Source organism: Hibiscus syriacus, unplaced genomic scaffold (genome assembly GCF_006381635.1).
Source record: "Hibiscus syriacus cultivar Baekdansim isolate YM2019G1 unplaced genomic scaffold, ASM638163v2 tig00109978_pilon, whole genome shotgun sequence".
Taxonomy (NCBI): Eukaryota; Viridiplantae; Streptophyta; class Magnoliopsida; order Malvales; family Malvaceae; genus Hibiscus; species Hibiscus syriacus.
In genome coordinates, this window is record NW_024062545.1 from 116,128 (window position 1) to 225,427 (window position 109,300).

The 109,300-nt window shown below is 34.5% G+C and overlaps 10 protein-coding genes across 10 annotated transcripts; 7 read left to right on the forward strand and 3 right to left on the reverse strand.

Moving 5' to 3' along the window:
* Window positions 1-21,015: 21,015 nt before the first annotated feature.
* Window positions 21,016-22,989, forward strand: LOC120211628 (exocyst complex component EXO70H1-like). The gene has a single exon (XM_039210121.1). The coding sequence runs from the start codon at window positions 21,054-21,056 to the stop codon at window positions 22,950-22,952; it is 1,899 nt and encodes a 632-aa protein (XP_039066052.1). The 5' UTR covers window positions 21,016-21,053; the 3' UTR covers window positions 22,953-22,989.
* Window positions 22,990-24,706: 1,717 nt separating this feature from the next.
* Window positions 24,707-26,875, forward strand: LOC120211630 (ankyrin repeat-containing protein ITN1-like). The gene is made up of 5 exons (XM_039210125.1): window positions 24,707-24,731; window positions 24,856-25,214; window positions 25,303-25,495; window positions 25,580-25,989; window positions 26,060-26,875. Exons 1-5 carry the CDS (start codon window positions 24,707-24,709, stop codon window positions 26,873-26,875), a joined length of 1,803 nt encoding a protein of 600 aa, XP_039066056.1.
* An 11,275-nt stretch (window positions 26,876-38,150) lies between these two features.
* LOC120211631 (ankyrin repeat-containing protein At5g02620-like) lies at window positions 38,151-41,085 on the forward strand. The gene is made up of 4 exons (XM_039210126.1): window positions 38,151-38,429; window positions 38,868-39,337; window positions 39,570-39,979; window positions 40,063-41,085. The coding sequence occupies exons 2-4, from the start codon at window positions 39,010-39,012 to the stop codon at window positions 40,939-40,941; spliced, it is 1,617 nt and encodes a 538-aa protein (XP_039066057.1). The 5' UTR covers window positions 38,151-38,429; window positions 38,868-39,009; the 3' UTR covers window positions 40,942-41,085.
* A 1,512-nt stretch (window positions 41,086-42,597) lies between these two features.
* Window positions 42,598-47,341, reverse strand: LOC120211629 (phosphatidate phosphatase PAH1-like). The gene is made up of 10 exons (XM_039210124.1): window positions 45,914-47,341; window positions 45,243-45,835; window positions 45,075-45,148; window positions 44,672-44,756; window positions 43,968-44,054; window positions 43,757-43,829; window positions 43,413-43,456; window positions 43,185-43,313; window positions 42,975-43,073; window positions 42,598-42,849 (listed from the first exon to the last, which is right to left on the reverse strand). The coding sequence occupies exons 1-10, from the start codon at window positions 47,313-47,315 to the stop codon at window positions 42,796-42,798; spliced, it is 2,640 nt and encodes an 879-aa protein (XP_039066055.1). The 5' UTR covers window positions 47,316-47,341; the 3' UTR covers window positions 42,598-42,795.
* Window positions 47,342-51,056: 3,715 nt separating this feature from the next.
* On the forward strand, window positions 51,057-51,833 carry LOC120211615 (protein CANDIDATE G-PROTEIN COUPLED RECEPTOR 7-like). The gene has a single exon (XM_039210112.1). The coding sequence runs from the start codon at window positions 51,057-51,059 to the stop codon at window positions 51,831-51,833; it is 777 nt and encodes a 258-aa protein (XP_039066043.1).
* On the forward strand, window positions 51,722-52,477 carry LOC120211632 (protein CANDIDATE G-PROTEIN COUPLED RECEPTOR 7-like). Its single transcript, XM_039210127.1, has one exon. The coding sequence runs from the start codon at window positions 51,893-51,895 to the stop codon at window positions 52,367-52,369; it is 477 nt and encodes a 158-aa protein (XP_039066058.1). The 5' UTR covers window positions 51,722-51,892; the 3' UTR covers window positions 52,370-52,477.
* A 1,126-nt stretch (window positions 52,478-53,603) lies between these two features.
* Window positions 53,604-55,886, forward strand: LOC120211616. Its single transcript, XM_039210113.1, has 6 exons — window positions 53,604-54,059; window positions 54,131-54,191; window positions 54,254-54,402; window positions 54,932-55,034; window positions 55,424-55,602; window positions 55,692-55,886. The coding sequence occupies exons 1-6, from the start codon at window positions 53,604-53,606 to the stop codon at window positions 55,884-55,886; spliced, it is 1,143 nt and encodes a 380-aa protein (XP_039066044.1).
* Window positions 55,887-59,686: 3,800 nt separating this feature from the next.
* Window positions 59,687-61,008, reverse strand: LOC120211606 (protein ALUMINUM SENSITIVE 3-like). Its single transcript, XM_039210104.1, has 3 exons — window positions 60,662-61,008; window positions 60,219-60,464; window positions 59,687-60,074 (listed from the first exon to the last, which is right to left on the reverse strand). The coding sequence occupies exons 1-3, from the start codon at window positions 60,938-60,940 to the stop codon at window positions 59,760-59,762; spliced, it is 840 nt and encodes a 279-aa protein (XP_039066035.1). The 5' UTR covers window positions 60,941-61,008; the 3' UTR covers window positions 59,687-59,759.
* A 13,080-nt stretch (window positions 61,009-74,088) lies between these two features.
* Window positions 74,089-94,006, reverse strand: LOC120211617. Its single transcript, XM_039210114.1, has 4 exons — window positions 93,994-94,006; window positions 75,106-75,580; window positions 74,812-74,856; window positions 74,089-74,319 (listed from the first exon to the last, which is right to left on the reverse strand). Exons 1-4 carry the CDS (start codon window positions 94,004-94,006, stop codon window positions 74,301-74,303), a joined length of 552 nt encoding a protein of 183 aa, XP_039066045.1. The 3' UTR covers window positions 74,089-74,300.
* Window positions 94,007-94,875: 869 nt separating this feature from the next.
* LOC120211633 (protein ALUMINUM SENSITIVE 3-like) lies at window positions 94,876-96,144 on the forward strand. The gene is made up of 3 exons (XM_039210128.1): window positions 94,876-95,192; window positions 95,398-95,643; window positions 95,788-96,144. Exons 1-3 carry the CDS (start codon window positions 94,902-94,904, stop codon window positions 96,100-96,102), a joined length of 852 nt encoding a protein of 283 aa, XP_039066059.1. The 5' UTR covers window positions 94,876-94,901; the 3' UTR covers window positions 96,103-96,144.
* Window positions 96,145-109,300: the final 13,156 nt, after the last annotated feature.

The following is a 109,300-nucleotide window of genomic DNA, read 5'->3' on the forward strand; positions in this document are numbered from 1 at the left end:
ACTAAAGTAGAAGAATGAAATAGTTCAATGATTTATTTGGGAATATTTCCAGAAAGTTGTTAGTAATTATTAAAGGAATTAAGGGCAAAGTGGTCATTTGTCATAAAAGATATTTTTTTATCTCTTTAAGAAGTGATAAACACGTGGGAGGGGAAGGAGTATCTGGAAAACTCTTCTTCTTCTTGCTTTCTTCTTCTCCAACGTGCTGAGCAAAGGTGAGTTTAATTTCAGCTGTTTAATTCTTGGATTTTTAAGTGATTTTGATTCTTTGAGTATTATATAAGTTTAAGGAAAGCTTATATAAGCTTTAAACGTCAAGAATAGAGAATTAAAAAGGAAATTATATGAAGGGTATAGAAATGGACTTTTGTTATAGAAAGGTTTTTGAAGTTCTAAAGTTGGATTTGACTTGTCAAGGGTCTAATTAAGAAGTTAGAAGCAATTGAATGGAATTTGGAACATGTTAGAAATTGAGTATGATTCTTGAATTTCATAAGGAATATATGATTTTGAGGTTAAAGATGATTTACATGGATATAAGTTGGTTTAAGTAATGGTAGTTGAGTTTAATGACATATTAGAGGCTTAAAATAGAAGAATTAAGGGAAGAGTATGATTTTCGTGCTAAAATGCAAATTCTGGGCAAGGTATATCGATGCATATTCAATGTGCATTGATGCACTCTTTAAAGAAGAAACATCGAATGCAATTGGTGCATCGATGCATAAGGAGTGCATCAATGCATCCCCTTAAAATGAAAACATCGAATGTAATTTGTGTATCGATGCATGGGTAGTGCATCGATGCACATGTTAAAGAATGCATCGATGCACTGTAGAATGCATCGATGCACTTCAAGGGGAAATTGAAATAGACATTTCTTTTAGTCTAAGAAATGATATATTAGAGTATATCAATTGGATACTGATATGTATCAATATGTGATTATGTAGATATCGAACACGAACAAGTTCCAGAACGATCATCAAGTTAAGATTCGATCGAAATAAAGGAAAAAAATCACAAAAGTGGATTGGAACTTAATGAGGCTCAGGTGAGTGCATATTAATTCGTTTATAGTGCTAAATGGAAACAAGACTTGTGACAAGTCTATTTCCTATGTTGAATGCATGAATATATGATTATACGTATATGCATGACATAAATTGTATGTATGCATGATTATATATGTTAACATGCTTTTGAATGTAATGATATGAGAAGTAGGTGCTATGTGATGTATATATATGAGCCATATGACAGGATATATATGAACATGAGAAAACAAAGTATAAGATATAAGCTATGTAGTCTTATGAGAATATGAAAAGAAGCTATGTGACTACATATATATGTGAAAGAAGCTATGAGCTTATATGACGTGATATGAAAGTGTACATGTGAATATATGACATGATAGATTACTAATGCCCATGTTATGTGTAAAGAGAGCTAGAGGTATAGTTGGCATGCCAAGAGTCGAGGGTTCTACGTGGTCCTTCGGGACATATATGTATTCTTTGGAATATTTACAGGGTCTTATGAGACACATATGTGATCCATTGAAATATGTATATGGTTCTTAAGGAGTGGTCCTTCGGGACAAATACAGTACATAGGTCCTTCGGGACAAATCTCATAGCCCCTAGTAGGACCCCATACGAGCTGTGGTGACAGCATAGTGCACAACCTCAATAGACTCACATATCTACAGTTCTCATAGATGCACATGGGCTAACAAAGAGATAATAATAAACATTTATATTACATGTAAAGTATATGCTTTTGTGATATGAATTGTATTATATGATTGATATAATGATGTGTATATGTGTACATTTGATTACATGAAATGCTATATTGTTTTGTATGATAGCATGATATGATATGTTCATGCATGATTAAGTAGTTAAAGTTACTTTAATGTGTTTAATGCCTCACTAAGTCATAGACTTAGCGTGTGAGTGTTTCACACGTAGGTTCTGGAAAGCAAGAAGAGAAGTTTAGGGGAGCAAGACAGGTCAGCATTTTCCTTATAAAGTTTCAGATCAGAAAATAAATGATTTAAATGTGTTTGGTTAATCTGAACATAGTTGGCATGTACTAATTGATTGAGCTGAATATGCTCTGATCGATTTTGGTTATTTTGGTCAATTTATGTAAATAAACAGTTCTTATTTTAATGAAAGTTTTAAATTTTCTTTGAATTTTGTCAAGAGGTAAAATTTGAAAAGTCAATGTGACACCTCAGACTCGTATTCAGGTCGGATACGGGTTGAGGGTGTTACATTTAATGGTATCAGAGCTACGGTTTAACCAATTCTCGGCATAAACTAAAGTTTAAAGTGTCATAAAATGTGTACATGCCAACACAGAGTGAAAAAAAATATCTGATCTGATAGTGTAAGGAGTATGTTGTCTTGCTAATAGAATAAGATTAGTTTAATATAGTAGAAATCTGATTATGAGAATTTCAAAGAAAGCGAGGGGGTGAATCTGATGGTTGTAGCAATTCACCTGCCCTGGCCAGGCAGGAGGAAGAGCGGACACCTCAGGAAGTGCCTCATAAGATCAAAGGTTGATTTCAAAAAGTTGAAATCATATTAGAATAGTGAAAGAATATCATTATTGTTTTGAATAGGAAAAGCGATAAGGATTAGTTTTGTTAGTATGTGGATAAGATAGAATATGGTGAACAAGTGTCACCATAAAATTGTTAAAAAGATCAAATGACATGGTGAGTACTTATAGAAGAACTCAAGGATAAGTGCATTAGTGACAAGTGTATAAGATGTATAAAGTCAGAGCTTATGAGTTGAAACGAAGTGATAGTATTGAGCATAAACAAGAGTATGTTTATGATAAGAGTTTGCAGTTAAGATAGAAAGAGTTAGCGTTGGCTAACCAGAGTATGTGATAAAAATGTACTGGAATTATAAGATTATAAGATATTGTCAGGATATGATAACCAAATATGAAATGAATCTGGATACAGTTGTATATTTGGATCATAGTAATGTGGTATAGTAAAGGAAATAAGGATTTGTATATTTGAGTAAAGCTGAGGATTGATAAGAAGAGTTTGAGAATGTGTATATCGATGATCAGTTTATAAGACAAAGGAAGTCATAATGTTGAGTTGAACAACAAAAATTTCAGGATGTATGAGAATGAGGTGAAATTGACAAGTTAAGTAAATGAATTTTGAGATAATTTCGATTGGAAATGATGTATGTGATTGGTTGACTAGGGTTTGTGCCCTAGATTGGACAGATGTTATTAATTAATTGTCAGAGTAAAGGTTATAAGATTGGAAGAAAAGGTAAAATTGAGTTAATCAATTATGATGTGAAACTGAATATAGTTATGTATTCTGATCAGATAGTTATAATGTAGAAAAGAAGATAAGTATTTGCATGGAACCTTAAGGAAGGAAAATACAAGTATAAGAAATGATAAAGAATGAAGTTCTATATAAGTAAATGGTTTATCAAACTTATGAGGATGCAATGAAGATTGGTACATAGAGATGAGTGTAGGTGATAAGACAAGAGTATGTGAACATGAAAGGAAATATATGATTTGGGTATAAGGAATAAATAAAGGAATAATGGAATAAAAAAATGAAAGGGATGAGTTAAAGGATCAGATACGATAAAGGTTATATGGAAGTGTAGATGATAATTTTGGATATAGAATTAAGAAAAGTGTGTAAGGTGATGTGAAAATATTCTTTAAAGTGTATGTTGAATCGTATTTAAAGAAGATTTAAGGTCGTGTTCTTGGTTAAATGATGATGGAAAACGAATTTGGTTATTATAAGGTCGTTAGAGATGGATTTATGATGTTGAATGATGAAAATGAATGTTACTATCTATATAATGAGTGGCATTATATGGATTTTAGAAAGGTCAAAGGAAAATGCAGAATCGAAAGAGATAAAAGACATAAATGGATTAAAGTTACTAGTTACTGTTTATATGATAAGTGACAGTAGATGAATATATAAGGGGAAAAGGTAGTTGAAGAATTAAAGGAATGAAAGATTAAGTAAAGGAGGTAACATGAGAACAATAGAAGATATGTTCTTAATGATTTGTTCAGTGAAAATTCGAGGACGAATTTTCTTTAAAGGAGGGGAGATTTGTAACATCCTCAATACCGAGTTAGTGATCAGATTGTAAAGTTTCAGAATTTGGTGACTAAAGTAGAAGAATGAAATAGTTCAATGATTTATTTGGGAATATTTCCAGAAAGTTGTTAGTAATTATTAAAGGAATTAAGGGCAAAGTGGTCATTTGTCATAAAAGATATTTTTTTTTATCTCTTTAAGAAGAGATAAACACGTGGGAGGGGAAGGAGTATCTGGAAAACTCTTCTTCTTCTTGCTTTCTTCTTCTCCAACGTGCTGAGCAAAGGTGAGTTTAATTTCAGCTGTTTAACTCTTGGATTTATAAGTGATTTTGATTCTTTGAGTATTATATAAGCTTAAGGAAAGCTTATATAAGCTTTAAACATCAAGAATAGAGAATTAAAAAGGAAATTATATGAAGGGTATAGAAATGGACTTTTGTTATAGAAAGGTTTTTGAAGTTCTAAAGTTGGATTTGACTTGTCAAGGGTCTAATTAAGAAGTTATAAGCAATTGAATGGAATTTGGAACATGTTAGAAATTGAGTATGATTCTTGAATTTTATAAGGAAGATATGATTTTGAGGTTAAAGATGATTTACATGGATATAAGTTGGTTTAAGTAATGGTAGTTGAGTTTAATGACATATTAGAGGCTTAAAATAGAAGAATTAAGGGAAGAGTTGATGATTTTCGTGCTAAAATGCAAATTCTGGGCAAGGTGTATCGATGCATATTGAATATGCATCGATGCATATTGAATATGCATCGATGCATTCTTTAAAGAAGAAACATCAAATGCAATTGGTACATCGATGCATAAGGAGTGCATCGATGCATCCCCTTAAAATGAAAACATCGAAGGTAATTTGTGTATCGATGCATGGGTAGTGCATCGATACACATGTTAAAGAATGCATCGATGCACTGTAGAATGCATCGATGCACTTCAAGGGGAAATTGAAATAGACATTTCTTTTAGTTTAAGAAATGATAGATTAGAGTATATCAATTGGATACTGATATGTATCAATACGTGATTATGTAGATATCGAACACGAACAAGTTCTGGAACGATCATCAAGTTAAGATTCGATCGAAAGAAAGGAAAAATCACAAAAGTGGATTGGAACTTAGTGAGGCTCAGGTGAGTTCATATTAATTCGTTTATGGTGCTAAATGGAAACAAGACTTGTGACAAGTCTATTTCCTATGTTGAATGTATGAATATATGATTATACGTATATGCATGACATAAATTGTATGTATGCATGATTATATGTGTTAACATGCTTTTGAATGTAATGATATGAGAAGTAGGTGCTATGTGATGTATATATATGAGCCATATGACAGGATATATGTGAACATGAGAAAACAAAGTATAAGATATAAGCTATGTAATCTTATGAGAATATGAAAAGAAGCTATGTGACTACATGTATCTGTGAAAAAGGCTATGAGCTTATATGACGTGATATGAAAGTGTACATGTGAATATGTGACATGATAGATTGCTAATGCCCATGTTATGTGTAAAGAGAGCTAGAGGTATAGTTGACATGCCAAGAGTCGAGGGTTCTACGTGGTCCTTCGGGACATATATGTATTCTTTGGAACATTTACAGGGTCTTATGAGACACATATATGATCCATTGAAATATGTATATGGTTCTTAAGGAGTGGTCCTTCAGGATAAATACAGTACATAGGTCCTTCGAGACAAATCTCATAGCCCCTAGTGGGACCCCATACGAGCTGTGGTGACAGTATAGTGCACAACCTCAATAGACTCACATATCTACAGTTATCATAGATGTACATGGGCTAACAAATAGATAATAATAAACATATATATTACATGTAAAGTATATGCTTTTGTGATATGAATTGTATTATATGATTGATATGATGATGTGTATATGTGTACATTTGATTACATGAAATGATATATTGTTTTGTATGATAGCATGATATGATATGTTCATGCATGATTAAGTAGTTAAAGTTACTTTAATGTGTTTAATGTCTCACTAAGTCATAGACTTAGCGTGTGAGTGTTTAACACGTAGGTTCTGGAAAGCAAGAAGAGAAGTTTAGGGGAGCAAGACAGGTCAGTATTTTCCTTATAAAGTTTCAGATCAGAAAATAAATGATTTAAATGTGTTTGGTTAATCTGAACATAGTTGGCATGTACTAATTGATTGAGCTGAATATGCTCTGATCGATTTTGGTTATTTTGGTCAATTTATGTAAATAAACAGTTCTTATTTTAATGAAAGTTTTAAATTTTCTTTGAATTTTGTCAAGAGTCAAAGTTTGAAAAGTCAATGTGACATCCCAGACTCGTATTCGGGTCGGATACGGGTTGAGGGTGTTACAAAATTGTTGTGCTGACATCGAGAGACATGTAAAATTTTGTATTATGGGGAAAATTTCTAAAATTTTAGGAGGAGATAAACTTATAAAATTCAAGCGGACGAAAAACATATATTCATTAGAAAATACATAGAAAAAATCTAAAAGATATGATATTTTTAAAATTTTAGGTTAAAACTGCGATAACTCTTCAAAAGAGTTATTATTTATAACATTTTCACTTAGGTTAAGCTTGAATTTTATTATCATTAGGATAATTTTAGGTTTATTTTATCATATTTTGTATCATTTGTGCATTGGGAGTGAATTTATATCTTTTGGGCTATTTTATGATATTTTTTTGTGATTTGGTACACTGATGATGTTGCATTATTAATACTGCAGACGTTGTTGTGAGACGATGTCGTACTGGATTGTTGAGCCGAAGCTGCAACAATTGGCGACTCAGCAGGCAGCCACATAATTTTTTGGAATCGGACAGTTGTCCATTCCAGCTGTAAAATGGATGGAAAATAAATGGAAAATCTTGTTTTTCCTATTAGAGGATGTTTTGACCTTTGGGACTTATAAAAGGGTTAGCCTTCACACTTTTCACATATTATCTTCTTCTCCATTAGTTTTCCTAACCTCTTTCTTTATTTCCATCTCCATGGCAACAACCATGGTATCTCAAAATCACTTTTGGGGAGTGTAGCAGCAGTCGGGGAGCAAATGTGTAGCAGCAGTGACCAATCGAGGTTAAAGCTTTATTTTGGTTTCTTTGCTTGAAAGAGGGAAGATGTTTTATTTAGTTTGGATGATATATTTTATTTATGTTATTTGGATTTGAACATATAGTGTTGGATGAAATGTTCCTTTATAGTTTTTTCTTAAACACTACTTTTATGTATTGGATCTTTATTGGGTATTTTTAAAAATGAAAATTTATTTACGTATGTTAATCTTGATCGTTTTTAGAAATGAAAATTATTGAGATTGCATGCTACTTTATTTACAAAACTGGTGTTTGTGAAAGTGAACTTAAACATATGGAGATGTATATTGCCGATTATCTTTCTTATGTTAACTGCTTGATCGATGGTTTTGTTGAGAATTAATTTCATTTGGTTAAGTGTTTAATTCTTGAAAGATGATTAAGGTGTTGATCATTGCAAGACGCATAATTGTATTCTCACAGCAATATCATACTGACAACTACCAAATGACAACAATATTTATTGATCCATTGGTTTGTTTACTCTACTAAATGTTATTGTATTGCCTGTCATTTATCATTTTTCCGTCATTTTGCTATCTTTTTATTATCTTCCCTTTCAACAACAATACACCCTTTTATATTTGCAACAACAATTCTAGTGTAATACATTAGCTCTTTTTGAGTTCAACATTCGAAGCTTAACAAATTCCACTTTATTACTTTGATACGATAGTGTATGCTTGCATTGTTTTGTAACATTATTAATATTAGCATCAGACAGCTACCCCATCCGCCCTTTTATCCATCTATGCTGAGATCCAAAGTACATTCTAAAATGTTCTGTCAATGAATTAAAGTGTGTGAATTGAGTTTTTGTCATTTATGAATAATTAATCAGATAATCTAACTAATAAATTAGGGAATTTTAAAATTTAAAGTTTGAGTTTAATCTGAATTTAAAAACTTTATTAGACTTTGAGATTTAAATCTCATATTTTCAACATGGTTTCGTTTTTATTAAAATCATTGTATGAATTTACTAATAATTATTTAGTCCAATAGAATGAGATATCATATCTCAAGCAAAGTCAATGTTTAAATATTATATATCTTTAATATTTAATTTTAAGTTCTTCATTGAAAATATAATATATCCTATCACTTATCATTATACCTAATATTTTTTAATTTCTTACCAATGTCTTTTTAGCATACAATTCAAGGTATATGCTTGTACTTTTTTATATTTCTTTTAACTCATACATAAGAGAGTACCATACATTTAAAAAATTCAATATGTGTCGAGATCATTTTTTGTCCGGGCGGGGAAAACTTAGTACGATTTGGGTTTTTTTTAAAGGTTTTGAAATGTGAGGAGTCGCCACCAATCATTTTAAGGTGCGATCAGGACACCATAAAAACTATGAAATTTTAATAAAACATTTTATTTTTATCAAAATATCAAGTTTAGGGTATGTTAAACCATATTCGGTTAAGTAGTTAATCAGTTGTAACCAACTATGCAGCAGTTCATTGAAGGCTTTAAATAAGCTGCTAACCTGTGTAACTAATCAATGAAACACATTCATTATCATGTACTCTTTTCTTGCTTTTCTCTCCAAGTTACTTCTATAGTTAACATGGTATCATTCGTCTTTAGATCCTAAATTGTTTTGATGTGCGTTTCTCCTCCTCCCTTCTACTCATTGTCTTCTGGATCTTGTGTTCTTGCTCCCTCGAAGAGTGGTCATGGTGCAAGGCATGTCGATGATAGCTGAGGATGAGCAGCTGACAGAAGCTAGCTCGCATACCTTTGCTAATAAAAGAATCAATGTGTGCTTAACTGACTCGAACTATCTCTTGTGGAAGCAGCAAGTAATTATCACAATCAGAGGGTTTGGACTTGAAGGTTTTCTTGATGAATCCATGGTGGTTCCGGTAAAATTGGTTCTTAACGATGCTGGTGAGCAGGTTATTAATCAAGCCTATTTGTGCCATGTCAAACAAGACATTTCTTTGGCTTCTTGGCTTCTTTCTACTATCACTGCCAATATTTTACCCCAGTTGGTTGGTGCTGAATCCACAGCTGCAATCTGGAATACTATCACCAGATTATATTCCAAGCTGTCTACCACAAAAATAATGGCCTTGCACTATCACCTCAGATCGATGAAGAAAGGCTCTCACTCTATGAGAGACTACACTATGGTCATTAAGAAATATGTGATCTCTTAACCACATGTGGTAAACCTATTTCAGACATCGATCACATCGCCACCATCCTTAATGGTCTGCCAGTTGAATATAAACCAACGGTAGCTGCGATCACTGCGAGTAGAGAACCATTTTCCCTCGATAATGTGGTATCGGTTCTTATTGATGCTGAGTTACGCATTGATGACTCATCAAGGTTTCTAATATGAGTAAACTTCACACGCTACAACACCAACTGGGTCTCGGATACTCAACACTACAAGAACCGTGGGACTTCTAAACCTAATAATACCACGAGTAATAAGTACAAGGGGAGACCTAAACAGCAGTGTCAACTGTATGGAAAACTAGGTCATTTAGTTGACAGATACTGGCATAGATTTGATCAAAACTTCAAAGGGGTAACTACTTAGCAAAGCTCCTCGACTAATGACATGCAAGCAAACACTTGTTCTTGCTTTCCTCATACATCTGACTGCCACTACATTCCTTTTGTATGTGCCAATGCAGAAGATGAATATTCCTCTTCCATTGAGCCAAATGATAATGTGCAGGTTAATGCATTAATGGCTAATGGTCCTTTGACGTATGCAAAATGGTTCCTTGATTCAGGAGCCATGCATCATGTGACTGGCACCTCCTCCACAATTTTGAGCAGACAAGCTTACACTAGAAGTGGTAAGGTTCATCTAGGAGATGGTTCCACTATTCCAATTACTCATATTGGTAGAAATGTTTTAAAGACTGCCTCTAGGGATCTTTTGCTTGATCAAATGCTATATGTTCCAAAAAATAATAAAAATATATTGTCAGTTTCGAAATTTACTCAAGATAATTTAGTTTATTTTGAGTTTCATAAAAGTCTTGTTATGTTAAGGATGAAAACACAGGAGTCGTGCTGGTAGAAGGGAAGCTTGATGGAGGGTTGTACAGCTTTAACTGCCAAACTCTGCAAGAAAAAACAACACTTAACAGCACTATTGTTAAAGATACTAATGAATACTGGTTGTGGCATAAGAGGTTAGTTCATCCAGCAGCTAAGGTGGTGATGACAATCCTCAATAAAAGACTACATGTAGATAGAAATGAAGTTTTTAAAGGCTTTCATATGGGAAAAAGCAAAGCTCAGCCTTTTTCTATGTCACAAACGGTGTACAAACAACCATTTGAGTTAGTAGAGATTGATGTATAGGGCCCTGCTCCTATTATTTCTAGTGGTTTTAGATACTTTGTGAGTTTTGTAGATTTGTACTCAAGGAACAATTGGGTTTATCTGTTAAAAAATAAAAGTGAGGTTGTTGTTGCTTTCAAAATGTTTGATGCCTTAGTTTTGAATCAATTTAAAACAACCATTCTTGCAATACAAACACACAATAGAAGAGAGTTTCAGTTTCTGGAGGCTGTCTCACATTGACTTGGTGTTAAGCTCAAGAAATCGTGTCCACATACCTCACAACAAAATGGGGTGGTGGAAAGGAAACACAAACATATAGTAGAAACTGCCTTAGCCCTACTAGCACAAGCTTCAATGCCTTTAACATTCTGGTCTCAAGCAGTTCTCAGTGCAATATATCTTATCAACAGAATACCCTCTAAGATTCTTGGTAATGTCCCTCCCTATCAAAAGTTATATGGTAAGCCTCCTGATTACAGTTTTTTTCAAAAATTTTGGATGTCAGTGATTTTCTAATCTTAGGATGTTCAATATACACAAGTTGGACTTTCGATCCAAGGCATGTGTTTTCTTAGGGTACTCTCTTATGCATCATGGTTATCAGTGCATGGATGATAATGGCAGGATCTATGTCTCAAGAAGTGTGGTATTCAATGAGAATGTTTTTCCTTTTGCTCACAAAGCAGCATCTCACGGTAGAAATGATAATGAAGTAGTTCGATCAAGAGACATACCAGTTGTTATCAGTTAACACGGGCATGCTAAGGTTATGTCAAGGACATATGTCAATATTGCTGGTCAACCTGCAGCCACAGGCAATGAACTAGATGTGCAACTTGGAGAGCAACTAACAAATAATGAATATAGTTCTCCTGCTTTTGAGTCTATTGCCAATGCCTCTTCTCAGCATGAAGGGTCTGCCTCTAGTGAGAAAATTCAAAGCCAAGAAAATGTTAAAGATACTAGAATGAGTAACACTCATTCTATGATAACTCGAAGCAAGCATGGGATTTTTAAGCTAAAAATCTACTCCATTCAATGCAAAGAAGTGCCTGGAGATATTCAAGTTGCACTCAAAGATGATGATTGGAGAATGGTTGTTATGGCTGAATATAATACACTTATCAGTAACAATACATGGGACATTGTGTGAGTTACCAGCAGGTAGAAAAGCCATTGGCTGCAAATGGCTCTTCAAGGTGAAAAATAATGTTGATGACTCAATAGAAAGATTGAAAGCTAGACTGGTTGCCAAGGGGTATTCTCAGATACCAGGTTATAATTTTATGGACACATTTAGTCTTGTGGTTCGGTTCTTTACAATAAACATATTGATCTCATTGGTTGTTTCATGTCACTGGAAAATAAGGGAGGTGGATGTGAACAATGCATTTCTAAAAGGTGACCTAAGTGAGGATGTCTACATGCAACATGTTCTTGGCTTTGAAGAACAATCCACTGCTGGAGCTACCTTGGTGTGCAAGCTCAAAAAGGCATTGTATGGGTTAAGACAAGCCCTAAGAAACTTGTTCCTCAAGCTAAGAGAGTTCTTGCTTAACTTGAGGTTCAAGCCTTCAAGATCATATTCTTCATTGTTTATTAGCCAAGAGGATCATAAAGTAGTGTACATGGTTGTGTATGTGGATGAAATTCTCATCACAGGAAGTTCTCAGCTGGAAATTGATCAAATAATTCATGCATTGCATGAGAAGTTTTCTTTGAAGGACCTCGGGCAGCTAAAGTACTTTCTTGGTATAGAGGTGCATCGAATCAGATAGTGGCTTGTTTCTCATTCAAAAGAAGTTTGTTACTGAGTTGCTACAAAAGAGTCAAATGCTGAATGTGAATTCAGCCTCCACTCCCATGCAACAACAATCAAGCTTAGTAAGAATGATGGAGAAGTGTTAAGCAAGTCACAACAATATAGAAGTGTAGTTGGGGCACTACAACAAGGCCAGACATTTCATTTGTAGTGAACAAAGCTGCACAGTTCTTGCAATAGCCTACTGAGGTACACTGGCTTGATGTCAAACGTATTCTGAGGTACGTACGAGGAACACTAGAAAATGAACTTTGGTTTTCAACTCAAGCACAAAAACTGGTGGTGCTTAATGCTTTCTCGGATTCTGATTGGGGAGGAGATACTGATGACAGAAGATTAATTTCTGGATATTGTGTTTACAATGGAAACCATCTCTGGCATGGAGCTTGAAAAAATAGCGTGCATTATCTAGATCCACTACAGAAGCTGAGTACAAGGGTCTTGCAGATGCTACTTCTGAAGTTGTATGGATAAAGGATGTACTGCATGAGATGAATGTTGCACTGCCTGAAGAGCCCAAGGTGTGGTGTGATAACACCAGTGTAGTAGCTATGGTTGTAAACCCTATATTACATGCAAAAAGCAAGCATATCGAGTTAGAATTGCATTTTGTGCGAGAAAAGGTAGACGCGCATGAAGTTCAAATCAACTATGTACCAACTAATAGCCAAGTTATAGGCATTCTAATAAAACCTCTCCCTTTGGTCAAGTTTGATTTGTTCAGAAGAAAATTGTGTGTTTTTAAGTTGAAGGAAGTTTGTAAGAATCAGGGTGAATGTTAAACCATATTCGGTTAAGTAGTTAAATGGTTGTAGTCAGTTGTAACCAACTATGCAGCAGCTCATTAGAGGCTTTAAATAAGTTGTTTAACCTGTGTAACTAATCAATAAAATACATTCATTATCATGTACTCTTTTCTTGCTTTTCTCTTCAAGTTACTTTTATAGTTAACAGGGTCTACGAAAACTAGAAAATAGGTTCGGGAGTCAGTTACGTGTGGGGAAGGATTAACACCCCCACAACGCCCAAAAATTAGTACCTAGTTGATTACCCTATATTTAGAATCGAGAATTTTGAGTTCAAACTTTATCTAATTTAAAAATCATTACGAACATTGCCTCGATTTTAAAAATCATGATGCAGTCTTGAAAAGGATGTCGACCTATTTCGAGAATCACCAGTAGTCACCCCCTGAGCATGCTTGCAGGAAATATACTATTGACTCCCTAATGAGTGAACATTGCCTTAAGTTTTAAAACATGATACAATTACACAATTTATTATTAATCCTAATTAAACTAAGGGTAGATTAAGACTTTCTCTATTTTAAAGTGTCAAAATATGAATAATCAAAGAACCAAGAGGCATAAATCTAAAAATGTAGGCTCTAATTTAATCCTATTTGATTTTAACCAGTTATTGAATCGAATAATCGATATGGTCCTTTGAGCATTTAGGCGAGGGCCAACTCAGATTACTCCCTAAATTAAAAGGACTAGCTTGAAATCTAACTAAAAATGGAGGCTCTAATTATCCAAATTAATTTAAAACTCTAATTAAAATAAAATGGCTAAAAATATAAGAGAACTAGAATTTAGATACCTAAATGTAAAACTCCAAAGTTTGGGGATCTTAGTTGTAAGTAAGTTAGAGTAAAGGACTAAACCGATAACACTTAGAGTTTAAGGACTATCCAACAAATCAAAGATCTAATAATTGTTATAAGTAACTATTAAAAAATAAAGGTGTTGAACTAAATAAGTTTTAAAAACTAGTTAATGATTAACAATTTGAGGTTTCGAACAATCGACTCGAGTAATCGAGCATTTTATGCAAGAACTAGAATCGAATTGTTCCCTAATTGAGTCTAAGGTGAAACTCTAATTACTAAAACAAATTTTAAACTTAAAGATTCATGGACAAGTTCTAAAAACCAACTAAATCAAATAAATATAAACATAAAATACCATGCATTTTAAAGTATCAAACAACTAATAAATAAAAAAATTAAATGGAAAAAGAAATAAACAAACAAATGAGAATTTTAATCAAGATCTTAACAAATTAAATATAAAGAGACTAAATCGTATTGTCATTAAATTATAGGGATTAAAAAGAAATAAATTAAACATGTAATAAAATAGCTAAATTAAATCAAAATAAAATAAAAAAATTGATTAGTGACCAAGATATAAAACACGTTGAAACTATAGAGATCAAATAATAATTATTCATTTTTTAACCCTAAGATACATTATTAAATAAAAATGCAAAAATTGCAAAATCAGTCCATCAAAATTAAAATAAAATTAAATAATCATTGCACGTGACCAAAGTGCAAAACACTCCAAAACTAGGGGACCTAAGCGTGATTATACCAAACGATACAAAGCATGAGTAAAATAGAGGAAAATAGAGTATTTAGTCTTCCCAGGTGATCAAAATGCAAAAACATGCTAAAACTAGGGGACCTAAGCGTGAATAACCCATAAACTCTTATATAAAACATATTTTTCTATTTTTTTTCTTCATTTTCACCTATTCTTTTACAAAAAAAAAAACACAAAACTCTCCCCAATTCTCTCTCCCTCTTTCTCGACCAGCCTCCTACCGAAATCTCCCCTCGTCCGGCCACTGCTCAGGCCATCGCCCATGGTGGCCGAAAATCCTAAATCGAACTGAAAACAACCCGCAAACTCATTTTTCGACCACCTTGATGTTTTGGCTTCCCTTATCCTCGACCACTTCGATAATGAACGACCACTCGGCTGACTACACCTCCGTAGTAACTATTTGATTCCTCACTCTTTGCATTGTTTTTTTATTTTCGAAAACTAAAAAAGAAAAAATTACCTTAAAATTAATTTTTTTCTACTCTTGTATTGCTGTCGAAAAAAATGAAAGGAAAAAAGATCCCTTTTACACACTAGTTCTCGGGTTTTTATACCCAGTATTACAAAAATGTAAATAAATAGATAAAAACAAACATAATCTACTGTCATCACTATACATGATGATTTACATTTGTATTGCCCCAGAATTTTTGGGGTTTGTTGGATTTGATCTGATTTTTCCTTAGTTGTGTTGTTGAGATGATGATGATGGAACAGTGAAGATGGTCGACCCTACAGACGACGGGCTTTGGTTGACGGTTGGAATGTCAAATCTGGCGATAGTGGTGGCAGCTGAAGAGGTATTCTTAGGATTAGGGTTAGATTAGGCTAGGGTTTAATTTGGTCTGGCCCGGGTTTGGGTTTGATCTGGGCCCATGTTTATATTGTTGGGTAATAAGTTTGGGTTTGGTTTAGATATTTTGGGTTTGGTTTGGATATTTTGTAATAATAAATAAAAAAATAATATTTTATTATAATAATAATAATAATATATGTAGTTGAAAAATCGTGATTACGAGTGAATGCTGCAACGCAATAAGGCTAGAGTTGAGTTGCGCAATAAGGGCTGGGCTGATCGCTTGAAAGAAATAAGATGCGTACTCCACTTCACGCAGCTAATGTTGTTTTTGTTAGCAGGTTTCGTGGCCTAGCAAGTGGCTAGTAAGTAGCTTTCTCCTAATATCTCCTTCCCCGTCGGTTTAAGATACCACTTCTATCTCAGTCTTGTCTTGCGGCTAGGTTCGGCCAAACCAACCCAGTTAGCTTCCTTTAGCTAGTGGATGCTTCCTTTGAAGAAGAAGCTTTAAAAGATAGGGGAGGAAGAGTTAAGACTAGTTGCTTTGTTGTCTAAAACCTCTCCCTTCCAAGTTGGTAGCAGCCTTGCCTTCGGACAAGTAGGCGGGGTCTACTTGAAAGAAAGTGATCAGTGAGCCAGGATCTGAAAGGGTTTTTCACTACCAGGTGAATGTTTTACCCCTCTTTTAGCCAGGGGATCGAAGATGGGAGTTCACCCTGTAGCCAGGGTAAATCAATTGATCCTGGTTCCATAAGATCTTGTTTTTTGAATAATTGAAAATAGAATGTGGATATATAGTTTTGAAAATGTCGTTAAATTTGGGTAGTTGAAACATAGAAAGAAATATATAATAAATGCAAATGACTCGGTATAACAGTAATGGCATTACACGAAATTGTTTTGCTTTCGTCTTGTTGATCGTAACAACTTCGGCGGCGCCGGGATCTTGACCAATTAATGACAATGATACTTGATATTGACTTCACGCCTAAAATATGCAAAATTTGATATGTTAAAAAAATGTAGAGACAAATTTATTATATTATAATATGAATCAAATAATCTCAGTGATTAAGAGATAATTGTTATTCTTAAAAGTCTTAAATTCGAGCACGATACTTGTAAGGATCTTTGAATGTTCATTTTCTAAATTATTGAAAGCCTTTCAAATGAATATCTTAGTGATTAAGAGATAATTGTTATTCTTAGAAGTCTTAAGTTTGAGCATGATATTTGTTAGGATTTTTTAATGTTCATTTTCTAAATTATTTAAAGCCTTTTAAATTGATATTATCTCGTAACCAACTCAAGCTAATCAAAAAATATATATTATAATAAGTTAAGATAAATAAAATGTAAAATTAATAAAAAAAATTATAACCGAATTAAATTAAAATAAAATAAATAGTTTTAAAGTTTTAAAAAATCCAATCGAACTAATCTCACCATTTATTAATTTTTTTCTTAATTAAATAATTAATTTTCATTCAAACTTGACATAAAACCTAGTTTTTAAAATTCAACATTAAATATAGAATCGTGGTTTAAGGAGCGGTGGAAATGGAGTCTTGAACGAACATTTTCTAGCTGAAATGCTCCCTGCCACAAACTAGAGCCGTCACGCGCTAAAAATCAATATAGAAATTTCGAAGACTAGGGTTTGAATGGTATAATCAATTTGGGTGAACCATTTGTATATAGTCACCCAATTATTTATACAATTTTATTTTGATCATTTAACTATTTCCTTAAATTATATAAATTTATACTTTTGTTTTATTTTAGTCAATTATCAGTAAAAAATAAACAGACTCGTTGACTTAATAGTTTTTAATTTTTCAATAATATTATGACATTACCTTATGCTAACACGTCAGCATCATTACTAAGTTTTTTAATGATAGATGACCAACAGAATTAAAGTGCAAGTTTAAGTATTGTTTTGAAAAATAGCTAAATGATTAAAATAGAACTACAAGAATATTTAGATGATTAAATACATAATTTATCCGATTAATGTTTATTCTCGCGTAAAAAAAGTGCAAGAAAGTCCGCGACGTTAATGGTCCAATAATATAGCAAAGGCTTTTATTTCTTCCGGTTAGTTAGATGAAACGGAAGTAAAATATGGGAATCCCAAAGGTCAAATGACCACGACCCAGCGGGTCTGTCTACACAGTCTCCGCGTTTTATTTAATTTTTGCCAAACCACATCCAACTTCATTTCCCACCTTTCTATAGGACAATTTCATTAGTTCGAATTTACATGTGGAATGATTTCCCACCTTTCTTTAGGACTATTTCATTAGTTCGAATTTACATGTGGGATGATAACACTAAGCTCTTAGTATAAAATCTACATATAGTCATTATAATTATATATCTAAGATAACATTAAAAATTATTATAAGGTGGAGTTTGGTTCGCTGGAATGTTTATGAGAGAATTGAAATCTGTGAAGGAATTGGAATCTGAAGGAATTGGAATCTGAATCTGAAATCTATTTGGTTGGCAGGAAATTGAATTGGAATCCAATTCCATATTCTGTTTGGTTCGCAGATATGTCAGATGAATTTGATTTCAGTAATGTAAAATGACATAATTGCCCTTCTTATTTTTTTTGCTTAATTTTAGTTTTTTTATAACTTACATGTAGTAATATATTATAAAAATTTTAAAAAATATTAAATTTTCATTTTATTGATTGATTATTCATTTCAATAAATTATAAAAATCATACTAATAAACATCATAAGTTAAAATCATCCCAATTAGGGATGGCCATGGGTCGGGTTGGGTCGGGTTGGGTCGGGTTTTTGGTCCATCCGACTCGACCCAAGAATAAGGGAACCTCCACCCAATACCCGACCCAACCCGACCAAAATAAAGTTTCACCCGACCCGACCCGAAATAATAAAAAAATTATTTTTATTCAATAAAAACAGTGATTTAATTGAAAAAAAATTATATATAGAGGGGTATTATTGTAATTATTCCTAAATATATAAGGTAAAATTATATATATTTTCGGGTCGGATCGGGTATTTTTCACCCTAAACCCGAACCCGACCTGAATATCACACTTTAAAAAAACCCGACCCGAATATCACACTTAAAAAAACCCGACCCGACCCTGATTTTTTTTAAAAAATCCGACCCGGTCCCAATTTTTTTTAAAAAAAACCTTGACCGACCCGACCCAACCCGAATATCACGCTTAAAAAAAACCGACCCGACCCGAATATCAAACTTTAAAAAACACGACCCGACCCGAACCCGAATTTTTTTTTTAAAAAAAACCGACCCGAATACCAAAAGTTTGATGAGGGTAATATGGTCAAATTTCACATTCTCTCTTCCAAAGGATTTCAATTCCATCATGTTAATGATGAAATTTACTTTCCCTCCCTTCATGGAATTGGATTCCAATTCCCCCTTAGTTATCATTTTCTTTTTCACCTCTTAATAAAATTAAAAATAAAAACTTTCGGCCCGAATCAGATGAGATGAATTGTTTGTAAATGACATAACAATTTGTTTCATCAACAAAAATACAGATATCGAATGATAATAAAATAAATATGGATGCGGTGTACATATTCTTTCCGGGTTCCTGCAGGAGCATGCAGTTCATGCATGGTTTAATATTATAGATTTTTTTGCTGCAAAATTCATGATTTTCAACCTTTAATTAGAAATTAAGCTCAATGGAAACCAACCCATCTTTAAAATTACCACCGCTGACTATGTTATTTTATTGGTAAATCCATAAAGTTGAGATATGAACTGAATTGTTTACAGTTCATGGCAAAGAAAAAAAAGAAGAAAAGAGAGTTACTTTTTAAGAAATTGTCAACAAATGTGTGGTAAATTAACGAATCTCAATCGCTTATTCCCAGAGATCCTACACAGATTTCAAATTAAATAAAAATATCAAATATAAACCCTTCTTTTCAACATTGCATGGAATTCATGGGCATATTAAATCCCTCTTCATTATTACTATCGTTTTCAATTCCGTCACTTTTAGTTTCTTACAACATTAAATCCCAAATTCAGATTCACTTATAGGAAAATCAATCGAGTTTTAAAAACTAATTATATTGTTACATCACTTTGATCAACCATCAATTGTTCTACTTCAATGTCGTCGTCAGAGACTATTCCAATGACAAACTTTGATTGATTAATTAATTGTTATCCAAAATTTCAAAAGACTCCATTAAGGGTTGAGTGATCATATTCTTTTATTGAAAATTGTGTGCTTTAGATTGTAATTTTTTATAATTAAATGATTAAAATGTAAACATTATTAAACTTTAACAATTAATGGTATAATTACCCTAATAAAAATATTTTAAAAAAAAGAAAGAAAAAACGACAATCACCCTAAGAATGTTTCCGTGGCTGTGGATGCAAAAGAGGCTTATAGTTGTTTTTCTGGTTATTAAACTTTCATAAGGATTAAGACTTCTTCAAACCCTATTGTATAAAAGTTGTTAATTTAAATTTTGAAAAGAATATTTCAAAAAAGTGCAATTGGATATGTTCAGGATTTTGAGTATCAATAACTTATCAGTATTTTTTCTCTTCAAGGAGAAAAATGAAAATTAAATATATGGCCGTAATGCATGAGATCTATATTGCCTATAGCCTTGACTGAAGTTAAGGCTGGTGTTTCAGGAATATTTCTTCATATGACACAATTTTCCAACAAGTTGGTAATATAGTGGTTGTAATAATATCAACATTCTTTATGTTAATTAAAATTATTAAGAAGAGAAATGGGTTGTCACAATTTCTAATAGTTTACCTTCTTTTTGTTTAGATGAAAAAAACATGGTTAATGATCTTGTAGAGAAAACAAAAAGTAAATAAGTTCAAGAAGACGATGAATAGTGGAAGAGATCAAGAATCTATCTCTTTCTATAGCATTGCATTATGATTTATGTACCGATATTTGATGTTGATATCAGACATAGGATTATAATAATTAATTGTTAGTCGACATACTAAACAGTTTAGATTGTTAAATAATATAATCAATAGATAAATTACGAATGTCAAAGATATATAATTATTCAAAATATGAAATTATAGGTTTTTTTAATAACTCTACAAATTTCCATAGATAGAGTTGATGACAAAAGTATGATTTACAGAGGAATTTCGGAGGAATTAAAACAAAAATTATTTTATATGAAGGAAAATATTTTAAGATTTCTTTGGTTGGGTTCCAAGGAGTTCGTGTAGCGCGTAAAATGAAGTTGTCGGACACAAAAGTCAAAGTTCTCACACCACGTCCTTCCTATCCCACCAACGGCGTCGTCAAGGCAACGTCTCTATAAATTCCTCTATTCCCACTCGGTACGCCTAATACCCAAACAAACAAAGCGAAAGCTTCCGATAAGAAAATAAAAGACCTACCTCTTCACGCCGGGAAAAGGATGAAGAGCCTTTGTTTCAGCTCCAGAACGTCGTCTTTTTCTATTTCTCGTCAATCCATATCACCTTCAAGATCTTCGCTGTCCAGTACTCCTCGCCATAGATCCATGATCGAGACCACCATCGACGCCGCCGCAACAATCATCATGAAATGGGATGCCGAAACGTCGGCTTACGCTGGAGTTACTTCTCTTTTCTACGAAAGCAAAAGAGAAGCCATGCAGTACATCAAATCCGTCAACGAGCTACAAGAGATCATGCATATTCTTGTTTCTCATCAAGATTCCGATCCGGAAAAGCTCACTCAAGCTCAACACTTGATGCAAATCGCAATGAAACGGCTTCAAAAAGAGTTTTACCAGATTTTATCGATGAATCGGGCTGATTTGGATCCGGAATCAATTTCCACACGGTCATCACGGACTTCAACGAGAACTAGCACGTCGGATTATGATGATGACGGTTCACCGGACGATGAGATTCGCACAATAGGGGATTCCATCTCTGAAGTTGAAGATGTTTCTTCTATGGCTATGTCCGATCTGAAATTGATAGCAGAATGTATGATCGCTTCCGGTTACACTAAAGAATGCGTAAAGATTTACAAAACTATTCGAAAATCGATTATCGATGAAGGAATTTATAAGTTGGGAATCGAGAAATTAAGCTCGTCTCAGGTTAATAAAATGGAGTGGGATGTACTGGATTTGAAAATCAAGAACTGGTTACAAGCCGAGAAGATTTCAATGAGGACGCTTTTCAGTGGAGAAAGAATCCTCTGCGATCACGTCTTTGCTACGTCGGATTCCATCAAGGAATCTTGTTTCGCCGAGATTTCAAAAGAAGGAGCCACGCTTCTGTTTGGATTCCCGGAAATCGTCGCCAAGACCAGAAAATCGCCGATGGAGAAAACGTTCCGTGTTCTCGCTATGTACACGGCTATCTCAGAGGACTGGCAAGAGATTGAAACGATCTTCGCTTTTCAATCAGCTTCAGCAGTCCGATTACAAGCTCTGAACTCGCTGGTTCGACTCAGTGAGTCGTTGCTTTCGTTGTTGACTGATTTGGAGTCCACAATCCAAAAGGACTCGTCCAAAACGATGGTTCCAGGCGGCGGTCTGCATTATTTAACGATGAACACGATGAATTACCTCACTCTCCTGGCCGATTACGGTAACATCCTTACTGACATTATCTCGGACTGGCCACCGCCAGCAAGATCATCCGTACCGGAATCTTTCTTCAACAGTCTGGCTTCCGACGATTCACCGGCGCCTGCAATCTCCGTCCGCATTACGTGGCTAATCCTCGTCCTACTCTGCAAACTCGACGGTAAATCAAAGCATTACAAAGACGTCTCGCTATCGTACCTATTTCTAGCCAACAATCTCCAACACGTACTCTCCAGAGTCCGTACATCGAATCTCCTGTACATACTCGGCGAAGAATGGATAGCGAAACACGAAGCTAAGGTGAGGCAGTTCGCCGCCAACTACGAGCGGTTAGCTTGGGGCAAAGTGTTAGACTCATTGCCAGAGAATCCAACCGCTCCGATGAACCCCGGGGAAGCTAAAGAATGTTTCAGGAAGTTTAATATAAGCTTTGAAGATGCGTACTTTAAGCAGAGTTCTTCCGTCGTGCCGGATCCGAAACTTCGAGACGAGATCAAGGTTTCCATCGGGACGAAGCTCGTCGCAGTGTACAGGGAGTTTCACGATACTCATAAATCAACGGTTGGAGATGAAAGCAATGCGAGATCAATCGTCAGATTTTCGCCTGAAGATGTAGGGAATTACTTGTCGGATTTGTTCTTTGTGAAGATCAGTTCCGAAAGTTCATCTATATCTTCTTCAGCATCGTCTCATCATCGGCGGCATATGCGGTCGCCCATGAGAGTATAGAGTTTTTCACTTGTGCTTTCCAGAAAAAAGAACAGTATTCGAGGTCGTTATATAACGACTTTATAACGGTTTTTATGTATCTTTTTTTTTTGTAAATGGGTTTCTATAAACCTTATTGATTATGATAAACTTAACTTAAAAGTTTATTATCTTTTTATTATATTTAAAAGTTTATATTAGTTTTTTATTATAAAAAAATTTAATCTATATATATTTAAAAAATTATCACTATAAATTCAAATAAATTAATATCTCTTAATATATATATATATATATATAACACACACACACACACACACACACACATATATATATATATATATATTTGAATTTTGCATAATATTGTTGAATACTTACAAAATCTAAATATAAAATTCATTCGTATTATAATTTGAAATTATATTATATATATATATAATAACATTATAATTACAAAATAAACCATAACATTGATTAATTCATATTCTAGTTTTTTAAAGGACCTATAGAATCTTCCACATCTGTTTTAGTTTCCTGATGTAATGGACTTTGACCTCCTACCTATTCCAATTTTTTTTTTTAAAGACCAAAACCAAATAGATTTGCAAAGATAGAAACGTTGTGGATGAAGGCACACAATTTCTTTGGAAAAAAAACAATATTTAAAATCATTGACTAATTTATATATACTCTTCATACGTGTTCAAGAAATTTCATATAAAAATTCATAAAGCAAGATTATACATCTTTTAAAAAAACTAATATAATGAGAATTTAATTAAGATTTTTATATTTAGAATGAAAGTAAGAGTTTAATTAAATATTCAAAATTTCATTTAAAATATTAAAATTTATATAATTTTTTGGTTTTCGTTTTATTAAAAGAATTATCCAATCACAATTTGGCATGTGTTATGTAATAACATAAAATATCAACACAATCACATATTTTATTGTTATTATTATTTACTCACTTTAAAAAATATAGAGTATTAATGAAATTATTCTCTTTTTTTCTAGGAGAATCAATTTATTCAATTCCAAAATTAAAAGATGTGTAACCCAAAACATTAAACCAACTGTAAGTTTCTAAAATGTATCAATAGCAAATATCATTTATTATTATCCTTTGAGGTTGCGGATTCGAGCATTTGATATATCAGGGTATGAGCATTTATTGTCAAATGATCAAGAAATTTTGAGCAAATATTATCTTATATTTACTCCATATTTATATAAAAAAAAATTACTTTTTCATTTTTAATATTTTTTTATGATTTATATTAGAGTATCAGAGAAGCAAGTTTTTACAACTACAAAAGAGGAATATAAAACGGGCGTGGCATTAAAATTATGCGCGTTGAAAGTGAGTTGATATACTATCATAAAAAATTTCGCCTACTATTATTGTTTGCTTTGTAATTACAGGTTTCCCGGATTGAGTAAACTCAACAATGGCGTTAAGCTTTCTATGCATACGGAATTATTCATTTTATCCATTTTTGTAAATGTTAATAAAGCCAAGTCCACACAATATGACTTTGCAGAATTAAAGGAAACTTACTAAATTAAGTAATTCAACCAATTAAAGGAAACCAGGTGACTTCCCCATACCTCCTCCGGTGACCCTGCATGGTGGTCGACAACCCTGACACGACGGCTGCAATCCTCCACACTTTTTTTCTTTTTGTTCCACTTTCTTTTCTTTCTCATTTTACCACCAATAGGAATCAAGGAGAAGAAGATTTCTTAGCGTATTTCTTTTGAATCTCTTCATGGGATCCGGTGTAGAAGAAGAAGGTGCCTTCTCTCTCTCTCTCTGTTTTTGAAATGGATTGCTTTTTCATCATTGGATTCATGGGATATCTTAGAATTGATTGATTTTTCTTTTTCCGTTTTGGAACACGAATTGAAATGTGCAAAGAATGCGAGAAGGATCTGGAGAAAGGGCTTCCTTCACATCCCGCCCTGTTACCGGAGACGACGCTACCGACATCACCGACGTCGAGGCCTGCTCTGTTTCTATCCAATTCCGGGAAGGCCTTGTTGGCATCCAATTCGAGCAAATCCTTGGTGTCGAGTTCGAGCAAGTCTCTCACATCCGGTTGTAGTTCTAGATTTCGATTTGATAAAAAGTACCTGAAACAAGTTACAGGCCGCCACAACGACACTGAGCTACACCTCGCCGCACAACGGGGTGATGTCGCGGCGATCAGGCAGATTCTGGCGGACATTGATGCTCAGATGATAGGTACAATTAGTGCACAAGAATTCAATGCCGAGGTAAGCAACAAGGCTTGCATGTCAAGGTATCATTTTAGATGTGTTGTTGCATTGTCATTTTATCCCCTTTACATGGTTTTGTAACAAGGTGGAAGAGATCAAGTTAGCAATAGCAAGTGAAGTGAATGAATTAGGCGAGACGGCGTTGTTTGTCGCGGCCGAGAAAGGGTACATCGACATCGTAAAGGAACTTTTGCAGTATAGTACTAAGGAGGGTCTTTCGATGAAGAATCAATTCGGGTTCAATCCATTGCATATTGCAGCAAACCGAGGTCATGAAGGTAACAGCTTCCTCTCTTATGATCCTGGAATTGCATCTTAAGATCCTGCAGCTTGTGTTAATTCAATAGCTCCCTTGTATGCAGCCATTGTTCAGGTTCTATTGGATTGCGACCCGGAATTATGTAAAACGGTCGGGCAAGGAAATGCGACCCCTCTTGTATCGGCAGCGACAAAGGGACATACGGCTGTTGTCGATGTCTTGCTCAGCAAAGACCCTAGCTTGCTAGAGATAACAAAATCGAATGGGAAAAATCCATTACACTTTGCTGCAAGGCAAGGGCATGTAGATATTGTTAGGGCATTGCTTGAAAAGGGTCCACAATTGGCAAGACAGATTGACAAGAAAGAGCAAACAGCATTGCATATGGCAGTCAAAGGGGTAAGCTGTACAGTAGTGAAGTTGCTTCTTATGGCGGATTCTTCCGTTGTCACGCTCCCGGACAAGTTCGGTAATACGCCATTACACATTGCTACTAGGAAAAAACGGACAGAGGTACTGGTAATCGATTAGTGTCATATATGTAACATGGTAGCAAAGGCATTGATTAAGTTTTTTGTTGCAGATTGTGAATGAACTTTTACACATCCCTGAGACTTGTGTGAATGCACTTACAAGAGACCATAAAACAGCTCTTGACATTGCTGAAGGGCTTCCACTCTCCGAAGAAATAGCCGAAATAAAAGAGTGTCTGTCCAGTTTCGGTGCAGTGAGAGCGACCGATCTAAACAATGCACCGGACGAGCTGAGGAAAACCATGAAAGAGATCAAGAAAGAAGTGCATACTCAGCTCGAACAAACCCTCAAAACAAACAGAAACGTCGACGGCATTGTCCTAGAGCTGATTAAACTTCACCAGCAAGGCATCTACAACGCCACCAATTCAATCACGGTGGTAGCCGTGCTTTTCGCAACCGTTGCATTCACAGCTATTTTCACGGTTCCCGGGGGAGACAACGACGATGGGATTGCCGTTGCCTCCCGGGGGAAATCATTTAAGATCTTCTGCCTGTTCAACGCGATCGCGCTCTTCACTTCGCTGGCGGTCGTGGTTGTACAAATCACGGTCGTGAGAGGAGAACTGAACACGGAGAAAAGGTTCATCCAGGTGATCAATAAGTTGATGTGGTTGGCCTCCATCTGCACTAGCATATCGTTTGTCGCCTCGGCACATATAGTAGTCGGTCGACGTCAACAGTGGGCGGCGATTCTCGTAATGGTTATAGGAGGAGTAACAATGGCAGGAGTACTTGGTGGCATGACTCTTTTAGTTTTGAAAAACAAAAGGATTCGAAAAAGGAGAAAGCGAGAGAAAAAACAAGCAGGCTCATTGAGTTTATCAGATTCTGATACTGAAGTGGGTGCAATCTATGCCATTTAATGTTCAAAAATGGCTTTTGATACTTTGTTTTTTTTAAATATAATTTTGTTGTTGTTGTCGTTGTCGTTAGGCCCCAAAACAAGTGTCCCCCCAAACAATAGAAAAACTACATTGGTGGTCCCTTGTATTTTTGGTTCATTTGATTTTAGTCATCGATTCAAGTGAGTTTGGTTCTAATCTCTTATGTCTTCGGTCCGTTCGATTTTGGTTCCTCGATTGTTAACTTTCGTTTACCTAGTAACGAAAGCCTGACTTGAAATTTAAAAAATAAAATGAAAATTGCATAGAGATATATATGGCAACCTTAAAAGCCGAAGAAGAGTATTTGTTTTTCCTAGGTGTCCTGAGTTCGAACAGCTGTATCTGTAAGGTGTGTGTTGTTTGTTTATTCTTCCCAGATTTCTGTTATTGAGTAACCAGAGTTAACGATCGGGGATCAAAATATATTAAATTAATAGTGTAAGGATCGGAGCTAAACTTTTTTGAACCGATAATTAAAATCGAACGGATCAAAAAATATACTAAGAATTGATAGCGTTAATAATGTTTTGTGTCAAGTTAGCTCAATTGAACCTGTCTGTAATAGTGAGATTACATAAAGTTTTGAGCCAAGACAAGGGTTAATGCAGGGAGATCTAATATCACCCTGTTTATTCATATTGACTATGGAAATACTTTCCTACATGATCCTCGAAATACACATGATTAAGGTTGATTTTGATCACGTTTATAATTACAAATTTCAATAAATAATTATAAAATTAATAGAATATATATACTTATGAAGATTTTATAACTTTTAAAGTAAATAGAATAGATTCGTAATGGTCACAAGAAATACAGAATATTAAACATTAAATTTTACTATAGGTTAGGGAGAGAGTGAGAGGCTAAGTAATAAAAAGAGAAAATAATCTCAGTGATCAAAAATGCCTTATAATATACGATTTTAACCAAATTTTTTTGGATTTACCAAAATTACCAACAAAATCGCAATGCGAAATAAAAATCGCAACGCGATCTCCAGAATCGCAAATCAGTTCCCAGAATCGCAACGCGATTATGAAGAATCGCAATGCGATAGTACAAATTCGCATTGCGATTTTCCATAATCGCAACGCGAACATATAAATCGCAACGCGATTCTGACTATCGCAACGAGTATCCGTAAAATCGCAACGCGTATCCGTAAATCGCAACGGCAATACGTAAAATCGCAACGACAATACGTAAATCACAACGCGTATCTGTAAATCGCAACGAGAATACGTAAATCGCAATGCGTATCCGTAAATCGCAATGCGAATACGTAAATCGCAACGCGATTTTTAAAGCGTCATTATAATCGCTACGCGTATTTTATTTTCAAATTCCAAACACGAATATTAATTATCGGAACACTGAACCGTCCACTCCCGTAATCGCAACTCATAACCTAAAACCTAAAAAAAAATCACAACTCAGTCACATCTCCATCTCTCACTCTCTACGGCGAAATCCGTCCCCATCTCCGAAGATTTCCGTCCCCATCTCCGGCGAAATCCCTCACAACCATTCACAGTCAGAAATCCCTCACAATCATTCAGAAATGGAAAATCAACCTCCGAGGGTTAGTTTTTTTAATTATTTTTATTTTGAAAATTTTGCATTATTTTAGGTTTTTCATATTGAAATTGATGATAAGTATTTGTCTTTAACCCTGTGAAGTTAGTATTTGTCTTTGTTTTGCCTTTTGGTTGAAGTAATGCAATCCAACTCAGATCGCAACATGAAAATGAAAATCGCAACACGAAAATGACTATCGCAACGAGAGAAATGAAAATCGCAACGAGAGAATCGCAACGCGAAACCAAAATCGCATTGCGATTTTCATTTCGCGTTGCGATTTTAATTTCGCGTTGCGATTCTCTCGTTGCGATAGTCATTTCCGCGTTGCGATTTTCATTCTCTCGTTGCGATTTTCATTTCAACCAAAAGACAAAACAGTGTTTCAAATTTTAGTTTCAAGAATAAACTACTACTCTTTATGTTTATTGTTTTTGGTATATCTTCATAGTGTAGTTTTTGGTATATCTAACTTGGTATGTTTATTGTTTTTGTAGAAATTTTTTTCGGCTTCATTGACATTAAGGAATAAAGTTAGCCTAGCCACTACAATTGCTTCGAAGCTTTCACCTGCACAAAGAAAATTGTTTGAGGAAACCTGCTTCGGGCCATGGCTGAGAGTACAACATCCGGGTGGAGATGCTAATTTGACCCATTTATGGCTTCAGACCATGACTAGCGATCTACCCGACAGTATACAACGTGGTGAGGAAGAGATATGGTTTCATTTTCCACCGGCGTATACTTGTTTTGGGCGAAAGGAGTTCTGCTTAATCACTGGTCTACGATTCAGACACGATGATGTAGGCCGGTACACTCGTCATATCACCCGCCCATCATGGTTATCCCGAGTTTTTCCTGATGAGTCAATAGAGAAGCCGAACTTACACGTCGAAGACCTGAAGAAATTGTTTAATAAGAAAGATGGTTTTACTCGGATGAATGACGTCGATGTTGTCCGAGTATGCCTTCTAGTACTTGTGTATGCCGGCTTTTTAGGCAGAGAGGCCAGACAACCTATTCCTCAGGAGCTAATATTATTGGTAGAGGACCTAAATGCATGGAATCTGTTTCCGTGGGGTTCGTATATATGGAAAGCTACCTGGACTAAGTTGTCGTCTGCCTTTGATGACCGCAAAAGTTTGCGTGGCGATGGGTCGAAATACACTTTGTCAGGCTTTGTTTGGGCCTTTAAGGTAAGAATTTATATATAATATTTTCAAAATTATAATTAATTATTTAACAATTACTAATGTTTGTTATTATATTGTTTGTAGATTTGGATATTCGAGGCTTTCCCCAACATGCGGACATATGCATTAAAAACTTCAAATGATATTCCTAGGGCTATTTCCTGGAAGGGGAAACGTCTGTTGGATTGGGAAGACTTAATACCATATGCGACAATAAATAATGTAAGTTAACACAAATACTATCATATATAAACAAGTTATTAATAGTAGACGTTTAACTTTGTTTGAGTTTTTATATTTTTAGGAGGCCAACACTCCATTACAGAGACTGACACCCACGGAGGCTGAGCTTGCCACTGATTGGTGGCAAGCTAGTCAACATTTTTTTGATGGCACGAATGATGAGCAGCCTCCACTTCGAGAGCCATCACCTCACCCAGAGCCATCACCTGATCGACCCGACTATACACCTCTACAACGAGAGCCATCACCTATCCCGTCACATCATCGAGCCTCTTCTCCACCATCACCTCATGATAGGCGCCCGGCAAAGATGCCACGACTTCTATCTCCCTGTTCTCCACCTCCACGGGATGAGTCAAGGGAGTTACGTGATGAGGTCAACGCCTTGCGTGAGGAGATCGGTACTCTACGCGATAACGATGGTGCATGGCGTGTGGAGGTGTCTACTTTACGTAGTGAGGTTACCACTCTACGTGAGATGGTAGTATCGTTGTAGAATGAGGTTCATACTCTACGCAACGAGGTAAGTTTAAGATTTTCCATATTTAACTTGATGATAAATTTACTCGTAATTTCACTTAGATTAACCATTTCACTTAGATTGCTTAGTAAATTTATTCTGTTGCTACCAATACTGCTAAACTATTTATTCTTTAACACTGTGAAGTTAGTATTTGTCTTTGTTTTCACTGTTTAAATATCATGTATGTTTGTTTACTGATTTTTGTATTTAATTATTTAGCGGTCCGATAAGGTGGATGCTTTACGTCGGGTTTTTCATGCACGACGGAGTTCACGCATCAGACGGCGTGCACGTGCTATTAAGTCTCCGTACACCCCAATAATGCGAAGACACCGCAAGAAGAAGCCCGACTCGCCTGTCATCCCTCAAGAGTCCACTCCTATCGTTGAAGAGGCCCCTATTATTCCTCGAGAGTCCCTTCCCACCGTTCAAGAGGCCACTGTCATCGTTGAAGAGGTCTCTCCCACCATTCAAGAGCCCGATTCACATGGTGTCATATGTAAGATTCTTGAGAAACCCTCTGATGTGCCGGACATGATGGATAAGAGTTGGCTCTTGTATGAGTTACCGGCCAGTACCATTCCGGTATCTGAAGTGGAGAGGAGACAACTACCGGACACAATTCTGGATAACACCCTTTGGGCTAAGACCGCAGTTGATTTTTATCTACATGAGCGGAGCCAGGGGTGTTTCACTGACATATGCAAGCTCAACGATGATATCTATTTGTTGCTTGATCGGTCTTGGTGGGGCGTATTATTAGGGGTCGAAGACAATGGCTATTTCTATGGAGGGGTAAGTCTTATATTTTTCTTATATTTCAATTTGATTATTTTTTTAAAAAATTTATGTAAGTCACTAATATATGTCTTTTTTTGTAAAACATCATATCGATACGTGGGTGTCACATCTTCTAATAATTATGAAACTTAAGAAAAATAAAAGAAATACACGATATACAATTATGCCGACGTCTTTTAACGCCGTTCACTTGAAGAATCAACGAGATGAATCATTTGCGTTTGGCAATGGACAAGCTAAACTTTATCCTGCATGGTGGGAGGTCGATAAGGTTAGTATTTATTTTAGATTGAGTTTAAAGGTATTCATAAATAAGTGCGCAAATGAATGAATTATTACTTATTATTGCAGGTATTTATCCCTGTTTTGGAAAGTAAACATTGGATTCTCGTCGAGCTTCAGCTCCCATCCCTTAAGGCAATAGTATATGACAGCATGATAAATTACATATCATTGGCTGATTTAAGAGATATTATTAAGGGATGAAGCTCTCATTTGGCTAAATTCTTGGATGCGATAAATTATTGGACTCGTTCTGGAAACAAGAAGCCAAAGAAGCTCAATATTACAGTTAGCAGAGACGAGATCGCACCACAACAAACGAAGGAAGCTAGAGGGGATTGTGGTCCTCTCGTATGCATGTGCCTGGAGCGTTTGACGACAGGAAGTACACATTTTCTACCTCCCACCGATAGAGATAGAGGTGCAGTAGGCTTGTGGTTTTGGCATTTTATGGCTAGAGCGATATATGCGAGACGCTGCCTACCTGCATCCGCGTAATGAAAGTGTCCATAAACAATTGGTAAGTTTATAGGCTTTTGGTTTGAAAATGTTTGGTTAAGTACCTAGAATTCAATAATTTGTTGTTTGTAGGTTTTAGATGTGTAGAAAGTGTTGTTTGAGCAAATGTTTGGTTTCTGCAGGTTAATCTCAGAAGTGAGCTGCGTGAAAATGATGTATGGCTGCAAAAGTTGATTCAATAGTAGATGAGGAAATAAGAATTATTGCTTATTTTTTGATTGTTTAATTGATTTGTAAAAGATGATTTGTAAAAGTTGATTTGTTTAATTGATATGAACATAATTCTTATTTGTTCTTGTTTAATTGATTAAAATGTAATAGGTTATTTTGTTGATTTCAATCTGCATTATGTTGAAGGAAAAAATGACTATCGCAATGCGAAATGAAAATCGCAACGAGAGAATCGCAATGCGAAATTAAAATCGCAACGATAAAATCGCAACACGAAACTAAAATCGCAACGCGAAACTAAATTCGCGTTGCGATTTTCATTTCGCATTGCGATTCCCTCGTTGCGATTTTCATTTCGCATTGCGATTCTCTCGTTGCAATAGTAATTTTCGCGTTGCGATAGACATTAAGATGATTGCGAATGTCATTTCCGTGTTGCGATAGTCAAATGAATGCCTAATAAGTGATAACAACTGAACAGATCATAGCAATTTTCAAACTCAAGTTACTAATACATGCCTAACTGAAAATGTTAAAAGTTCACACATAAAATCCACATAATACAATGTTTGCATTTAAAAATCACCTAAGTTAACAGTCCCAAAAGGTGAAGCCGGTTGTGATTGGGATTTTAAAGATGATTGCTATTTTGATTGCCTTTTGCTTGACACCATATGAGCTTTGGATTTTGATGAGGATCCATATTTTGGTAGAGGAAAAGATGATTGTGATGGCACTGGTGATCCACATGTCAACCTTGTATGACCACTTTCCTTGCACCGACTACATGTCGATCTCTTCTTTTCTTCACCCTTATACGGTATACGATCGTGACTTTTTGGTCGGCCAGGTAGCCTTCTGTCCATGGCTGGTGGCAAAACTGTTTGTAAGTCATCTGGTATGTCCCACTCAGAAGGATGTGGAATAGGGTAGACAATCTCGCCATAAGTCTGTCGATATACTTCTGTAGTATAGCAATCCATAGCGTATGCGCTTGAATCATCTTGGTTTAGATGAAGAGAAACTTTTATAACATGGTCACACGGATAACCAGATGTTTGCCATTTCATATAACTACACGTCTTTGCATTTAGATCGACAAGCCCGTTTAAGTTATTATCTAGTACTTCAAACAAAGTGTTTGAACATGGTTCAACTCTCCATGACGTTGACTTCACAACATGTTTTGTTATCTTTTTTTCTGTCCATGGTGTAACAAGATGTTCCAATGTTCCTGTAAATTTAAATAAATAATACTTAGTAAAATATATGATAAGTTACGAATTTAAAGAAATAATACCTGCATGGTTTCTTTTCTTGTAGTACCACTGTTGAATAGAGGCTCGAAAAAACTCCATTAACATAGTAATGGGTAATTTCCGGGAATGACGACTTAGAGCGTTGATTGATTCTGCACTATTAGATGTCATGAAACCATATCTTGCTCCAAGTTGATGTACTCTTGATCATCTTTCAAATCCGACATCTTCTAGTGTTTGAGCACACTGAGGCAAAACACGTCTTAAACAGTTTATATGCTTATTAAAATCCACTTCCCGATAAGCTTTTACAGCCTTCCAGTATGTCCATTTGTGATTTTTTATACCAGGAGACCTTGATTTTAGATTTCTATACAAATGAACACCACAAAGTCCATGAAAAGCATCTGGGAAACACCTTCTAACAGCGTTGTCAATTGAGTTTGCCCTATCGAATATGATTGTCAGATTGCTAATAAGACCTATACAATCCCTAAGATGCCCCATAAACCATGTCCATGAATCAGAGGTTTCAGATTTGCCAACCCCGTAAGCTATTGGCAGTATCCCATTGTTAGCATCCATGGCTACTGCTAATAAGTTTACTCCAAGGTATCGACCTTTTAAATGTGCTCCATCAACTATAATAACTGGGCGCATGCAATTAATAAACGAACGAATCTACAAAATCATATACACAAGAAATATAATCATTTAAATGTGAAATGCATGTAACTAACAAAAATGAGTCAAAAAAATTATATTGATTTACTAACCGCAGCACCAATGGCGATAAACAGCAACTCAAAGCGTCCATCTCTATCTGTTTTGATATGAGTTACCGACCCAGGATTTTTCAGCTTTAAGTTGTGACAATAAGCCGGCAGTTGGGCAAACGATGCTTCTGGCGACCCCCTCAACAATTCTAAGGCATAACATTTGGCTCTCCAAGCTTGAGAATATGAGATACTAATCTTGAACCGATCATTTATGTCAGTCATAATTTCATGTCCCTGATATACCCTACCATTCAAAAACATTAACTCAGCCAGAAAACCACCCAACACCTTTTTGTTTGCCTGTCTATGGTGAGGAAAAACTTGGGTTCTTGAACATATATGTTTATCAATAAAAGTCCTAACTTGAAACATTTTGCAATCTTTTATCCTCTTTGCAATCATACGCCACATATAGTTTTTGTCAATCATACACCTTGTTTCGAAACGATCTTTGCTTGATTTGTTATCTTTTAGTTGATAGCCATCTTCCACACATTTCGTATACAAAGCTATCTTCAAGTCTTCCTTTGTATCAAAACAATCATCTTTCTTGATACGAATAATTTTTGTGTAACAATCAACTGCTATCTTTACCAACTCTTCTTCCGGTATCTGAAGTAATTCTGGCATATTCCAGTTATACTCCCGTGGCATTTTCTTCGGGGACTTTTCTTTGGGGATTTCTTCTTCTTCTTTTTCTTCTTCAGTGTTATATGAATTACAGAATGGATGTTCAACATGTTCATTTATAGTCGTAACTTCCTCCTCATTATCATCAACAACATCTTCCTCGGCAACGGCTGTTTCATCATCAAAATTCGGTTATTGACCAATATCAAAATCATTACACGCAGTGTCTGTTTCTTCTTCTGAAAAATCATCAAAATCCGAGTATTGACCAAGATCAAAGTCCAGGTATTGACCAAGATCAAATTTCGAATACTGACTAGTACTCACAATTTTTTCTATTGGCTCATCATCGTCTAACTGGTCAATACGAAAACTAAAATTTGGTGCTGAAAGTTGATTGGGATTTGGATTAGGGAAAGGTTGTGGGTTTTGAGATTGTGTTTGGTATTGGAAATGTTGTGAAACAATATTTGCTTGGTGATGAAATTGTGGTGGAACCATTAAATTTTGAGCACCATGGGTTGAAAAACTTAGTTGATTACTACCCGCTACTGACCCAACTTCACTACTTCTAGGTTCAACAACATACAATGTAACATCATCACTTGAAACACTAATGTAAGCAATGAATCGTTCAACATCTTCATTGTCGGTTAACAAATAAACTTTACCATTTCTCTGATAAGATAGCCTAAATCCACTTAGGGGCTCTAAATTCAATTTATTTGCAACACGTAACATTAGAGTTTCATAAGTTAACTTTTTTAATGACAGTTTTAGTTGAAGATTCATGGGTAAAGGCATATATTGTAAAACACCATGAACATTCTCCCATGACCCTCCAAAACACAAATCTATCCAAACATGATCAACATTAGATGATTTCATTATTGTAAATTAATTTACTAAACAAACGAGCTGCGAAACTAAAACATGTTGCCGGATGGGGAAGTATGTCGTTGGATATAGGAACGGATGTCGCCGGAGAGAGTGATAGATGGAGATGGAATGAGTTGCGATTTAGGGATTTAGGTTATGAGTTGTTGCTGCGTAGTTATATACCCAAAACATTTGTGTTGCGAAAATAAAACCTGTTGCGAATTCAGAAATCGAGTTGCGAATTTGAAATTCAGTATTGCGATAGTCAGAATCTCGTTGCGATTTACAGATTCGCATTGCGATTTACATATTCGCATTGCGATTTACGTATTCGTATTGCGATTTACGGATACGCATTGCGATTTACGTATTCTCGTTGCGATTTACGGATACGCGTTGCGATTTTACGTATTCTCATTGCGATTTACGGATACGCGTTGCGATTTTACGGATACTCGTTGCGATAGTCAGAATCGCGTTGCGATTTATATGTTCGCGTTGCGATTTTCATATTCGCGTTGCGATTATGGAAAATCGCAATGCGAATTTGTACTATCGCATTGCGATTCTAGGAACTGATTTGCGATTCTGGAGATCGCATTGCGATTTTTATTTCGCATTGCGATTTTGTTGGTCATTTTGGCAAATCCAAAAAAGTTGGTTAAAATCGTATATTATAAGTATTTTTGATCACTGAGGTTATTTTCTCAAATAAAAAATACGAAAGGCTTTATTAAAATTTAATGATTTATAAAATGAAATTAAAGTATAGTTTTAAAAGACATTTTATAGTTATAAAAATAAGTTATAAATTATTATATAGATTTTTTAAAATTATTATTTAAAAAAATATTAAAATAAAATTTTAATTATAGTCGAGAGACTGGATGAGATATTACCTATTAAATTGATGTTTCATGACGGTAACTGTTTTATATTATATTCATTTAAATTAAAATTAAAATTAAATATTATTTTACAATTTTTAAAAATTTAATGATAAAAAATTTATTTTTTAATATAACTTGATATTTGTTTATAAATTTTATTTCAATGGAAAACGTAATCTTATCCTAATATTTTAATCCTAGAATTTCCGGGGGGGAAAGGAAAGGTGGCAAACAATTTAGCAATCGTGGCACCAGTGTATGATTGCGTTACGGCTCGTGGATTCAGCTATTACGGCCCCAAATTCCAACCACTTGAGTCATCCACTTCAGTCAATATATTGTTCCTTAAAGTCAATATTTTCTCTATATATCTTTAAACTCAGAAAGAGATGTTTCACGGACCTTGATTGATTATTGATACCAACTTTTAATATCTTTACTCAAGTTTAGATTTAATATTTTATCAAGATTAATTCATAAGTATTTCTTATATATTAAATCCAAACTATCCGTGTAATGTGTGTTTAGGAATGATAAAAAGTACTCTTATTTTTATTCAATAAAACATAGATTTAATTAAAAAAGATTATATAGAGATATTATAAAAATTATTCTTAAATATATAGAAAAAATTATATTATTATCTTAAGGTGAATCATAATAAAAAAAATCATCTTAAACTTAAAGTCGTTTCGACCTCAACCTTTATAATACCTAACTCAAATCTGAATTTTTTTTAAAAGAATCCCTGTATTTGTTCAAGTATTCCATATACGACGTATATTTTATATTTTAAATGATATTAGATCAAAATTAGTTAAAAGTTAAATTAGATTACCATCATATTCATGCTCCCAAATATGACATATGGGCAAATTTAGTGGGATAATGTGGTGGAAAAAAATTAACTCATATAAGGTATTGAAAAAATATTTTTTATTTAGATGGAATGAACAGTGAATGAAAGAAGACGTTGGATGTCTTTTTCAAACTACTTGTAATTGAAACATCAAATCTAACAAAATTACAAAACAATAGTTGTCTTGTCTTTCAAATGTCTTCCAAAAACGTCAAATAATTTCTACGTCTTTGCAAAATGCCTATTAAATCGTACATCTCCCAATAACATTACAATAAATATCTCATTTCAAAAAATAATTCCCCTGTATTTTATACTAACCATTTTTTGCCAACCCCCCACCTAAACATTTATGCCACGTATTGTAAACACATTTTATGCCACTTTTAATGTTGAAAACATGTCCTTAAACATGAGAAATTGTCCGAATGAATAATATTAATAATTTAGAAAAATAATTATTAAAAGCCGACAATTGAAGATAATTTCTAATATTAAGAGTTTGAAACATCTGGTCTAGTTAATTGATTGGTGGCAGATGCATGTCGTTAATTTGACTTGCTTACACGGAATAAATTGGCCTAACCGCATACTACGTCGCACTCGACAGTCGAGCCGACCGAACTTTGGGGGTGTTAAAGATAATCCAACGGCAATGTTTCAACTTCTCTTCTTATTCAACGGTGTTGGCTAGTTACTTGCAAGCTTTTTGCACTAAAAACTCCATAGCCAGCCACCATCCTTTTGTCCTTTTTTGCTTCTAATTTTCCCCTAATTTCTTCCCCTTTTTTGTTCTAAACAAACCCTTTGTTGCGACCCTTCAAAGGTTCTTTCTTTCTTTTTTCTCTTTTCGATGAATTGTTTCTGTGACAGAGAAGCAAGCTCTGGGTTTTTTTTCCTTCTCAAAGCCAGGAACCACAGGTAAGTAAAAGAGGAAAATTAAGAACCATTTATTTATTTTAATTTGTTTACTTTGTTTTTTTTTCACTTGGGGTTCTTTGACTTTATAGTTGGGTGAAATTCAACTATCCAATTATGATTGTCGTCTTTGATTCATTGAATGAAGATAAAGATTCAAACTTAAAGCAGAGTTTCGAAAGTTACAGTGTTTGATCAATAGTTTACTTTTTTATTTATTTATGATATTTGGCAATTATTATAGGTAATCAGATATTAGTTATGAATTATGGATATTATAATGATGAGTGTGGGAGATTAGTGGGTTTCATTTTTCAGATTAAATTATGTGCTACTGAATTTGGGTTGATGATATCAAGGAAAATCAGGTCTCCCATGTGCATGCGCCATTAATATCTCATAATTTTTTTCTGAATCAAATCTTTTTTATATTGATTTCAGGGGTTCTTGATGTTTTTGATCTCTGTATGGTGAATAATTGAAGTTTTTGGTTCGAAAGAAATCAGAAACATCAAAGAAAAAGGGGGGGAAAAGGAGCTTCTTGTTCTTTTGTAAGCTTGGATTTGGGGAGGGAGAAGAAACTATGGCGAAAGAGCTAAGCTTTGAGAAAAAGAAGATGACAAAGCAATTGACGAGTAAAAAGGACGATACGCCGCTGCACTCGGCGGTGAGAGCAGGAGATTTCGAATTGGTTTTGGAGATAATTAGTGGTAGTGGCGAGGATGGAGAGTTGAAGGATTTGTTGTCTAAGCGGAATCAATCCGGCGAAACCGCCTTATACGTTGCTGCTGAATGTGGATATGCCGATTTGGTGAAGGAGATGATGAAGTATCATGACATTGTTTTGGCTGGTGTTAAAGCAAGGAATGGCTTTGATGCTTTTCATATTGCTGCCAAGCAAGGGAACTTGGGTGAGTTAGTTTGCTTTTCACTCCACAATTATGTCGGATATGATATTAAGAACAATTATGGAAGTCCAACCCTGCAATTTCTTTAGCAAATATCGTATGCGATATTTCTGTTTTTCGGGTTTAAGGATTTGCAAGATTGGTAGTGAACAATGTACTTGTGTTGTTGTTTATCGGAATATCGTTGGGGATACATATATATACTTTTCTGAATCTTTTCTGTCTAACGTCTCAGAGGTATTGAAGATTCTCATGGAGGCCAATCTTGATCTTTCAATGACTTCTGATTCTTATAACACCACAGCATTGCACACCGCTGCATCACAGGGCCACACTGAAGTGGTGAATTTCCTCTTGGAAAAAGGCAGCAACGTGGCTGTGATAGCACGGTGCAACGGGAAAACCGCCTTGCATTCGGCGGCTAGAAATGGACATCTAGAGATTGTAAAGGCCCTTTTGTCTAGAGAACCTGGAATCGTGACAAGAATCGACAAGAAGGGCCAGACAGCTTTGCATGTGGCTGTTAAAGGACAGAATGTTGAAGTGGTAGATGTGCTGATAAAGTCGGATCCTTCTTTAATAAACATGGTTGATGCTAAGGGCAACACAGCTTTGCACATAGGAACTCGAAAGGGTCGGCTTCAGGTAATGAGGATTCAACTTTTACTAATTGTTATGTCTCTATAATTTTAGGATTGAACTTTCTGATCACTAATTCAATCTTTCAGATTGCTGAAAAGCTGCTAAATGACTGTGGAATTCACAAAATGATCATCAACAAGTCTGGGGAAACGGCTCTTGATAGTGCAGAGAAGAATAAGCTATCTGATATGGTATGTATCTTAAAAGAGCATGGAGTCCAATCTGCCAAATCCATCAAGCCGCATCCTGCAAATTCAGCTCGAGAACTAAAACAAACTGTAAGTGATATAAAGAATGGAGTTCATAACCAGCTAGAGCATACATTCAAAACAAGAAAACGCGTTCAAGGAATAGCTAAGCGGCTCAACAAAATGCATGTCGAAAGTCTCAATAATGCTATCAATTCCAGCACGGTGGTCGCTATTCTCATTGCCTCGGTTGCATTTGCTGCCATTTTCAATGTCCCAGGCCAATACACCGACAGTCCTGAAGACATCTCACCAGGTGTCTCCCCTGGACAAGCAAGAATCGCCGCAAAACTGCCATTCATGATCTTTGTTGTCTTTGACTCCATAGCCCTTTTCATATCATTGGCTGTTGTAGTAGTACAGACCTCGGTTGTAGTTATACAGAGAAAGGCCAAGAAGCAGATGATGGCAGTTATTAATAAGCTCATGTGGTTGGCATGTGTGCTGATTTCAGTTGCATTTCTTGCCCTCTCGTACGTTGTAGTCGGAGAAGACGAGAGGTGGTTAGCTAACCTTATTACCGGTATAGGGACTGTTATCATGGTATCGACATTGGGGACATTGTGTTATTGGGTGGTCGTGAACCGTATCGAGGCTTCCAGAACTCGGAGCATCCGTAGGTCTTCGATGACTAGCCGAACTCAGTCATTGCCTACACCATATACGTCTGACACAGAGATTCTAAACAATGAGCACAAGAAACTCTACGCGGTTTGAGCTTTAATGCACACTAGAAACTCTTTATCTCACGTATATAGATTTGACTAACAGTTGCAGAATGGCAGCAAAAACAGCAGAGAATATGTAGACAGTTCATTTTTGTTGTTCAACAGATTAAGGAATCAGTCAATGAGTTGGCTTGATTACCTAGATTATCTATCAGCAGTGTTATATTTAACTAACTGATGTCATTTTTACCTAAAAGTAATTGAAATATCTGTGTATTTTGCTGTGCTTTTCCCAGGTTACATGCACAAGATTCTCAGTGTCATACAGTTCTTTTTCCTTTTCTTGGAAGACAACAAAGGAAGAGTACCAGTGAGTACTGCAATAGTTTTTCCACATAGTTCTCTTCTTGATCGGTAGTGACGGATGTAAGATTTTATGTTAAGGTCGAACTTATAAAATTCTGAAGGGAGTGAATTTATAGTACTTCAAAGGGTAAAAACAGATTATCAATAGAAAATACACAATATATATATATATAAAAGAGAATTAAAAAATTTTAGAGGTAGGACTATCTCCATCTGTCCTTTGGGTTCATCTGTTGATTGGCATCTTGATATACTTGAGATAGATAAGCTATGCCTTTTTAGATTTGACCGCATTGAAGATGAAATACGCTTCTCCCGTGCTTGCTGTTCCCTTTGTCTTCAATTTTTCTTCGTATAACTTACAAGTTCCATAGGCCAATCATTGAAGATGAAAGCAGAAAACTTCTTATTCTCTCCCGTAATGCTGAATACTAGTATGGCTTCATTGGAGTGTCGAAACTTTGATGTGAGTCTCGAATTTTTAAAAAAAAGTTTAGAATTTTTATTTCAAAATTTTTAAAAAATTGAACTGTATTTTTAAATTTTTAAATTACATAAACATATTATGAGACTTCTTAATGTTTCATTCTACTAGACTAATTATGAAATGACTAACTAATTTGAAATAAATACTTCATAAACATGTTATGAGACGATATTTATAATTTAATTATTTCATTCCTAATGTTAAGGTTCAAACTTTTTATCTACCTAACATCTTGTTCTATTAAACTCATTGATAAGTTGTCCTTGATTTCAGATACTATGAATGAAAATAATAGCAGCTATAATTTTCCTTTTGTTTATTGTTCCACTTGTATGAAATTATTGCAATCGTTCACTGGATTATCGGAAATTTTCTCAAATAATACCCTTCAAGGACTTTGGTAAGCTATTACTTTGTTTAATAGTACGAGGTAATTAAAGAATAACATCTGTTCATAATTCTTTTTAATCACTGACAACGCATGCACATATCTGAAAATCATTCTCTCTAAATGTTTTTCTCTCTACTCTCCAAGTTCTCTATTTTCTTTTCAGAGTTCTATTCTTAAAAGAGAGAAAATCACCGACTTCTAATCCAAACTCCATGTGTCATCTATTTGGAGATACTGTGTTAATTTTGGATACATTGTCCAGTGCAACGATTACATCAATCAGGGCGAATCTACTTCTAAGTGGTTCTCCATGATACAGTGTGCAAATTCATTTTCTGTAATTTTTATTTTAATTATTCTATCAGTGCTAACCCCTCGTTCTGTAATATTGTTACCAACAACATGCATAAGACGCATTTGGTTCTCATCCTGCAAAAAGAAATTCCTAAAAATGGTTTGGATTTTTTGCACTTGAACTATCTATTCATTACAAGATGAACCCCAACAAAACATTTGAAGTTCACTAAAGAATATAAATGGAGTGAGCAAGTTATAAGAACTTGAAGCATATCAGAATAATCTCTTACATATGGGGCAATTTATGCTACTCGCCATCTCCTTGGTACAACTAAACTCTATTCTTTAAACAATCAACTATCTTAATCGATATCCAGCAACGGCACTTTCCAAAAGTTCCATGAGTTATAATCCTCCTGCAATTATATTAGAATATTGTGGATACCATGAATGCTCCAAAACAAATAAGGGACAGTTATAGACAATTTTTGGTTTTGTTCTTTTGCATTATATCTGAATAGGTGAGACATTAACGCCTTACCTGCTCAAGCAATGATGTTGGTGGAAACATGTCGTGAACAAGAGTATGTAGTGATGTATATGATCTCGTGTTCATACAATGACTTGTAACCACCTCACCCTGCCAGTTTCGAGTCGGATTGTTAGAAAGTTGATAGGGTAACCCCGAGATAGGTTTTGGTCAATATTTGTTTGTGTTTTTTCTCATAAGTAGGACATGGAGAATGTGTACCTTTGGGTTAATAATAAATCTCTTTCCCGTTGGGATTCCGATTTCTCTGTAACTTTGGTCATCTGTGTCTCGGTTTCCAAAACCCGCATAAAATGGATTGTAGTCGGAAGGGAAAAGTTTCCTGATATCCTGCAATGCACGTATACGAAAGAATTCATATGTAAAGGGACTGATCGGTAATGGTTCTGTTCTACATTGAGAAATAATGTCGAGTGTTTCAGAATTCACCTCCAAACAAGCTATTTTGAATTCATGAGGTGTTCTTCTTATCACTGCCATGAATAAGGTGGAAATAGTAGACTATATCAGGCTGGAACTTGTAAAATATCAAAAAGAAGTAAAAGAAGAAATGCAATGTATAACTCGAAATACAGCCTTGGAACTCTGATAAACATGAAAACAGATATCGCAACTTCTATCATTTATAGGTTCTGTGATGGAATGCCATTAGCATTGTCCCCCTCATGTAGCTGGAGCCCCAAAATTATGATAAGAACTTAAAATAATACCCGATTACTTCAGCAGACAAAACATGTAAGCGCGCACACACAGAAAAACATCCAAGACCTCACCTTCACGGTACAATGAGGGAAACAAACCATCAGGAGAAATAACAACAGGTCCAGTCGGTAAAGCTTTTCCGTCCTACATAATTTCAAAGTCAGACCATTTAAACAAGATGGTTTCCAAATGTTAGCTTGTCGCTTTGGTTGATACTTTCGCTATTGCCTTTTTTGTTTACATGAGGAAAATGTAAAAATCATGGTCAGCTTATTAGAATACCTGTTTCAGGTTGAGTAAAAAATTTCTGGTTAAATATGCCTGAACAATTGCACGTGCACTAAGAAATAGAAGCTGATATCCATTCTCCTGTTGTGAACATACAATTTAGTATTTGGAATCAGAATATCAGATACTGAAGGAAATCATCTAGTTAATATGCATGTCAAAATATGTTGGTTAATGGAATAAATTGAAGAACCACAGATAACTACACTGGATGAGAATTAACCATTTAAATCAAACTCCAATATTACTGGATACTAGAAAACAGTATTCTCTGCAAACAATATTGTGTTTGTGTGTGCACAATTACTTAGTGGAGTGGTGGATAAAGATGGACATAAATGCAACTTATGTGTAAGAATCTTAGCACTACCCATATCTAACCTAACAAGTGAAAACATACATTTCATAAAATGATAATGTTCACATCATCATGTTACAAGGTTGTCAAAAATTATTCTATAAACTTGCATTAGAAAACCAGAAGGAATATATCATCATTTACATTGGTCGGAATTTTATAAATAAGAAATAGTAAAAGCAAATCATAAGGAAAACATGAGACATGTTTTCTTTCAGTTGTCGTGGATATAAAGAAGGGGTGGAGCAATTTTCTAGATCTAGTTATGCATGACAGTCTACAGAAGAACGACAGCTCAATTAAGTCAAGTCGAACAACAAAACAATGAGAAAAAGCACACCTTAATGGCAGAAAAAAGATGAGCTACACCAGTTTGTGTCCAATCCCTTCCAACTAAAGGCATAAACTGGCCTAAAACGTCAGACCTGAAAGAAACATGTCATGGTTATTGAAATGCCAATCCTGTATTTCAGTATACATGAGGAAAGATTTCACATCAAATTAATTCTAGAATGCTCATTCCTGCTTCAATACTAAAGATAATAACGAAAGGTATAATTTCAGCTTTGAATGTAAGTATATGGTTTATATTACACTGTTCCTTTCCTAGTCCAGTATAATTCATTAGTTCCAACGTCATCATAATCATATCATAACGATAAGTTTAGACAGGTCCATATAATGGTGAAACAAGAAAACTTTAAACAATCCAGAGTGATAATATCAGGAGATAAAATCCTTACTTGGTAATAGTTCCATCTACATCTGAGATTACAATCTTTGCATTCCACTTCCACAAGTAAAGATGTGCATCAACCTGTTAAATATGCACAGATTTTTTAGGCTAAGATTTTAGAATATCACAAACCTTGGAAACCGTCCAGAAGAATTATGTAGTAAACAATTCAAACCTGTTGTGTTCCCAGAACCCTGGTGGAGAAACTGAAAGTAATCATATTTTGACCATCTTTCAGATTCAATGAAGCAATCTGCTCGTTGGTGGGAATATTTGTCCTCACAAACTTTTTGCCGGGAGATTCAATCTTTCTAGTGGATGCTGAAATTAAATCGGATGGTGAATCTTGTAGAGAAGATTTGGTATCAAGAAATACCTCCTCACTATTGCTGTCGTTCTTCTCAAGTGTTTTGACCCTTGTTAAGGAACTAGGCCAGAGCCTCCATCTACGGCTAGAAGATGCAGAAGTGACCATAGAATCATCATCTTTTGGTTTCAATGACTCATCCTGTTCAACAGGGATTGCATCTCGGGGCTCAACAGCTAACTCTATACCAAATGCAGCCATTCCAAGAACAATAGAAGCAGCTTTTTCCCATGGCAAGTACATCTCTCTGAATCGGATGATAAGATTTGCATTCTTAATAATTGACATTGCATTATTTTTGTATTCCTCCTCTGGTACGCTGTGTGCTTCAAAGACTTCTGCTGCAGCATCTAATCCCATACCCACATGAAGTTCATTCCCACAGAGTGAGATCTCAAATCCTGGAAATATAAGGTGAGAATCAGAGCAAAAATAAGAGAGTTAAATAATTAAAGGAGGCAAAGCCCATAGTTCCTTACCCTTGCTCCCATGAGCTGCTATCTCTTTAGAGCAAGTTGTTTTAGTTTCCACCATTTCACTTTCCCTACTCTTATCCCCAAGTGCACGAATTTGCAGACCGCCATCCATCCCTTCAGTTGCTGCTGATGTACCAAACTGTTCATCTCTCAATTCAGGTTCACTAATAACCAAATTAACAGATGTATTGTTACAGCCCATAAAATCTGTTTCTGAAACTTTCTTTTCAATTGGTAAATCAGGAAATCCATTTTGATAGGAAGAATTTGGCCTACAAGAGGAATACTGTACATCTTTATTTTGGTAGTCACCAATAGCACCATTTTCAGTTTCACCAACTTCTGGAGGGCTGCAAGGAGGTTTATCTTGTGAACTCTGAGCTTGTAATGGGCTATCTATTTCTTCAGAATTGGTATTTTCACCATGTCTGCCCAGTTCAGATAGTTCAAGGCAGCTCTTAAAAACATCCTTGTTAACATGCACAGATGCATCTTCAACGTCACTTTGCCTGATAAATTCATTTTCTTGGTTAGAAAGGTTTTGAGTTTCTTCAGTTTCACAGGCATGCTCCCCCCTTTCTTTAAAAACTTCTTGATGGTGTCCTGAAGCAGTAGAATCACTGTTCAAGCTGCAAACAATATCATAGGAATCCTTAGGTGCTACAGAATTGAGCTTACAAGTATAGTCAGCATCCGACACATTGTCACCTGAACTAGATTCCCCATTACCCTCACAAAAGGGTGGTCCTTCAACTGGTCCTATACGGAACAGAGGCTTGCTTGGTTGCACATTTTCAGCAGTCTTGTCTGATGCCGAAACAGGAGCTGTAATTATATGGCCATCCACTCTGAACAAGACAACTTCTGAGCCTACACCTTGTGCTTCATCAAAACACACACTATCCAAATCCTCATATTGGCCAGACTCATATTCGGACAAATTAACCAAATCCTCTTGAGAGAACTGATCATCTTGAAAGTCATAGAACATAGTATCAGATTCTACCCTTTCAAGCCGGTTTTGACTTGTGTCATCATATTCATCCCTCAATTGAGCCAACTCAGAATCCGAGACAATTCCACCATCAGAATCTTTGATATCTCCACTCGTCTCAATTCCTACACCAGAATCAACCACCTTTAAAAAATATGCTTGGCCCGAGTTATCAAGACACATATGAAAATCTGCTTCAACGCCATTAACAGTTATACGAACAACCTTCTCGGTCCCTTTTAAAACACCCTGAAACTTCCCAAACCGAACATACCAAGGCGTGCTCCGAAAAGTCCCATCTGGTTGCTGAACAACAATTATATCAACAGCTCCACCAAAAGGATGGAAAGGAGTGGCAACGGAATATACACCTTGTGAAATTAAACTCCCAACTTTGCCAACCACATTCATTTGTAAAAAAAAAAGTATTTCTTAGATAAAAATATCCTTCTGAAGATGAAATGAATCCACAAATCAATATAAAGATCCAAACTCGTTCTGCTCAACGATATGTATACTTCCTCTCGGGTATCTGCATTCGGTTCAAAATAAAACAGAGCTGACATTAAACCATAAGATGTTCCCTTTTGACCAGCAAGAGAACAAAAATGAAAAAAAAAAAGAAGAGGAAAGCATGCCTGGGATTCTATCAGCTGCCACTTCCATAACACATACAAAAATCCAAATTTCACTAATATTATATGAAGTATAATTCCAATATAGAATGTTAAAACATATATATTTCTCATAAAAGAAGTCAAGTTGAACCTTTAGAAACTCAAGAAATTAAAAATAAACTAGCTACCTTTTAAAATCACTGGTCAAAGGCAAAAAAAGAAAAAGAAAGCTCCAATTATTTTTACTCCAATTTTCTCAGCAACCAAACAGAAAACAGATGTCGGTGATACAGTTAGAGTAATCAAATACGACCGATAACAGACAGACAGCAGTGAATTTTAACGGCGAGATCTGTGGAAAACCAAACCAAACTTTCTTATTCGAAAATTTAGCAAATATAGAAATATACAGTCAAAGTCGGCCATGAAACTTACAGAACAAAAAAAAATCCCACGAAGGATCAAACTCTCTTGGCTGGAAATCAAAACAATTTCTAAGATTATCTCTTCACTGTGATTGATGAACTATAACGCAATGATCCGACGCCGTTGGGATTCTCTGACAGCTTCAATTCCTTATAGTTTTTACAGAAAAAAAATAGAAATTTTTGAGAACGAGTCAGCAGAAGGCAGATGGGGGCTAACCGTAACCGCCACACAATAAAATACTTGATAACTTAAAAAGACAAAATTGCTCCTCCGTTTTGCATTAACTATGCGCAACGAAACGAGAAACATGACGTGTGGTGTGGATTATGATTCATGGAAGGGTAACTTAGGTATTTCGATTTCTCTTGCTTCTCCAAGTCTTAATGATGCGTTTAGATCTTTGAAAGGAAAAACATTCTAATTATTGAAACTTAAGCTATAAAGTGATTAATGCATCCTTTATTTACTTCTATTTCCTTTTAACTATTAGAATTTTTGTTATATCTAATATTACTTTTATTACCCAAAAATATCGCTTTTAAAATTAATTAAAAAAAGACTATTTACATAGTAACACTCATTTTTGTATGACTAAGATAAAATTTTATATTGTAAAACATATTTTTTATAAGATGTAATTGATATGTCGCATTTTTAATTTACATAAAAGGTGTGATTGAATAAACATATCTTTTAAAATTTTAAAATTTACACTAAATTTTGAAAAAGCACAAAAGGCAAGACATGCTTTTTCATCAAACCACTGTCCTCGGCCTTTTCGAACAACCTTTCACCTGTGTTGAAAACACAAATTTTAAATTAATTAGATTAAATCTTTTGAACCTTAAAAAATAAAATGTTATTATAATATTATAAAATATTGTATTTTTGTATGTACACTTTTTTTATACTTTTAAAAGTGTCATATAATTATTTAAATCGAATAAAAAATTTGATGTAATTAAAATATAATATTAATATATAGAAATAAGATATTGTAATTAACATTTATCATAAAAATTTATACTATTGGTAACTTCTACGTGAATGAATTTCATAATGTGACGGTTGTTGATTAGATGCAAAATTTCTCCGTATTAATAGCTCTTTAGCATGATCGTTATAGTCACATAATCCAACGTTGTCAGTAATATTTTTAACATTATCAATTTCACTATGTGTTGACCGACCGAATTCATTCGTAAACATGCCATAATCATATGATGGTGGATGACCTATGAAGAAAAACGATTGCAGAGTTTTTGTTCAACAATCTCATCGCGAAAGATAAACTTGAAAATCCAAAATGTCATCAGTGAATTGGAGTTACTGGTTGGATTGATTATTATGGTATTGATAAAACAATACTCATTGACAATGATACATATGATAGAACAATATATAAATGTTGATTCATCAGTGATTTATGTTATAGGTTGTCTAGGAGATGTTGATGATGACAAATAAAAAAGATTCACTCGATTCTAATTAGTTTGAGGACGATGATGTTGTACCTGTGAATGCTTTTTCCTACATAGATAAATAGATTTGATTTATTTCTCATCCTACATATATATTTTAACATACAAACCATCAATTAATTACTTACGGACATTCATATAAACTACAAAAGAAAAAATATTATTATTATTAATTATAATTTCATAATGATTTTTTAATTTTAACTATAAAATACAAAATTTCTAATTATTAACATGTACGTTTAATCTATTTTTTATTGATTAGTAATCTATATTTCAAATTCTTCTGAAATATCTCAATAATCTAAGTTAAGATTTCCTCCATTCAACATTAAAAAAAATTACGACAAAGAGAGTAGAACTCTACTCTTGAAGCATACAATACGACAAAGAAACACTATCAGGATGAACCGAGGGACAATTGGGATAGTCGTCCTCTGAAAATTTTAAATTAATATATATTTTATATTTTTTGATATTTTCAATTGATAATTTAATTTTATCCCCTAAAAGTTATAAATTCACCTCTTAACGTAAGATTTTGTGTCCTTCTCTAACACTACTAAACTCTATACACAAATCCTAGGATTTATATTAATTACTTACGGACATTCATATAAACTACAAAAGAAAAAATATATTATTATTATTAATTATAATTTCATAAATGATTTTTTTAATTTTTACTATAATAATACAAAATTTCTAATTATTAACATGTACGTTTAATCTATTTTTTTATTGATTAGTAATCTATATTTCAAATTCTTCTGAAATATCTCAATAATCTAAGTTAAGATATCATCCATTCAACATTAAAAAAATTACGACAAAGAGAGTAGAACTCTACTCTTGAATCATACAATACGACAAAGAAACACTATCAGGATAAACCGAGGGACAATTGGATAGTCGTCCTCTGAAAATTTTAAATTAATATATATTTTATATTTTTTGATATTTTTAATTGATAATTTAATTTTATCCCCTAAAATGTTATAAATTCACCTCTTAACGTAAGATTTTGTGTCCTTCTCTAAACACTACTAAACTCTATACACAAATATCCTAGGATTTATAAAAAACAAATTAAAGCTATGAGTTCTATCTATGAGATTCACACTTCTAATTTGTTAAAAAAAATTAGGATAAACTATGTATTTAGTCATTCAATTATTTAAATGATTTCGTTTTAGTCATACTATTATTCAAGTGATTATGTTTTAGTCACGTAACTATATATTTTTTAAAACATCACTAACATTGCATTTTGATTTCATTTTAGTCACCCATCGTAATATTTGAGTAATTCGAATCAGAGACAGAGTTCTGATAAAATATTGACTTGTCCGACGGCCCGTTAAATTGAACCGACTCAAACTCATTCCGTTTCATCTAAGATGGAAGCCCAATTTGCGGCCCAAAAAGGCAAGAACAACACCGTATTTGTCTTCCTCGAAAGTTTTTCAATGCAAGATCTCAAATTTCCGATATACAAAAATTACAAAATCACAATCAGATCCAATAGAGAAAATTTTCGGATAAAATTTGACAACTTTCCTCTTCAAATCACCGTAACGACCACCTCGCACAACGCTCCCGACCGCCGTAGCAACCTCCCAAAAATGGCGAAAACCGCCGTAATCCTCCTCCTCTTCCTCCTTTCAATCCTCTCATCCACCACGGCGGAGATCAAATCTCCAACCATCAAATCCGACTCCCGCCCTATGATCCTCTTCGAAAAATTTGGCTTCACCCACACCGGCCACGTCAGCATCTCGGTCTCCTCCGTCTCCGTTTCCTCCTCCGCCAACGCCCCCATCCCTTCTCCTTCCCGCCTCGGTTTCTTCCTCTTATCCGAAGAATCTCTCCTCCAAGTCCTCCTCGAGATCCAACAGAATTCCCACTTTTGCGTCCTCGATTCCCACTACATCCAACACCTCTTCACCTTCAGCGACCTCTCACCGCCTCCCCTCTCGCGTTTCAACCGCTCTTACCCCGTCTCTTCCCCCAATGAATACTCTCTCTTCTTCTCCAACTGTGCCCCCGAAACGCGCGTTTCCATGGACGTCCGTACCGAAATATACAACCTCGATTGGGACGGCTCGAAAGATTACCTCTCCGCCGGCCAAACGCAGCTCCCTTCTCTTTATACCGTCTTCTCAGTTCTCTATTTAGCCTTCTTAGCTTATTGGATCTTCCTTTGTTATACTAACAGACGATCCGTGCATCGGATCCATTTATTAATGGCAGGATTGTTGTTATTCAAAGCTTTGAATCTGATCTGCGCCGCCGAAGATAAGCATTACGTTAAAGTTACCGGGACTCCTCACGGTTGGGATGTTCTGTTCTACATTTTTCAGTTTATCGTGTCGTTTTGTTATTTACCGTCATCGTTTTGATCGGCACGGGTTGGTCGTTTTTGAAGCCTTTCTTGCAAGAAAGGGAAAAAAAGGTGTTGATGATCGTCATACCGCTTCAAGTTATAGCTAATATTGCGTCGGTTGTAATTGGAGAAACCGGGCCGTTTATTAAAGATTGGGCTACGTGGAATCAGGTGTTCCTTCTGGTTGATATTATCTGCTGTTGTGCTATTATTTTCCCAATTGTTTGGTCAATTCGTTCGTTGAGAGAAACTTCGAAAACTGATGGGAAGGCCGCGAGGAATTTGGCAAAATTGACTCTGTTTAGGCAGTTTTACATTGTGGTGATTGGTTTCCTGTATTTTACGAGAATTGTGGTGTTTGCTTTGAGGACGATTGCAGCTTACAGGTATCAATGGGTTAGCAATGCAGCTGAGGAGACTGCAAGTTTGGCGTTCTATTTGGTGATCTTTTACATGTTTAGGCCTGTGGAGAAAAATGAGTACTTCATTCTTGAGGAAGAAGATGAAGAAGCCGCTGAGCTCGCTCTTAGAGATGAAGATTTCGAGCTTTGAGAACCACGTTGGCTGTTGAAACGAGAATTGGTATAAAAGGTTACTTTGGATTTCAACCTTTGATGCTAACTGGGATCGTTTTGCAGGTTGGGTTTTTTTTTTGGTGTAAATTTTACAGATACAAATTGCTGCATCTGGTCTGGAACTTGCTCTGCTATTCTCTTTACTGTTATAGTTTTACTTAACTTGTTCATATTGGTACTCTATTTCTGCTTAATGATATTGTTATGAAGCTCATAATGAATTTTGTTGTCTATTCAATTTGATATTTCCAAATGATTTGTTATGTAAATCGTATATGGCTTTCCTGTAAGAAGCTTGTGTGCTGCTTTTATGAAATCTAATATTGTTCTATTCAACTTATTAAAAGGAACTGTGGAAAGAGTTTAGAGGGCGGGAGAATGTGTGTTGGATTGACTGGTTGTTTAAATGAGATCATCAAATGCGGTTAGTGGTTAAACTAATGTATTTGTTATCTGCTTGTTTTCTATTGAGAGCTTTACTTTTGGCATTCATCGGTCAATATGGAGTATGGATTCAAGGAACGCCCAAGTTTTGCATTTCCATTTGCCTTTCAATGGAATTATGTTGTGTAGGTTCATTCTATTTAAATTGCTCTTCACATAAGAAAACCCACTTGCCTTTCAATGGAATTATCTTGTAATATAATGTATGACTTATATAACATATGTTTAGTTTTTCATCAACTTAAAGTTACTTAATAAGATAACGAGTATTAACTAAACTGATGGGGTTATATGATAATGTTGATTTATTGTCCTTAAGTTATGCCTTTTGGATGTGTTCTTCCATGTTTGCTGCTTGGAACTTAAATGATTTAAATTTTACAATCCGGTTTTTGGACTGTCTTGCATCCTTTTGGACACGATATAATTAATAAATAAGGATTGTGCAAAAGACCCAGTATTAGTGGTGACCCTTTTGGTTGGGACGACTCTTGTTTGATGGGAGAAATATGCCTGAACTTCCCTTGGTAGGTTGAATTTTTAAAAAGAAGAGTTCAAGTTTAATCAAGGAGGTTAAGGAGCTGCATTTCAGACATTATCAGTCCTTCTCAATTTGCTTTCATCCCAGGTCGACAAATTTTGGACCGCTCTTTAATTGCTAATGAGGGAATTGATTTTTGGAGGAAGAAAGGTTTAAAGGGTTGTGTTTTAAAGTGGATTTTAAAAAGGCATATGACACAGTTGACTGGCCTATTCTTTTCAGAGTAATGAGGAAAATGGACTTTGGTTCTACATGGATTAGCTGGATCTCGAAATGCGTCACAACAGTTTCTATATCAGTTTTGGTTAATGGGGTTCCTACAGAGGAATTCCCAATGGCGAAGGGTATTCGTCAAGGTTGCTCTTTGTCTCCTATGTTATTTAACATAGTTGGGGAACTCCTTAATCTTTTGCTTCATAGGGTTGTTTCAGAAGGGTTATTTTCGGGTATGGTTATTAGCATGGAGAAGGGAACTTTCAAATTATCCCACCTTCAATTTGCTGATGACCTAATAATATTCTGTGGTGCATCTGAAAAGCAGGTTATGAACGTGAAGAGAGTACTTCGAGTCTTTGAAGTTATATCTGGTCTCCAGTTGAATTTAAAGAAGTCAAAACTATTTGGGGTGAATATGAATGAAGAGGAAATAAGAGATTGGCAAATTCGGTGGGTTGTACTGTTGGTAGCTTTCCTTCAGAATACTTAGGACTACCTCTGGAGCACAAAGAAATTCTTCTGCCCTATGGGATCCAGTGGTTCATAGTTTCAACAAAGTTGGCAGGTTGGAAGGCATCCTCTCTTTCTATGGCAGGAGGTTAGTTTTAATTAATTCAGTCTTATGCTCGCTTTCTACATACTATTTGTCATTGTTTAAAGTTCCGGCTTCGGTTACAAGTCTATCAATTCTATCATGTCCAACTTCTTATGGGGCGGAGGAAATGGTCAGAACAAGATTCATTGGGTGGGTTGGCCCAATGTGTCAAACCGAAATTCGAAGGTGGATTGGGGTTCCAAACATTGACAAGGTAAACAGAGCTTTATAGAAAATGGTCTTGGAGGTTTGCTAATGAAAGAAATGCGGAATTGAGGAGATTGATTTGTTCTAAATACAATTTAGACTCTTCTTATGCTATTTGACAATAAGTTACACCCAAATTTTCATGATTTGGAGATCCGTGGTAAACATCATTACAGAATAGACCCTACTGGCTGTAAAATTAGAAGCAATTATTCTGTTCAAGTTGGCGATGGGGTAGCATTCGATTTTGGCAAGATGTTTGGGCATGGATCAACCATTAAGAGCATTTTCCGAGATTGTTTTCCATTTCCTTAAAAAACTGGAAAATTATCTGAGTTTGGTGATTTAGCTCAGGCAACTGGTTTTGGGATATACATTTAAGAAGGGAATTGAATGATTGGGAATATGAGCAGTGGTCTAATTTGATGACAATATTTCAAATATTTCCCTTTCGGTTGATTCATCTGACGTACTGGTCTGAAAGGCACTGGAGAGGGTATTTACTGTGAAATCTTGTGTTAGTCAGTGTTATTCAGGGACCTCAAGTTCATCAGATGTTAATTTGGAAGAATGTTTTGGAGTGGATTTGTATGGCAAGTTGTTATAAGTTGGCAGTGAAGTCAGCTCTTGTTAAAAGAGGTATGATGGGTATAGATGACTTGTTGTGTCCTTTTTGCAAGCAGTTTGATGAGACACCCTCCCATTTATTTTTACTTGTTCGGTGGTTTGGAGCATTTGGAATAAATTCATTAGGTTCTGGAACATTTAATCTGTCTTTCATGTTGATGCAAAAATATTTCTCCTAGCATGGGCTGATTTGAGGATTAATTCAACCATATGGTCATTTATTACAGGGGTTGTCCTATGGACAATTTGGAAATTCAGAAATTATATTGTTTTTGAAGGAGGAAAGGTAGATCAAGCAGAACTCTTCTTTTTAGCTAGATTCAGGCTAGCTTCATGGTACTTAACTAAGTACAAACAGTTTTCGATCTATAAGGATTTGCTTATTTCATATCCTTCCTTAGGGGATTCTTGTTCTCCTAACTCCAAACTGATTGCAACTGTGATTAATTGGTCCCCTCCCCCAAAGGGCTTCATCAAATTAAATGTCGATGCTGCTACTACTACTGACTGGAAGAGAAGTGGGATAGGTGGTGTTTTGAGAGATGATAACGGGACAATCATTGACTCTTACAAGGAATCCGTAGGTCCTGGTCCTCCTACTTTGATGGAATTGAAATCTATCCTAAAGGGCTTATCTTTCTTTCACACTATATACGACACATATTAAAGGATCGGTTGATAATTGAGAGTGACTGCAGGGTGGCAGTTGACTGGGTTAGGGATTTCGTTTCATGTCCTGTTGTTTATGCTTACATTGTTAAAGATATTATTGAAAAACTTAGACTGTGTGAAGGTGTTATTAGATGGGTTAATAGGGCAGCTAATCTAGAGGCGGACACTCTAGCTAAGGCTGGAATTGGTTAATATTTATGTTGTTTTTAAGGTTGTAACTATTTAGGTTGTCGATTTCCTTCAAGGAGTTTTAGGTTTTTGTAATATATTGTATTAAGTTTATTATTAATAAAATCCAATGCACTCTTTTCCTCCTTCCGCTGATTAAGGAAAACTTTTTCAGAGTTTCATTAATCATGAAGGGGGTTTTTAATGAGGCCTAATATTCCTAAAAAAAAAGAGTTCAAGTTTATTCGGTTCTGCAATGGTAGACATGTCTGAATTATAGTGAGCTGTTGTTGTGTGGTAGATAACTTAGATGTTCTTTTTCCTGCATTAAACTAGTATTTCACGTTGAGCTTAGTTTGATCCAGGCTGATTATTGGTAGAGGTGTTTTCTCTACTCGACCCATATATTTAAGCTTATGTTCTCTGGATTGAGCTCCATAGATGGTCTCTGATTGTAGGTAGTGAATGTTTGGAGTACAATTTGGCAGATATCTTTAAGACGGTTGACCTTGGATTTTGTTTTTTCATCTTATTGGCATATTCCATCATTTTCAGTGCTCCATGCGTCACGTTTGTTCTTCCCTATTGGGGTAGGCTTTTAGTGCTTAGAGCGGAATTTCATGTCCATTTGGTTTGTAAGATAAAATGTTCCCCGCAGTTAAGTTTGTTGCAAAGAATATTAGTTGATGTGGTGTTGTCATGATGAGAATGATGGTATGGTTCTTTAAAATTATGTTTTTATTTTCTTTTGAGAATGTACATGCTGAAACACACTCATATTGTATTCAAATTCGGGTAAAATGAGAGCTACAAATTCACAATATTTATTGTGCTATGAAATTGCAAAAACGTTTGGAGTGAGGATGATTCAACTAATGTCAAATAATGGAAATTAGAATTCAAATGTGTTTATATGATGGTGATGATGATGACAAATTGTTGAAAAAGGGCTGAATTATGTTTGCTTTTTATGTTGCTTGATAATTGAAGCACTAGTTTAAGAAAGTTTATTGGAAGGTGAAGTAGTTATGCTTGAAAATACTGAGGTTATAATGTACCGAAAATTTTAAGTTCAAATTTTGATGTGATCTCTACCGACCATTTTCAAAATATCGATGTCTAGTGACAGAGTGCCATCAACTTATTTTAAGTGGTTTGGAATCAACTTGTGAACTCATTTAACAATGGTTGATTATCGAGTTAAACCGAAAAGGAAATTTTGAAAAGGTTTGAAAGTTGAGGGATCAAATTTTAATTTAACCATTTGTGGATAACTGTGCTTTACAATTTGCTGCATAAATAAGCAAGGCTTTGGACATGGGTATTGATAACTAGGTTCACGGTAGATGAAATTAAAATTATGAATCTGAACAATATTTAAAAAGAATAAAAAATCCAGTAAAGTATCTAAAGAGTTAAATAGAAGAAATCATAATAAATAAAAGAAGATAAAATAAAGTACAAGAAATAAAACTCATCACAATAAGTCAAACAAAGAAGAGATAAAATAACGTATGAGGTAGCCTGGTTAGAAGTCCACACTTTTTTTTGTGTTTGAAATATTATATTTTATGATTTTTATATATCATATGATATTTTTTTTCTAAATATATCACTAATTTTATTCAAAATAGGAAATATCATAAATTACGATAAAATTTACAATCATAATCGTAAATTAAACACACAATAGGATAATTTTCTATAATCATTGAAACAAAACTAGCAACTTAAAATCACATAAAGACCTAAAAGAAAATATTAAATTCTAACCAGGAAAACTCAAACAAAGATAGATACAAACAGATCTGATTGCATCGGTAAACTAACCACAAAAGGGGATCAAGCTATTGAAAGACCATCTACAAACCGCAAATCAGACTCAAGCCGATGTGAAAAGCTATCCACGAACTCAAAACGGGTATCCAAATTCAATCCGATGGTCCAAAGCAGGGAATATCAATAATATAACAGATAAACACCATCTTGATCAGTCATGGCGATATCTAATCAACCCCTAGAAAAAGATGAGAAAAAACAACAGCCAAATAGCCGGAAAATGTACCAAAAGAAAAACAAAAGAAGAAAACGTGTCATAAATGCAAATAAAAATGTGTCATACAAACAGAATTATTGAAAATAAAATCAAAATAAAATAAAAGGACAATAAAGAATACCGACGGCCGGTAACCAACATTAAAGTTAGTGCCGCCGTCAATCAATAAAGACAAAAAAAAAAAAAAGAGATGATCAGCTTACTAATGAGAGAAAACTAGTGTCTTGTATTATCTATGAATTTTAAATTATCATATGATATATTTTAAGGATAAAGCAGTTTTAGACAACTTGTAACTCCTCCTATCAACTCTCAAGTAATCAATGCAAGACTTTCAGTTCAAATCATGCCCACATAGGTCCCATCGTAGGTTTTGATACAATATGGTCTCAGCAGATGAAGACATGCCCATTCAACAAGTTGAAACTGACAAAACATAACGTATCCGTTCCTCTACATTCGGAGTTTCTGTCCCATCGGATTCGGGTGACCATAATAACAACTTACCGACGAGACCTACTCATTAGATCAACCAGGACCAATGAGCTCTTAAGTTGGATTATCCAACAGGAGTCTGTCTATGATATTTTCCGATACGTTACAGCAATGCGACTTAAAAAAAACAAATAATAAAAAAATGTTTCGTTAACATATGCAAAAGATTTTTCCTTTAATATATTATTCACCGATACAAAAACCAAGAGACATAAGACGAAAATTGGTTAATTTACAAACACTTGACATATAAGGGTAGGTTTGTTGGAGAGCAGGTGAAGCTCAGATATCGCCTGGCAAGTTAAGAGAAGTCTAGTCCAGTTTCATCTCTACTTTGCTTCTTCTAAAATACTTTATAATAAACCAACCATAGATGGGAATATTTTGTTTGATTGATATCCAATTTGTTCCAAGATAATAATCTTATATAATGAAATTATATAAAAACTTAACTCTAACAAAATCATAAATATATATTTTCCGATGCGTGTTCCTCAGCGTGTTATTATCTCTTGGTTGACTGTGCTTGATCGGTTGAAGACGAAATATCGTTTGATGTGCATGGGTGTGACAGTTGATGGCCTTTGTGTGTTGTGTAAAACTGAGGTGGAGTCGAGGAGTCATCTTTTTTTCAAGTGCACTTTCTCGGCAGAGATTTGGATGGCTGTGTTGGAGTTATGTGGCATTTGGCGCAAGGCTTGGGAGTGGGAATGTGAGATGACTTGGGCGATTGCTATGTTTAAAGGCAAAGCCCCTTATATTCTCCTTCTCAAGTTTGTGTGGATGCTTGTATATACTTTATTTGGGAAGAACACAATAGAAGATGCTTTAGTAATGTTGTTAAGAATGAAGAGGACCTTATTTGTTCTATTAGGGAGGTTGTTAGTAGGAAATTGATTTATTTGTTGATTGTAGCAACTTGCTGCTTCTTTGGATATAATACATACATCTTATCAAAAAAAAAATCATAAATATATGTCTAATATAGTTGGCGTTGACTTGAAATTGTTGAATTCTTGAAATGCTCGTCGAAAGAACAACTGTAACTATGAAAAAAAATTGAGTATTGAATTTGAGCGTATAATGTTGGTTATAACCTGGTATCATGAATGTGAGAGGAGCATTGAAAAATCGAGTTTAATTTCGTTAAAAATTAAACTATCAAAGACCCAAAGTGCAAAAATACGTAAGTTTAGGGATTATGGATGAGAATCAATACTTAAGTGAAGGGATCAATACCTGGCAAAAACTGGTGCATCTGAAATTAATCATGTCAAAGAAAGAAAAGTGAATCTTACATATATATTCTACAATTTCACACAGAAAAGTGAAAATATTGGAACTGTTCAATCTGAAGAGAACACTTTAGTCTCCAATTGGTATGCTTTAGTGAAGAAAGCAGGCCAACAGAGGTAAGTTGACATGATGCTGCTAATTGTAGATGCACCAATTAGCATGTTCATCACTATAATCTGCAGTTGTATTGCCTCTAATGGCGAAGCCCCTCCCATTATTAGGCCTGTCATTGCCCCTGGAAGCGATATTAAACCCACTGTTTTGGCATTGTCCAACACCGGAGACAGTGCAATCACTAGAGACCTCTTCACTTGTTCCAGTGTGGCTTGACGCGGTGTCGCCCCAAGTGCCAACGCCGTCTCCACCTGCGAAAAACCGATATAACGAACTCATTAACAGAGAAAGAAAATGTTTCATGGTAACTTGGTACCAATTGACGGGTAGATGTAATATTGCAGAAAACAACTGACAGATAGTTGGTACAACGAAAGTTGGAACATGGAACTTACAAGGTTCAGTTGTATCTTGATATCATCTCGAAGTCTTTTCATGGTAACTCCAGTTACTGTCATAGCGTTTCCGACCATCATTCCGGCGACGGGGATAATGTATCTCGGAGTGAAAGGGAAAACATTTAATACAACGAGAACAAACATGGTCAACGCTGTTCCTGCCAGGATAGATGCTCCAGCAACATACTTCCCTCGGGGAACATGCTTAGCACGTTGCCCTGCTGTGTATCCTGCAACCGAAACCTGCAATCCATGTTTCCATTAGTGAAACTTACTAGGCAATCAAGAACATTGATGAACATGATCCATCTAAACAAATGTCCCAAATTGCAGATTAATAGGGATTGATTTTTACAAGTGATCCAAAAGCAAGTTTCAAGTCAAGAATCAAAATTGAATTGAATTGTAGAAAATCTAATGAAGAATTTGAAAAGACAAACCATGAAAAGATAAGAAAGAAGGATCCAGCCAGTGTTGTCCTGGTTAAAAATGAACTGAAGGACGAACCCAATGACAGAAAGCTGAAGAAAAGCTCTGAAAATGGAATAAACCATCTCTTTTTCCAAACCCAGATTTTGCATGAAAGATAAGATGACAGCAATGAGAACCACGGCAAGGGCAGCCACTGGTTTCACCATGCCTTTTAGGAACTCAACCAACCAATCCCAGTCCATTGGAAGATAGAACTGAGACTGAAAATCCACCATGTTCATGTTCATGATAAGAGCTTGGTTTACAGTTTTTGTGGTTGAAAATTAAAGAGAAACAGAAGCCACCTTCCCCTGATGAGAAAGTTGGTGTTTTGAGTCATCTCGTGGAGATATTATCCGAGAGATACGTAATTAGAAGCGTTCAAGCAAAAGAATATCATGGATTAAGATGTTTCAGGCTCACATGGATGTTGAAGGCAAAGCCTTGAAAAGCGATTTGTGTTTTGGAATGTACCGATGACATGCAAAAAAATAATATATAAAACAGGGAAATGGGTTATAAACTAAATATAATATAAGATTAAATATATATATATATATTAATTTTATTATTTCTATGAAATAATAAATAGAAAATTAGAAATAAAATTAAAGTAAATAATAGAAAATATACGTTTTAAAAGGTGTCAAATACGTAATTATTACATAATCATAATAAAACACATCGCTCCTTTAAATCTCAAAATACATCCACGAGTGGTATTTTACTAAATATACTAAAATTAAATATAAGCTCAAACAACTCTAATAAGTAAATATAATATTACTTAATTACTTTTAAAATTTTACACTCAATTGAATTTGGATCACTTCAATAAATCTCTTACTAGTAGAAGGAGCTTATTTTTGTTGTGGTGGTGATGGTTTTATCGTAATATTTTATGATGGAAGAATGAAGACTTTACAACTTATTCTATTCTATTCTGAGAAATACAAAATCAGTATTTTTTTAGGGTATACTATATGTTCAGTACTTAAACCATTATTTTTGTTCTATTTAGGTACCCAAACTTTATTTTTTAAAATCATATCTAATGTTTAGTTTAAGCTTCATTTTGGTACCCATAGTTAAAAATTTAATGATGAGATTGACGTTTCACTATAAAATAATGTCATGTTATCATTAAAAAATAAAAACTTATAGTTTATCCAATTTTTTATGTTCTTGTACGAAAAATTAAATAACTAAAGTACATAAATAGTCTCCAACTATAAGGTGATGTTTTGTCTAAACACTCAATTATTAAAAGTTATAAAATGATCTCCTGACTATAGGGTTTTGCTTTGTTGAGTCACTAACTATTAAAAGTTACAAAATGGTCACCTAACTATTCCAAACTCGTCCTTTTCTATTAAAAGAATTGACGACATTCTAAGTTGGATGTTAACTTGATTATTAAGGTATGATAAAATATAAGCCCAAAATCTAAAAAAAATATCATATCTCAGTCAACAAGTTAACATCTAGCTTAGACTGTTGTCAAATTTTTAATAGAAAAAAAGGAGTTCGGAACATACCGAATAGTCGGGTGACCATTTTGTAACTTTTAATAGTCGGATGACTCAACAAAGTAACATCATATAATTAAGAGAAAATCGCCTCAGTGACCAAAAAAAAGTTATAATATACGATTTTAACCAACTTTTTTTGGATTTGCCAAAATGACCAATAAAATCGCAACGCGGAATAAAAATCGCAACGCGATCCCCAGAATCGCAAATCAGTTTCCAAAATCGCAACGCGATTCTTGAAAATCGCAATGCGATAGTACAAATTCGCATTGCGATTTTACAAAATCGCAACGCGAATATGACAATCGCAACGCGAACACATAAATCGCAACGCGTATCCGTAAATCGCAACGTGTATCCGTAAATCGCAACGCGTATGGGTAAATCGCAATGCGTATCCGTATCGCAACGCGTATCCGTAAATCGCAACGATAATCCGTAAATCGCAACGAGAATCCGTAAATCGCAACGAGAATCCGTAAATCGCAACGATAATCCGTAAATCGCAACGAGAATCTGTAAATCCGGTAGGGCATATGTCTGTAAATCACAACACTGAAATTTTGGGTATATGACACTGAAATCATAAACTAAATCCCTAAATCGCAACTCATTCCATCTCCATCTATCACTCTCTCCGGCGACATCCGTTCCTATATCCAACGACATCCTTCCCAATCCGGCAACAGGTTTTAGTTTCGCAGCTCGTCTGTTTAGTAAATTAATTTACAACCATGAAATCATCTAATGTTGATCATGTTTGGATAGATTTGTGTTTTGGAGGGTCATGGGATAATGTTAATGGTGTTTTACAATATATGCCTTTACCCATGAATCTTCAACTAAAATTGTCTTTACAAAAGTTAACTTATGAAACTCTAATGCTACGTGTTTCAAATAAATTGAATTTAGAGCCCCTAAGTGGATTTAGGCTATCTTATCAGAGAAATGGTAAAGTTTATTTGTTAACCGACAATGAAGATGTTGAACGATTCATTGCTTACATTAGTGTTTCACAATATGATGTTACATTGTATGTTGTTGAACCTAGAAGTAGTATTGTTGGGTCAGTAGCGGGTAGTAATCAACTAAGTTTTTCTCAAAACCCACAACCTTTCTCTAATCCAAATCCCAATCAACTTTCAGCACCAAATTCCGGTTTTCGTATTGACCAGTTAGACGATGATGAGCCAACAGAAAAAATTGTGAGTACTAGTCAGTATTCGAAATTTGGTCTTGGTCAATATCCGGACTTTGATATTGGTCAATACACGGATTTTGATGATGTTTCAGAAGAAGAAACAGACCCTGCGTGTAATGATTTTGATATTGGTCAATACCCGAATTTTGATGATGAAACAGCCGTTGCCGAAGAATGTATTGATGATGATAATGAGGAGGAAGTTACGACTGTGAATGAACATGTTGAACATCCATTCTGTAATTCATATAATCCTGAAGAAGAAAAAGAAGAAGAAAAAGTCCCCGAAGAAAAGAAAATGCCACGGGCGTATAACTGGAATATGCCAGAATTACTTCAGATACCGGAAGAAGAGTTGATAAAGAAAGCAGTTGATTGTTACACAAAAGTTATTCGTATCAAGAAAGATGATTGTTTTGATACAAAGGAAGACTTGAAGATAGCTTTGTATACGAAATGTGTGGAAGATGGGTATCAACTAAAAGTTAACAAATCAAGCAAAGATCGTTTCGAAACAAGGTGTATGATTGACAAAAACTGTACGTGGCGTATGATTGCAAAGAGAATAAAAGATTGCAAAATGTTTCAAGTTAGGACTTTTATTGATAAACATACATGTTCAAGAACCCAAGTTTTTCCTCACCATAGACAGGCAAACAAAAAGGTGTTGGGTGGTTTTCTGGCTGAGTTAATGTTTTTGAATGGCAGGGTATATCGGGGACATGAAATTATGACTGACATGAATGCTCGGTTCAAGATTAGTATATCATATTCTTAAGCTTGGAGAGCCAAATGTTATGCCTTGGAATTGTTGAGGGGGTCGCCAGAAGCATCGTTTGCCCAACTGCCGGCTTATTGTCACAATTTAAAGCTGAAAAATCCTGGGTCGGTAACTCATATCAAAACAGATAGAGATGGACGCTTTGAGTTGCTGTTTATCGCCATTGGTGCTACGGTTAGTAAATCAATATAATTTGTTGACTCATTTTTGTTAGTTACATGCATTTCACATTTAAATGATTATATTTCTTGTGTATATTATTTTGTAGATTCGTTCGTTTATTACTTGCATGCGCCCAGTTATTATAGTTGACGGAGCACATTTGAAAGGTCGATACCTTGGAGTAAACTTATTAGCAGTAGCCATGGATGCTAACAATGGGATATTGCCAATAGCTTACGGGGTTGGCAAATCTGAAACCTCTGATTCATGGACATGGTTTATGGGGCATCTTAGGGATTGCATAAGTCCTATTAGCAATCTGACAATCATATCCGATAGGGCAAACTCAATTGACAACGATGTTAGAAGGTGTTTCCCAGATGCTTTTCATGGACTTTGTGGTGTTCATTTGTATAGAAATCTAAAATCAAGGTCTGCTGGTATAAAAAAGCACAAATGGACATACTGGAAGGCTGTAAAAGCTTATCGGGAAGTGGATTTCAATAAGCATATAAATTGTTTAAGACGTGTTTTGCCTCAGTGTGCTCAAACACTAGAAGATGTCGGGTTTGAAAGATGGTCAAGAGTACATCAACTTGGAGTAAGATATGGTTTCATGACGTCTAATAGTGCAGAATCAATCAACGCTCTAAGTCGTCATTCCCGGAAATTACCCATTACTATGTTAATGGAGTTTTTTCGAACCTCTATTCAACAGTGGTACTACAAGAAAAGAAACCATGCAGGTATTATTTCTTTGAATTCGTAACTTATCATATTTATATATTTTACTAAGTATTGTTTATTTAAATTTACAGGAACATTGGAACATCGTGTTACACCATGGACTGAAAAAAAGATAACGAAACGTGTTGTGAAGTCAACGTCATGGAGAGTTGAACCATGTTCAAACACTTTGTTTCAAGTACTGGATAATAACTTAAATGGGCTAGTCGATCTAAATGCAAAGACGTGTAGTTGTATGAAATGGCAAACATCTGGTTATCCGTGTGGCCATGTTATAAAAGTTGCTCTTCATTTAAACCAAGATGATTCAAGCGCATACGCTATGGATTGCTACACTACAGAAGTTTATCGACAGACTTATGCCGAGATTGTCTACCCTATTCCACATCCTTCTGAGTGGGACATACCAGATGACTTACAAACAGTTTTGCCACCAGCCATGGACAGAAGGCTACCTGGCCGACCAAAAAGTCACGATCGTATACCGTCTAAGGGTGAAGAGAAGAAGAGATCGACATGTAGTCGGTGCAAGGAAAGTGGTCATACAAGGTTGACATGTGGATCACCAGTGCCATCAAAATCATCTTTTCCTCTACCAAAATATGGATCCTCATCAAAATCCAAAGCTCATATGGTGTGAACTTTGTATTATGTAAACGTTGTTATTCAGTTATATTATGTAAACGTTTTAACATTTAACATTTTATGTGTATTATGTAAACGTTGCCATCAAAAGCTCATATGCAAACGTTGTATTATGTGGATTTTATGTGTGAACTTTTAACATTTTCAGTTGAATTAATGACTCAGGCCAACCATTTTGACTTAACCAACTCTTGTTATTCAGTTGTTATCACTATTAGGCATGCATTTGACTATCGCAACACGGAAATTACAATCGCAACGAGAGAATCGCAATGCGAAATGAAAATCCCAACATGAAAATCGCAATGCGGAAATAAAAATCGCAACGAGAAAATCGCAATGCGAAATGAAAATCGCAATGCGAAATGAAAATCGCAACGAGAGAATCGCAATGCGAAATGAAAATCGCAACGAGATAATCGCAATGCGAAATGAAAATCGCAATGCGAAATGAAAATCGCATTGCGATTCTCTCGTTGCGATTTTCATTTCCGCATTGCGATTTTCATTTCGCATTGCGATTCTCTCGTTGCGATTTTCATTTCGCATTGCGATTTTCATTTCGCATTGCGATAGTCATTTTTGCCTTCAACATAATGCAGATATCAACAAAATCAACCATTACATTTCAATCAATTAAACAAGCACAAATAAGAATTATGTTCGCATCAATTACACAAATCAACTTTTACAAATCATCTTTTACAAATCAATTAAACAATCAAAAAATAAGCAATAATTCTTATTTCCGATCATCTACTATTGAATCAACTTTTACAAATCAATTAAACAATCAAAAAACAATCAATTAAACTATTGAATCAACTTTTGCAGCCATACATCATTTTCACGCAGTTCACTTCTGAGACTAACCTGCAGAAACCAAACATTTGCTCAAACAACACTTTCTACACATCTAAAACCTACAAACAGCAAATTATTGAATTCTAGGTACTTAACCAAACATTTTCAAACCAAAAGTATATAAACTTACCAATTGTTTATGGACATTTTTATAACGCGGATGCAGGTAGGCAGCGTCTCGTATATATCGATTTAGCCATATAATGCCGAAAGCACAAGCCTACTGCAGCTCTATCTCTATCGGTGGGAGGTAGATACTTGATGCTTCCCGTCGTCAAACGCTCCAACGCCAAGCATACGAGAGGACCACAATCTCCTCTGGCTCCGCTCGTTTGTTGTGGCGCGGTCTCGTCTCTAATAACTGTGATATTGAGCTTCTTTGGCTTCTTGTTTCCAGAACGAGTCCAATAATTGATCGCATCCAAGAATTTAGCCAAATGAGAGCTCCATCCCTTAATAACATCTCTAAAATCAGCCAATGATATGTAATTTATCATGCTGTCATACACTATTGTCTTAAGGGATGGGAGCTGAAGCTCGACGAGAATCCAATGTTTACGTTCCAAAACAGGGATAAACACCTGCAATCATAAGTAATAATTCATTCATTTGCGCACTTATTTCATAAAACCTTTAAACTCAATCTAAAATAAATACTAACCTTATCGACCTCCCACCATGCAGGATAAAGTTTAGCTTGTCCATTGCCCAAATCAAATGATTCATCTCGTGCATTCTTCAAGTGAACGGCGTGAAAAGACGTCGGCATAATTGTATATCGTATATTTTTATTTTTCTTAAGTTTTCTTATTATTAGAAGACGTGTCACCCACGCATCGATATGCTGTTTTACAAAAAAAGACATATATTAGTGACTTACATAAATTTAAAAAAAAAATTAATCAAATTGAAATATAAGAAAATATAAGACTTACCCCCCCATCGAAATAGCCATTGTCTTCGACCCCTAATAATACGCCCCACCAAGACCGATCAAGCAACAAATAGATATCATCGGTGAGCTTGCATATGTCAGTGAAACACCCCTGGCTCTGCTCATGTAGATAAAAATCAACAGCGGTCTTAGCCCAAAGGGTGTTATCCAGAATTGTGTCCGGTAGTTGTTCCCTCTCCTCTTCAGATACCGGTATGGTACTGGCCGGTAACTCATACGAGAGCCAACTTGAATCCATCATGTCCGGCACGTCAGAGGGTTTCTCAAGAAGCCTACATATGACGCCATGTGAATCGGGCTCTTGAATGGTGGGAGGGACCTCTTCAATGATGACAGTGGCCTCTTGAACGGTGGGAGGGGACTCTCGAGGAATGATAGGGGGGGCCTCTTCAACGATAGGAGTGGACTCTTGAGGGATGACAGGCGAGTCGGGCTTCTTCTTGCGGTGTCTTCGCACTATTGGGGTGTACGGAGACTTAATAGCACGTGCACGCTGTCTGATGCGTGAACTCCGTCGTGCAAGCATAACCCGACGTAAAGCATCCACTCTATCGGGCCGCTAAATAATTAAATACAAAATCAGTAAATAAACAGACATGATATTTAAACAGTGAAAACAAAGACAAATATGTTTCAAACTTGCATTGTATTAACCCAAGTCATTATTCTATCATAGTTCACAAAATGCATCAGATAACAAAGAAAAATATGTTTCAAACTAATACCCTGAAGTTAGTATTTGTCTTTGTTTTGTCTATTGGTTGAAGTAATGCAATCCATTCAAGTTTCAATTTGCAGAAGAAGAAATAGTTTACTTTCGCAACACGAAACTTAAAATCGCAATGCGAAACCAAAATCGCAACGCGAAATGAAAATCGCAACGACAGAATCGCAACGCGAAATGAAAATCGCAACGAAAGAATCGCAACGCGAAATGAAAATCGCAATGCGATTTTGGTTTCGCGTTGCGATCTTGTCGTTGCGATTTTGGTTTCGCGTTGCGATTCTGTCGTTGCGATTTTTATTTCGCGTTGCGATTTTGTCGCGTTGCGATTTTAATTTCGTTGCGATTTTTGCAAATTGAAACGAAATTGCATTACTTCAACCAAAGACAAAACAAAGACAAATACTATTTACAGTGTTAAAGAATACACAGTTTAGCAGAATTGGCAGCAACCGAACAAATTTACTTTCAACCAAAAGACAAAACAAAGACAAATACTATTTCACAGTGTTAAAGAATACACAGTTTAGCAGAATTGGCAGCAACCGAACAAATTTACTTTCAACCAAAAGACAAAACAAAGACAAATACTATTTCACAGTGTTAAAGAATACACAGTTTAGCAGAATTGGCAGCAACCGAACAAATTTACTTTCAACCAAAAGACAAAACAAAGACAAATACTATTTCACAGTGTTAATGAATACACAATTTAGCATAATTGGCAGCAACCGAATAAATTTACTAAGCAATCTAAGTGAAATGGCTAATCTAAGTGAAATTACGAGTAAATTTATCATTAAGTTAAATATGGAAAATCTTAAACTTACCTCGTTGCGTAGAGTATGAACCTCATTCTGCAACGATACTATCATCTCACGTAGAGCGGCAACCTCACCACGTAAAGTTGACACCTCCACACGCCATGCACCATCGTTATCGCGTAGAGTACCGATCTCCTCACGCAAGGCATTGACCTCATCACGTAACTCCCTTGACTCATCCCGTGGAGGTGGAGGTGGAGAACAGGGAGATAGGAGTCGTGGCATCTTTGCCGGTCGCCTATCATGAGGTGATGGTGGAGAAGAGGCTCGATGATGTGACGGGATAGGTGATGGCTCTCGTTCTAGAGGTGTATAGTCGGGTCGATCGGGTGATGGCTCTAGGTGAGGTGATGGCTCTCGAATTGGAGGAAGTGGATGCTGCTCATCATCCGTGCCATCAAAAAAACTCTGACTAGCTTGCCACCAATCAGTGGCAAGCTCTTCCTCCGTGGGTGTCAGTCTTTGTAATGGAATGTTGGCCTCCTAAAATATAAAAACTCAAACAAAGTTAAACGTCTACTATTAATAACTTGTTTATATATTATATGAAAGTATTTGTGTTAACTTACATTATTTATTGTCGCATATGGTATTAAGTCTTCCCAATCCAACAGAGTTTTCCTCTTCCAGGAAATAGCCCTGGGAATATCATTTGACGTTTTTATTGCATATGTACGCATGCTGGGGAAAGCCTCGAATATCCAAATCTACAAACAATATAATAACAAAATTAGTAATTGTTAAATAATTAATTATAATTTTAGAAACATTATATAGAAATTCTTACCTTAAAGGCCCAAACAAAGCCTGACAAAGTGTATTTGGACCCATCGCCCCGCAAACTTTTGCGGTCATCAAAGGCAGACGACAACTTAGTCCAGGTAGCTTTCCATATATATGAACCCCACGGAAACAGATTCCATGCATTCAGGTCCTCTACCAATATTATTAGCTCCCGATGAATAGGTTGTCTGGCCTCTCTGCCTAAAAAGCCGGCATACACAAGTAGTAGAAGGCATACTCGGACAACATCGACGTCATCCATCCGAGTGAAACCAGCTTTCTTATTAAATAATTTCTTCAGGTCGTCGACATGTAGGTTCGGCTTCTCCATTGACTCATCCGGAAAAACCCGGGATAACCATGATGGGCGGGCGATATGACGAGTGTACCGGCCTACATCATCGTGTCCGAATCGTAGACCAGTGATTAAGCAGAACTCCTTCCGCCCAAACAAGTATACGCTGGTGGAAAATGAAACCATATCTCTTCCTCACCACGTTGTATACTGTCGGGTAGATTTGATGTCATGGTCTGAAGCCATAAATGGGTCAAATTAGCATCTCCACCCGGATGCTGTACTCTCAGCCATGGCCCGAAGCAGGTTTCCTCAAACAATTGTCTTTGAGCAGGTGAAAGCTTCGAAGCAATTGTATGGCCAGGCTGACTTTATTTCTCAAGGTCAATTGAGCCGAAAAAATTTCTACAAAAACAATAAACATACCAAGTTAGATATACCAAAAACTACACTGTGAAGATATACTAAAAACAATAAACATAAAAAGTAGTAGTTTATTCTTGAAACTAAAATTTGCAACACTGTTTTGTCTTTGGGTTGAAATGAAAATCGCAACGAGAGAATCGCAACGCGAAATGACAATCGCAACGAGAGAATCGCAACGCGAAATGAAAATCGCAACGAGAGAATCGCAACGCGAAATGAAAATCGCAATGCGATTTTGGTTTCGCGTTGCGATTCTCTCGTTGCGATTTTCATTTCGCGTTGCGATTTTCATTTCTCTCGTTGCGACAGTCATTCTCTCGTTGCGACTCTTCTGCAAATTGAAATTTGAATGGATTGCATTACTTCAACCAAAAGACAGGACAAAGACAAAGACAAATACTAACTTGAAAATCGCAACGACAGAATCGTAACGCGAAATGAAATCTAAGTGAAATGGTTAATCTATTATTGAAATGACCAGTAAACTTATCATCAGTTTCAATATGAAAAACCTACAATAATGCAAACATTTCAAAATAAAAATAATTAAAAAAACTAACCCTCGGAGGTTGATTTTCCATTTCTGAATATTGTGAGGGATTTCTGACCGTGAATGGTTGTGAGGGATTTCGCCGGAGATGGGGACGGAAATATTCGGAGATGGGGACGGATTTCTTCGCCGTAGAGAGTGAGAGATGGAGATGGGACTGAGTTGTGATTTTAGGTTTTAGGTTATGAGTTGCGATTACGGGATTTTGTCTTAATATTCGTTTTTTGTAATTTGAAAATAAAATACGCGTAGCGATTATAATGGCGCTTTAAATATCGCGTTGCGATTTACGGATTCTCGTTGCGATTTACGGATTATCGTTGCGATTTACGGATACGCGTTGCGATATACGGATACGCATTGCGATTTACCCATACGCGTTGCGATTTACGGATACACGTTGCGATTTACGGATACGCGTTGCGATTTATGTGTTCGCGTTGCGATTTTCATATTCGCGTTGCGATTTTGGAAAATCGCAATGCGAATTTGTACTATCGCATTGCGATTTTCAAGAATCGCGTTGCGATTTTGGAAACTGATTTGCGATTCTGGGGATCGCGTTGCGATTTTTATTTCGCGTTGCGATTTTATTGGTCATTTTGGCAAATCCAAAAAAAGTTGGTTAAAATCGTATATTATAACTTTTTTTTGGTCACTGAGGCGATTTTCTCTATAATTAAAGGACTATTTGTGTACTTTACCCAAATTAAATTTATAAATCATAACAAAGGTCGAGGCCCCTTCAGCCCCAGTGGTCCTCCGTCCTTGATATATATATATATAGGGGTGTAAAAAGCTGACCCGACCTGTAAAACTGACTGAAACCAACTCGAGTTAAAACTGTTTTTGACCTGCGTTGTGACGATCCGAAACCGACTTGAGTCGGAACTGGTGTTGACCTGAACCCGAGTTGGACCTGGAAATTATAGATTCGAACCCGACCTGCATCCGACCTGAGAACGACCTAAACCTGAATTGAACCGAAAATATGATATCTGAACCCGAACTGCATCCTACTGATATGAACCCGAACCCGAGATTGACCTGATAAATATCTGGTATTACCCGACCTGTTATGAACCTGGCTTGTAATTGACTCAACCTGTAAATGATCCGACATGTTAAAGTGATATGATATTATCCTGACTTATAAATAAACTTACAATTAATATAATTATGTTATTTTAAATTTATATAAACTTGTGATAATTAAATTATTATGATAATTAAATTAATATGATTACTCTTTGAAATTTTATCATAAATTATTATGATAATCAAATTAATATAATTACTTTTTTGAAATTTAATTTTATATTAATTATAATTTGTATATTATAAATTTGATCTTTATGTTAATTCCAATTCATAAATATCTTACTATTTCTTATATTATAAATTTTATTTAAAATAACTAAATTAAATTTAAATATTATCTTATTAAACTTGATTTTATTAAATTATATTTACTAAGTTAAAATAATCATAAATATAATTTACTTTTAATGTAAAAATTGAATAATAATTTAAGTAAACTTAACTTGATATTTTAAAATCAAAATATATTAATTGAAATAGACTTATTAAATATTAAAAACTTGAATAACATTACAAATACTAAATAAATATTTATAAATGAATGTAATTTTATTACACTTGAAAACACTAAAAATACAATAAAATCAACTAAACAAAATAAATGTGTTGAAATAAATGCTCTCAGATCTTATAGCTAATGTTTACAAGGCTAAAAAGCCTAACTATACTACCAAAAATGTCATCATAGAGCATATACCTAAATGCTACCAACATATTTAATTATGAGCAACTTTTTAACTTTAAAAGTCAAAATACCACCAACATAATTAAACATGAGTAACTATTTAGATAAAAATTTATAAGGTTCTAAAATTGATTTAAATCAGACCAAAAACAATAATTTACAAGGCATCAGTGAGTAATAGACAACATCAATCGGCAAGCATCATGTACCAATTCAGCAAGCATTGTTGCATCGATTCAACAAGCATCTTGCATTAAGAAAGCATACAATCAGTGGTAAAGCCAAAGAGAATTCAATGGCCAACAGTGCCAAACATTTCCAACTTTACCAAACATGTACAAATATCAAATAGAAGCAAACAATATCAAACAGAAGTAAACAATATAAAACAGAAGCAAACAGAATCAAGCACCAAGTATTGCATCTTGTAAGGTAGTAAGGCACCCTACAAAAGAGAAGACTTATTAATAAACAATTTGAAAGTTTTATTAAATAAACATTATAAATATAAAATATTATTAGGTTACATTTGAAGGGAATAAAGAAGACATAATCTCAACATGTTACAAAACGAGAAGTAAGCAGTGAGGCATAAAACGAGAAGGATTAGGAAATTACAGTCACTTCCCTCACAATATCAATCAAGGCCAATCCTTTTCTTGTCTTCGTTTCAGAAACTCCTACAGAGAGTTAATAACAAAATATAGATATAGTGTTAAAAAGTTGATCTAAAGACAAGCATTTTATTAATAGCATAACAAACAGTGAGATTAAGACAAGTACGTGTGAAACACTAAGAAAACGATTCATTCAGAAGCCAGTAAGATATTTGCTCAATGTATTTAGGAAATGGATTTCCAGTACAGAGATACACGACTTCTTCTGTAATCTTCTGAGAAGCCATGTGCGTTGACTGCATGTAGCAAAGAAATTATTAACAATGCTACTCTTGCCTATTCATGAATAGCACTAACCACTTTAGAAGTAATAAGAATCTTACTCTTCAGAATCCCACTCAATGATGAAAATAAAGTATATTTATTCACGCACTTGAGCATTTGGTTCAGAGAGAAGTGTATGATTCCCAGGCTTAAAAGCCAGCTTTAAATCCCCTGCCCCAAACGAGAAAAAAATGTATCCTATTCATTAAAACTAAAACAACTTCTGTGTTGACATCACCTAAAACAGCAATCACATAACCTAACACAGCAAGATAAAAAGATATAGTTTATAAACCCAGATAACATCCCTCATCTCCTCCAAAAAAAACCCTTCAAATTCTCTACATCTAAATGAGTACCGTATACAACCAGGACTTGCGCTCCTTTGCATCTCAACACGATAACGGAACACTACAGCAACACAAACAACAAAGCATACCAAAAGGTTTAACAATACTGCAGTATGAAATTACAACTCAAAAGCAACCAAATCAAGCAAACCTCAAGCAGAAATTAGTATCTTTCACTAGTCCTCAAGCCTTGATAGTACACTAAACTTGATAACTATATAACCAACAGCTAGCAGAGCAATAAATTGTGTACAAAAAGCTCCCTTCTTATAGTTTGTTTCAGTGTAAAAAAGGAAAGACATGAGCATACCTCAGCTGGAAAAATCAACAAAAAAAATGAGGGCTTTTTCAGACAACAGAATCAGTCAAAGCTCAATTCTTTACCTAACAAAGTAGTTGGTCAGCCAAGAGGATATCCAGAAGGTCTAAGGTTTCACATTGAGAACTTTAAATAATAACGTTTCACAGAACCCTTAAACCCATCAATCATCATAATTCAACTCATGATTCCCATGCTAAAAACTAAAAAAATTAATAAGAAAAAGAAGCTCACCTTTTTTTATTTGACCACTTTGATTTTAAACTTTGAAAGTAGAATCTGGAAACAGAAAAGGCAAAAGCTTCACGCGAGCTTCAAAACCAGAATCAGTAGATCTATGGATCAATCACATCAAAAAGGGGGGGGAACGGAGTTTGGGTTTTGGTTGGTTTCAATTACTACCCTAATTGTTGTAAACAAAAATTAATTTAACTATCCACTTCAAAGTTTTCTTTCTTCCCCCCCAAAAAAACAACAGCACAAATAATAGAATAATAATAAGAAATGGGGAGAAACAAGAAAAATAACCTTCTTTGAGACATGCGGCCACCGGGGGCTCTAGCAGAGTCAAAAAGGGTAACTAAAATTACATTCCTTGCCAATGTAGCAGCACAAATAGTGCCTGAAACTGCCAATTTGAAGTTTTCATTGTTAACAAAATACTGATAAAAAATGAAATTTGAATAATATAGAGATAAAATACACTGAAGAAACAACAACTCCAGTTTCTTTTCTTCAGCCTTGGCAACCACACGAGCTCTGAGAGTCTGAAAACAGAAGCAGAAAACAAAGAAGATAACAACAGTAGTAACAAAGTTTATTAATTGAACAACTAGACAACTAGGCAAACAGAAACAACAATGAAAGAGGGAAAACGAGATAAAAGGGAAAGGTTTTGGATGCTGAGCGGGGAAGAAGAGAGATGGAAAATAAAGGAGGGAGGGTTTGGCCGGGAAGAGAGGGAGAAAATGGTTACTTTTTGCGCCAGTTTTCAATCTTATCCCTATAAAATTTATATTAATAAATTATTTATAATTAATATTAAAATAATTATATATTATAATTAATATTAATATTAACTTATATTAATATAATATAATTTGTAATTTGTAATTAATATTAATATAAAATATAGTGTATAAAGTTAATATTAATATAAACTATATGTTTTAAATTATATAGTATAGTTAATATAGTTTATATATACCATATAGTTTATATATACCATATAGTTTATATATACTATATAGGTTATATATAGTAATGAACTATATAATATATAGTTTACATATACTATATAGTTTATATATACTAATGAACTATATAATATATAGTTTATATATACTAATGAAATATATATAATGTATAGTTTATATATACTATATAGGTTATATATTGTTTGTATATACCATAAATTATATAGGTTATATATACTATATAATATATAGTTTATATATACTAATGAAATATATATATATATAATGTATAGTTTATATATACCATATAGCTTATATATATATTATATAGGTTATATATAGTAATGAACTATATATATATAGGTTGTATATATTATATAGTTTATATATACTATAGTATAAATTATTTTATATAGTATATAAATATCAACTATAGTATATAGTTTATACGGTTTTTATATATAGTTCATATGTAAATTATACTATATAGTATATATTGTTTATATAATATATATATAAATATAAACTATAGTATATATATATAGGTCATATATAAACTATATAGTATATAAATATCAACTATAATATATATATATATATAGGTCATATGTAAACTATATAGTTTATATATATAGTTCATATGTAAACTATAATTCATATGTAAATATCAACTATAGTTTATATGTAAACTATAGTTCATATATAAATATCAACCTTAGTATATATATATTTATATATATAGTTCATATGTAAACTATAGTTCATATATATAATATATAAATATAAACTATAGTTTATATATATAGTATAAAATATAGTATATAAATATAAATTATAGTATGTAGTTTATATAAATATAAATATAAACCCTAAACCCTAAACCATATATACTATATATATAAACTATATAATTTATACAATATATATTATTTATAATTATACATAATATATAAATATAAATTGGTATAATTCGTATATAATTTATATATAAACTATGTAGTTTTTATATAGTTCAATAGTTCATATATAAACTATATAGTATTATAGTTTATACATGGTATATATAGTTTATACTTTATACATAATATATATATATATAAACTATATAGTTTATATATATAATACATATACTCTATATATAAACTATATATTATATATATATATTATATATATATATATATATATATATATATATTAGTTGTTTTAATTTTTTTTCTCAACTTATTACTTATTTCTATTTATTAATTGGCTCATAACTTTTTAAATGAGTATAATTTAGTACATTTTTGTATTAATTTCAACCTCAAAATTTAAAATTATTTTGATTTGATCCCTTTTGTGTTGTTCAATATATTTAAATTTTTATTTGTAATTTCATATTTGTTCAATTTAGTCCTCCAAATTTCATTTGCACCTGAAATTGACCCATACTTATTACTTATTTCTATTTTTAAATTGGCCCATAACTTTTTAAATGGGTATAATTTAGTACTTGTTTGTATTAATTTCAACCTCAAAATTTAAAATTATTTCAATTTGATCCCTTTTGTGTTGTTTAATATATTTAAATTTTTATTTGTAATTTCATATTTGTTCAATTTAGTCCTCCAAAATTTATTTGCATCTGAAATTGACCCATACTTATTACTTATTTCTATTTTTAAATTGGCCCATAACTTTTTTAAATGGGTATAATTTAGTACTTTTTGTATTAATTTCAACATCACAATTTAAAATTATTTCGATTTGATCCCTCATCAATGTGTGTTGTTTAATTTATTAAAAATTTTATTTGTAATTTCATATTTGTTCAATTTAATCCTCCAAATTTTATTTGCATATGAAATTGATCCATAATTATTACTTAATTATATTTTTTTAATTGGCTCATAACTTTTTAAATTGGTATAATTTAGTACTTTTTTGTATTAATTTCAACCTCACAATTTAAAATTATTTCGATTTGACCCCTCATCAATGTGTGTTGCTTAATTTATTTAAATTTTTTATTTGTAATTTCATATTTGTTCAATTTAATTCTTAAATTTGTATTTTTCATAAAACTGAACCATGATTATTTATGTTCTTAGTAATTTACTCTAAATCATATACAATTACAAATTGCAATTCAACGTTGACGAAAGACGAAAATAATTAATCAAAAAATAAAAATAAACTCGATTTGAACTCAATCCGTATCTGATAGAGATCCGACTTGAATTTTATCTGCCAATGATGTGACCTGATCTGAACGAGATCCGCCTGAAGTCCATCCGAATATGAATTAACCTGCTTTTTAACTCCTTCGGACCTGAACTGTTTTGACCTGAACTGGCAACGATCCGAACTGAAAATGACCTGACCTGAACCCGATATGGATCTGGTGTCAAATTAACCTGAAAATAACCCGAACTGATTTGACCTGACCTGAACCCGATCTGGATCTGGTGTCAAATTTACCTGACATGACCTGTATCCGATTTTACCCGACCTATCAGGATCCGACTGAAACCTGAACGATTACCCGATTTTACAACCCTATATATATATATATGGGTGGATTGAGGGGGCGATGAAACAATCTTCCCTTATAATTTCTAAATTTTTATATATTTTAATTTTTTAATATTTTCTATTAATAAACTATTTTTATCATCTAAAATTTTATAAATTTAGGATCGTTCGATGAATGAAAATAAATTATTAAGATTAATTTTTTATTTTTTAGTGAATATATTCTTACTTTCTACCGTTAATCTTAATTATCTATTTTTACTCGTCTAACTATCTTAAATATATATAAAATAAAAAATATACTTTGTAATTGGATCTCATATATACGAGGCTGATTTTTTGGCTTTAATGATTGGAATATTTATATTTTATAAAAGTAGATCATGTTATTTGTGTGATTCATTGGAGTCTTTCGTTATTCCTGTTGATATGATACGATTTATTAATTAAATAATTTAGATTAGATAATATATTTTTTTTAAAAGATTAAGTTTTTTAATTTATTTTCCATATTGTTCATGTTTTAACAATATATTAAATAAATATATAATATTTTTAAATAATAAAATCGGACTAATATTTTTTAAAAATGCATAATCTAAAATAAATTTGGGTAATTGTATATTTAAGGGGTTTTTTAGCCTATAATCTTTATGATAAAAAAGATACAAAAAAGAATCAACTATTTTTAAAATTCTAACAAAAACCTAATCATTTTATTTATAGATTTTAATTGTTTACAACATATTAGATTTTATCTGACACACAACGTGAGTAAATAAAAATATTTAATATAAAAATATATAATTTAAAAAAATTAAATCAATAAATTATCGGCAAAATTGCCACAATAACGTTCTTGGGAATATTTACCATAATAATGTTCTCCCCGGATTATTTCCCCATCTAGGGTGAAATCTACAGTACCGAGACAAAGTCTCCAAGATTATCTGGCGTCTTCAAGCCAACCAGAAAGACTTCAGGAGTGCACGACGTCTTCAAGCAAAATAGGAAGACTCCAAGTTTACTTAGCGTCTTCAGTCTAGGGTGGTATATAGGTTGCCTCCGATTGGGAAACATGTAAGTAATAATGACACTATTAATTATTCATTAATAACCTGGGTAAGTTGGTGGTTGAACGGAAAATTATAATAAATACCCGGGATGTTATAATATGGGGTGTTTTGATTGAGAATTGGGGAGTAAAGTAGTGGTAAGGAAAGGGGAGAAGAGGCAAAATCTAGAGAATAATTGAAAGAGTGAGCATCTTAGAAGAATATTAGAGAAAATTTTGAACGAAATTTTCTTCCAATATTTAATCTGTAAGTATTATTCAAATAAAATATCTCTATTTCATAGTATTTAATATTAAAATATTAATTTTAATATGTTGTTGCAAGTAAAAAGGAAGTGAATAAGAAATTCGAAAAGTTTTTTTATAACATCAACTTTGTTGAAAACATTTTGATATTTCGATATAACAAATTAAGTTAAATGAATTTTAAGATTTTCCAAATGATTTTCTAAGTATATTCGATAGAATTATTCGAATATCAAAACATTACTCCAAATCTTTCAAAGATCATTTTTAATCCTTACTCAAAGTGTAAAATTAAGTTTTAATCTTAAAACAATTTCAAAATAATTTTACAAAGTATTTCGAACCATTTCAAAGCCAAAAATTTCAGATTGCTCAGAGGGAACCGATTCCCCCCTAAGGGGGTACCGATTCCCCCATGAATGGTTTGGCTCCGAGAATTCCAGTATGCTCGGAGGGAACCGATTCCCCCCTTGTATAACGGTCGAAATATTTGAATTTTACACTTAGGGAACCGATTCCCCATAGGGGGTACCGATTCCCCATAGGGGGTACCGATTCCCCCCACGCTCCAAGCTGTTTTATTAATTGTTTTCACACTAAAACGGCTATATGATCTTCACTAATCATCCCCAACGTTCAGAAGTGATTCAAGGTGTGTTTAAACAAGTTCTGAAGCCCTTGATCAACAAGAAATTATAGAGAAACAAGAGTGAAAGCATCAAACACAAAGTTTGTGCAAATCAAGCCAATTTTCCTTTCAATATTCATTTTGCTTTCAAAGAACACCATTTGTGCTCATTTGTAATTATTTGTGAGTGTTCTTTTCTTGTTCTAGAATTGTGCAAACATCTTACCTTGAGAGGTTTTCCTTGTAAGTTTGTAAATTTGTAATCTTCTCTTTGGGAAAGAGTGTTCTCAAGAATTGGGGTATATTCTTGAGGGTGTTGTAAGGTTATCTCTTTGGCCTCAAAAGAAAGAACAAATTAGTGAATTTGTTGGAAAATCCTTAGTGTGGATAGCTAAGGTAGTGGACGTAGACTTTGATTGAGAAAGTCGAACCACTCTAAATCGCTGTGCAATTACTTTCAATTTTCTGCAAAAGCTTCCATCAAATTTTTAATTGCCAATTCACCCCCTCTTGGCCAATTCCGTCAATCGATTAACTCAACAATTGGCATCAGAGCCTAACTCATTTGAAGGTTTAATCACCTCTTGAGTCGATCCGGGAAGAGTTAAATCGATAAAGATGGCGTCCACTTCCGGTTCATTCTCCATGGAAGAATCCAGACCAATTGACGTGCCTCCACACTTCAATAGAACAAATTATCATCATTGGAAGAGGTGTATGATGATATTCATCAAAGCATTTGATATGGAAGCTTGGATGGTAATCAAGAAAGGATATTCCTCTCCTACTAAGAAGGCAAAGAAGTGGAGTATTCAAGAACGGAATGAAGCTCAACAAAACTCAAAGGCTATGCAAATGTTGTGTTGTGCAATTGATCCTAATGTATATAAAGGAGTTTCTTCTTGTTCAAGTGCCAAGAAAATGTGGGATAAGCTTGAGGAGATCTATAGAGATAAGGAAGAAGAAGAACCAATAAAAGTGATGTCTCTATTAGCTCTCACAGAGCCAAAGGTATCTTCTAACTCAAATATATCAAATTCAAAATCTTTTAATGAGTTACAAGATTCTTATGATAAATTATTTTCGGAGTTTGAGACCATGAACTCCAAATACAATAAATTGATTTCTAAATTTATTGCTAAAAATGATCTTCTTTTGAAAGCTAAAACAGACTTGGAAAATCAAAATGAAATGTTGAGAAAGGAGTTAGAGCTTTCAAAAATAAAATCTGAAAACTTTGAAAAAGAAATTTTTAAATTAAACAAACTTCTTCTAGAAATGAAAATGGATTTTGAAAATCAAAATGAAATCTTGAAGAAGGATTTAGAACTCTCAAAAATGAAATTTGAAAGTATTGAAAAAGAAAATTTCAATTTAAAAGATAAGCTTGAATGTTTAACAAAAGAAAAAGAGACCATTCTAAATAATTCATCTAGTTCAATAATGACAATATGTTCACATTGTCATTATCATGGTCATAAGGAACATACTTGTCCTTTAAAGAAAGGAAAACGATTTAAAATTAGACAAGTATGGATTCCAAAAGGAACAAGAGGCATTGAAACTAATGTTCAAGGATCCAAAGCAATTTGGATACCAAAATCTACTTAAATGTCTCTTGTAAGTGTGTGGGAGCAATGGTGATGAAGTTGATGATATTCAAGATGCTCTAGCCACACATGAAAAAGTAATGGGTAACCTCTAAACTTTATTTTTTTTATTTTATTTGGTTGCTCATTTATTCTATGCATGCATGAGGTTTTAAATGTTAAATAATTCTAAATGATTATGTTTTGTCTCATGTATGTTGAAAAATATTGTATGATGAACATGATAATTTTTTTTATAAACTCTAGTTCATCATATTAATTTTTGGTCAAAATTATTTTTTAAAATGTAATTGATATCTCTTTAATAATTGTTATTGATTTTTCAAGAACTTTGGTTTTGCAAAATTTTGATCTGAAAATTTTAATGTTTATGCATAGATTTTTATTTAAATATTATAAAGTTTTAATGCATAACATTTTCAAAACCTTTATGCATGTTCTCTTACTCTCTATAATCAACATTGCATAATGTTTTATATGTGAATGGGTTAAAAGCATAATCTTTTGAAAAATAAATTTGATAAAAGATACAATGTTTTATTTTAAATGATTACAAAATTGATTGGCATTGCATCTACTTTCGATTATGCTTATTGGTCATAAAATAGGGATATATACATGGTGCATTTAGATTCTTTTGATATGACTAATTTATGCCTAGTTGCTAAGGATGAACATGATAGTTGGTTATGGCATAGGAGACTAGGACATGCTAGTATGAGTGTTTTGCAACGGTTAATTCAAGGAGACCTAGTAAGAGGGTTGCCTAAGCTTAAATTTGATAATGATAAAATCTGTGATGCTTGTGCTAAAGGAAAACAAAAGCGAGTTTCTTTTAAATCTATTAATGATGTATCAACTAGTAGAGTTTTACAATTGATCTATTTAGATCTTTTTGGGCCAACTAGAACTACTAGCTTGGGTGGAAAACAATATGCATTTGTCTTGGTAGATGACTATTCTAGATATACTTGGGTTCTATTTTTAAATACTAAAGATGAAGCATTAGAACAATTCATCACGTTTTCAAAAGTAATCCAAAATGAAAAAGGTTACTTTATAACTAGTGTTAGGAGTGATCATGAAACTGAATTTTAAAATCTTGGATTTACTGAATTTTGTAACTCTAATGGTATTAGCCATAATTTTTCAGCACCTAGAACCCCTCAACAAAATGGAGTTGTTGAGAGGAAAAATCGAACTTTAGAAGAAATGGCTAGAACCATGCTTTGTAAAAATAATTTGCCAAAATATTTTTGGGCGGAAGCCACCAATACCGCTTGTTATGTTGTAAATCGAGTAATGATTAGGCCAATTTTAAAGAAAACTCCATATGAAATTTTCAAAAAATATAAAAATCCTAACATTAGTTATTTTCATCATTTTGGATGTAAATGTTTTGTTTTAAACAACGGTAAAGAAAACCTTGGCAAATTTGATGCTAAAAGTGATGAAGGAATTTTTCTGGGTTATTCCTTAAATTCTAAAGCCTATCGTGTATTTAATAAAAGAACTTTAGTTGTAGAAGAGGTCTATACATGTTGTTTTCGATGATAATCCCCTTCCGAGGAAGGATTCTTGTGTGAATGATGATGTAGGTGTTATAAATACAAATGACGTTAGACATGACGTTGGAGAACCATCATCAAAGGAAAAAACGAAAAATGAGGAAACTCATGATCCTCTTGAGAATCCAACCATTGAAGAAATGGAAGTATCTTATCCAAGAGAGTACAACTATGTCAAGGATGGTGAAATTATAGGTGATCCATCAAAAGGGGTAACAACTCGATCTTCTCTTAGAAATATTTGTAATTATGTTGCATTTATCTCATGCATAGAGCCTAAGAATATTAAAGAAGCATTAAATGATGAACATTGGATTATGGCTATGCAAGAAGAGTTAAATCAATTTGAGAGAAGTAAAGTATGAACATTAGTTGAAAGGCCTAGTAATAAATCTACTGTAGGTACTAGATGGGTATTTAGGAATAAGCTTGATGAGAGTGGTAATATAGTGATAAACAACGCTAGACTTGTTGCTCAAGGGTATACTCAAGAAGAGGGCATAGACTATGATGAAACATACGCTCCCGTAGCTAGGATGGAAGCAATTAGAATGTTATTAGCATTTTTATGTTTCAATGAATTTAAATTATATCAAATGGATGTTAAAAGTGCATTTTTAAATGGTTTTATAAAAGAAGAAGTGTATGTGGAACAACCTCCAGGTTTTGAAAATTCAAATTTTCCGGATCATGTTTTAAAATTGACAAAAGCTCTTTATGGTATAAAGCAAGCTCCTAGAGCTTGGTATGAAAGATTGTCAAATTTTTTAATTGAAAAAGGTTTTTCAAAAGGGAAGGTTGACACTACATTGTTTTTGAAGCATAAAGGTAAAGATTTATTAGTAGTTCAAATTTATGTTGATGATATAATATTTGGTTCTACTAATGATGTTCTTTGCCAAGAATTTTCTAAGCTAATGCAAAGTGAGTTTGAGATGAGCATAGCTCTCATTTTTCTTGGGACTCCAAATCAAGCAAAGAAAAGATGACATCTTCATCAATCAAGCTAAGTACATCAAAGATATGCTCAAGAAGTTTGGACTGGAAAATGGGAAACCTCATGACACTCCAATGAGCTCTTCAACAAAGCTTGACTTAGATGAAGGAGGTAAATGTGTAGATGTCAAATTATATAGGTCAATGATTGGATCTCTACTTTATCTAACTGTAAGTAGACCGTATATTATGTTTAGTGTTTGCTTATGTGCTAGATTTCAATCATGTCCTAAGGAATCACATTTACTAGCTGTTAAGAGAATCTTTAGATACCTTAAAGACACTCATAGTCTAGGAATTTGGTATCCTAGAGACTCTAGCTTTAGCTTGCATGCTTTTTCTGATGCGGATTATGGAGGATGCAAATTAGATAGGAAAAGCACCTCCGGTACTTGCCAATTCCTTGGAAATATGCTAATTTCTTGTTTTTCAAAGAAACAAAATTGTGTTGTATTATCTACCACTGAAGCCGAATACATTTCAGCTGGTAGTTGCTGTGCACAAGTTTTATGGATGAAACAACAACTTTTTGATTATGGAATTGAAGTAGGTACCATTCCTATCAAGTGTGACAATACTAGTGCTATTTGTCTCACTAAAAATCCCATCCAACACTCTAGAACTAAGCACATTGAAGTAAGACATCACTTCATTAGAGACCATGTCACTAAGAAAGATGTAGTTCTAGAATTTGTTGATACTTTGCACCAATTAGCGGATATCTTTACAAAACCTTTAGACAAGGAACGATTTTGGACACTTAGTAGAGAATTAGGTTTGACCAATCTATATTCACTGAGTGTTTAAAATAATTTTAGCACTTTTAATAATAAATGAAAAATGCTTATAATAGCAATTTTTGATTGCATTCATTGCTATTAGTTAGGGGGAGTTTATGATTCGTGATGAAAAATTAATTTTATTTTCAAATATCGTTTAAAGATTAATTGAATTGTTTGAACATGATTAATTTTTAATATATGAGTTGCCAATACCACTAGAGGAAATTAATTTAGCATTTTGGGTGTTTAAAATCAGATTTTAGCATTTTGGTGCAGAGAGAATCGATCCCCCCTTGAGGGAACCGATTCCCCCTTTGAAGGGGAATCGATTCCCCCCCCCCACAGGGGAATCGATACCCCCCTGGGGTTCTGGTTTTAGCACGGGCAGAACCCAATATTTGCTCAAACCCTCTCTTATTCCTTCACGCCATTTCTTCCCTCTACTCTCTTAAATCTCAATTCTTGCCTTAAATCAACGTTTTTAATCGGAATTCACTTCAAATATCATCCTCTAAACCTATTGTAATCATCAAAAACGTGCAAACTTCATCTAATCTCACTCAAATCCAAAATCATTCAAGGTATTTTTCCAAAACTTCTTTTTTATCAATTTATGAACATAGAACTAGTTTTAATTAGTTCTAGGTTGAATTTTTGATCGAGCATTGATTATTTAGTGATTAGAAACTAGATATTACAACTAATTTCATCAAAAACACAAGATTTTTTCTAAATTTTCTTAATTTTCGAAATAAAAAAATATTAATTTTCAAATTATTGTGTTTTGATTAAATTATGTTGTTATTATGAAAACTATACATATATTGTTTCTCAAAACCATATTTTTCAAAAGTTTTTCAAAACTTTGCCCATTAGGATTGATTTAGAGAACCTTGAAATATTGAGGACTCAATTGAGTTTTGGGATTGATTAAATTGCATACATGTGTTTTCTAAATTGCAGGTTATCAATTCTATTCCGATTTCCTAAACCATGTCCAATCTTAAACGTGCTAGGTCTTCATCTAGTCGTTCACACTGTCAACCAAATCCACCTTCAAATCCTCATTCTATTCCAATTTCTAATCATAATCCCATTGATCCTAACTTGACTATCCAAAATTCGTGTTTCAATCATCCTGGTCCTAGAAATCATTGTTTTTGGTATTATCAATATTTCGACTCTTACAAAATCCGGGAAGAACGTATTCCTTCTCGTCAAGCTATGTTAGCTATCAATTTTAAATATCTTCCTCTTTTACAAGAGTGGAAATTTGATAAACTCTTTGACCTTGAACCCATCGTTTACCATCAACTTGTTCGTATTTTCTATTCTAATGCCGTTTGTGTTAAAAACCAAACTGAAACCGAAACCATAGGAATTCGTTTCTACCTTCTAGGACAATTCTTATATATTGACTCGGCTTACATAGCCAATACATTCGGATTAGATAATGATGGTATTTCAAATGAAAAACAGGTTTTATGATCTCGTTATAAAAGAAGGGATAGTGCAAGTGTCCTAGACCTTCATGAACGTTTTCTCCATCTAATGATTTCTTGGTAGTTTCGACCATCCGGAGGTCGTTATTCTACTCTTAGAGCCTTAGATCTTTGGTGGTTACATTGTTTCGAAAACAATATTAAAATCAACCTACCTCGGATTATTTTTGCTGAAATTGTTGAAACCGTAAATCTTGTTCCTAACAAAAAAACTCTGTTCATCTCTTGTTTACGGTTGCATTTTGAGTAATATGTTTTCCAAAGCTGGGCTTAGAGTTGGTCTAGATGCCGTTTTTCCCCTTAAGAAACAAATTAACCTTCTTTCCTTAACGAGAGCGGGATGGATTAAGGATAAGGAAACCAGTGAATGGGTTCGATCTTCTGCAAATACTCCGGGAGCTAGTTCTTCACAAGCTCCACCCGAAGCTGATGAAGATCTAGAGCTTGAGCAATTAATGCGAGACATCGATGAAGCCGAAGATGAGCCTGAGCAGCCCGAGGAGTAGCCTGAAGAGCAAGCACAACAAACGCATCCAATGCCTCCATATTTCCAATCCTTTATGGAGACATTCGATTTTCGATACGCTACTATGGATTCACGCTTATTTCTATAGAGTCCCATTTATCCACAATGGGAGCTCAACAATTAGAAATTCTTCTGGAAATACGTGCAAATAATGAAGCAACCAACGCACGTATTAATGACCTCACTAACGAAATGGCCGCTATGCGAGCTCGTTTTCCTCCTCCTGATCCGGATATGTGATTCAATGTTTTGCTTTGAACTCCAAACTTATTGTTTTAACATTTTGAATATTTTGGAATGTTTGAATTTGTGGATTGATTGACTTTAAATTTGTTTGGATTTATGAATGGTTAGAAATTATCTATTTGGTGTGATTAAATTTATTCATTATTGCATCATTTACTTCATGATTAGATATATGACCAATTTTTCCATTTCACATTAATTATGAATATTGATTATGAAACTAATGGCTAACGTTTCTCTTGCTTGTGATCTTAGCAGCTTATATTATATATAATCAATTGGCTAACTGATTTCAAAACCTTGTTTAAATTCTTTAAAATGTCTTTTTGATTTAACAAAAAGGGGGAGAAGTGTTAAAGTGTTTTTAAATGATAAATGGGAGAAGTGTTAAAGTAAGGGGGAGTAATTTCAAAACTTGATTTCAAAATCTTAAATTACTAAAATGTTTTGTTTTATCAAAAAGGGGGAGATTGTTGAAAACATTTTGATATTTCGATATAACAAATTAAGTTAAATGAATTTTAAGATTTTCCAAATGATTTTCTAAGTATATTCAATAGAATTATTCGAATATCAAAACATTACTCCAAATCTTTCAAAGATCATTTTTAATCCTTACTCAAAGTGTAAAATTAAGTTTTAATCTTAAAACAATTTCAAAATAATTTTACAAAGTATTTCGAACCATTTCAAAGCCAAAAATTCCAGATTGCTCAGAGGGAACCGATTCCCCCTAAGGGGGTACCGATTCCCCCATGAATGGTTTGGCTCCGAGAATTCCAGTATGCTTGGAGGGAACCAATTCCCCCCCAGGAGGTACCAATTCCCCCCTTGTATAATGGTCGAAATATTTGAATTTTACACTTAGGGAACTGATTCCCCATAGGGGGTACCGATTCCCCCCACGCTCCAAGCTGTTTTATTAATTGTTTTCACACTAAAACGGCTATATGATCTTCACTAATCATCCCCAACGTTCAGAAGTGATTCAAGGTGTATTTAAACAAGTTCTGAAGCCCTTGATCAACAAGAAATTATAGAGAAACAAGAGTGAAAGCATCAAACACAAAGTTTATGCAAATCAAGCCAATTTTCCTTTCAATATTCATTTTGCTTTCAAAGAACACCATTTGTGCTCATTTGTAATTATTTGTGAGTGTTCTTTTCTTGTTCTAGAATTGTGCAAACATCTTACCTTGAGAGGTTTTCCTTGTAAGTTTGCAAATTTGTAATCTTCTCTTTGGGAAAGAGTGTTCTCAAGAATTGGGGTATATTCTTGAGGGTGTTGTAAGGTTATCTCTTTGGCCTCAAAAGAAAGAACAAATTAGTGAATTTGTTGGAAAATCCTTAGTGTGGATAGCTAAGGTAGTGGACGTAGACTTTGATTGAGAAAGTCGAACCACTCTAAATCGCTGTGCAATTACTTTCAATTTTCTGCAAAAGCTTCCACCAAATTTTTAATTGCCAATTCACCCCCTCTTGGCCAATTTCGTCAATCGATTAACCCAACAAACTTGTCGGAAGAAACTCTCAAGTAAGTGTAAACTATTTTATTTAAAGTATTTTAAGATTTTTTGTTAGTTTCATATTGACTTAGTAAATATCAGTTTATGATTTATTGTTATGTAAATATCATTATTATAATTTTAACATTACTGATTTAGTATTTGTAGTAGAAATGTTAAGATATTTAGATGAACATATTTGATTTGGTATTTATAGTAGGAAAATAATATTTATTATAATGAAGAAAATTAATATTTATTATAATGACGAAAAATAATGGCACCATTAATTATCCATTTATAATCAGGGTAGGTGGGTGGTTGGTGGTTGAACGGGAAAGTATAATGAATACCCCGGGATGTTATAAAATGTGGTGTTTTAGTTGAGAATTAGGGAGTAATAAATTCGAAGTAATAATAATTATTTATAAAAATCTGAAGTAATAAATTTAATCATTATTATAATGTAATCATAGTATTTAATCATAATTTTAATAAAAAAAATATTGTTAATATATTTACAATTTTTGCAAGGTTAAATACTATTGTTGTAGAAAAATAATAATGAAAAATAATAATATTTATAGTAATGACGAAAAATAATGACATTGTTAATTATCTTTTAATAACCCGGGTAGGTTGGTGGTTTGTGGTTGAACGAGAAAGTATAATGAATACCCCGAGAGGTTATAAAATAGGGTGTTTTGATTGAGAACTAATGAGTAATAAATTTGAATTAATAATAATTAATTATAAAAAATCTGAAGTAATAAATTTAATCATTATTATAATGTAATCATAATATTTAATCATAATTTTTATAAAATAATATTGTTAATATATTTACAGTTTTTGTAATGCTAAAAAATATTGTTAATATATTTATATTTTTTAAAACTTTAATAATTTTTATTATAATTTAGTAAATAATTTATTTCTGTTATAATCATAAATGTAATTTATCGTCATTACTATAATTTATTTTAATTTGTTCTGAATATCTATATTTTTATGTGTAGAGAAAATGAGCAATAAACTTTTCACGATTGTCCATTACAATTGACATATTATGGAAAATGAGGTCCGAGTTATTTTTCAGTCTGAAGCACCTATAAATATGATGTTTAAAAGGGACATCATATTTGTAGAAATAAATGAGATGACAGAAAGGAAAATCCGAGATACGGTTAATGGCTTGAGGTATCGATTTATGGTATGTCCCAATCCAGTCAGGTTTGTTGCAATACCACTTGAAGAAGATGATGATATTATAACTATGATTGAATTACATGACTCAACAAATATTCTAATTATTGAGTTATTTGTTGATGTGTGTAATATATCAGATGTGCTTGTGTCATCAAGAAATATGGTTGGAACTTCATCTCAAATAGCTTTCGAAAGTCAGTTTGATAACCCGACATATAGGTCGATAAACAGCTTCGTTGCAATGTTAGAAAGTGCAAATGAAGTCGGTGGAACATATGGAGCCGCAGAGTATGGGGTAAGAAGCATACATCATCTGCATTCGATTATTGATGTTGATGCTGAAAATTGCTGGTAATAAATTTTTTATGATTCCAGTGAAGATGAAGAAACCGAGGAACCCGTTTTGGCTGAGGATAATGATATTTTCGGTGGCGATGAACCTAATATCAATATTGATGAATATCTGACACCGTATCAACCTACCCCTCACATGCATGAGATAAATTATGATGCGATGAGGGCACCTGAATTCCCGGAGATGCCACATTTAACTTCAGGATAGATGATTGAATCATCCATGATGCGATGAACTCCCACTCCCACTCGTCTTGGTTTCTCGACTTTACTAACTTTTTTATACTATATAAATTGTCGTCTTTCTATGTTCATTGTCAAGTACGACTTTCCATGTTCCCAATAATAATTTAGGTAATCTGATATGTTGTTCATTAGCAAGAATAAAGCTATGTTGTTCCAACGATTGATATAGTTGGCATGCCTCGCAGTCCAATCATAACCGTGCCTACACCGCCCATCTAATCTGTGGAGAGTGTCATGATTCTCTGGAATTCGTAGAATAGGTTGGTGGAAGCAGAACTGCCTCCACACTCTATCGAAAAATTTTAACTCAACAAAAATGAAATAGATCAATGGTTTAACAGTACACCAATATTGACAACCCTCCCAAACATGTTGTAGCACACACGACATAATTTCTCTTTCATCATGCGACCTCTAAATAAACTATAAAACAAAATTATATAATTTTTAATTAATTAAATAATTATAAATTTCAACTAAATAAATAAACAATATTTGAAACTAAATAAATTAATTATATATATACCTCAATTTTGCATTTGATGTCCATCTTAAATCTAAACTCTTTCATATTATTGTGTGTCAACCATGTTCTTTCTATTTTATGCCTCAATCTGTATATCAATCAAAATAAAATTCAATAATTATTTTTCTTATACAAAATATTCGTTAATTAATTTAAGATAAAAAAATTTAAATCAAAATATTACCTTTCAGCAAGAGGAAAGTCAAATGTAGTTCGGCTAATCGGTGTTAACCATGGAAGTCTGTGTCAGATCCACGATTGTAATAACATTAGACATCCACCGATTTCCATCGAACACACATCATTTACAAGAAATGACGCCTTGCACATCTCGCGATACAAGAACATCAATATTGCCGATCCCTAACTATATTGATGGGTATTCAAAAAGTTACCCAAAAACAAAAGATATTGTATATGAACAAGATTATCGGATTTATCCGGCATCAAGACTCCCACAATCAACCGTAATATATATGTTCGAGTTGTATATATAATGTCTTGCTTAGTACTATAACGACCGAGCTTAAACTCATTCGCCAACCATGATAATCTCAAACATGACCCTTTTGTAAATGTTTTTTCTAGCACCTTTCCAAGTTACACCCCGCACGTTTCAAACACGTGCTTATCATTTTTTCCCATCACTGTCATTCCAGTTGTAGGGATCCCTTTGTAAAGCCACATCCTCTAAAGTGATCGTACATTTACCACACGGAAGATGAAATGTATGAGTTTCTGGTCTCCACCGTTCAATTAATGCACTGATCAAACCGGTGACCAACTTATATTCTCTTACAAATGTTACATCGTAAAAGCCCACCATTTGAAAATTCTGGACAATAAGTTCATCTGGCTTCTCACAAGTGTTCACTCAACTACGAATGACTCGTTGTTCGTCATCTTGCAATTTGTTAATCCATGTAATTAGAATTAATTCATCGGTCTCAAATAAAATATATTATTCGATCATAATACCAGTGCTCCCAAATGACTAGAAATATGTCGATCATCTAATCTCAAAAGAACATTTTGTTCTGTCATGCTTCAACAAATCTATAAAAAAATTAAATATTTCAAATTATAATATTAATCATAATTAAAGAAAATTTAAACAAAAAATATGTTAAATCAAAATAAATAGTCTAATTAATTTATATTTACAATAAAAACAAAAAAATTAAACTAAACTTACAAAACCACTTAAATACGATTTAATTTGTAAAATCAAAATAATTAGTACAATAATTTATATTACTCAATAAAAAAAATTAAATTAAACTTAGCAAACTACTCAAATACAACTTAATATGTAAAATCAAAATAAATAGTCTAATAATTCTAATTTAAATTAAAAAACAAAAATTATACTAAAACTTACACGAAAATTTAAATTTAACTTACCACATCACTCAAATACAGTTTACTCTATAAAAAAAATAAATAGTCTAATTAATTTATTTTTACAATAAAAACACAAAATAAAACAGTAAATTTTAAACTAAACTTACCAAGATACTCAAATACGATTTAATCTGTAAAATAAAAATAATTAGTCTAATAATTTATATTACTCAATAAAAAAATAATGTAATAATTTAAACTACACTTACCAAGTTTTACTCAAATACAACTTAGTATGTAAAATTAAAATAAATAGTCTAATAATTATAATTTAAATTAAAAACAAAAATTACACTAAAATTTAAATTAAACTTACCAAGCCACTCTAATACAATTTAATCTATAAAATCAAAATAAATAATCTAATTAATTTATATTTCAAATAAAAATTAAAAATGAAACAATAAAATTTGCACTAAATTTATCAAATTGCTTACCAGAGCACTCGAATTCTTTCTTCCTTCGATCGAACTCTCAAGCTTACCAAACTCTACCGCAAATGCTTTCTTTCTCTCGGCCTCACTCAAATTTTCTCCAAATTCTCTCCCTCACCTTTCACCCAAAATCTAACTCCACCTATTTTATAACATTTCATGTGCTCCATTATTGGTCTAATAATGACACCATTATTACACCCGCTCCCCCGTGGAAAGCCTGCATGTCGTTGATTCCCACGCACGCCATGCATCAGCTTTGGTTCAGAGTTGAATACGCTGCGTATTCCTGAAGTCTTCTGCATGGACTAAAGACGTCGCATATTCCTGAAGTCTTCATTTTTGCCTGAAGATACCAAGTAATCTTGGAATCTTCGTTTTTACCTGAAGACGCCGAGTAATCTTGGAGACTTTGTCGTGGTACTGTAGATTTCACCCTAGATGGGGAAATAATCCGGGGAGAGCATTATTATGGGAATTAAATATTCTCAAATGCATTATTTGGGCCATTTTGTTATAACTTAAGGGTTTTTTTAATATAGATTTTAATTGTGTACAACATATTAGATTTTATCTAACACACAACATGAGTAAATGAAAATATTTTATATATAAAAACATATAATTTAAAAAATTAAACCAATAAATTATCGGCAAAATTGCCACTATAACGTTCTTGGGAATATTTAATTTCCATAATAATGCTCTCCCAAGATTATTTTCCCATCCAGGGTGAAATCTACAGTACCGAGATAAAGACTCCAAGATTATCTGGTGTCTTCAGGCCAACCAGAAAGACTCCAAGAGTGCACGGAGTCTTCAGACAAAATAGAAAGACTCCAAGCTTACCTGGGGTCTTCATTTTTTAGCCTATAATCTTTATGATGTTATAACTTATAATAATAATAATAATGCCAATCAAAATTAAATTAAATCTAAATAAAAAAAGAATCAACTATTTTTAAAATTCTAACAAAAATCTAATCATTTTATTTATAGATTTTAATTTTTTACGACATATTAGATTTTATCTGACACACAACGTGAGTAAATGAAAATATTTTATATAAAAATATATAATTTAAAAAAAATTAAACCAATTAATTATCACATGGGGAGTCATAAAAATGTCTATATATAGAATTCTTTAGTCTTGTATTCTATCATCAAGTTCTTAATTGTATTGTCTAAAGATTATATAAAAATAAAAATAAAAAAATATTTTTATAATAATAATGATTGAATTTTAAAATATTTTTATATAATTATAATTAAATCAAAATTAATTTAATTTCTAACATCAATTCAGTTAGAAATTTAATATATAATATCCAATTTCATACCTATTTTAAATTTGATATTTGTTTTTATATTTTGGTTTGCTATGTTATTTTATAATGGTATTTAAATTTGATATTCTACCCTTAGTTCTGAATGCAATACTTGATGTTTGATTTGATCAGAATTAATTATTTTATAAAAAAAAACTAAATGTCAAATTCATTACAATGTGAACACATGGGCATTACATGTGAAATGGGCGCCGTGTATACTTCTTTAGTACGGAGTAGAATAATTACACTAATATTGGTAAGATTAATTATGTTGTTTTGACACAGAAATATTGTTTTTTAATTATATCAACTTGACTCTTTTTTTTTTTTGATTGGTTTTGTTTTTCTTGCTTTCTTTGAGAATTACGTTGACATAGAATCTAGCAGCTTCTTCAACCACAAAAAACTGTAAACCAAGCTCTTATGATCATGAACATGAACAAAAACATGGTGGATTTTCAGTCTCAGTTCCATCTTCCAATGGACTGGGATTGGTTGTTTGAGTTCCTTAAAGGCATGGTGAAGCCAGTGGCTGCCCTTGCCGTGGTTCTCATAGCTGTGATCTTATCTTTCATGCAAAATCTGGGTTTGGAAAAAGAGATGGTTTATTCCATTTTCAGAGCTTTTCTTCAGCTTTCTGTCATTGGGTTCGTCCTTCAGTTCATTTTTAACCAGGACAACACTGGCTGGATCCTTCTTTCTTATCTTTTCATGGTTTGTCTTTTCAAATTCTTCATTAGATTTTATACAATTCAATTCAATTTTGATTCTTGACTTGAAACTTGCTTTTGGATCACTTGTAAAAATCAATCCCTATTAATCTGCAATTTGGGACATTTGTTTAGATGGATCATGTTTATCAATGTTCTTGATTGCCTAGTAAGTTTTACTAATGGGTGCTTGGAAACATGGATTGCAGGTTTCGGTTGCAGGATACACAGCAGGGCAACGTGCTAAGCATGTTCCCCGAGGGAAGTATGTTGCTGGAGCATCTATCCTGGCAGGAACAGCGTTGACCATGTTTGTTCTCGTTGTATTAAATGTTTTCCCTTTCACTCCGAGATACATTATCCCCGTCGCCGGAATGATGGTCGGAAACGCTATGACAGTAACTGGAGTTACCATGAAAAGACTTCGAGATGATATCAAGATACAACTGAACCTTGTAAGTTCCATGTTCCAACTTTCGTTGTACCAACTATCTGTCAATTGTTTTCTGCAATATTACATCTACCCGTCAATTGGTACCAAGTTACCATGAAACATTTTCTTTCTCCGTTAATGAGTTCGTTATATCGGTTTTTCGCAGGTGGAGACGGCGTTGGCACTTGGGGCGACACCGCGTCAAGCCACACTGGAACAAGTGAAGAGGTCTCTAGTGATTGCACTGTCTCCGGTGTTGGACAATGCCAAAACAGTGGGTTTAATATCGCTTCCAGGGGCAATGACAGGCCTAATAATGGGAGGGGCTTCGCCATTAGAGGCAATACAACTGCAGATTATAGTGATGAACATGCTAATTGGTGCATCTACAATTAGCAGCATCATGTCAACTTACCTCTGTTGGCCTGCTTTCTTCACTAAAGCATACCAATTGGAGACTAAAGTGTTCTCTTCAGATTGAACAGTTCCAATATTTTCACTTCGTTTGCTGTTGGAAATTGTAGAATATATACGTAAGATATCACCTGGCAAGCAGAGAGAAGTCCAGTCCAGTTTCATCTCTACTTTGCTTCTGCTAAAATACTTTATAATAAATCGACCATTGATGGGAATATTTTGTTTGATTGATATCCAATTTGTTCCAAGATAATAATCTTATATAAAAATTTACCTCTCTATCTTTTAATCTTATCCCTGAGACATCGCTATGAATTGGTTTCTTAACGAAATCATAAATATATTTGCCGAATTCATTTGATTGTAATTCAAAAATATTAAGTATGTAATCACTGATTTTATCCAGGCCTATCTCTCAAGTTGGTTTTAATTTGAAACACAAATTAAATTAAACTAATAAAAAATTCAAAATTAATATTCAGTCAAACATTACGAACAAACAACACATCCAATTTGACCAAAAAATATGGACCCAAACCAAACTAGCCCAAAACCTAAACCATCAGCTGAAAAAAACCTTAGCTTTTATAACTCTAGCCGTCGCTCATTGTAGGCCGTTAGGTTTGTTGATGATCCAACGGCTGATGTTAAATCCTAACCCCAAAATATTTCCAATCGTCGCTTAGCCCTAATCTCCAAATTGTTGTCGGCAAGATACTAATAATTAGTATTGTTGATGGAACAAGTTTAATTTATTAAGATGACGGTTTACTTCTTTTAATTTAGATGAAGAATCGTAATTAGTGAGCTAACGGTCGTTGATCAGTGTTTGAAGGAGGGAAAGTGTGGACTATCATGAAAATGAAACAGTCAATTAGTTGAGGACGATCCACCCGCTTTCCAATCTAGATTAAGGGTATTTATAGTAAGCTTTTTTGTGTATATCAACTATAGTATCATGATAATTATTTGTATGTTGATCATATTATATATTTGATGATTAGTTTTATTTTTAAATTTATTTTATTACAATTCTAAGAAAAAATTATATATATATATATATATTAGAAATCACTAATTTTATTCAAAATAGAAAATATCATAAATTACAATAAATATTTACAATCATAATCGTAAACTAAGCACATAATTAGGATAATTTACTATAATATTTGAAAAAACTAGCAATTTAAAATCACATAAGGACCATACAAGGAAAGATTAAAATCTAAACAAGAAAACTCAAATAAAGATAGATATAAACAGATCTGATCGTATCGACAAACGAATCAGAAAATGCAATCAAGCTACTGAATGATCATCGATAAACCGCAAATCAGACTCAAGCAACGTGAAAAGCTATCCACGAACGTATAACGGGTATCCAAATCCAATCCGAGGGTCCAAAGCAGTGAATATCAACAATATAGCAGATAAGCACCATCTTGATCAGTCGTGGCGATATCTAATCAACCCTTAAGGAAAGATAAGTGAAAACAATGGCAAATGATCGAAAAATATGTCAAAATGTAGAAGAAAATGTGTCATAAAGGCAGATGAAAATGTGTCATACAAGTAAACTTTTTGAAAATAAAAAAAATAAAAGAAAATAAATATGTAATATAAAAAAATAAAATGATAATATAAAATACTGACGGTCGACAACCAACGTTAAAGTTGATACCGCCACCGATCAATAAAGACAAAAAGAAAAAGAGATGAACAGTTTATCAATAATAGAAAATAATTTTTGGTTAGAAGTCTCGAAAGAATATAAAACAATTATTATTTATATATTTTTAAAAACAATACCCAACAAAGATTAACATATGATATACAAATATAAGTTATTATATTTAAAAATAATTTCCTTTTATTTATTTTTTAATAGATTTTTTTCAATGAAAACAAACAATGGGAAGATATGAAACATATTGTCATATTTTCTATATTTTTTTTACCAAACACACGAGAAATAAAATATATTTTTTCATCTTTTAAATTTCCTTTTGATTTTTTCTTCTTTCTAATTGTATTTCCTCTCTACCAAACCAAACCTAAACCTAAACGTTAGATATAAAACAAGTATATGAATATAGCCTAAGAGATAAATAAAATTCTAAAATAATGGAACACCATGGGTTGAGTTTATGGAATTCGTTGTTTCACCATGGGTTGAGTTTATGGAATTCGTTGTTTTGAAATTAGAAATGAACAGAACAAACATGAACAATGGTAGATTTTTGTTCGTTCATTTAATTTTAACAGAACAAATGAACGAATATTAACAACTAAACAAATAAAATTTCTTGTTCATTTTCGTTCATTAAGGAATATAACTTGTTTGTGTTTGTTTGTTAAAATGATAAACGAATGCAAACGAACATAAATTTAAATGATTTAGGGTATTTTTTCTATTGTGAAATGAAAGAAAATACATATATGAATAAATTTACACAAACGAATATAAACAAACATAAACGAACGGATTAACGAATGTTCACGAACATAAATAAACGAACGAACCCTTTGTTCGTGTTCGTTCATTTAATTAAACGAACAGAAGATCTTATTCATATTCATCGTTTAATAAACAAAAGAATATAAATCAGCTTCCTGTCAAACAGTTCATGAGCGATTCGTTGATTTGCTTACGTGCATATTTGAAAGAATGAGTGTGAAGGGGTTTTGGGTTTTGTCTGGGAAACGCAAGCGCGTTGTTTCAGGCACGATGCTGTCAGAATTTAATACATTGTTCCTACCTTGTCGTATTTTTAACAGGAGGAGATTAGATATTGATGCTTATTTTGGGCATCCTAGGAAGAAATGATGCATATTGTCACAGACCGCCAGCCTATGACCGAACTCAATGCAATCAAGGCTGCCAAGGACTATCTTTATCACGTTTTGGGCCTTCTAGAAGACCCAAGTGAGCTGACCCATTCCACCTTGGAGACATGATAATTGTTTAGCATTATCTTAGAAGATAATGATGCCAACTCATTGCCCACTTGTTGCAAATAGTGTAGAGCTCTCATCTTAGCCATTGATGTATTTTAATCCCAACCGCTCATTGTAGGGGACTCCAACTATAAAAGGAGGCTCACCCCCTTCATTTAGACACCTCAAGTTGAGAAATACATACTAGTATTCACTCTCAAATCTCTCTTCTTCCTTTGTGCGCCCATCTCTTTGTTTCCCCATTTCCTTTGGGTTTTCCAACGTTCTAAGCATTCTAGCTTAGTGAAGGTTCGGGTCACTTAGCCGATTTTTGACCTTGAAAACGTCTAAGGCCACACGAGCTTGCTAGCAGCAGTCTAGCCCCGTGACAAGTGGTATCAGAGCGTGTCGTTGTGGGCAAACAACGATCGTTTCGACCGAGTTTGGTGGAAGGTACGAAACCGGGTAAGTTCTGTTTACTCACAACTCATTCAATTTAATTTGCTAACTGAGATGGCATCACAACATGGTGATGTGGGAGGTTCCGATGGAAATGAATCCGGAATGCTGGAAAGAAGATAGCACCATCGAGAGATGTTGTCGCATCCCTCCAAGAGAAGGTTATCAGGCTCGAAGGATCCATGGCGGATGCCCAAAGAGTGCTGGACACACTAGAGTCCGTAGACCTTGAAAGGCTGGGATCATTGGATCTCGACAAGCTAGAATCCTTGGATTCTATCAAGGATGATGTTCAGGATTCACTCAATGGGTTAGATGTGAAGACAACGGATCGAGGTAATTCCTTGGAAGCCATGGTAGTAGCTTTAAGGAAGGAAGTCGAGGAACTCAAGAGCGAGGGTTCCGATTCTGAGGTGGCAACGTTAAAGAGGGAGGTCGAGCTGCTCAAGACCGAGCTGTTGGTGTGCAAAGCTGCGTTCGGAAGTGGCGTGGCCACGGTTGCACCCAAAGCCTTGGGCGACATCCCTAAGCCGAAAAAGTTCAAAGGGTCCAGGTCAGCCCAGGATGTCGAGAATTTCCTTTGGGGGCTGGATCAGTACTTTGCAGCCATGGGCATCATGGAGGATGCCAAGAAAGTATGCATCGCTAGTGTTTACTTATCCGAGGTTGCCCTCATGTGGTGGCAGCGTAGATGCAACGATGTGAAGCGTGGTACCGCTCCCATCGCAACATGGGAAGAGTTCCAAGCGGAGTTCAAGGAACAATTCTACCCAGAGTATGCCGAAGATGAGGCGCGTTCAAAGTTGAGGCGTTTCAAGCAAGAAGGGTCATTGAGGGAGCATGTTCGAAAGTTTGTCGAAGTAAGTCTCCAAGTCCCAAGTTTAAGTGAAGATGACGGGTTATTCACCTTCATGGATGGGTTAAAACCATGGGCGAAGAACGAGCTAAGGCGATGAGGGGTCAAGGATCTCTCGACTGCCTTGACGACAGCCGAGTCAGTCATTGAGCTTGGCGTCAAGAGTGTGGACTCCAAACCAAAGCCAAAGTTCTGAGGAAGCAGTGGCGATAGGGACAGGGCGTCCAGATCCAACAGGGATTCGAGTGGCAGTGGAAGGCCATCGAATACAAGCACTTTGATAAGAAAGATAAGCCGATTATCCAATGTTACAACTGCAAGGGCCAAGGACACTTGGCGAGGGACTGTCCACAGAAGAACAAACTCTAGCCATCAAGGATAAAGATGGGGAAGAGAGTGAGACTCTTAAGCTTGGCTCCATCCTTAGCACCATAGAGGTCAAGAAGGGTCGAAAGAAGAAGGGGTTGATATTTGTGGACGTCAACGTTGCTGGCCAAAAATTGAGTGCACTAGTGGACACCGGTGCCTCAGAATTGTTCATGTCCGAACCAACTGCCAAGATACTTGGCCTTCATGTGAAGAAGGAGAATGGTTCCATCAAGACCGTGAATGCCGAGGAAGTTCCAATTGCGGGTGTCGCAAAAGGAATCGAGCTAACCGTTGGGAGATGGTCCGGAAGAGAAACCATTAAGGTAATTCCTCTTGATGATTTTGATTTTGTTCTTGGCTTAAGTTTCTTGGACAGGATCAATGTTTTCCCGGTACCCTTTGCCGATTGCTTGTGCATCCTGGATCAAAAGCAACAATGCATAGTTCCAGTAGGCCAAGGGTCAGGAGTCGGGGCAAAAGTTTTATCCGCGATTCAATTCTCGAAGGCGGTGCGCAAGGAGGAACCAACCTTCCTAGCTGTCTTGGTGTGCGACGAGCCAGGCACAACCAAGGATGTTCCTGACGTGGTAAGCCACATTTTGGCAGAATTCAAAGACGTGATGCCTGCCGAATTGCCTAAGAAGTTGCCTCCAAAGAGGGAGGTTGATCACAAGATTGAACTTGTGCCGAATGCGGAGCCACCCGCTCGAGCACCTTACCGAATGGTTCCGCCCGAGCTAGAGGAGACGCGCAGATAGTTGAAGGATCTCCTCGATGCTGGTTACATCCGACCATCAAAGTCCCCATATGGAGCTCCGGTGTTATTTCAAAAGAAGCACGATGGTTCCTTGCGGATGTACATCGATTACCGGGCTTTGAATAAGCTCACGGTAAAGAACAAGTACCCGATTCCTCTCATTGCGGACTTGTTCGATCAGCTTGGTGGTGCAAGGTGGTTCACCAAGTTGGACTTGCGATCGGGCTATTACCAAGTAAGGATAGCCGAGGGAGATGAACCGAAGACAACCTGCGTGACCAGGTACGATTCGTATGAATACCTTGTGATGCCCTTTGGCCTCACGAATGCTCCAGCCACTTTCTGCACCTTGATGAACAAGGTGTTACAGCCCTTTTTGGATTGATTCGTTGTAGTCTACCTCGACGACATCGTCATCTATAGCAAGACGTTGGAGGAGCATGTCGAACACTTGAGGCAAGTGTTCTTGGTATTGCGAGACAATGAGCTATATGTTAAAGAGGAGAAGTGCTCATTTTCCCAGACGGAGGTTCCTTTCCTTGGCCACATTGTTGGAGGTGGCAAGATCTGGATGGATCGGGACAAGATTCGAGCCATTGAAGAATGGAAGGTGCCAACCAATGTAATGGAGCTGAGGTCATTCTTAGGGTTAGCCAACTATTACCGGCGTTTTGTCAAAGGATACTCTAAAATCACCGCCCCTTGACCGAGTTATTGAAGAAAGACAAAAGGTGGGATTGGAGCCCGAAGTGTCAAAGTGCCTTTGACGAACTCAAGCTTGCTATGATAAGCGAGCCAGTCTTGGTGCTGCCTGATCACACCAAGTCCTTTGAAGTGTTCACCGATGCATCCGACATTGCTATTGGTGGGGTCTTGATGCAAGAAGGACATCCGGTTGCTTACGAAAGCCGGAAGCTCAATGAGACTGAAAGGCGATACACGGTCCATGAGAAAGAGATGACAGCGGTTGTGCACTGCTTGCGCACATGGCGATATTATTTACTTAGGTCCAAGTTCATAGTGTTTACCGACAATGTTGCCAACAGTTACTTCCTAACCCAGAAGAAGTTATCACCGAAGTAGGCTCGATGGCAAGAGTTTCTTGCCGAGTTTGATTTTTCCTTTGAGCACAAATCCGGGAAAGTAAATTTCGTAGCCGATGCCTTAAGCCGAAGGTACAACATGGAGCTTGTAAGCATGCCGACGGGACAGATGCGGGAACGCATCAAGGAGGGGTTGTCACATGATCCGATGGCCATTTCCCTGATTGAGCTTGCCACTGAGGGTAAGACTCGAAAATTTTGGCTCGAGGGAGACTTATTGTATGCTCAAGGACATCGCCTCTACGTACCGAAACTTTAAGGATTGCGAAAAGAGCTCATGAAGGAATGTCACGATTCTAAGTGGACAGGACATCCAGGGATCCACTGGACTTTGGCCTTAATAGCCGAACACTATTACTGGCCGCACATGGGCAATGATGTTGAGGCCTATGTGAAGACATGTCTTGTGTGCCAGCAAGACAAGATTGAGCAGAAGAAACCAGCTGGATTTTTGCAGCCTTTTCCAATCCCTGAGAGACCATGGGAAAGCCTTTCCATGGATTTTATTGTCGGTCTGCCAGTTACCGAAGGATTTTCTAGCATCATGGTAGTGATCGATAGATTTTCCAAGTATGGAACTTTTATCTCAGCATCCAAAGTATGCCCAGCCGAGGAGGCCGCTCGACTTTTCCTAAAGCACGTGGTAAAGTACTGGGGCGTACCGAAAACGATTATCAGTGATCGGGACACAAGGTTCACTGGGAGGTTCTGGAAGGAGTTGTTCAAGTTGATGGGATCAAGCTTGAACTTCTCAACGATCATCATCCACAAACGGATGGGCAGACCGAGAGAGTGAATGTGCTTGTGGAGACTTACTTAAGGCACTATGTGAGTGCCACGCAACGTGACTGGCCAAAATTGTTGGATATAGCCCAATTTTCCTATAATTTGCAGAGGAGTGAAGCGACCAATCAAAGTCCATTTGAGATAGTTACCGGGCAATAACCGCTCACCCCAAATACAATCGCGACCGGATATAAGGGGCCAAATCCAACAGCATACCAATTTGCCAAGGAGTGGCAAGAACAACACGAACTAGCCCGAGCCTGTTTGCACAAGGCCGGGAAGCGAACCAAGAAGTGGGCGGATCGAAAGCGTCGGGACGTCAATTTTGAGGTTGGTGACCTAGTCCTTGCCAAATTAAGTGGCATCTTGCGCAACCCATATCACAAAGGGCTTGTGCGAAGATACGAGGGGCAAGGTTCTAAAGTGAGTAGGCACCATGGCCTACAGATTGGAGTTACCTCCAACCATCAAAGCTCATCATGTGTTCCATATGAGTTTGTTGAAGCCATACCATCAGGACAAGGAGGAGCTAGATCGAGGCAAGTCACACCGAGCACCAGTCGGGGTAAAAGTCTCTTACGAGAAGGAAGTAGAAGCCATCCATGCGGAGAGAGCCGTTCATCGAGTGGGACATCGACCAAGGCATGAATACCTTGTTCAGTGGAAGGGACTTCCAGAGAGTGAAGGAAGTTGGGAGCCTTCCGAACACTTATGGCAATTCCGAGATAAGATTGATCAGTTTCACTCTAGCCGCGCGATGAGGGCGTCGCTAGAACTAGTGGCGGAGAATGTCACAGACCGCCAGCCCATGACCAAACTCAATGCAATCAAGGCTGCCAAGGACTATCTTTACCACGTTTTGGGCCTTCTAAAAGACCCAAGTGAGCTGACCCATTCCACCTTGGAGACATGATAATTGTTTAGCATTATCTTAGAAGATAATGATGCCAACTCATTGCCCACTTGTTGTAAATAGTGTAGAGCTCTCATCTTAGCCATTGATGTATTTTAATCCCAACCGCTCATTGTAGGGGACTCCAACTATAAAAGGAGGCTCACCCCCTTCATTTAGACACCTCAAGTTGAGAAATACAAACTAGTATTCACTCTCAAATCTCTCTTCTTCCTTTGTGCGCCCATCTCTTTGTTTCCCCATTTCCTTTGGGTTTTCCAACGTTCTAAGCATTCTAGCTTAGTGAAGGTTCGGGTCACTTAGCCGATTTTGACCTTGAAAACGTCTAAGGCCGCACGAGCTTGCTAGCAACAGTCTAGCCCCGTGACAATATTCTTACATTCATTTAGCGATAAAATTAGAATATGTAAATGTTGGCGTTAATTCAAGATGCAAAGTCAGTGTTTCTGCTTAGTGTGCTAGGGTTTTTATACAATCAAAATTTAGGGAGCTTGGTCATTTAGAACAGCAATATTAGTTGCAGCTTATATTCTGCCTATGGATTTGTTAACGTTGCACTGGATTGTTTTATAAGTTGCTTAATTGATATCTGAATATATTAATATTTGAATATAAAGAGAGTGTTGTTCTCCTTAGAGGTCTTGAGTTTATATAACTTACGTCTGTTGAGTGTGTATGTGTTGTTAATTGTTAAGAAAGATTCTGAACATATACTACCTTATAATCACCCCAGACTATTCAATATATATATACACACACAAGAATGAGATAATGTTACACAATGTAAAACTAAACAGATTTAGGATCGTTGGATGAAAGAAAATAGATGATTGAAATTAACAGTAGTAAATGAGAAGATATTCATTAGGGAAAAAACGAGTCAATCTCAGTCATCTATTTTCAATCATCAAACCATCCTAAATCTGTGTAAAACTAATGAGTTTTACATTGTGTAAGTTGATCATCATAACCCTATATATATATATTATTTTACCAAGCAAATGGTAAAATATTTTATTTTTAGTAGTGTTTCTTTGACATTGAAGGATGAGACAATGGACTCATTTCACATGCAAGAATATGATAAAAAAAGGTAAATTACAAATTTAGTACTTAAACTATCAGTTTTGGCCTGTTTTGGTGTTCAAACTTTCATTTTTTTCAAAATCATACCTAAAGTTTACCTTTTATTTCATTTTAATACCTCGTTGTTAAAACTTAACGTGTTTAGTACCTAAACTATCAGTTTTGATCCGTTTTAGTACCTAAATTTTCATTTTTTTAAAACTTAAGTATGATTTAGGTGCTAAACGTGTTTTGGTACCTACACTTTTATTTTTTTTCAAAACTTGACAGCGGGGTACTAAAATAAAATAAAAACTAAACTTTAGATATGGTTTTGAAAAAATTAAAAGTTTAAGTACTAAAACAAATCAAAATTGATAATTTAGATACTAACTGCGTAATTTACCCTAAAAAAATATGAAATTTGTGGGTTTACAAGTTAATCATGTTAGGTTGCAAGTTGCAACCCCACATTGTCAGCTACACAAAACATCCCATGTTGGTACCAAACCTCCCAGTGTATTTATTATCACTGAATATATTAATTATTGAGTTTCTTTCTACTTATCCTCACCCTGCTTATGAAAAGCTCCTATAATTAAATTTCTCAAAAATATAATATATAAATGAATAAATTATCTATTTGATCACCCACCTATTATCTAGTTTTTATTTTGGTTATCCAATTATTATTTTTTTTAATCATACATAATATTACGTTTTGGTTTTGATTTGGTTACCAACTATTAAAAAATTAACGGTGATGTTGACATGACATTTTTAATTATTTTTCATGTGGCATTACCTTATGGAGATAAATCAACATCATCGTTAATTTTTTAACGGCATGTGACAAAAATAAAATTAAAACATAATGTAAATTATGATTTTTAAAAATAGTTGGATGACCAAAACAGAAACTAAGTAATAGGTGGGTGATCAAATAGATAGTTTATCCTAAATGAACTATGAAATTTCTCTTTTATTTATACCTCATGTTCCAACTTCTGTGTTAATAGTCAAGGAATATATATATATATATATATATATATATATATATATAGGTTAGGATCTATTTATACAATGTAAAATTCTTTAATTTTGTATAGATTTAGGACCATTTGATGAGTGAAAATAGATGGTTGAAATCGATTCTTTGTTTTTTTTTCAGTGAATATCTTCTCATTTTCTACTGTTAATCTCAGTCATCTATTTTCACTCATCTAACAATTCTAAATCTTTGTAAAACTAAGAGATTTATATTGTATAACAAGATCCTATCTTATATGAAGCTGAAATTTACTAATGAAAAAGAGCGTTAGTTATCACTCTACTACTTAAGACCATTAGAATTACATCTAAACAATTAATGTATGATTCATATAATGGTTCAAATTTAGGTCGATTAAGGTAAGTTTTGAATTTAAAATAGAGAAAATCGCCTCAGTGACCAAAAAAAAGTTATAATATACGATTTTAACCAACTTTTTTTGGATTTGCCAAAATGACCAACAAAATCGCAACACGAAATAAAAATCGCAACGCGATCCCCAGAATCGCAAATCAGTTTCCAAAATCGCAACGCGATTCTTGAAAATCGCAATGCGATAGTACAAATTCGCATTGCGATTTTCCAAAATCGCAACGCGAATATGAAAATCGCAACGCAAACACATAAATCGCAACGCGTATCCGTAAATCGCAACGTGTATCCGTAAATCGCAACGCGTATGGGTAAATCGCAATGCGTATCCGTATATCGCAACGCGTATCCGTAAATCGCAACGATAATACATAAAATCGCAACGCGTATCCGTAAATCGCAACGCGATATTTAAAGCGCCATTATAATCGCTACGCGTATTTTATTTTCAAATTACAAAAAGAATATTAAGACAAAATCCCGTAATCGCAACTCATAACCTAAAACCTAAAATCACAACTCAGTCCCATCTCCATCTCTCACTCTCTACGGCGAAGAAATCCGTCCCCATCTCCGAAGATTTCCGTCCCCATCTCCGGCGAAATCCCTCACAACCATTCACGGTCAGAAATCCCTCACAATATTCAGAAATGGAAAATCAACCTCCGAGGGTTAGTTTTTTTAATTATTTTTATTTTGAAATGTTTGCATTATTGTAGGTTTTTCATATTGAAACTGATGATAAGTTTACTGGTCATTTCAATAATAGATTAACCATTTCACTTAGATTTCATTTCGCGTTACGATTCTGTCGTTGCGATTTTCATTTCGCGTTGCTATTCTCTCGTTCCGATTTTCAAGTTAGTATTTGTCTTTGTCTTTGTTCTGTCTTTTGGTTGAAGTAATGCAATCCATTCAAGTTTCAATTTGCAGAAGAGTCGCAACGAGATAAATGAAAATCGCAACGAGAGAATGACTGTCGCAACGAGAGAAATGACAATCGCAACGAGAGAATCGCAACGCGAAATGAAAATCGTAACGAGAGAATCGCAACGCGAAACCAAAATCGCATTGCGATTTTCATTTCGCGTTGCGATTATCTCGTTGCGATTTTCATTTCGCGTTGCGATTCTCTCGTTGCGATTGTCATCTCGCGTTGCGATTCTCTCGTTGCGATTTTCATTTCAACCAAAAGACAAAACAGTGTTGCAAATTTTAGTTTCAAGAATAAACTACTACTTTTTATGTTTATTGTTTTTGGTATATCTTCACAGTGTAGTTTTTGGTATATCTAACTTGGTATGTTTATTGTTTTTGTAGAAATTTTTTTCGGCTCAATTGACCTTGAGAAATAAAGTCAGTCTGGCCACTACAATTGCAAAGAAGCTTTCACCTGCTCAAAGACAATTGTTTGAGGAAACCTGCTTCGGGCCATGGCTGAGAGTACAGCATCCGGGTGGAGATGCTAATTTGACCCATTTGTGGCTTCAGACCATGACATCAAATCTACCCGACAGTATACAACGTGGTGAGGAAGAGATATGGTTTCATTTTCCACCAGCGTATACTTGTTTTGGGCGGAAGGAGTTCTGCTTAATCACTGGTCTACGATTCGGACACGATGATGTAGGCCGGTACACTCGTCATATCGCCCGCCCATCATGGTTATCCCGGGTTTTTCCGGATGAGTCAATGGAGAAGCCGAACCTACATGTCGACGACCTGAAGAAATTGTTTAATAAGAAAGCTGGTTTCACTCGGATGGATGACGTCGATGTTGTCCGAGTATGCCTTCTACTACTTGTGTATGCCGGCTTTTTAGGCAGAGAGGCCAGACAACCTATTCATCGGGAGCTAATAATATTGGTAGAGGACCTGAATGCATGGAATCTGTTTCCGTGGGGTTCGTATATATGGAAAGCTACCTGGACTAAGTTGTCGTCTGCCTTTGATGACCGCAAAAGTTTGCGGGGCGATGGGTCCAAATACACTTTGTCAGGCTTTGTTTGGGCCTTTAAGGTAAGAATTTCTATATAATGTTTCTAAAATTATAATTAATTATTTAACAATTACTAATTTTGTTATTATATTGTTTGTAGATTTGGATATTCGAGGCTTTCCCCAGCATGCGTACATATGCAATAAAAACGTCAAATGATATTCCCAGGGCTATTTCCTGGAAGAGGAAAACTCTGTTGGATTGGGAAGACTTAATACCATATGCCACAATAAATAATGTAAGTTAACACAAATACTTTCATATAATATATAAACAAGTTATTAATAGTAGACGTTTAACTTTGTTTGAGTTTTTATATTTTAGGAGGCTAACATTCCATTACAAAGACTGACACCCACGGAGGAAGAGCTTGCCACTGATTGGTGGCAAGCTAGTCAGAATTTTTTGATGGCACGGATGATGAGCAGCATCCACTTCCTCCAATTCGAGAGCCATCACCTCACCTAGAGCCATCACCCGATCGACCCGACTATACACCTCTAGAACGAGAGCCATCACCTATCCCGTCACATCATCGAGCCTCTTCTCCACCATCACCTCATGATAGGCGACCGGCAAAGATGCCACGACT

Excerpts from the sequence above, each read along its gene's own strand:
- LOC120211606 (XM_039210104.1), bottom strand. The coding sequence starts at position 60,940 with ATGAACATGAACATGGTGGATTTTCAGTCTCAGTTCTATCTTCCAATG. Across the intron at positions 60,465-60,661 it reads TTCTTTCTTATCTTTTCATG|GTTTCGGTTGCAGGATACAC; the intron begins GTTTGTCTTTTC and ends CATGGATTGCAG. Across the intron at positions 60,075-60,218 it reads TCAAGATACAACTGAACCTT|GTGGAGACGGCGTTGGCACT; the intron begins GTAAGTTCCATG and ends GGTTTTTCGCAG.
- LOC120211629 (XM_039210124.1), bottom strand. The coding sequence starts at position 47,315 with ATGAATGTGGTTGGCAAAGTTGGGAGTTTAATTTCACAAGGTGTATAT. Across the intron at positions 45,836-45,913 it reads AGCAGCTCATGGGAGCAAGG|GATTTGAGATCTCACTCTGT; the intron begins GTAAGGAACTAT and ends TTATATTTCCAG. Across the intron at positions 44,055-44,671 it reads ATCTTTTTTCTGCCATTAAG|GAGAATGGATATCAGCTTCT; the intron begins GTGTGCTTTTTC and ends TGTTCACAACAG.
- LOC120211628 (XM_039210121.1), top strand. The coding sequence starts at position 21,054 with ATGAAGAGCCTTTGTTTCAGCTCCAGAACGTCGTCTTTTTCTATTTCT.
- LOC120211616 (XM_039210113.1), top strand. The coding sequence starts at position 53,604 with ATGAGGAAAATGGACTTTGGTTCTACATGGATTAGCTGGATCTCGAAA. Across the intron at positions 54,403-54,931 it reads GGGTTCCAAACATTGACAAG|GGACCTCAAGTTCATCAGAT; the intron begins GTAAACAGAGCT and ends AGTGTTATTCAG. Across the intron at positions 55,035-55,423 it reads GTCAGCTCTTGTTAAAAGAG|GGGATTCTTGTTCTCCTAAC; the intron begins GTATGATGGGTA and ends ATCCTTCCTTAG.
- LOC120211632 (XM_039210127.1), top strand. The coding sequence starts at position 51,893 with ATGATCGTCATACCGCTTCAAGTTATAGCTAATATTGCGTCGGTTGTA.
- LOC120211615 (XM_039210112.1), top strand. The coding sequence starts at position 51,057 with ATGGCGAAAACCGCCGTAATCCTCCTCCTCTTCCTCCTTTCAATCCTC.
- LOC120211630 (XM_039210125.1), top strand. The coding sequence starts at position 24,707 with ATGGGATCCGGTGTAGAAGAAGAAG. Across the intron at positions 24,732-24,855 it reads ATCCGGTGTAGAAGAAGAAG|AATGCGAGAAGGATCTGGAG; the intron begins GTGCCTTCTCTC and ends AAATGTGCAAAG. Across the intron at positions 25,496-25,579 it reads AGCAAACCGAGGTCATGAAG|CCATTGTTCAGGTTCTATTG; the intron begins GTAACAGCTTCC and ends CCTTGTATGCAG.
- LOC120211631 (XM_039210126.1), top strand. The coding sequence starts at position 39,010 with ATGGCGAAAGAGCTAAGCTTTGAGAAAAAGAAGATGACAAAGCAATTG. Across the intron at positions 39,338-39,569 it reads TGCCAAGCAAGGGAACTTGG|AGGTATTGAAGATTCTCATG; the intron begins GTGAGTTAGTTT and ends CTAACGTCTCAG. Across the intron at positions 39,980-40,062 it reads CTCGAAAGGGTCGGCTTCAG|ATTGCTGAAAAGCTGCTAAA; the intron begins GTAATGAGGATT and ends TCAATCTTTCAG.
- LOC120211617 (XM_039210114.1), bottom strand. Across the intron at positions 74,857-75,105 it reads GGCCGCATGTCTCAAAGAAG|ATTCTACTTTCAAAGTTTAA; the intron begins GTTATTTTTCTT and ends TTCTGTTTCCAG.
- LOC120211633 (XM_039210128.1), top strand. The coding sequence starts at position 94,902 with ATGATCATGAACATGAACAAAAACATGGTGGATTTTCAGTCTCAGTTC. Across the intron at positions 95,193-95,397 it reads TTCTTTCTTATCTTTTCATG|GTTTCGGTTGCAGGATACAC; the intron begins GTTTGTCTTTTC and ends CATGGATTGCAG. Across the intron at positions 95,644-95,787 it reads TCAAGATACAACTGAACCTT|GTGGAGACGGCGTTGGCACT; the intron begins GTAAGTTCCATG and ends GGTTTTTCGCAG.